This window comes from Misgurnus anguillicaudatus, chromosome 25 (genome assembly GCF_027580225.2).
Source record: "Misgurnus anguillicaudatus chromosome 25, ASM2758022v2, whole genome shotgun sequence".
In the NCBI taxonomy this organism is placed as follows: Eukaryota; Metazoa; Chordata; class Actinopteri; order Cypriniformes; family Cobitidae; genus Misgurnus; species Misgurnus anguillicaudatus.
In genome coordinates this window covers 20,354,682-20,468,236 of record NC_073361.2, presented here as the reverse complement: position 1 = coordinate 20,468,236, position 113,555 = coordinate 20,354,682, and the positions used below count along the sequence as shown (strand labels likewise).

The 113,555-nt window shown below is 38.9% G+C and overlaps 8 protein-coding genes and 3 long non-coding RNA genes across 18 annotated transcripts; 6 read left to right on the top strand and 5 right to left on the bottom strand.

The window, feature by feature from the left end:
* Positions 1 to 5,329: 5,329 nt before the first annotated feature.
* boc (BOC cell adhesion associated, oncogene regulated) lies at positions 5,330 to 22,139 on the top strand. Its single transcript, XM_055182106.2, has 18 exons — positions 5,330 to 5,450; positions 5,688 to 5,969; positions 10,426 to 10,572; positions 11,526 to 11,669; positions 11,760 to 12,053; positions 13,840 to 14,112; positions 14,987 to 15,246; positions 15,726 to 15,891; positions 16,408 to 16,467; positions 16,779 to 16,988; positions 17,128 to 17,306; positions 17,408 to 17,507; positions 17,616 to 17,738; positions 17,839 to 18,021; positions 18,182 to 18,387; positions 18,496 to 18,584; positions 20,142 to 20,293; positions 20,959 to 22,139. The coding sequence occupies exons 1-18, from the start codon at positions 5,342 to 5,344 to the stop codon at positions 21,090 to 21,092; spliced, it is 3,111 nt and encodes a 1,036-aa protein (XP_055038081.2). The 5' UTR covers positions 5,330 to 5,341; the 3' UTR covers positions 21,093 to 22,139.
* Positions 17,875 to 21,006, bottom strand: LOC141362113 (uncharacterized). Its single transcript, XR_012368082.1, has 3 exons — positions 20,628 to 21,006; positions 20,147 to 20,287; positions 17,875 to 17,996 (listed from the first exon to the last, which is right to left on the bottom strand). It is a non-coding gene; the product is annotated as an uncharacterized lncRNA (long non-coding RNA).
* An 846-nt stretch (positions 22,140 to 22,985) lies between the features above and the next one.
* On the bottom strand, positions 22,986 to 32,578 carry LOC129426004 (basic helix-loop-helix domain-containing protein USF3). The gene is made up of 7 exons (XM_073863918.1): positions 32,457 to 32,578; positions 31,762 to 31,850; positions 31,622 to 31,686; positions 31,448 to 31,479; positions 31,270 to 31,350; positions 30,415 to 30,513; positions 22,986 to 30,292 (listed from the first exon to the last, which is right to left on the bottom strand). The coding sequence occupies exons 3-7, from the start codon at positions 31,666 to 31,668 to the stop codon at positions 23,523 to 23,525; spliced, it is 7,029 nt and encodes a 2,342-aa protein (XP_073720019.1). The 5' UTR covers positions 31,669 to 31,686; positions 31,762 to 31,850; positions 32,457 to 32,578; the 3' UTR covers positions 22,986 to 23,522.
* A 306-nt stretch (positions 32,579 to 32,884) lies between these two features.
* On the bottom strand, positions 32,885 to 37,879 carry naa50 (N-alpha-acetyltransferase 50, NatE catalytic subunit). Of its 2 annotated transcripts, none has more exons than XM_055182111.2 (6): positions 37,775 to 37,879; positions 37,447 to 37,676; positions 36,115 to 36,248; positions 35,900 to 36,019; positions 34,416 to 34,482; positions 32,885 to 34,318 (listed from the first exon to the last, which is right to left on the bottom strand). In XM_055182111.2, the coding sequence occupies exons 2-6, from the start codon at positions 37,452 to 37,454 to the stop codon at positions 34,141 to 34,143; spliced, it is 507 nt and encodes a 168-aa protein (XP_055038086.1). In that variant the 5' UTR covers positions 37,455 to 37,676; positions 37,775 to 37,879; the 3' UTR covers positions 32,885 to 34,140. The 2 variants fall into 2 exon arrangements, with proteins under 2 accessions (XP_055038086.1, XP_055038085.1); XM_055182110.2 differs by having other exon boundaries at positions 36,115 to 36,251; positions 37,775 to 37,875.
* Positions 37,880 to 39,050: 1,171 nt separating this feature from the next.
* Positions 39,051 to 48,042, top strand: atp6v1ab (ATPase H+ transporting V1 subunit Ab). Its single transcript, XM_073863951.1, has 15 exons — positions 39,051 to 39,072; positions 39,779 to 39,871; positions 40,041 to 40,169; positions 40,725 to 40,939; positions 41,555 to 41,692; positions 41,786 to 41,937; positions 42,499 to 42,661; positions 42,745 to 42,853; positions 42,943 to 43,065; positions 43,159 to 43,273; positions 46,273 to 46,338; positions 46,704 to 46,905; positions 46,987 to 47,081; positions 47,171 to 47,342; positions 47,417 to 48,042. Exons 1-15 carry the CDS (start codon positions 39,057 to 39,059, stop codon positions 47,507 to 47,509), a joined length of 1,881 nt encoding a protein of 626 aa, XP_073720052.1. The 5' UTR covers positions 39,051 to 39,056; the 3' UTR covers positions 47,510 to 48,042.
* A 1,810-nt stretch (positions 48,043 to 49,852) lies between these two features.
* On the top strand, positions 49,853 to 62,296 carry gramd1c (GRAM domain containing 1c). 2 transcript variants are annotated; one of them, XM_055182107.2, is made up of 18 exons: positions 49,853 to 50,048; positions 51,345 to 51,452; positions 51,764 to 51,899; positions 51,991 to 52,091; positions 52,445 to 52,540; positions 52,638 to 52,718; positions 56,516 to 56,640; positions 56,750 to 56,906; positions 56,987 to 57,146; positions 57,231 to 57,377; positions 57,713 to 57,831; positions 59,451 to 59,593; positions 59,697 to 59,800; positions 60,191 to 60,361; positions 60,565 to 60,631; positions 60,816 to 60,935; positions 61,019 to 61,124; positions 61,235 to 62,296. In XM_055182107.2, the coding sequence occupies exons 2-18, from the start codon at positions 51,357 to 51,359 to the stop codon at positions 61,301 to 61,303; spliced, it is 1,998 nt and encodes a 665-aa protein (XP_055038082.1). In that variant the 5' UTR covers positions 49,853 to 50,048; positions 51,345 to 51,356; the 3' UTR covers positions 61,304 to 62,296. The 2 variants fall into 2 exon arrangements, with proteins under 2 accessions (XP_055038082.1, XP_055038083.1); XM_055182108.2 differs by having other exon boundaries at positions 49,855 to 50,048; positions 51,348 to 51,452.
* Positions 62,297 to 62,838: 542 nt separating this feature from the next.
* zdhhc23b (zDHHC palmitoyltransferase 23b) lies at positions 62,839 to 69,346 on the top strand. Of its 3 annotated transcripts, XM_073864223.1 has the most exons (6): positions 62,839 to 63,116; positions 64,799 to 64,870; positions 64,959 to 65,135; positions 65,368 to 66,075; positions 67,986 to 68,153; positions 68,237 to 69,346. In XM_073864223.1, exons 3-6 carry the CDS (start codon positions 64,999 to 65,001, stop codon positions 68,508 to 68,510), a joined length of 1,287 nt encoding a protein of 428 aa, XP_073720324.1. In that variant the 5' UTR covers positions 62,839 to 63,116; positions 64,799 to 64,870; positions 64,959 to 64,998; the 3' UTR covers positions 68,511 to 69,346. The 3 variants fall into 3 exon arrangements, with proteins under 3 accessions (XP_073720324.1, XP_073720323.1, XP_055038103.2); XM_073864222.1 differs by lacking the exon at positions 64,799 to 64,870 and having other exon boundaries at positions 64,948 to 65,135; XM_055182128.2 differs by lacking the exon at positions 64,799 to 64,870 and having other exon boundaries at positions 62,840 to 63,116.
* ccdc191 (coiled-coil domain containing 191) lies at positions 68,899 to 84,756 on the bottom strand. Its single transcript, XM_073864228.1, has 16 exons — positions 84,494 to 84,756; positions 83,900 to 83,938; positions 83,458 to 83,587; positions 83,189 to 83,344; positions 82,582 to 82,984; positions 82,337 to 82,490; positions 82,069 to 82,259; positions 79,965 to 80,214; positions 79,106 to 79,548; positions 78,895 to 78,986; positions 77,948 to 78,030; positions 77,546 to 77,647; positions 76,034 to 76,177; positions 72,930 to 73,092; positions 72,516 to 72,660; positions 68,899 to 69,732 (listed from the first exon to the last, which is right to left on the bottom strand). Exons 1-16 carry the CDS (start codon positions 84,560 to 84,562, stop codon positions 69,561 to 69,563), a joined length of 2,736 nt encoding a protein of 911 aa, XP_073720329.1. The 5' UTR covers positions 84,563 to 84,756; the 3' UTR covers positions 68,899 to 69,560.
* Positions 84,757 to 85,086: 330 nt separating this feature from the next.
* On the top strand, positions 85,087 to 108,200 carry qtrt2 (queuine tRNA-ribosyltransferase accessory subunit 2). 3 transcript variants are annotated; one of them, XM_073864227.1, is made up of 9 exons: positions 85,087 to 85,232; positions 85,395 to 85,643; positions 85,938 to 85,993; positions 87,695 to 87,771; positions 87,928 to 88,137; positions 88,349 to 88,548; positions 93,389 to 93,540; positions 106,160 to 106,256; positions 107,327 to 108,200. In XM_073864227.1, the coding sequence occupies exons 2-9, from the start codon at positions 85,441 to 85,443 to the stop codon at positions 107,565 to 107,567; spliced, it is 1,236 nt and encodes a 411-aa protein (XP_073720328.1). In that variant the 5' UTR covers positions 85,087 to 85,232; positions 85,395 to 85,440; the 3' UTR covers positions 107,568 to 108,200. The 3 variants fall into 3 exon arrangements, with proteins under 3 accessions (XP_073720328.1, XP_073720326.1, XP_073720327.1); XM_073864225.1 differs by having other exon boundaries at positions 93,389 to 93,558; XM_073864226.1 differs by having other exon boundaries at positions 85,104 to 85,232; positions 85,417 to 85,643; positions 93,389 to 93,558.
* Positions 94,523 to 96,504, top strand: LOC141362183 (uncharacterized). 2 transcript variants are annotated; one of them, XR_012368189.1, is made up of 5 exons: positions 94,546 to 94,618; positions 94,712 to 94,735; positions 95,098 to 95,137; positions 95,366 to 95,473; positions 95,908 to 96,504. It is a non-coding gene; the product is annotated as an uncharacterized lncRNA (long non-coding RNA). The 2 variants fall into 2 exon arrangements; XR_012368188.1 differs by having other exon boundaries at positions 94,523 to 95,137.
* On the bottom strand, positions 96,483 to 97,625 carry LOC141362184 (uncharacterized). The gene is made up of 2 exons (XR_012368190.1): positions 97,260 to 97,625; positions 96,483 to 96,981 (listed from the first exon to the last, which is right to left on the bottom strand). It is a non-coding gene; the product is annotated as an uncharacterized lncRNA (long non-coding RNA).
* Positions 108,201 to 113,555: the final 5,355 nt, after the last annotated feature.

The following is a 113,555-nucleotide window of genomic DNA, read 5'->3' as shown; positions in this document are numbered from 1 at the left end:
TAAAGGAAGAGGGCCGATTACATATTCAGCGACTCGAGGCGTCAGAAGGAGCTAAACCACACCTCCTCCCTTCGCTCCTTGGTGCCTCCTCCTCAGAGAAGATAGCAGATGGAATGTGAGCGATACAAGGGAGGCCCACGGGCGGCCGAGAGCAGTTTTATCCCATTAGTAGGGTTGTCAAAATGAATTTCACACACTGGAGGACAATGGTGACCAGAGTGGCCCTAGAAGAAAAGGCTCCATTTAGTCACAAAGAGGCATTATGAAGTCACTTCAGCATTATGCTTTTTGTCTCTCTCTCTTTCGCTCTTTCTCCTGCAAACGAGTCTAAACGCACATGCCTTTGTAAGCCTTCATCCAGATGCTCAGATCAATGTGACCCAAAGGGGTCACGTACTAAAACAGGCGTATGTTTTTTCACTTACAGTATTTATGCATTTGGCACACTTGTATCCAAAGCGACTTCAAGGTATACGTTTTAAAATCGAACCCACAACCCTTTAATGCTATACTAATACTAATTGAGCTATAGGAACAATCTTTTTAACACTACTACATGTGGTGCAATATGAATAATTGACAAAAATTGATCTAGAAAGTGTTTGTCTCAATGGTGATGACAGGAGCTAGATAGGCCATGTGTGCTTGGGTGTGTGTGCGACTTTTGATGCCTGGGACAGGTGGCTTGACAGCAAAGGAGAGACTTTTGACCCCTTTATCCGACTTGCATTCCAACAGCTGCTCTGTTGACTGCACACAGACACACGGCACAACTTTTCTGGGTGTAAAGAACTTAATATTGCAGTTGTTAAGACCTAGAAACCGCAGTTGTGTTGGTAGTTATGATAACAGTTGACCACCGGTTTGAGACGGGGTAGTGGCTAAAAGCCCAGAGTTTGTAAGCAGAATGTTTGTAGTTTAAGCTCTGTTAGGAATACGATATAAACTATTGTTTATTTTTTTAAACAGCAAATTGTGTCTTTGGATATTGTCTGTTGGATTTGGGTCTGCTGTACAATGTAGGATTGATGGTTCTGGTTATACACTCTTAAAAATAAAGGTTCTACACTATGCCATAGATAGAAGAACCATTTTTGGGTATATGGTTACACAAAAAATCAGTTTTACAAAAGTTTCAATGTAGTGGGAAAAAGGTTCACATTGATAAAATATTTTCTTTAAGAACATTGACTGAAAGGATATTTTTGGAACCAAAAATGTTTTTCTACGGCATCGCTGTGAATAGCATTTTTGTAGCACCTTAATTTTATTATTATTATTATTAGTAGTAGTAAAACACATAGTAGCTGTAGTTTTCTTAACAATCCAACTCTACAGAATCATACTAAAGGTATATTTACACAACAACAATGTACAAAAAATGAAAACGTTTTGAGCAATTTCAGCAATATGGATGTATTTGCAGTCATATCTTGAAATATAAATTCTCAGAAAATGCATTTATTATATTAAACCATCTGTTTATATTTTCCTAAACTCCTGATAATAGAGTTCAAACATCAGTTTACAAGTTTTCTATTTTAGATGAGGGAAATGTGCATTATGGATGTTACAATTAGGAGACACATTTTTGGGAGACAACATCCTTTTAGGAATTCTGTGAATTAAAATGCACAAGCCACAAGCAATCATACCCAACAAATGGAGATGGGATGGCTCTTCAAAGAACCTTTAAAATTTATTTTAGATTTTGTATTCACGTTTATAAGGAAGAAACAGTGTTATGGACATGCAATACAAAGATTTGCACTTTAAGGGACACTCAACTTTTTGTAAAAATATGCTTATTTTCCAGCACCCCTGAAGTTAAACATTTGATTTTTACCATTTTAGAATCCATTTAGCTGATCTTCAGGTCTGGCGCTACCACTTTTAGCATAGCTTAGCACAATCCATTGAATCTGATTAGACCATTAGCATTGCGATTAAATGATTACGCAGTGCCTGAAAAGAGTCCCCAGCTATTGAAAGTAACCAAGGGGACTATTTTCAGGTGCTGTGTAATATCACTACGCCTGCTTCCAGCAGCAAAGTCCTTGGTTATTACGCCAGAATGAGAGTATAGTCCCAGCCATATCTGCCTAAAAAAATGTCAACTTTTAATTTTACTTCGGCCTTGGTATAGATGTAACTACAGAAGAGTTGAGTTTTAAATAGGAAAAATATCAAAACTCTTTTTTTTAAGCACAATGTTATGGTCTAATCAGATTCAATGAATTGCTATGCTAAAAGTGGTACCGCCAGACGCAGAGATCAGCTGAATGGATTCCAAAATGGTAAAAATCAAATGTTTAACTATAGTAAAGCTGGAAAATTTGTCTATTTTCAAAAAATCGCAGTGTCCCTTTAACTGTGACAGATAATAAAAAATGCTTTAAAGACTTTGCATAGGTATTTAAACCACCAAATATTGAAATCTGAGTTATAAATATGGTTAAAAACATAACTTCAGAATAAGGTTGACCTTTATCAACTTTTTTTAAAATTGATCCTCTGCGAAAACAACTAAAAATGTTGTAGTGTGCATGCCAGGCTGGTTGTTGGCGCTGTCACACGATGTCTGAACACTATGCGTACACATGCAAGCAAGATTTTCATGAATTCGTGACATTGAGACGTTAACTTGCATTTTCAAGCCCCCACAACCCCAGTGTTGTGTAAATGAATAGCCAAAACTATTAAAAAAGTTTCCAGTTTTTAGTTAATAACAGTGTTGTGTAACCGTCTCCGTATTGTTGTTAGTTAGAATCAAGTCGTCGTAGATGTATTTGGTTCGCTTTTTGTGTTATTATCTACCCCAGAGTGCCTGGAATTAACGTCATGGTGTTTGTACTCCACGGACGAGAAACAAATATACCATGTTTGTACTAAACGGAGAAATCGATCATTGTTTTAGCACACTGTAATTAGAAAAGATGACTTCATTACCAACATTCTCTACCCAGTCCAGACTAAATAACATCTCTCCACAGCTTCATACGAACAGCACGACTTGTTTATTTCTGCTGTTGGAACGGAAAAACATTTATTTAGGGCCAACCCCAAAATCAGTAAATGGCACACATTCTTATTCCGTCAGCAGAGTTTGGCTAATAGCTAATGGCTATGTACCTACCAACTCCAGAAAAACAAGTCCAAATCCCAAGATGTAGACTTCATTTATTTTCGCAGAGTCGTTTTTTAACATTTTCTGGAGTTCTGTGCTGCGTTCCCTCCCATGTCCCAATCTTTCTGTGAGGCTTCATTAATCATTACGTACAAATGATGGGAGTGTGTTTTTGTGTGTGTGTGTGTGTGTGTGTGTATGAGAGAGAGAGAGAGAGATTTGCAGTCTGGGAGCAATGGACCACCCTCCTCCTCCTGACGGGAAGTTGTTAGTTTAACCTGACAGGAAAGAATTCGGGAAACTTGGCAGTGCGAGCCGAGGGAGAGAGAAATGTTCCCTTTCCTGCATTAACTGTTAATACACTAACCATAACTCTCTCTCTCGCTCTCTCTCTTTCTGTTAATGTCTCTGTAAAGATCGCATTGCACTCAATATTTCCAGAAAACACAAATGATATCACTCCCCCACCCCATTGTTTTTTGTGTGGGGACTTTTTCCCTTTTGAACCCGTGCCTGTATCAGTTACACCTGGCTGAAAGATTTCTTGGGTTTCTATCCGGGCACCCGCTTCATCACGGGTTTGATGGATGTGGGTGCAAACGGATGTGTTTCAGTTTGCTTTAGGTGATGCACTTAGCAGGCTCTGTAAGGAATGGTTGTTTCAGATGTTGCACACTGAATGCAGGCAGTTTTTGCATTTCGTTTACTGTGGGCTGGCAACATCAAATCTGTGGCCTGTGCTCAGAATAGGATCTTTAGTAGATTGTTAGTACATGATTTAAAGGTGCAGTGTGTACGGGTGATTCTCACGAAAACTTGGTTTTAAAAATGTCAAGCATGAAAATGTAAAAATTGCTTAAATTTACTTTTTTTCCCACCAGACATTGAAAAACAAAGTCTGGAGTAAATGGGAACATTAATTTAAAAACTTTTACTTATCATCTAACACTTTTTGTAACATAATTAAAAAAATTAGTCCTAAAAAATCTCATTACCGCAACAGTCAGAAAACATCAACACTGACATATTTTCAAAATGACATGACAAACCTGAAAGAACATAATTTGGAGATTCTGCACATGCGTTTAAAATCAAAGTATTATGCTTCTATTAATTAAATTAACATTTAATAAGCATCTGTTGCGGTAATGATAATCAAAATGTCGTGTAAGCATTCTGACAAGACAATATTTCAAAACTAACTGTAAAAAATGATCTTACCTGGTAGCCATCTTGAAGTAACTGGTCCATGTGCTTGGTCACTCAATATCAAACTTTATTAAAATTCTGTATGTGTGCTTAAACTGTTCTCAAAAAGTGTTGCGGAGGATGAGAACATCAGGCATGGACACATCATTTTCCTAATTTTTCTTCATTAGTATTATACATGAATATTCAGTAAATATTTTTTCTGTCATCTAAAGTAGTCTAGCAAAACATCCATTTATTTTTTTTCTTAATATTTTTGTGTTTATTTGATTAAATTACAACATAACGCATGTTCAAACACAGCCGGACACATTGCGGTAATGAGAATTTCAGCAGAAAATAAGATAAAATTTACAATTATAAATTCTTATGTTGAAATCACACATTGTGCAAGGTAGAACACAGTATTGTGTTAATTCTGATGCTTTTTAATGTTACTATATTACACATTTTAAAGCTAAAATCATTAGTGCCGTGGTGTTTCAATGGTTTCGTGAGAATCACCCGTACATTTTAGCGGTTGTTTAGTGGTAAGATTGCGAATTGCAACCAACGGCTCAGTCCACTGCTCACCCCTCACTTTTGAAACGCATAGAGAAGCTACGGTAGCCGCCACCAGAAAAACATGTCATAGTCGGAGACAACTTAGCAAAAAACTTTGTCCGTTAAGGGCTTCTGTAGAAACATGGCGCCACAAAATGGCGACTTCCGCATAAAGTGTATGTAGATAAAAACGTCTCATTCTCGGGTAATAAAACATAATGGTTCATTATACACCCCTGAAAATATAATTTTGTTTATTATTTTGCATTTCTGTCAAGAGATCCTTCTAAAAATTATACACTGCACCTTTAAATGTATAAGTCATTCGTATATAAGCTTTTGTTTAATAATTAGAATATTTGGAATAAAATTGTGCTTTATTTAATGTTATTCTAGCCATTTTTTGGATAATAACTTTATTCTTTCATGTTTCCATCTTTCTTAAGGGGTAGTGTATGGAAAATGTCTGGGATATTGGATTGGATTCCTTGGGAAAGAAAGCGGAAGGTTCGAGTTGTCTGCACCCTGGGTGCACTGCTGTGCTGTTTGCAGTGTAGTGTTGCATTAAAAGGTAAGTTTCTGCTGTTTTACTTAAAAAGATCAAATTAGTTTATAACTAGTCCATAAGAGTAAATTGATATCTAACAAAAAATATGATGCATAGTTGATGTACAACAATACTTTGTGTACACTATACATTTACTGTTGCTGTGACTTATTATGCATATACATATTATGGGATCAATCCCAATTCATACTGTACCTAATGTAGTATTTATTCATCATGCATCACACTTTCTGTTTTTAGAAGATGTCCCGGTCTTCACAGATGAGCCTCTTTCTGTGGTACAAAAAGTGGGGGGCAGCGTGACCCTGCGCTGCAGTGCCCTGCCCAACCATGTCAACATAACCTGGCGTCTGAACGGCCGCGAGCTGCCAGCTGGGGGCGACGAGGAGCTCGGAGTGTTGGTGCAACCTGGCTCGCTGTACATCCCTACCCTTTCTAACCTCACCGTGGGCAGATACCAGTGTGTGGCCACCACCAGTGTCGGGTCTAGCGCTAGTATACCGGCCAACGTTACTGCTGCTAGTGAGTAGACCCAAATTTTTTCGGCATAAATGCATGTGGTGTGAACTTTGAAGGTTGTTGTGCTGATGAGTTTATGAGTCTTTATAGTGTGCGTGTGGTTGTGTATTGTGGTTGCGTGCCAGGCCGAGCAGTACTGGTGGTGTGTGTGTGTTTGTTCTAAGTTATAAGTGGTGGAGCGCGGGAAGGGGTGTGTAACGTGACCCACCATAATCTCTGTGTGCGTATGAGTGAACCACGGGCCCCATTAGCAACAGGCCTCCTCCCTGTTCCTCAGTACGATTTTCTTAATTCAGAGAACAGAAAGGGAGACAGAAAAAGCGAGTTAATTTTGCGAAAAAATATTCGAGGAGAAACCTGAGTGCACTTTTGTGAGTTTGTATATATAGTGGGCTCCAAAAGTCTGTCTTTTATTTAGCCAGAAGGGTTTTATTTGCCATATTTTTATTATAAAGTATATTTTACGCATAACAGTTTGGTTAAAAGGTGGAATCGAGAAATTGTCACCCAAACTGTACAAGAGTAAAGTACGTTTTTTAATTCTACGTTATGGCTTTACACTTTTGGACCTCAGTCTGACTGTTTGTGTATATATGCCCATGCACCCATGTTTGTGTGAAAGTGTGAGGAGCAAAAGTTTGGCGGGGCCAGTTGAGACAGGATCCTCTGTCAAGATGAGACGCGACATGAGATTCTTGACACCATCTTTACCTCCGCGAGGCAGGCATGCTTTACATCATCCACCCCCCAACTTCCTTCTCACAAACTTTCTGCTCTTGACATTTAATGGTGGATTGCATTTCACTCCTCTCAAAGATCATTTGTTTTTTCAAAAGTCTTTTTTTGCCTCTCCCTTTTTCTTTTCTTGCACTTTGTTTTTTTCAGTCCTCTCCTGGTGCGTTAGTCAAAGTACCGTGGGGCACACACGTGTGAGATGTAATTGATAAGGTCTATGAATCAGGATTCGAGGGTGGCTATGGGGCGCGCAGATGCTAGTTCTTAGCAGGGGCCCCCATCTCTGAAGATCCCACATTGGCCCCTTTTTTAATTTAATGAAGACCTCCTCCCTTAGTTAGGCAGGGGTTGGCCGACTCCTCGGGGAGCGCGTTTGCGTGTGTGATCGCAGGTTTACTCATGTCTCCATATTTTAATGCTCTGCCCATTTCTTTTTGCTCTGTGAAAGTGCTTTGCCGTCCCTGGTCTCTGTCTCTGTAGGAATTCTGTCTGAAGTGTGTCCCACAGGGAAGACTGTTGCATTATTTCAAACTCTCCTCAAATTACTCTACAGACAAGCAAGACTCCCCTATTCCTAAAGCCAAGAAACATTCCTGCACTCGTTCACTCTCTCTCTCTCTCTCTCTGGCTATCTCTCTCGCTCTCTCATAAACAGCTCACATATGTTTTTAATTCATAGCGTAACTAATTTTCAATAAACTCAAATTTAAAGTTATACACCCTGAGTGAAGTTATTTTTCTTGAACGTCACATTGTATTACACATATAGTCTGAGAATCGCTGATGATTCCACGTTTACTAAACTCAAACCGTGATACTGTAAAAGTCATAAACACACACACGGCTACACAGCAACAGACATAAAAATGATGAATGCCAAGCTACCCTGCAGCATATATAAAAGCAATGCCAAGTGGAGTTGGAAACGTGGCTGATCTACTTTATAAATACCATTAATCCTGACGGCTCCCAGCGTTCCCCGCTCTCCCGGAGATCTACAATGTACAGTAGATATATACACACAAAACGCACTCATCAGCGTTTACCTCCTCACATGCATACAAACATAATAGAAGCATCTAAACATTTATTTTACACTTTTTTTCCTTGTGGTTTGACATTCTAAGCCACTGTTTTTCCTTTCTCTCTCTCTTCATCGTTTAATTTTCTTTGTATGTCCGGTTTAAAACATTTTACCAACAGGCAATAGTTTGCATATCATCACTGCACAAAAAAACAGTGAATTAAGTGCTAAAGAAAAGTTGATAATGTTGTACTTTAAAGTCCCAAAAATGAAATTTCATTATTTATTTACCCTCAAGTTGTTTCAAACTTGAAAAAGTTTCAAATGATTTTGTTTTGCTGAACACAAATGAATATATTTGGAAATCTGGAGCACCATTGACTTCAATAGTATTATTTTTCTTACTATGGAAGTCAATGGTGCCCCAGATCTGCTTCATCCATTTTAGAAAAAAAATGCATTTTCAACTTTTCTTTAGCACTTTTTTTGTTTTGTGCAGACAGAATTTTTACTTTTAAGTCGTTCCTGTTGTATTTTTATGCATTCTTGCTGCTTGCACGCATTGCACTTGTCGTGCAACGGCATATACATATACAAAAACAATTTACACAATACGAACTGAAGCAGAATGAAGTAAAATAATCTCTCAACAGCATTTGTCAGTCTTGTTATTTTCGTCATTCATCACCTCTCGCACACCTGAAAGTCTCATGTGGGCAGTTGTTTTGTGGGGGCAATGTTTTGAAGTCACCTCTCTGGGAGAGTCACAGGAGGGGTTAAATTTGTGCACTTTGCAGGAATTTAGGGGAGGTGTGGGGCATTCTGGTAGAGATGGGCTGTAAAAAGACCCTGATTGATTTTGCAAATGGCTTGTCACACTGGGTTTTCCCCCAAACCCTTCTCCAGCCTGCTGTCAGCCACTTATACTGGGTTTCCGTCTACTAAAAATGATTTTAAAACTTCAGGCAAGTGGTATATGTATCCAAAGCGACAGTGCATTCAATCTATACTTTTAGCAGTATGTGTGTGTTTCTTGAGTTCAAACTCATGACCTTTGCATTGCTAACAGAGTGCTTTACCAGTTAAGCTACAGAAACTGGTGTAATCAAATTCAGATTATTTAAATGTTCCTCGGGTTTCATCCATCATTGTATGCTTTTTGGTTCCAGGAAGAACCTTTTTAAACTTTACCTCATTGATATTTTGGCTCGGCTTTGCCCGTCGTGCATAACTTTGAGACTTTGCAGATGCCAAGTCATATAACTGAACTCGGGAGAACAATAAAACGATTTGATTTGTTAGGGGAGAAACGAACAGTCAGGGAGATTTTGATTAAATCCGGGGGTTTTTCAGGACACTGGACAATTTTCTCTCTCTGGAAAATATTTGCCTTCACAGAATGACATGCGTACGCAGACTCACGTCGGTGGAGTTATTCTCTCTTACTGCTTATCCTTACATGAAACTCAAGAGGAGAGATCACCTTTGGCCTTTTGACCTCATTTTAGCCTGGTCTGACTTAGGCTCAAGAAAGCCAGACTTTGTGTCTCTGTTTGTCAGAGCTATTGGATGTCTGCCCATTTGATATCCCAGGAAAAGTCCTAAGCGCATATGCGCTCCAAAGCTTCTCGGTTACAAAGATACAAAGAAGCTTTCAACCTCAGAGTTCTCAAAAATGTGTCTTAGATGTGCAGCCTTTTTTTAAAAGCGTTTCCTATTTTAATGGATAATATAGTTAGCATTCTGTGATAAAAGGATAGTTTAGGCAGAAAATACATTTTGGTCTTTGTTAAAGTTGAAGCTACAGTCACATGCATTTTTTTTAAGTTTATTTGGGTGATAACAAGAGGAACAGAGCAAATGTTAAAGGAAAACACCAGTTTTTCAATATTTTACTATGTTCTTACCTCAACTTAGACGAATTACTAGAGAGACGAATTACTACATACCTATCTTTTTTTCAAGTGTGCACTTCATCTTTGCGCAGTGTGTCGTGAATGTGTTGGCATTTGGCCTGGCCCTATTCATTCCTTGGGATCCAGACAGGAATACATTTGGAAGCCACCAAACACTTTCATGTTTTCTCTATTTAAAGACTGTTACATGAGTAGTTACACGAGTAAGTATGGTGACACAAAATAAAACATGGTGATTTTTTTAAGCGAAAAAAAAAATGAGAACTATATTCTTTGGCGGAAGAGCACTTTTGTAGCACTTCGACCTCGGCGCGCAGTAACATCATCACTCCTGACTACTCCCCCTCTCGCTCAAACTTCCTTCAGTATTACTGCGCCTGAGGTCAAAGTGCTGCAAACTAAGGGCTCTTCCGCCATACAATATAGTTCTCATTTTTTTTTATACGCTTAAAAATCGCCATGTTTTATTTTTCGCCATCATACTTACTCATGTAACAGTCATTAAATAGGGAAAACATGGAAGTGGTTGGTGGCTTCTAAATTCATCCCTGTTTGGATCCTGGGGAATGAATGGGGCTGGGCTAGATGCTAACACATTCACGGCGTGATGTGCAAGGATTAAATGCACGCATTGAAAAAATATAGGTATGTATAAATTTGTCTAAACTGAGGTAAGAGCATAGTAAAATATAAAAAAACGGTGGTGTTTTCCTTTAAACTGTATGTTTGAGAAACTGCATTTTTGTTTGTGGTTTTTATATGTTTCTCATGTGTTTGAATGCAGAGCTGCGGGATTTTGAGCCAGATGACCAGCAGGAGATCGAGGTAGATGAAGGAAACACGGCAGTGATCGAGTGCCATCTACCCGAAAGCCAACCTAAAGCTCAGGTCCGCTACAGTGTCAAACAGGAGTGGCTAGAAACATCTAAAGGTACTTTTACATTTTAAACTAGGTCTCATTGCTCTCCACAAATATGGACCCTGCCTCAGTAAATCCCAAAACAATGACTTTAGCTTGGATATAGAATGTGAAAATATAACCTTGATATTTTATCGACTGAGTAAGGATGTGTCAAAGATTGAAATTAAAGTGAAATCAAATTTAAGATTATTATTAGATTATGAAACTTTAGCAGGGCGACAGTTTAAAGATTTAGGGGATTCTTGCAAGTAAGATTTTATAAACATGTATAAAGCTAGCTGTCTGCATATCCAGTTTAATAGCACAGGCATTTGGAGGTAACTCTATCGCCCCCTTGAGTAGTGAGGTTAGCTGGCGCCACAGTAACGTAAGAAGACAAGTATGTACAACGGGACCACACGCTTGCAAAGCGTCGGCCAAGCATTTAAAGTATTTTTTTACCCTTCTGTCTCTCCGTGGCTGAAATCTAAGAACCGTTTTATGTGAGCTTTCTAACAAGCCACAGAATTTCAATTCAGAAAGTTTTCTCTTTATTTGTTTCTGTCATTTTAAAGAGCACACTGGCTGGTTCTGGTATGTGGTGTTAGATGGCGCTTGTCTTGTAGGGAATCAGGTCTTCAGTGCTGTCTGGTCTTGTCCACTCAAGGCGTCGTGTTTTAGCACGGTTGTCTTTTGTGTCTCACTGTTTAAATGATCAGTTTAATGATGATCACAGCTTTGATTTAAGCAATTGAAAAGGTATCTTTCGCACGAAACACAAAATTATGCCTGTAGGAGACAAGTGTGATGCTAACTGTGCATTCTCACAGTCGAATTATGAGATTATGAGCATCAAAGTCAATATTAAAGATATCAAGGTTATATTTTCACATAATGTTCCTTTTGTAAAAAAACGTAAATCACAAAATCTGACTTCAAACAACATGTTATCAATGTTATAATCTTCTCTGATTGTCTCCTAGGAAATTACCTCATCCTGCCGTCAGGAAACCTTCAGATAGCCAATGCTACGCAGGACGATGAGGGTCCCTATAAATGTGCCGCCTACAACCCCGTCACCCAGGAAATAAAAACCTCCACCTCTACCGATCGTCTGCGGATACGACGTTCGACACAAGGCATACAAAAGCAAACTTGTTCGGTCAGTATGTCAGTTGCGTAACATGGACTGATACTGATAATATGACCCATTCCAGGTTCGACATCCGAGGCTGCACGCATCATCTATCCGCCTGCACCTCGGTCCATAATGGTGAACAAAGGCCAGCGGCTTGTGCTCGAGTGCGTGGCCAGTGGCATTCCCACACCACAGGTCACGTGGGCGAAGGATGGCCTGGACTTGCGAAATCATAACAACACACAATTTCTTCTTAGCAATCTGCTGATTGACGCGGCAAGCGAGAGCGATTCGGGCACGTACGTGTGTCATGCTGACAACGGCATCGGCCCGGCTAACTCCGCTACCGTGCTGTACGATGTACAGGTGTTCGGTGAGTATGATTACTACTATGATTACTTTTTTTAGTGTTATTAAAGGATTAGACCATTTTCTTAAAAAAATCCAGATAATATACTCACCACCTTGTCATCCAAAATGTTGATGTCTTTCTTTGTTCAGTCGAGAAGAAATTATGTGTTTTTGAGGAAGGCATTTCAGGATTTTTCTCATTTGAATGGACTTTAATGGACCCCAACACGTAACAGTTTAAAATTGCAGTTTCAACAGAGTTTCAAAGGACTTTAAACGATCTCAAACGAGGCATAAGGGTCTTATCTAGCGAAACGATTGTCATTTTTGACAAGAAAAATAAAACACATGATCACGTCAAGAGGTCACGGAGGACGTATGCAAAACTACGCCCCAGTGTTTACAAGTGTGGAGAAAAAGGACTGTTCAGACGTTGTTGTATGTCGAATGATACTAATTAATGTCTTTGTCAGTTTATTGTTTAAAATGGTACGCAAATGTGTGTTTCATATATGTAACATGTGACCTTTCCACGGCATTACGCAATTACGTGAGGTCGCGCTGGCGCGTCACAGGACCGGAGATAGACGATATATGCATATTTTTTATTTATTTTTTGTCGAAAAAGACAATTGTTTCGCTAGATAAGACCCTTATGCCTCATTTGGGATCGTTTAGAGTCCTTTGAAACTCCGTTGAAACTGCAATATTAAAACTGTTATGTGTTGGGGTCCATTAAAGTCCATTAAAATGAGAAAAATCCTGGAATGTTTTCCTAAAAAAACATAATTTCTTCTCGAATGAACAAAGAAAGACATCAACATTTTGGTTGACATGGTGGTGAGTAAATTATCTGTTTGTTTTTTTTAGAAAATTGACTAATCCTTTAATAGTTTGAATACTCTTTTTAACTTTCATTATTATAATTTTTTAAATCAATTTTAGTGAAAGTTGTTTTTATTTAATTTACTAATTCCTAATTTACGTTCCTCAGCTTAAAATCGTTTCAAACGTTATTGCTAGGGTAACATTTCAAATTTTCATCCACTTTTTAATTATGATTTCTAATTTTATCGTTTATTAACTAATATTAGGCCTATATTTTATTTACTTTCATGAACTTACATGTTTTTAACAGTTTCAGTCTTAGTTAACGATAAAAACACTGCTAGACAGAAAAATTTGATGTGAAACATGGCGTCTTCATGCATCGTCAACAATATAACTGCACCAGTATCTGTCTACGTTTAAAACGTGCGGTTTTAAAAACATTTGTGTTTGTTGTGACTGGTGAGGTGGCCCCCAAATAAGAACACCGCCTGGCTAGTGGCCCCCAGGTAATCTCAATTAGAGCCCCCTGCTGTAGTTATGGAAAAATAATGTGTGTGGTGGCAACATTTCAATTTCCAGTCATTTTGAGGTAATAAGCATCCGAAATGAGCCCACAGTACATTAAGCGAACAGAAAGAGTACGTGTGTTCGCGGGATTGAGCTTGGGAGACATTGATGAGGTTGTTTTTGCGGGCCTGCAGCTGTGATTAATTTCGCCAGTCTTGCTGCCGCTCTAATGAGCTCGAGCTGATTCAATACCAGCCAACCATCAAGTTTTGGGAGAGAGAAAAACCCAGTCGCTTCCAGACTTCACAAACAGCACTCGTGGAGATGCAATAACGTGCCGTGCACGCTAAACTGTCAGAGTGCGTGTTGATTTATGCTTTTCATCTTGCACATCGCCCGTTGCTTGAAAGACACGCTGACATCCTTGCAACCTGATGTTTTGACATGAGATTCCCTTCTTGTTTTGGCAGAACCCCCGCAGGTGCGTGTCGAGCTGCAGCAACAAGATGTAGCGTGGGGCGACACGGTGCGTTTCAGCTGTCAGGTGAGGGGCAAACCCACGCCCACCGTGGTGTGGCTCCACAACGCTCAGCCGGTGAGCCCGTCGGCGAGGCATCGAGTGTCATCGCAGGTGCTACGTGTGTTGAACGTTGGGCCGCAGGACGACGGTGTATACCAGTGCATGGCGGAGAACGGCGTGGGGAGTTCCCAGGCTGCTACGAGACTCCTTACTGTCCCGACAGGTATGCATCACTTTAGAGGGAATATTACACAGATTAAACTGAGTTAGCAGTTTTCGGCCATTTGTCATATTATCAGACAATCTGTTTCTTTTAATATTTGGTAACTTTCAATAGCAGGGGACTATTTTCAGGTACTGCTTAATATCATTGCACCTCCTGCAGCCATGTTACGGCAGCAAAGTCTTTGATTATTATACCAGAATGAGAGTATAGTTCCTAGCCATATTGGCCTAGAAAATCGCAACTTTTAATTTTCTGTCGGTCTAAGTACACAATGTAACTACAGAAGAGTCAAATTTTCAATTGGAAAAATATCAAAACTCTTTGGTTATTTTTGAGCGCGATGCCAATGGTCTAATCAGATTCAATGGACTATGCCAAGCCACGCCAAAAGTGGCACCGCCAGACCCAGAGATCGGCCGAATGGATTCCAAAACAATAAAAATCAAATGTTTAACTCTAGGAGACCTGGAAAATGAGCATATTTTCAAAAAAAGTGGAGTGTCCCTTTAAAAAATACAGCAAACCTTTGTTGCTAAGTCTCAATGTGTTGACGCAATTTAAATGTATAGCTAGTATATGAATCATAGTTTTTCCCTTTTTATTTTTAAACCTTGTGCGTATGGTTTATGACCCTGTCTCTGAAATCCAGGCTAAAGTCTAAAGGCATAATCTAATTATGAGATGAGTAGCATCAAATTTTGAAATGACCTTACTCAGTCAATATAAAAGATATTAAGTTTATTTTCCACACAATGTTCTTTTCATTACGTAGGATGATAACCTGTAAATGACTAATAATCTCTTTAAATATGCAATGTGACACTGCCTCTGAAAATCCAGCTAATGTTGATTTTACCATCCCTAACTTTAGTGCCTTCACGGTCTGGTAAGCTACCCATGATTCGACCAATGAGCCCAGACAAGGTCTTGCGGGAACAGCCGCCATTGAAGCCTATGGCCACCAGTGCAATGCTGCCTCTCGACTGCTCCGAGATCAGAGTCTCACCTGCCGATGCTCCAATTATCCTGAGCCAGCCACGCACGGGAAAGGCCGACTACTATGAACTCACCTGGAAACCACGTCATGAGGGAGGAGCACCTGTGCTGGAATATGTCATCAAATACAGAAAGGTACAGCAGCACAGTTTCCCAAATGCCACCTTGTCATGGTTTAAATAGCGGTGCTAAGATAAAAGCATTTTTAATGTGACACAGTCTGTGAATATAGGCCAAAGTCTCATATTTTAAAAGCGAGATAAGGAGCAATCGTTGACTTTTTACATTAAAGGCGGGGTGCATGATCTCTGAAAGCCAATGTTACAAAAACAAAACACGCCCCTACCCCAATTTAATCTGGACCTTCTTTTGATAGACCCGCCCCACAGATATGCAACCCAGGCAACAATGTCAGTTAGTAGACACGCCCCTTACTGCTGATTGGCTACAAGTGTGTTTTGGTACTCGGCCCAACTCCCTTTTCCAGTGTTTTTCAAAAAAATCATGCACCCAATTTCAATTTTTGACCTTACTCAGTCAACATTAGAGATATAAAGGTTATATTTTCACAGAATGTGTTCAGTAAATCATAAAAATTGTATTGTCTCTCACAGGCTGGAGAATCTCCTGGTGAGTGGATCACAAGCAGTATTTCCGGCTCCCAGCACAAGCTGACTTTGACTAAACTACAGCCCACCAGTCTCTATGAAGTGGAGATGTCCGCTAGGAACTGCGCTGGACTCGGGCAGCCCGCCATGATGACTTTCAGAACAGGCAAATGTACGCAAACACACAGCGGCTTTGAGATGACTTTTCTGAATTAGGATTTAGGCAAAATGAGTTGTGTATGTAAGGGATAAAGACCAGCTGACTTAAAGGCAGGGTGGATGATCTCTGAAAGCCAATGTTGACATTTGAAATCACCTAAACAAACACGCCCCTACCTCAATAGAATCTGGACCTTCTTTTGATAGACCCGCCCCACACATACGCAACCCAGACAACGATGTCGGTTAGTAGACACGTCGCTTACTGCTGATTGGCTACAAGTGTGTTTTGGCAGTCGGCCCGACTCCCTTTTCCAAAGCGTTTTTCAGAAACCGTGCACTCCGCCTTTAAAATTATCCCACTTATTACATGCCTCCCCAATTTTCCTGATTGTCATAATTGACCAATTAAAGTCAGGTCATCCAGAGAACCATGTAATAAATCAATTGAATGCTCAGGTCCTTATTCAGGGACAGTGTTTTTATTTACGTAAAGTGAGTTATTTAAGGCTGCTTTAATTTTCATCAGGGAGAAAAGGAGGACCTATAGGGGCTCCAAAAACTCCAGTGGTGCCACCTCGGCTCTCGCGTGAGTATACATTTGTGCCATATTTATTTTAATAATAGTATGTTTACTTTGTTGCTTTAGTACTTGTGTCTTCGAGGTACTTGTACTATATGCAGTAAACCTATAATATAATAATCTTAGCATTATGCTAACATTATGCTGTTTTCTTGATTCCTTTCAATCTTAAATCAAGGATGAGATTACAGTAAGTTTGTTATGTGTTGCTGTACTTGTATGTACGTGCGTGTGTGTCCTTTGTGCATGCATACACACTCTCACCGCGGGTCTTGATTGTATTTTATTACTTAACAAACTTTATTTGTCCTTTACAGCTCCGGAAGCACCAGACAGGCCTACGGTCTCCATGGCGACAGAGACCTCAGCTTACGTGACGTGGATACCTCGCGGGAACCGTGGATTCCCCATCCAGTCGTTCCGTGTGGAGTACAAGAAACTACGTAAAGGGGGTGGAGACTGGGAAGCGGCTGTGGCTAACATCCCACCATCCCGCCTCTCAGTCGAAATCACGGGCTTGGAGAAAGGCAAGTATTATTCCCCCATCTGTTTTCATGGTATTAAACGTGATTTTTTTTGTAGACAATTACTAACAAACGAATGTGACAAAGTTTATCGTTTATCAAATTTTTTTTACTTATTCCTTGTCTTCCCAATAACTTGCAGGCACATCATACAAATTCAGAGTTTTGGCTGTTAATGTGTTGGGAGCGAGTCCACCCAGTGCTCCCTCTAAAGCTTACACAGTAGTGGGCAGCGGCCCACCAAACCGACGTCCCGTTGACGGACCCTACATCACATACAACGAAGCCATCAATGAGACCACGGTTATCCTCAAGTGGACGGTAAGCGCTGCGTCTATTTTTAACTTCCTAACTAACTCACCTGTTGCGTGGTCAAATTCATAATAGTGTGTTTTAAATGAGTGTTTCTTGTTGTTTTACAGTACACACCAGTAAATAACACTCCTATTTATGGCTTCTACATCTTCTATCGACCCACTGACAGCGACAATGATAGTGACTACAAAAAGGATGTAGTGGAAGGTAAAACAACTTGACTAACCCATTATCTATTTAAATAGTGAAATATTTTGTGTATCGGCGTTATTCACAATGAAAGTATAAAAAGTAATGTTGTGCCATTTTGTGTAGGTGACCGATATTGGCACTCCATTACGGACCTTCAGCCCGAAACGGCTTACGACATTAAGATGCAGTGTTTCAATGAAGGAGGAGAGAGCGAGTTTGGAAATGTTGTCATCTTGGAAACTAAAGGTTTGTATTTTTAATCTATAAACCACTTCTTAACCTACAGAGATCTCTAGATTCTGATGTGGTATGGATATTAAGCAGTAACATCTGTGTGTACTTTCAGCACGCCCTCACCAGAGGACCACACCTCCCGAAACTTCATCCTTCAGACCTGACCATCTTGGAAACCCTGTGCCACGACCTGGTGATCTGCCTTACCTCATTGTGGGCGTGGTGCTAGGGGCGTTTGTTTTCATCATCGTGGCTTTCATCCCAATTTGTCTGTGGAGAGTTTGGGCCAAACAAAGTGAGTTTAACATCCAAAACATGGAAAGTAGTTAAAGATCTAACTGTTTAGGCTCATTCACTAAATAAGACCCACCTCAGCATTTTTCTAAAAGTGTCTAAATGTACACACATGGGTATCTTTGGAGATGATTGTAATTTGGGATTTTTCTTCATTTCAGAACAAACCCTAGATATGCGCTTTCCAACTTTGGCAGCTACAGTTTCTTCCTGCCAGTACACTATGGTACCACTGCAAGGATTGGCTCTTGGTCGGCCCTGCGGGGTAGACCCCAACGTGGCACATGCCCACACCATCTATGCTCCTAAAGGAGAATATATTCCTAATGGGAAACACACTACGCAACCCCTACCTGGAGTAAACCAGGTAAGAAAGTGGGAAATCAAATGGCTTTGAGTTGTTTAATCTGTATTAAATCAACAAAAGTATTAAAATGATCCTTACTGATATTCATTAAACCCTTGTCTCTTGTAGGAGGATGCTGGCTATGAGTATGAGAGTGATGCTTTGTTGACTCAGAAACATCCCAATACACAATCACATATCAACAATTACTGTAATGGGTAAGAATTTTAGTTTTTAAGCGACTCTTAAAGGGACACTCCACATTTTTGGAAAATATTAGTGATGCACCGAAATGAAAATTCTTGGCCAAAACCGAAAAAGAGGAAATCAAGGCCGAAAAACCGAAACACAGAAATACTGTAAATGATGATGCCAATTATTAGTACAAATGAATTTATGGCTATCACTGTGTACTAACTTTACTAGGAGTGTGTGACGGATCAGCAAAAAGGGGGTGGGGAAAATCTATTAACAAATAAAGAAATTGCAAACATTTATAAAAAAAGAACAAAGTTGCACATTAATAAGGGCTAACATTAGCATTAGGTACAGAAATCGAATTAAATGAGTCATAACACTGTCTTTGTATAAATTAAATATTATTTTTAGAGCTACAGAAGTGATTTTCTCTTTATCTTGGGTTGTTTGATTAACATTAATGACACAGACTTATTGAGGTTACTGTCTCTTTAAGACCAAATAAGCAGATACTGGTTTCTGACTGTAATCTATACATACACTTAAGACATAAAGAAATGTTTTTATTAGAAAAAGAATACTGTGGAGATAATTTTGTTTATATGTGTCCTGTCAATAATAGAAAGATTTTATGTTCGCTTTTTGCGTCGCACTTATGTGTGCACTATTGAGGGCACTTAAACGCGCGCGCACACAGAGACCGAGGGCGAACCCCAAACAGCGCAGCATAAAAACGTTACGTTGTTTTTCATTGCTTTATTCGGCAAATGTATGTTAATAGACTACACATCAGTTTACACATCAAGAGTTCTGATCTTTGAAGGGCATACTGTGACGATCACGTCTGGACCGGACACATTCAACCGCATGTGCTTCTGTGCGTACAGACAACTGCTCACTTCCCTTTTTGCGGTTAAATACATCCACACCGCATACATGTTGCTTCAGACAAGCACGCGCAGGTCGCGGTTTCTGTTTGCGTCATCAAAACATTTTGCCCGAAAATTTTCGGTGGCTGAATATTTTAATATTTGAAATATCTGAATACTATACTCTCGTTCTGGCGTAATAATCAAGGACTTTGCTTTCGTAACATGGCTGTAGGAGGCGCAATGATATTACACAGTGCCCCCTGTAGTTCCCTGCCATTGAAAATTACTAAGGGGACTATTTTTGGCTGCTGCGTAATATCATTGCGCCTCCTGCAGCCATGTTACGAAGGCGAGGTCCTTGATTATTACGTCAGAATGAGAGTATAGTTCTTAGCCATATCTGCCTAGAAAATGGCAACTTTTAATTTTCCATCGGTCTTAGTACAGATGTAACTACAGAAGAGTCAAGTTTTAAATAGGAAACATATTGAAACTCTTTGGTTATTTTTTAGCGCAATCAATGCTAATGGTCCAATCAGATTCAATGGATCAGCTGAATGGATTTCAAAACGGTAAAAGTCAAATGTTTAACTTTAGAGGAGCTGGAAAATGAGCAGATTTTCAAAAACGTGGAGTGTCCCTTTAAATTTGTGAACAAATTTGTAACAGAAGTGTGTACTTATAAGTCATTTTGGTTGCTCATAGGGTACCTGGCTGTCCTGAAGTGGGATGCTGTGAGAGTGGTGACTCCCCATTGCAGGTCATCAGTTCATCTGACCCTACACAAAATCCTGACTCTGTGCAGGACAATCACCTTCATACTGAAGCAGTTCATATGGAAGTGGAGATGCCTGCAGGTGTGTATAGTTATTTTAAGGTGCTGTAGTATATAAAACTGAATTTTCCTAGACATAGATCAATTATAAGAGTTCTGTACATGGTAATGACATATTGTGAGCATCACAGTTTGTTTCCTCCTCATGTACACCTCATGCATGCAAAAGACTATCAAATAACAAAAAAATCAATAACAACAAAGTCCGTTTAGAGTGGTTTATTTCTGATAACAAGCATAATAAACAACAAGTAGTTTACCTTAGTTCATATTTCATAGCTAAAGCGTATAAAAAAACAACAACACTGAGCTAACGTTGCTGTTTGAAATGTGTACTATTATGTAAACAATATTACCTGCAAACCGGCTGCCAAACCTCCCTTCACGTATAGCGGTGATCCATGATCGCCATCTCCACTTGTCGTTAGGAAACCAAAAAATTTGATATTTTTGACAAGGTGTTTGTTCCAGAGTTCGTTTTAGCCGCGAAGTTAGTCAGACCGTTAAACAAACAGAAACCGGAAGTAAAGTTCTTACCACACGCGTAAAACCGCGACAACGCATGTGCGTCCGATGAAAACCGGCAGATATTTTAAGTGTTATTTTTTTGTCTCTCAGAAATACCATATATTACGGTAAGCAGTTTACAGTATATATAATAGTACATATCTGTTGTCCTCTCCACAGACTTTTCCCAGTTAACGGCAGCTGATACAAGCATGAATGGGTTTCTTCAAAATGCTGAGCAACAGGAACTAGGAACAACTCTGAACTTAAGGCAACTTGAAGAACCGGAGACACATGATCTAAAAGATGGATGAAATGCTCAAAAAAATAAAGAAAAACAGAGAAAATATTTATTTTTGTATAACAGAGGATATATTTATATATTTATGTTTTTTGTACATAGTATAGTTTTTTTTACTGTGTGTATATATAGGTTTTTATTTCAGATGTAACACGTGTTTGGTGTGTTTGTCGGTCATCAACTAGACATTGATGAACATTTTCATAAGCATGCTATAAAAATGATCCTCATGTGAGATAGGAACAACTGGACACATTGAGGCAATTTCGTTTTATCTGTTGAACATACAGTATCACTGTAATAAGTTTCAGATTTCCCACTGACAAGATTGTGTTGATGTTGGAAGTACAGCTAGTGGAAAATGTAACGCTTTAAGAGCATAACACACCAATCATTACATTGTAATGCGCAGAGATTCTGGACAGATAACTGTTTAAAAACACTTTGCATCAAAAGTATTTGTAGAATGTGTACACGCCTTATACCTTTATGCATAGGTATTTTATGCACAGTATACCCACATATGTTTTATGATTTTATAAATGCTACTGTAAGGTTACATACAAGAATACGCCATTTCAGAAATGTTTGATTGTAACTTTTTACAGGGGTTTCCTCAATTTTAAGTAAGCCATTATGAGTGATTGTGTTTTTATAGCTTTGTATATATTACTAAGAATTATATATGTTCATCATTAACAACAAATAAGGAATATATGCAAAGTATATGCATTCTGTTTGTAGTAATATTGACTGAGAAAGAGACCATATATTGTAGGTATTTATTTTTTCAGTATTTGAAAGATTGTTTTAATGGGCACGCCTACAATATCCCGATTTTTATGTTGTAAACTGGGTTGTAGTCAAACTTGTATAGTTATATCTCTGATAGATTTTACTGTTGGAGACCTGCAAGTCACCTGCATCAGTATTATTTTCCCATTGTAATAAACATAAAACATGAAGGAACAGAACAATCTCCAACATATTCTAGAAGTGTAGCTCTTTGGTTACATGGATTGAGCACTATTGCTTGTAAATAAAGCTAAAGAAAATCATATTTCCTGTTGTCATTCTAGTCCTTTATGTTGTGTAGTTAATAATAATTATGTGACTGGTGTAAATGTAAACAATTGTACTAGTAAAATCAAAGTAATGTATTTCTGGGAATAACTGGAGTGCAACATTTAATTGCTGAAATTATATTTGATCTTGTCTATTATAGCACTACACATGAATTTTAAAATGCCTGTAAACATACAAAACAACACAAAAAAAAATGTTAGAGCCCTACACAAGTCACTGCTGACTCTGCATAAAAATAACCTGATATAAATAAAATATGGTGCAAATTCTTAAAAAATCAAATGCAAGACCCAAAGCTATGATGAAAAATATATAATAATTACAAATCTTACCAAAATCTATTTTTGACTTTGAACACATTAAAGTGAACACAGCCATTGCTTTGAACAGGGGTTCTCAAACTTTTTCAGCATGCAGCCAACGTGTGCACGTTGCATCCCTTTATGCCTCTCGAAGAAAATGTATGACATAAAACATTCCAAAACTTAAAATTTGAATTAAACAAAACATGTTAAATTATATAATGTAGAGCTGTTGGATAGCCTTATTTTTCTGAGGTTTAATTACACAGAATATATGATAAATTAATGTATTTTTTGTAATTAAACAGGCCCCCCCTGGCACGACCTCAGGACAACCCAGGGACCCACAGGCCCCAGTTTGAGAAACACTCTCATTAAAAAAGCTTAATAAAAAAAAATAGTATCTGAAATGTACTGACATCTGGTGGATTTACCATGCTAAAACAGAATCAGATATCTGAAAATACACAAGCATGCCCTTTATGACATTCAACCACACTGAGAGTCCAAACCCAGAGTTATCAATTATTAGATAGAAACTTTAATTTTTCATTTTTTTACAAGTATCTACAGACAATGCAAGCTTTATATAAATAAGTGGATTTTTTCCTGGAATGATAAGATAAAGTTAAAGAGATAAAAGGAAAAATATTTTTTTTACATTGGCGAAATAACATACTTTACAAAACGGATAAAAAATATCTACATTAGCATTAAATGCAAAGTTATAATCGTTTTTGCTGTGGCATTTAATACCCATTCACTTTTGTCGCTACATAATAAAAGTTAGTCATTTTCTTTTAAATAAAGACGGCTGTTCTTAAAAAAATAACATGGAACAAGTTATACATTATGCAAAAGCATGACAGTATCAGTAAGAAAACCTAAACAAAGTAAATAGACCAACAGCCAATAGACAGATTTAGATTTTTGTCCAAGTATTTCTACAGCGATCCTGACATAGGAACTGAGAACGATTTACACTTTAATTGCTCATGAGCAATTAAAAAGTCTTTAAAATGACTCGGTAAGTGTTTTTTTTAAATGGTACAGCCTTAAACAGCAGAGGTCCCATCATGTCCCAAAATATGACTGATGTTGTGGGCTGGGCGATTAGACTGTTTATTTGAGTCTGATGAAGTAGTGTTTGCAAGGGACAACAATGGGGACATGGGCATAGAGGAGCCATCTGGAGGCATTGCTGTGGCAATTTCAGGAAACAAAGAGGTCAAGTTGAAGTTAGACAAATGAGGTGTGATACCTGATGAGTTTGCAATTGGCATAGGTGTTATTTCTGTGAGAAGAGGGAAGCTAGCCTGTGCAAACCCTACAGGTCTGGGGGGAGAAAGAATAGAACCGAAGCGATTGTTCAGAGGTGCACTGGCAGTCTTGTCAGTGCTTGGACTGGTAAACATCTGATTGGGGAAATACTGTAAAGGAATCTCACTTGGAAGGCTTGGATGAGCAGGGGAATATGAGGGATAAAACGAAGGCAGAGTGTTTTGGGGTTCCACAGGAAGGAGGGCTGGTGTGCGAGAGGCACTGGGCTGTGTGACTGGTGGGATGAAAGATGCATTGGCATTAATGGGAGGTGGTGGGTTCATTCCTCCATCAATGAAAGAAAAGCCAAAATTCTGGGTGAGATGTTGCTCAGACACCAAATTGTTTTCACTGCTGACTGGTGCACCATCTGCCATAAAACGCACAATGCTACTTCGTCTAGCCTCACTTCCTGTTTGTGTACGGCCAATGAGCACTCCTCCACCCGATGGAAGAGGGAGGGAGCTTTCTGGTTCAAAGGGATTTTCAGGTCTCAAATTGCCTGTCCGAGGTCTATCTCCTGGACGGATTTTTATGTTTTGTGGATCTGGTCCAATGTGGTGGGGACGCTGGCTAACAGCTGAGAGTGACCTGGCTGAGCCTTGAGTGTGTCCTGTGTCTGAACTGCTATGTGGTGTAGGGGGATGGAGTGGACCTGCTCTAATAGGTGGACCATGCAAATTTCCGCTCACTTGAGAAAGGTGGCCTTTGTTATTGTCTCCTAGACGTATGGGAGCAGCTTTCTGTGTAGGGTGTAAATTGGGACTAGAAGATTTAGTTTGAAGCTCTCCGGCAGAAGTCACACAGTTGTATTCTATACTCCCTGAGGTACAACCCTGTGCTGTCCTTTGGTGCCCATTTTGCTCAGGAATATGTGGTGCCAAAAGACTTTGCATAAAGCTTTGATGACATACTTCTTGATCTCTTGTCAATCCTGCTCCAATGTGCAAACCTTGAGCAGTAGGATGTGGACCTGAATATGTCCCACGTGCACGCCCGTCTCCTGTGGGTCCAGTACTCATTCTGAATCCTGCTTGTGACTGAGGACCTCTCTGGATTTGGGGAACAGATTTGCTGGTGGACATGTCACCACTTCGGGACACTTGCACTTCAAAGTTACTTAGCTGATGTCCACTAACCAGAGCCTTAAAAGGTCCACACTCTGGTATTCGCTGTGCATCTGTGGTATTGGCATGGTCAGGGGGTAGCCTACTCTGAGAATTATGAGCAATATTTCCTTTACCACGTGATGAATCTACATAGACTCGTAAGTCTGACTGGTCCTGTGCATTGTTTCTGGGTGCTTGCAAATGCACCCCCATACGTTGCTCACCAGTAGCAGGAGCTTTCCCTATAAGAGCCTCTGCTGAATAACTAGAGAGACGATGACGCTCCTGACGTGAAGGAGTGCAAACAAGATCTGAGGAGCGAGAAACAGAATTGCTTGCCTGGGAGGTCAACTGCTGCTCCATTGAACGAGAAACCATTAGTCTTTGCAAAGCTCCATGATCCTGACCAGGTGTACGCTCTGGCTGACCTAAACGATTATTTTGATGTGCCCTTTGACCTGCCTGTTGTGCCTCACAATTTTTGTCCTGTCTAGCCCCAAAGTGTTGCTGCTGAATTTGTTGTTGAAGATGCTGATGACGTGAATGTGAATTCTGTGGTGGCAACTGCTGTTGTTGGTGTGACTGTTGCTGAATCTGTTGTGCTTTTTGTTGCTGTGACTGCTGCTGCTGTTGATGGTGCTGCTGGGACTGTTGCTGCTGATGCTGTTGTTGGTGTTGCTGGGGAGGCTGTTGTTGTTGATGTTGCTGCTGCATGCCACTCTTTTCCAAATGGTGTTGCTTTTGCAAATTAACAGTGGGTCCTGTCTGCCCACCACGCACCACTCCTCTCTTTTTATGTACATGCTGTTCTTGAAGCAGGGTTCTTTGATGAATACTATGGATCTGAGATTCTGGTTGTGTCAGGTGATGCTGTAGCTGATAAAGGTGCCTTTGGTCTTGCTGTTGTTGATGTTTGAGATAGGGGTTTCCACCCACATTCTGTCCAGACTGTGAAGTGTTATGTTGTGCATGGCCTTGTTGTAAATGCACCACACTTGGCTGAGTGTGTTCATGTGCTGGCACCTGAGTAGAGCAGTGTCCCTCAATAGGCCGAAGAACACTGCTCATGAAAGTATTTCCGGAAAACAAAGGCCCAACACCATCAGAGTGATTTCTTGTCATAATTGCAGAAGTACTTGAGGGCATCTGACTAACCATCATTTGGACATTATCTGTAGCTTTAATATCTACTCTTGAAACATTTGCTGCTGGGCATGGCTTTGAACGCTTACTTGGAAGCATAAGATCATCTTGGGCAGACCTTTTTGACATGTCCTTTTGATGACGCTCAACCATTCCTACACCAACATGATTTCGCATCAGAGTATTCTTCAAAGTTGCATATTCATTAGGTTGTGATGGGCCAGAACAGGTTGGGGGAACTTGAGAGGAAGACTGAGGAACCATAACGGTAGCAACCCCTGATGATGGAACAGAGACCTGCTGTGCAAGATTAGGAGATCCTGGATAAGGCTGGCTGGAGCTTGGTCTTATGAGGTTGTTAACATTAAGGCTAGTGACAGCACTAGGTTGAGACTGCGAGTAAGCTATGCTCTGTGAATGTCTGATGCCAGAGGTGCCACTGACCAAAGGCTCAACTGGTGGGCCTCGTCCAGAGACCTGAGATGAAGCTTTTGACATGGGTAAATCAGGCTGCCTTGTCATTTTAACCTGTTGATCATTCATGTTCTCCTTAGTAGAAGGGGTTGGCTGCATTTTTGGTGGAAGGTCCCACTCTGTAGCAGCAGTATTTGCTGAATTATCAACACTACAACCAGCGGCCCTCTTGCCTGGGCTCTCTTGTTCAAAAATGGCCCTTGCAGCCATTGCTAATATTTCTGCCTGCTCAGACGTAAAAGAGAATGAACCAAAGGTACTTGATGAGGCACTATTGTTGTGACCCGCTGGGAGCAATGATGCAACAGAAAACCCTCTGCCCCCTGAACCTCCTGCCATAGGTGAATCATTCTGTCTACTGGTTCCCAGAGAAGGCTCATAGGAATCGTTTTCTAATGAACATTCCTGTTGTGAATGTACAGCAATCTCTTTTTGAGCAAAGGCACCTACTTCAGTCACAATCTTCTCTGTGACACCACTGGATTGTCCATCTTTGCTAGAGTGTGTGTTCACATTTGATTCTGTCAACTTGAAGTCTGAAGTTCCATGGTTAGTTGATGTCATTGATATATTCATTGTAGGTGTCTTTTTTGGAGACTTGAATGGATCTGAAATCCCAGATGTTGAAGCATGAATGGGTTGAGATGACAAAGAGGAGTTTGAACCAGACGTTGAAGGCATACTAGATGTTGTCTGAACTGGAGGAGAGTCAGTCACATCTTTCCTCCTAGCAAACTTCGCTTGAGTTTGTGAAATGCTCTGACTTGGCATGATGGAAACCACTGGTCGGCTTGCTAAATCAGTAGTTATATGCAACTGTCTACTGGGTGTGGACATATCACCTGATACTGGGGGCTGATTAAGTCCTGAATTAACAGATTTAACTATTGAATTTGTTTGGGTAGAGCTAACAGTGGTTAGTGGAGTGGATTTTTCTGCTAAACTGGGCCCTGAATTTGACGATCTGCCTTCATTACTGGTGCAAACATTGCTGGCAATCTCTTTATTCTTACTGGCAGTTTCTCTACAAAATGGCACACTGGCTGAGGAGTTAACATTAACTTTTGATGTAGCAAGTGATGCTGTAACCACATCCACAGTGCTACATTGTGAAGAGAAAGAAATACTAACACCTGAACAATTAGGATTTGAACCACTATCTGAAGTAAGTATCTTTTTACTGAAGCTGTCAGAATTTGTAGAAATAACTACACTACCTTGAGTAGAACTTGGTAAACTAACACTGCTAACCGTTACACTGTTATGCAGGGGGACAATGTCTATAGATTTTGTTGCAGTCATAGACCCATTCCCTGAAGGCGAGACAGAACTCTCTTTTAATTTTTCACATGCGTTACTGACACTAATGCTTTCAGAACTACTGCTTGCTAAACTAACACTGATTGGAGTAGGTGCATTTGAAGGGTTAATTTCCTGACAAAGTGAATCTTTCTTTAAAGAATTTGATGAATTAACAGCAGTTGCTCTAGTGGACAAAGTAGTATTTGAAACAAGTGCTTTATTTTTCATAGCAACTCTACGCACATTTTGTCCAGGTTTAGATTCTTTTCGTTTAACTAATCTGGTTTTCCTGATTTTGTTTTGTTTGGTTTGATTTTTAGAGGTTACACTGCCATTCTTTGGCAGGATTTTAACTGTTCCGCCAGCAGCATTTGATGGTACAGGAACAGAGGGGGGAAAACTCGTTTCACTACATGTGCTGACATCTGAACCACACACTGGAAGAGAAGGTTGCACAGTAGTGTATGAGGGTGGTGTGATGGTGTATATTTGTAAATTGCTTTGACTTGAAACCTTAGCAATGCTCTGACTAAGACTGGTTAAAGCACCCAAGCATTTCATCGCAACATTAGAGTTGGGTTCTTCACAGGCAGGTTGAAGGATTTGAGTCACACTTTGACTAGACTGAGAGTTCCCCTTTTCCAGTGACTTCGCTGGTTGCAAAACATAAACCTGTCCATTCACAGTGATAGTCTGAGGTGCTTGTGATTGCAATTGCGTTGAAGGCCGTGGAAGAATGTTTACCAACTGCTTTGTCCCAGCTCCCTGCATGCTGATTGTACATGTAGTATTCGAAGTGGTCACCTGACTGGCTAAATTTTGAGACGCAGTTGACACAATGGCAGTTGGATGACTCTGTGGTGTAGGTGTCAAAGTAGGTGCCTGAATTATGACAATGTGCTGGCAGGGTGTCTGACTAGTGATATCCTCTCTGAGAACCTGTGATGTTGGACATGAACTTCCCTGTTGCAAAATTACAACATGCGAGTTATTTTGCGAAGAGGAGGTCACAGCAACTGGTGTTTCATCAGAATTCACCTGCAATACCTGCATTGTCTGCAATACTGGCAGTGTGGCAGCTTGAGGTTGAGGCACAAAGGCAGGCTGTGTTGGTGGATTAATGATTGGCTGAGCCTGAGGCACCACACTGAGATGCAGCTGAGGCACAATGGCAGACGGGGCATGGGACACTACTGTAGGTTGGGAATGAGGCTGAGATGGCATAGGAGGCTGAACCGGAGGTTTAGGTTGTATGGCAGGGTTTGAGTTGGGCTGAGGTTTTGGTAATAGTGCAGGTTGAGCTCGAACAGCTGACTGTGGATGAGTCAACTGTGCTGGCTGCAGTTCAACGGTTGGCTGTTGAAGCACTAAAGCCTGGGACACAATGGTTGGTGCTGACAAAATTGAAGACTGTTGAACTACCCCAGTCTGAGGTTGTGGCACAACTGCTGAATATATCTGAGGTGGTCTTGGACCAGATGCCTGAAGAGGAATGTGTTTTGGTGTTGGGGCCTGCAGCTGCATAGGAATCTGCGGTTGCAACTGTAGAGTATTAGACTCCTCAATGTATTTTGTCCCCAATGAACACACAGATGATTGTTGAGAATTATGTGAAATGCTGGCTCCATCTGTGACCAATGCCTGAGAAACAGGTTGCACTGTATTTCCTGCAAGTTGTAGTGTAGTCCATGTAGTCTGGGTGCTGCTAGTTGCACTGGTTCTGAGAAGGGTAGAGCTTGTTGGTAATATAGGGCTTACAGTTTGGACTTGAGAATGTACAGTGGTGGCACCAACAGCAACAGGAACCACTGGGTTATTGATCACAACTTGAGGCAGTGAAGTTAGGCTAAGCATAGGCTGAATTCTGAGAGGCATGGCTGGACTGGTAGCAGGAGTGAGACTAGTTGGGTTATCTGGTTGAAGTTGAGGAGGGAGTGGGGTGGTAACAGCAGGCTGGGAACATAAACCTTGAACAGTAACATAATTCATAGATGGGGTTAATTTTGGAGTAGGTGGAGCGAGGGGAGAATATTGTTCCAAAACTGTAAGACATGGCTTAGACACAGCAGGAATAAGAGTTGCTACCGGTAGGTGTGCAGAAGCAGAGGAGACTACAACTTTGTTTACAGGTGTTCCATCTGTAATACCAAAAGGTTGGCTCGTGCCCAATACCATATCGCATGACGGTTGGACTGTTACAACATTTGTTGGTTGTTTATCGAGGTGAGAAGCTGGATTTGTTGGAATAGTAGCTTTGCTTGTAGGACAGGAACCGTTACCATTGGAGTACAAAATTATTCCCTTTGTCAAGTGAGTTGGAGTTACTTTGGCTACTTTTGCACAACGCTGCTTCCCTTTCCAGTGTATAGTGGGATCATCCAGGAAATTGATGCCATTAGCTTTTAGGAGCTCAATATAATGAGCACTTTCTTTGCGCAGGTCCTCCACCTGTCTCTGCAAGCGCTTTATCTCCTCAGCTGCAAAGGCAATAAACAAAATTCAAAATGGATACTGCACAAAAGTTCACACACTAATTAAATACATATTCTTATAAACAGTCACTTATAAAAACAGCCACTGTATTGAGATCATGGCTCACCTTGGACTTCATCTCCTCCATTAAGAAGCATTTCATCATTCTGTTGCTTCAGCTCAGTGATGTAGCGAAAAGCCTCAGCCAAAATCATATTTTTACTCTACAACAAGAAGCAAGATATCCATTGAGAAGTCTATAGGAAGGAATATTAAAACATCACTCTATGCTTAAAGGTGCAATGTGTAAACTTTATGCAATATAATATACATAACTATGTTTTAAGCGGTGTATAAGATCTTACATAAAGAACCGTACAGAGCGTCACTACTTTGTCCCAGACGACATGTTTGTCCTGTGGTGGCTACCGTAGCATCTCTATGTGCTTTGTAAGGGAGGGGTAAGCAGTAGACTAATGCTGCGTTCAGACCAGCCGCGGTAGAGGTGTCAAGCGCCAAATGAGGGGTTTAGTGCGGCGCGGAAGAACGGTTCCGCCTCGTTGCCATGGGAAACACGCGAGTTGAAAAATAATTTGAATAAGAAATCAATTGTATTGCCTACATGTCGAACACGGGTATCAGACACTGTTCTTTTTTTATGAATATAATATTTGTATTAAATCTATATTCATTGAGTTGAATCAATAATCGAGTATAAAAACCGACCTGAGAACCGGAAGCGAAAACTGAATCGAGAATCGAAATCGAACCGATAGCTTGTGAATCGAAATCGAATCGATCTGGAACATCTGAATCGATACCCAGCCCTATATGAAAGCTGCGCTGACGCGAGCCGGACACAGAAAAATGTTTACCGCGGCCTTAAGCCGTTTGTTGCTATTTGCAACCACACCGCTAGATGTCGCTAAAATCTACAGAGTGCACCTTTATTTTTTACCTGTTACATTAGCATTTTTACTCTGTTTCAAGGCCTGAGAACATGGCAAAAGTTCTCCGATCCGATTAATGCCAGCATTGATTTTTTCTTTACGGTGTCTTTCCACTGGTGAATAAAAGTAGAATTTTTTTTTTTTAACCATTTTAACCATTTGAAACCATTAAAGAACCATTAAAATACTTGTACTGTAATATTTTCTCACCTGCATTATGAATCTCCTTGTTTTTCTTCCGCCTGATATTTCACAGAAAAATTATTAACAGTAACACTAAATGACTTAAGAGCTTTAAACATACATATGTAGCCCAAACAAGAATACATTTCTTATTTTATTAGTATATATACATATTATAATATAATAAATCAGTTTCCGTACCGTGGAGATTTGGGGTTATTTTTCTGATTTTGTACTATCTCTGGCATCCTGGCATACTCTATAGCCTGTCAAAACCAAACAATTTTAGCAAATATTTATTAGAAAATAATATATATATAATATGCAAAATGACGTGTTACCTTCCAGCAATAAGCATTCAGTAATCATGTGTGTGAGCTTCTCAATGCTGAAGACCACAGACACAGGCACCTACTGTCCCTATAAACAACTGGAGCAAAACATATATATAAAATTAGCACACAAAATAAACGGTGTCATCTACGTATTACTACAAAGCTTGTTACTGCCCTTGATTCAATAGGAGTACTGGAAGTTAAAGGTCTGAACATTGCACTGATTATAGCCATGTCAAGTTGACATGTCAGTTAGCAATACACATTGATATAAACTACAGGTCGTAACCGACTAAGCTTGTTTATAAAGCCTAAGTCAAATGCATATAAACGTAATAACAAAACGACAGATTTAGGCTTACCTGTCATCTCTTTAACACTACAGAGGCTAACAGACTTAGCTTGTTAGCTCTTGTTAGAAACACAGACTGTAGTCAACTGTCTGCGTTGCGCTTTGCGCCAGAACATAGCAATTTAATGCAAGAAAACGGAAGAAAAACTGCACAAACATTACAGTACTTAGTGAGTGGCTTGTTCAGCGTGCCCTTAAACATAAAATATCCCTTTAATGGTGTTGGCAGTGAGCTAACACGACAGCAACAACTCTGCTTGGTTAACTTAGCAATTACTAAGCAACAAATTGCATAACGATCCGCTTTACCATGGCGTGACAGCAAGTCTGTCACTTACGCGGAACTTACCGTCTGCTTATCCATCTTCTGAGCCGATATCACTGTAAAAACTTTGTCGATGCTTAACCACTTACTCCATCTCTGACCTAGCATAAGCCTGCCAGTCACAAAATAATGAGGCGGGATTTCCGTTTCGACCAATAACCGTGAAGACAAACGAGACTTTATCCAATCAGATCACAAGTTAGCGCTGAAGGGGTGTTATTGTTGGTGACGTCACCAAAAGCGCATGCAGTAGACGCGTGAAGAATGTTTGTTGTTATTGGCATTGTGAACTTTGTAAGCTAATTTTTAAACCCACTCACAATTTTATTAAATATTAAAATATTATGGTACGTCCTGTGAAAAAGCACATACAGAATAGAGTTGTTTGAAATTAAACAACACTGAAATAACGCAGTATTGTGTTGGTATCTGTAATGAAACATCATGAAAAATAATGCAAATAGTATTTTTTATTTAGAGGTTTAAAAGTCATACAATATAGAGCTCCAGAAAAAGATAAAATTTTTCAAAGAAAGGAGGAACCAAAAACATGCTTTAACTACAATGGAGATGGCACGTCTCCCCTGGCATGCACTGAGTCTGGGCTTTTCCTGGGATCTGGATTTTTAAGTCCCATATAAATAACTTGTAGCAACACTCCCACATTGTGTATGGGAAACAGGTGGTAATCAGTGAACATCACTGAAACGTAACATTAGTAGAATTAGTTTGGTTCTGCTTGCAAGTGTGAGAAACTAAGATACAAATTTATAAACACTCAGATGAAACCTTTCAAACAGTACTGAACTCTAACTTGGTGGTTTAAAAATGACTACAGAACCACATTCAACATAACCGTCAAGGCCCATAAAAGCCATTACTGTTTGCTGTCTAAAAGCATTACATCTCACCAGCAGCATTATAGCAAACCCCAGAAAAAGTTCAGACTCAATCCACAATTTAAAAAAATGGGGGATATTAAATAATGGGCTGGAAAAAAACATTCACAAACAAGTGGAGTTTACTCCCCTTAACCTCCCGCATACCCAAACAGTTTACCCCACTCTCTTGTTCGAGGGGGCTCTGTGCTCCTTTTCCTCACTGGCTTTACCTCGAGACAGAATGAGGCGGCTGACATCACAGGAGACGTTGCATCACATGCAACACCCTAACATTGCATATTGCCTGTATGGTAAAACAGGACGTCTCAGCCACCAGTAGATTCCCTTGCCGTGCGTCCGAGGGCTTAGTAGTGGGGTGATCGGATTCCATGTCGACTGACGATTCGAACAATTACTCCAAGGTCTGCCAGGTGGGACATCTTGAGTCAGCAACTGTCATATTGAGAAAGACTTTACCTCTTTAGTTCTATTGTTTTGTCCAAGCAAAGCTATGTCCCCTTACCTTTAAACAAATCTAAAACAAATGCAAACAGTATGCTTTGCAAACATAACCTTCACCAGTCAGCAGCTTTTTGGAGCACTTATGGATTCTGCTTGAAAACCTCCATTTAATTTCAACTCTCTAAATAAAGAAACAAAAAATGCAAATTTGGGGGGACTACTGTTTTTGCACGATAAATGCAGCAAATATGTCATTGACTTTTCTGTCTCAAATGTCCTCTGAAAAAAGTGGTGAGTGTGTCAACCCTGGGGCATCTGTTACAGTTCCATTTGGGGAATAGACCAATCCGAGTCTGCTTCAACCCCTAGTCGGCTTTCTGTAGCTCTCCTGCGGGGGGCGCACATGGGCTACGTAAGCTTTTCTGAAGAACGTGGGCATCTGCAGGCTCTATTCTCTTATAATAGTTCTTTTTTGTCTCGATGATCTCAAAGCCAAATTTCTGGTAGAAGTCAATTGCAGACTCGTTGCTAATCTGCACGTGACTGTGGAAAGCACAAGGAAAAAATAAATACAGACTATTCCATATATTGGTTTTAAGAAATTAAATTTGCAGCATAAAGTTGTTTTCTCCAGACTTACAGGTAAATGTTGTCAAAAGTGCCATCCTTCTCACAAATGTTCAACACATGGTTCAGCATTTTTGTTCCTTCAAACAAACACGACAAATATTAGTACCAAATAACAAAATCCAAAGCATTACCCATCAATCTCGAATTTGACTAATACACATATGGGTCATTCTACAAAAAAGGTGGAAATGCTTGTCCCTTGCTTTTGCAGACTCCTTAATCATTTAATTTGACCCAATAATCACATAATGATATATATTTAATAAATATAGACTGTCCTTAAAATGATGAGAGAGTTTATTTCATTTTCTTTTTTTTCCTTTTTTTAAACTTTTTTTTAAATGTCTGGTTCTGAAAATTGCCCTGTCCCTTTGATCATACATGGAAGTTGAACTGTGTACTTATTATTTAAAACCATGTTTTTTATAAAACAAATTTAATTTACATGTACCTTTACCCCTGTATGAATTTACTACAACACTGAAATGGGAAAAATACACTATTAATATGAATAATATCAAATAAATATTTGTCCCCCAAATTTATGTCATTGGTGTTGCCCTACCCAAAGCACCTTTATTTTGAAACAATGCATCAGCTTTTTGAATTTTTTCATGGGTCAAGAGGTCAGTGAAAGAAGTGCAGTGGAGGAAGGCAAAAGGTTTTTGAGATGTCTTACCTTATTTGTCTAAAATATCATGATATATCTAAGAATCTCTACTCTATTCCTTTGACTGACCAACATAAAAGCATAAAAACAAAACAAGATGGAAAATTTTATGAAAGTTTGTACGTTTTATCATATTCATTGTTTATTATTATATTCTAATTTTGTCATTGGTGTTACATTGTGTCATTGGTGTTACATTATTTCATTGGTGTTAAACCAAGTTTTGGTGTTATGAATGTATTTTCTTGTATTTTTATAGTAATATTTTGTTGTTGATATGGGATGCAAGACATTGTTGATACTTCAGTCTTTGCATCAAAGCCTTTTTGGTTGAATATTTTTGTTTTTGTTGGTTTTAAAGAAAAAAGTCAAACTGAGAATCAAATAATTTCTTACAATGCTGGGTAAAGATGAAGAATTTAATTAAACAAATATTAATAATCAATTATTTTTCTTGCTGTTATCATTCCTCTACTCAAACTTTAACTAAATACACAAGCTGTAATGAGAAAAAAATATTTAGTATCAACATTAATGTTGTTTAAATCACAGGTAACACCAATGACAAATAAAGGACTCACAGATTCTTTATTAAAATGTATTAAAAATTAAAAATAGATTAAGCTCCCCGTTTTGCGGATTTATAGATTTGACAAGTGAATTAATGCTATTAAAGAAGTTTTGGGTATGTTGAAAGAAGTTCATTTAAGCAAATTTCCATCACCCGAATTCCACCTTTTCTCTAGAATGACCCATATACACACATGCATTTAAAAATGCGTGTGACGTGACCATTCCAAAAACATACAGAAAAGTGATCTTACCTATGCCAAGTCTGCGGTAAGGTGCTAGGCAGCCCAATGTCATGATGTAGAGTCGCTTCTGGTTCTGAGAATGATCCACTCTACAGCATACGGCACCGACTGCAATGTCATTGAAGTACGCTGTAAAATATTTGAATGGTTAGCATTTCCCTATGAAAAACTGCACAGGTTATTTCGAAAAGTATTATTAGGTGGACCAAAGTTTGGTTTCTTACCTAGCTTGGCGAGCTCTCCTACCTCCAGAACATCTTTGTAAAACTTGTCATTGTAGCTGACAGGGAATATCACTTGATTCAGACGCTTCAATTGTTTAATGTTGTGGGGAGTAACGTCCCCCAACTCAATCCGGCTACTAGAACAAAAGCAGAATAGTCAACTACCTGTTTAATACCCATGTGTCAAGCACAGTCTCTTCAGTGTCACTTCAAACAGTGACAGTTCAGTGACATTCAAACAATTCACACACATTAAAAGTATGTAATTTCTTTGGCCAATTTATGAAAACAGCAAATCATCAGTTGTTCACTTTATAAGACAGTTGTATTTTTAGGAGTGCGGCATGCTTTAGCCCAGCATTGACATAACAGCTGCCGATCACGTGATCACCACGCCACTCGGACAGGCAGCGGCGGGATGAGATGACAGATGCAAATAAAACGGATCCTAAATATGGAGGATGCCCCCCTGACACACACTTACAAGTACTAAACAAAAACAAAAGCCCATGACTCACAATAATCGCAATGCATTGCTTCAAATAATAAAGTGTATTTTATTCTTTCTGGACAACAGGCTACATACAAATACCAGATGTAATCTGTGAGTGATAAATATGCGAGATGGTGTTGATTTAATTTGAAAAAATACTGTAGGGACGATTTTAGATAAAGTTGTTTAAAAGAGACAATATAACTCATATTGTTTTTTTGCCTTTGGCGACATGGTTAAGTGCACACACAATGATTTGGTTGTCACATTTACATCATCCGACAAAATTCAAACAGACATATAAACCCATGAAGTGTCTTCACCCTGTAAACTTAAGTGTCATTTGCAAAGGCACGGTACACTCCATCACGTGTGTCACACCTACATTTAATCATTTAAATAAAGGACAAAAACAGCAGCTTTAATGTACAAAGTACCGGCATTTATAAAAGCCTTCATATCACGGAGAAATACAAGCGTGGCTGGCTAACCAAGATAGCAACTTGGAGACTGACTCAACATTTTCGGATTTAGATTCGACACACGATCCAGTTTGGCACGAAACTAACTCGTGCCATTTGTCCTGCCGCGGAGTTTGGATAATCTATACAGAACGTATGAGGTTTAAAGACGTTTTTCAGGGTATGAAAGAAAAAATGCGAGGGAAGAACTGGGTGTGAAAACTGCGGCGCAAATATCTCTTCAACACCTAAAGCGCGTAGAGAGCTAGCAGCTAGCATTTGACCAACTCTACTACCCCCCTGCTGGAAAAAAGAGAGAACACAGAAGGGAAAAACTTTACTTGTGGAGAAAAGACCCTTTCCGGTGCGTTTACTCACCCTTTCATGTTGAAGAAAACGCGTTTGTTGTGAGGGCTAGAGGGGAAGGTGGCGATATTTGGCGGTCTAAAGGGGAAATTGGGCAGAGTTTGGGATGTGATCCCCTCCACATGTATGTTGCTAGCAAAGGAGCTAAGCAGTCCGCATTTGCCTCTGTGCTGGGGCCGGTGGTTGCCAGGTCTTCTTGATCAAATCACCCCAAATAGCTCAAGTTCAAGATCTGTAAGCTACTGAAAGATTTACAGAAAAATATTTTGAAAATATTATTATTTACGAAGTACATTTAGCTAGATATGAACACACATTAAATGCTTTGAAATACACTTACGATCTCCCAACAATAAATAGTTGCTGTTTCCTGAAATATGAGGACTTGGCAACGCTGTCTCGGGGAGGCTGGTTCTTGTCAACCTTCACCACTGACAACTAGAAGTAACAGGAAGTAGAAAAACGGGATGTGACGTTCCGAAAATACAAGTCTATCTTTATAAAAAAATTTAAAATAAGATAATCAGAAAAATCTAAATAAAACACACCATTGGAATATATAAGAAGATGGCCCGTGCATTGGGTGTCAATGTAAAGATAATTAACTGCTGTAGAAAATATGTGGAAGGTTAAATAAATACACTGGAGTGAAATGTAATTAGCATGGCATGATTTTTAGGGGTAATCTACTAAATATTTTTTCTTCTTTCCTTCCAGTAATAGTAAAACAATTAATGTACAATACAGTTCAACACAACATTTAATGTAAATGCGTATCTATAGTTGATAATTTTAATGCTTACAAAACACTTTATGTTATGCATACTCAAAAACTTAACCTTTATTGGCTAAAATCCACACAAAAAATCCACACAAAACTTAAAATTCACAGAAATCTCTTGGACACAGCAGGGGGCGATGTGGTGTTTTCAGCACGCGCTGTTCAGTTTGCAGAGGGAGAACGGGCTCTGTCGTCAGCGCTCGACTGAATGAAGTCAGCTGACTTTTCTCCTAGCTCACTCATCATCTTACAAAATAGATCTTTTGGACCCTTGTACTGGACACAGGACTGTCTCGTTGTCTGAGGTATTTAATTATTTTTACGGTAATTGTCATGTTAGGATTCATGCGTGCATTCGCAATGTATCGCTTAGGTTCAATATTTAAAATATTTTGATTAGAAAATAATTCCCAGGTCGCGTTTACAGATAATTGATAAATTAATAGTTATTATGTTAATGCAATCTTATTTGTTTTAATGTACATTGTGTCCTTGAGGCCGAATCACTGCTTCTGCGTTGGGCGCATCCTGCGTTGTATCCAAAAGATGGCACAGACGGGATAAACCAATACCCAGAGAAAACGTCGTTAAAATGTTTTAATTTTTATTAATCTGACCACCATGATGTCGATCTGGCCACAAATCCTAGACAATTCATACTAGGTCTGCGGCAAAGGTCATATATAAAGATGAACATCATCACGATCATGTGATCATCCAGCATCTCCGTGCATCTCGATCTCGCGTGCAAAAACAGAAACTACAACATTTACGATTACTATTAAATAACTCGTGCATTTTTAAAATAATAATGTTTCAGTCCTGGCTTTGATGCAGCAGTATGCTTAACATGATTGGTATGTAGGCAGTTTATTAGGCTTTAAGACACAAATGCCTTCGTTTTCCACGTCTTGTTTTCCTGTGGGCTATCCAATTTTCTTTTTTGTTTACTCATTATGTTCCATGAATCATAACAAATGTAATATCAGATAGAGCTGTCCAAATGTCATATGAGTATCACGTGTTGTAAATTCAAATAAACCTTGAAGTTAGAGTGCTTCCTCTTGAGAGAATATAGCACATAATATAATGCATGGTATAAATCTATTATAATGAATTTTGTGGTTTTATGTATGGGGCAGTTTTATTGTCTGGAGGACCTTAACTTAAAAGGATTTGCTTAAAGATTTGTTTTTATAACACATTATGAATAACTTATGAACACCAGTTTTCCAGATTTGCTAAATTGTATCTTTTCCTTACTTCCTCTCATAGTTTCCTTTTGTGTCATGTGCCCTGGTCATGTGGCAATGGTCTGTAAATGTATCATGTATAAATATGGTTTTACACAGTTGTCGCACAGCAGTTGACTTTTTAACTAATACAGATTTTTCAGATATAATAAAATAAGAAAAAAATATTAATATAAGCATAAAAGACGGTTCTCATAATGCTGATAATACATAGATATAATACTATCTAAAAATCTGAAAATGTGAGGATTTGATTAATTGGACAACTTTTTAATTTATTATTTGTCTTTTTTACCTCTTTTTGCATCAGACACATTCAAAATGGACTTTTCCAAGTTGCCCAAGATCCGAGATGAGGAGCAAGAGGGACAATTTGGATACGTGCATGGCGTGTCTGGACCTGGTTAGTAAAAAAACCAAGATGTCATGTGTTTTATAATCTAAGTTGTAATGGTTTAGATTTTCTCATGTCATAACATTGTGCATAAACATTTCTGTGAAAAACATTTTAGCTGCCCACAAGCCATTGTGTAGATGCCATTTTTTTACTAACCCAATACTTGTGTTTGTAGTGGTGACAGCTACCAGTATGGCAGGAGCTGCCATGTATGAACTGGTGCGTGTGGGCCACAGTGAGCTTGTGGGAGAGATTATAAGACTGGAGGGTGACATGGCCACCATTCAGGTGTATGAAGAGACCTGTATCCTTTAAACGCTTTGAAAATAACAGATTTGTATTCTGTTTAGTATTAGCATTCTATTTTGTGTGGCCTATATGTAGCTACAGGCACACAAACATGAGCCGTTTTCTCATTAACTCTTCTTGTGACTTTTCTGTACTCTTAAGAAGTTTGTTTTACTACGTTCAGGAGAAGCATATTCATGTTATCCAACCAATCAGAGCGAAGAGGTCTCCATATACAATATAGCCGTCCCTCACCTCTATCCCATGTTTTTGCAGCATCCCTCCTCCACCCCATCACCTCACTTTTGGCTTGTATATCTATCTCAGTTAAGGACGCTGGAGTACTCTGCGTTCGTGCTTATATTCAAAACTCAGAGCCCTCCCCTCGGAAGCCACGCCATATACTTTTTTATCATATTTGATTATATGTTAATGTAAATTCGTGCTAAATAAAGTCCATACGGTTGATTCATAAAAATAATGAATTGATATACTTGCTGTTAAGCACAGTGTGTTGAATCTGTTAAACAGTATTGCAAATAGTATAGCAGTTTTCCTGAGCCATCATCAGCTGGTGTGTCTGTCGGTGACCCTGTCCTGCGTACCGGGAAACCACTCTCTGTGGAGTTGGGACCGGGAATCATGGGTTCCATCTTTGATGGTATTCAGCGTCCCCTCAAAGACATTAATGACCTCACCAAAAGCATCTACATTCCCAGAGGTGTCAACATCGGTGCCCTTAACCGTGACCTGAAATGGGAATTCACTCCATTCAAGAGCTTACGTGTAAGTGGCTTATTTAACATTAAAGGGGACATATCATGAAAATCTTCTTTTCAAGTCTTTTCCATGTTTATGTGCTATAATTGGGTCCCCAGTGCTTCTATCAACCTAGCAAATATGAAAAAGATCAACCCAGTACCTTAGTTTGGTTAAATCATTCTCTGCAAGCATGTCTGAAAATAGGTCATTAAAATTTGGCCCCCTTGTGATGTCAGAAGGGGATAATACCGCCCCTTAATCTGCACTATCCAACCACAGCACTGCCATTTAGTGCAGAGAACAGCTCATTCGCATTTTAAAGGTGCTCACACCTACAAAGTGGTGTGAAAATTTACCTTTATCATGCTAAATAATTTATCTATATGATATTTTGAGCTAGAACTTCACTTGCATACTCTGGGGACACCAAAGTTTTATTTGACATCTTAAAAAAGTATTTGTGAAATGTCCTCTTTAAGGGAATGAAAGTGCATTGACATAGTAAGCTTAAAAAAACAGCACCAAAAATTCCCAGTTTCCAACGGTCAGAGAGAGGATAAAAAACTCAAACTAAAAACTAAAAATACATTGATATTCCCAATTTTTAATGATCCAAAAAAAAAATGTTTTTCATCACAGGCTGGCAGTCACATCACAGGTGGTGATATCTATGGCACGGTGTTTGAAAACTCACTTATAAAACACAAAATCATGTTGCCTCCCAAAAGCCGGGGAACTGTCACATACTTGGCTCCACCTGGCAACTATGATGTCTCAGTAAGACAAGCAACAGCTTGATTTCTTTAAATAATAGTAAAATTAGATTAACTCTGTGATGGATGTCAAAGTGTGTGTATGTGTGTTTGTTAGGATGTAGTGTTGGAGTTGGAGTTTGAAGGTGTGAAGGAGAAGTTCACCATGGTGCAGGTGTGGCCAGTGCGTCAGGTCCGTCCTGTCACTGAGAAACTTCCTGCCAATCATCCATTGCTGACTGGGCAGCGGGTACTGGACGCCCTATTTCCGTGAGTCACAGTTGTGCTCTGTTTAAAAATCACATGCTGACATGCTTTATACAAAATCTGAAAGCAATGTTGACATTTGAAATCACCTAAACAAACACGCCCCTACCTCAATAGAATCTGGACCTTCTTTTGATAGACCCGCCCCACACATACACAACCCAGGCAACGATGTGGGTTATTATACATGACCCTTACTGCTGATTGGCTAAGTGTGTTTTGGTACTTGGCCTGACTCCCTTTTCCAAAGTGTTTTTCAAAAATCATGCACCCGCCTTTAAGGTACACATTGCTTTGATAGAGGGATAAATTAATAATCCCACTATGGCTATTGCTTACCATCCAATGTCCCCTTTTTAGCAAGTCTGATAGGAGGAAGGTCACTATACCAAATTTTTATACACGAACCAGGTTTGATCAATTTTAGACATCTAATACAAGTATCTGTGACGACAAGCTCACTTTTCTGATTATTTCTAATGCCTCCATGTGTTTATGTGTGGGCCTGTGTGTTATTCCTTTATATCTAAAGTCAGACATACATATGAATATTTTCTTCCATAGGTGTGTGCAGGGGGGAACCACGGCCATCCCTGGTGCTTTCGGTTGTGGTAAAACCGTGATCTCTCAGTCCCTGTCCAAATACTCCAACAGTGACGTCATCGTCTACGTGGGCTGTGGAGAGCGTGGTAATGAAATGTCAGAGGTACTCCGAGATTTCCCTGAGGTAAGAAACAACATAGCTATTGAACCAACAGCAAACAAAATGTGATTAGTGCTTGGATGATTGACAGTCCTCTTGTCTAATAGCTGACCATGGAGGTTGATGGTAAAGTGGAGAGCATCATGAAGAGAACGGCCTTGGTTGCCAACACGTCCAACATGCCCGTAGCTGCCAGAGAAGCGTCTATTTACACAGGTTTGTTGAAGCGGTTCCCACCAAAATCACTTATACTGATAGAACAGCATGTTTGTGATGATCAAGTATGGTTGTTCATGTACTTTCAGGAATCACACTGTCGGAGTATTTCAGAGACATGGGTTACAATGTGAGCATGATGGCTGATTCTACATCTCGATGGGCAGAAGCTCTAAGGGAGATCTCTGGTCGTCTGGCTGAGATGCCTGCTGGTACGCACTTCTCCAATTACAAACAACAACAATGTGATCATCCTGGTCCAGGAAGCATATAGGCTACATAAATCTGTGTGCTTGCGTTCACAGATAGTGGTTATCCTGCCTATCTTGGGGCACGATTGGCTTCGTTTTACGAGCGTGCCGGAAGGGTTAAATGTCTGGGTAATCCGGAGAGAGAGGGCAGCGTGAGCATTGTTGGAGCGTAAGTAGACCTGACTTGTTGCATTTACAATGCCTGTTTGAAATTACTCTTTTCGGATTTTCCCCTCAAGTGGCACAGATTGCATATGACCCACAGACATGTAAGCAGGAAGAAAGTGGGTGATTCTCACGAAATCCAGACTTGGGTGTCCAGCATCAGATTTTTTTAAAAGCCATTGAAGCCTATTTTTTTGCACATATAAGATTAAGGTCTGAACTTACTATAACCCTCATTTTTAGAGGATTTAAAAAAGATTTCCTATAGAATTATTTACATTTTTTAGATTATCATTATCAAAAATTATCATAACCGCAACAAGATATTACATTAAATATATGCATTTACAAACTCATGTTTCGGTAATGAGAACTAAAAAGTTGTCTAGGTACTATGACAAACAAAATTACGCCTATATCTGAAGAGAAAAAATAAGAACTGGTTACCTGGTAGCCATCTTGAGTGTCACAGTCAATTATGTCACTTCCAACAATTTAAAAAAAAAATAGTTCCTTGAGGGCTTAAACAATGATTGAAAATTGTTGTGGAGGATGAGAAAAAATTTCTTGGACACATTTATATTCCTTATTATTGTCTCAACATTTACCAATGGTCACCAAATACCACATGTTTCTTTACTGTAAATGTTTATAGTATGACATGCACTGAAGCTTTTTCTTTTTTTGATTTTTTAATTATTTAAATATTTCCATGTCAAAGAACCAAAATCCAGTCATGGACACGTTGCGGTAATGAAAATTTTCCCTTTAAATGTGGAAAAAAAAACAAAATTGGTTTGTATGATGTCTTTTGAAATCATGTGCAAAATAGTACATGAAGAGATTTTTATTTTGATACTCTTACTTTGCATTTCCTTTTTTTATCAAAATGTTTCATGACACCTCATAAGTCTAATTTCGCAGAAATCACCCAAGCGCATAAAATCCGATATTCTCCGATCGGTTTAAGGCCTCATTCATATCTGGAAATAAATCTGATTGGATGAATTGGATACATGCATTTACGGCTTCAATGTAATATTCCCATCTCAAGACGTGTCGTGCGTCATTAAAAATGCGAAGCTTGCAAATTACGTTACCACCAGTGATTACATGACTCAATTGAGGATGACATCTCCGTTTAGTGGCATAATGTCTTGTTACAGAAATAAAGCTCTATAATCTTGTATAATTATTTTGTCTATGTCCATTGCATATATGCGAATGGATATTTGCATATATGTTTAAGCTGTTCCTGGTATGTCTACCTTGAATTGTTTTGCTAAGTGTTTAGTGTAAATGCAGATATCGGATACGAGTCGCTTTTAAAAGATTATGTAAGCAGGATGTAAAAACAAATCATGTACCGGCAACAAAACGAAATTGGGCATCAAGATTTGCAGTGTAAATCCAGTCTTAGTGTTTGACTTCAGTCATTAAAGTACGGTGGCCCTGAAGTGCAAACCACAACAACAAACCACCAAACAACAACAACAAATCAAAAAAAACACCACAACAAATCAAAAAACACTGCAACAAATCAAAAAACAACAACAAATTAAAAAAACACTACAGCAAATTAAAAAACAAATACAAAATAAAAAACACAACAGCAAGTTAAAAGAACACTACAGCAAATTAAAAACACAATTACAAATTAAAAACACTACAACAAATTAAAAACACAACTACAAATTGGAAAACACTACAACAAAATAAAAAACCATAACAGGATGGAAAGCACAACGGCAAGTTGGAAGGGCACTGCAGCAAATTAAAGGCACAGCTACAAAATGGAGAACACTGCAGCAAAGTAAAGAGCCATGACAAAATAAGAAACACAATAGCAAGTTAAAAAGAACACTACAACAAATTAAAAAACACTACAACAAAATAAAAAACAACTACAAAATAAAAACACTACAACAAATTAAAAAACACTACAACAAATGAAAAAACACAGCTACGAATTAAAAACACAACTGCAAATTAAAAACACAACTAAATTAACCTACCGGAGGAGGTAGGTACCAGTGGGCAACATAAGACATCGCTGATTGGACGACACTGGAGTTCGGCTTTTGAACCGGAAGTCACTCCTCCTGCAGCTCGTGGTTTGGAGAGGAGGAAGGACAGCAAAATGTTTTGCCCAAACTGCGGAAAAGAACTGGTTGAGCCATCCCCGAACTTTTGCAGCGGCTGTGGCAAAAGGCTTAAAGATATATCTATCATCGGAGACACCCAACAACCTTCGAGTAAGTTAATAACAATAGTGTAATGCCTACGTTGCTTGTGGATGTAACGTTAGCTTACTACTATCGTTAGCGGTTACCAGATCGTACCCTTAGCCAGCCCCAGCAGCTGCTACATTTGGGTCATCTGTAACATTCATGTTTGAAAAATGCGCTACAGGAAGATTAACTTCCGGTTCAAAAGCCGAATTGCAGTGTCGTCCAATCAGCGATGTCTCATGTTGCCCACTGGTACCTACCTCTTCCGGTAGGTTAATGTAGTTGTGTTTTTTAATTTGTAGTTGTGTTTTTAATTTGTTGTTGTGTTTTTTAATTTGTAGTTGTGTTTTTTAATTTGTTGTAGTGTTTTTTATTTTGTAGTTGTTTTTTATTTTGTTATAGTGTTTTTTATTTTGTTGTAGTGTTTTTTTTAACTTGCTGTTGTGTTTTTTATTTTGTTATGGTTTTTATCTTGTTGTAGTGTTTTATAATTTGTAGTTGTGTTTTTTAATTTGCTATAGTGTTTTTTTACTTGTTGTTGTGTTTTTTATTTTGTATTCGTTTTTTATTTTGTTGTAGTGGTTTTTAATTTGCTGTAGTGGTTTTTAATTTGCTGTAGTGTTTTTTTTATTTGTTGTTGTTTTTTAATTTGTTGCAATGTTTTTTAATTTGTTGTTGTTTAGTAATTTGTTGTTGTGGTTTGCACTTCAGGGCCACCGTAGTAAAGGGATAAAATGCTTGTCCACTTGCTCAGTTTTTGTTTTAATTACAGTGTGTCGCCCCCTGGTGGAGATTTCTCAGATCCTGTGACTTCTGCTACATTGGGTATTGTCCAAGTAAGTGCATATTTCATTCTAACTCCAATACTTAATACATAGTCAATCTCATAATGCTGCCCCTTAGCAGTGTATAGCTTATTTTATTCCTTTATTATTTTTGGAAGAGGACAAATGTGACCCTGTTTGTGAAATCCAGTCTAAAGTCTCATAAACTAATGATGAGATTAGGAGCATTAAAGTTTGATTTCAATAAGTCAATATAAAAGATATCAAAGTTATACTTTCACAGAATGTTCATTACATAATTTTATGTACAATTTTTAGCTGGGTAAAATTAATTTATTAAATTAATTAAACTGTTTTTAAAGACAAATAAATTACGTTCTTGAAATTGTCCCATTTATTACTACTTACTCTTCCAAGTGTTCTGGGGTCTGGATAAAAAACTTGCTCAGAGAAAGCACTTCCCCTCAGTAAACTGGCTCATCAGTTACAGTAAGTATACCCGAGCTCTGGAAGAATACTACGACAAACACTTTCCCGAATTCGTGCCACTTCGTACCAAAGCCAAAGAGATCCTGCAGGAGGAGGAGGACTTAGCTGAGATTGTGCAGCTTGTGGGAAAGGTAAGTATCCTGGTTCAAATTCCTTTTTCTTTGTTGCTATGGTCATTGTTAATATGCATTTGAAATGTTTTCACTTTATAGGCCTCATTAGCTGAAACGGATAAGATCACTCTGGAAGTTGCCAAGTTGATCAAAGATGATTTTCTGCAGCAAAATGGATACACACCTTACGACAGGTAGAGAACTCACGTTTACACAGTTAAAGACACATTAAAAGCACATTACGCTTATATAAAAATAACAAATAACTCAATGTACATTTCAGATTCTGTCCGTTTTATAAGACGGTGGGAATCTTGTCAAACACGATAGCCTTTTATGACATGGCACGTCATGCTGTAGAGACGACTGCACAGAGTGACAACAGAATCACTTGGAGTATGATCCGTGAACACATGGGGGAAATCCTCTACAGGATCAGCTCCATGAAATTCAAGGTACATGACCTGATCCATCACCTTTATGTTGTATTTGAATCTTAAGTATAGTAATACATCTTGATGCATTTTAGGACCCAGTCAAAGAAGGTGAGGAGAAGATTAAAGCCGAATACGCCCAACTTCTTGAGGACATGCAGAATGCCTTCCGTACACTGGAGGACTGAGATTCATGGCAGAGATCATAAAATCCATAAATATACACATCTAGTCGAAGTCTTCTTGCTGTCTTCTTCATTCCACTGCTTTATGTTTATCTTGTGTTGTCGTTGTATATGAGCTAGTGTTTTATCAAGGTGTCTCCAAATACAAGACATTTCTTTCAATGTGTGGATTTGTGTGTATGTGCAATATGTATTTTTTCTGCTCAAACTCTCTTTTTATTTTACTGATCATCCTCTTCATAAATCTAGATGTTGTTATTATATAAAGTGATGTAATTATTATTCTATTTTTATGTGTACAGAAGATTCAAAGACATGACTTGAGAGATTCACTATATTTGTCGCTGGTATATTTACAGTTACAATGCTGCCATCATGTTTACTTTTTTTGGAAAATTATTATTTTTTTGTTGTTGTTGTTGATGTGCTCATTGCAGTATTGTCCATTGTATTTGTTAAGGAGGCATTACACATCCTCTTCAATAGTCAAAAATGTTTAAGTCCTAAAAATAAATATTGATTGAATATTGAATTTACTATTGAAGTATTTGTGTCTGTGAACTACAAGTTGAAATAAAACACTTTCGGTAGTTTAGTATAAACAATACTTTACATAATTTGTGCTTATGTGATTTTAGATAAAAACTTCCAGGTAGAATTATTATACCTTAAATTTTAAACAATATGCATATACAATATATGATGAAAAAACACATATGCAAGATCTTTAAAAATTAAAGGAACCATGCCATTTTTTGTATTAAATTAGCATTTTTGTTATCAGATTCTTTATCTTAAATAACTCCAAGCTATACATTGTTTCAGTATATGTTTTCCTGATAGGGAAATTGGTGTTATTAAGGAAGTACCCAGTACAAACTTAAATGTTATTTAAACTAAAGTAGATTGATTAATTTTTTATTTTGACTAGATGAGTTGCTATAATGTATACAATAAAGTGGGAATAAGTTAAGCTAATTGATTTATAAATTAAATCAGTTTTGGTTGGTTTGCTACCCCTGCTCAACATTTAAATGTATGCAATTGGCAGATGCTTTTATCCAGAGTGACCTACAGTGCATATAAGTCATACATTTTATCAGTCTGTGTGTTTTTCCTGTGAATCAAACCCCACAGTCTTTGAGTTGTTACCGCAATACTGTACCAACTGAGCTACATGAACATGGATGTATGTCATGTATATATTAAATGTATATGCTATATTAAATATCATACATACAGTTTAATTATTAGAAATCCTTTGAAATGAGTCCTAACTCCAGGTTCTTCCTAAATTGTAGTCATCATCTGATGCAGATGGCTCACTGCGGGTTACACTAAGGGGTTTTAACTTGGATTGTAAGGTACTGTTCATTCTGCGGGTGTTTTGGGATGACAAATCCTATGAATAGCTCTATAGAAACCAACTGAATGGAAATTGGGTGGTGATTTAGTTCTTGGTAACCTTTTCATCCCTCTGTAGGGAGCAGGTTTTCAAGACAAGTCTTTCTAGCTTTGCGCAAGTCACCCTGCAGATGTTATATGCACTTTGAAGATTTCATCATCTTAATCCTAAGCAAATAGGCCTAATTATTCCCTATTTTAAGGTAAAAATAACTATTGCTTCTTTAACTACAAATGTAATTACTTCATACAGGTCAATTTTAGTAATGTTCCTTGTCACCTTTGACTTTTTATACTTAGTGAATTATCAGAAATTGAATATCATGTTTTTAGCAGAATTGTCTACATTTGTGTGCCACACTGTAAAAAAAACTTGGTTTTACAAGTAATTCAACCTACTATTTTAAGTTTTGACCTGTGATAAATTGACATAACTTATAAAAAACAAGTTGAAAATGTTTAACTTAATTTGTTAATATAAGAATATATTTGGATTTGACAAAAATTGATTTGGCATCTATTTACTGAAGTGTGTGCACATATAAGGGTGTCAGATGTAATTTGTATGACTGGTCCTACTACATTTTTCCTCTAGACTAAAATGTGGCTCATCTACTTCCCTGCCCTGGATTTACTTCTATACACTTTAACTTTTTAGACTTATGTTTATGTTTTAAACAACAGTCATATCTTGTAACATTCATATTGTGTAAATATTTTTAATTTATTTGCTGCTTTGATAAGACGTGCACAAATAGCGCAATCGTTTTCATCTCTTTGTTTAAAAATCCCATTTTGATTTAAAAGAAAATTTTACATATTCCCACCCTGAAGTAGGCTACGTGTGAACTATGCAAATGTAAGCTCTGCTTATTCTCAACGGCATGCTATTTCATGATCTGCTTTTATATGACTGTACACCTGTTGCCAGGTGTGAATAGGGCACAGTTGCGGCAAGAGAGGGAACATCAACAACACGCCATCGAGACTCATTATCTCTGTTAAAGGTTTATGGGCATTTGGAGTATCGGCGACGATTAAAGCACAGGGTAACACTCTTAAAGCCACCATTACCACACATGGATCTGATCTGATCTGACCAGGACTTACCCATGATTTTCATCGTTTACTTTGAAAGGTAGGACTTGCGCTGCGTGCGCGCGTGCGGTGAATTACGTCGTGATAGAGTACTTCGCTTTTAATGGTGCAAATCATTTAGCGCGTATGTTTATTTGATTATTTTAATGATGTAGCCTGTCTTAGACTGTGTGATTTCTACATTCAATTCATTTAAATGCTGTTTGACGATTTTTGTGTGATTATACAACGTTTTAGCGTTAATACTGACAACATCTGTGTTGGCTGGTTAGATGAAGAAAAATACTGTAGTAGCCTTTAGTATTACTTCCTAGATGCTTTAAACATTGCTAAGTGTGAAACTAAATTATTTACCACAGTTTATCAATTTAATATAGTTCATACTGTATAGCCTACAATTATATATTACTATATTATAATATTACTATAGTAAATACTAAAGTAGCCTATAGTATTTGTTTCATTTGGTTAGCTTGGTGAATGAGATTAAGACAAGATAACAATTGTCTTAATGTACCTTTTAGGATAGTGATAAAATATTTTGGGAGCCTATGAAAAATGTTCACATTTTGCAATAGATATTGTTATAAATATTAGACTTAAATATTAATATTAATAAATATTAAAACAAGTTTTAACTTTCCTTCATACAATGCCCTGTTTTGTTATAATTGATCAAAAAGTCAACAGAAGCAAACACCAGTTGAGACAGAAGACAGATTATCTTTTATTAAAGGGATAGTTTACCCAAAAATCATAATTTTCTTCCCTTTTTTATACAGACCTGTATAGTTTTTTGTTCTAATGAACACGAATTAAAATATTTTCAGGAATGTTTGTAACCAAAACGATTCACTTCTACAGTAGATAAAAAATACTATGGCGTTCATGAACTGTTTGGTTACAATCATTCTTCAAAATATCTTCCTTCGTGTTCATAAGAACGAAGAAATATATACAGGTTTGTTACAACATGAGGGTGAGAAAATTTTGACGGAATTTTCATTTTTGGGTGAACTATCCCTTTAAGTTTTGATTTAATTGGCAGCAAATCAACCAGACCATGCCCATTCGAGTGTATTAGTAAAACATTTATCAATATGCTTTATGCCCAGCTGCACTACTTCCTGAACTTCAGCCAGCTCCTTGTTTCCTGTCTGCCATTATTGGACAAACTGATTAATCCAGGTGTGCCTGACCTCAGTAGTCACAACAACAATAATCAGACACAGTTTGTCCAGTGGTGGCGGACAGGAGGCAGGGAGCTGGCTGAAGTTCAGGAAGTAGTGCAGCTGGGCATAAAGCCTATCGATACTGAAGTTGAATGTTTCTTCAGCAGGCGACAGATATGACCCACACACCGAAGAAAGTGACGGGCAGTGAGCTCACACAGGAGAATCTCTGTCAGTCTCTTGAAGGCAAATTGAGCCCAGAAGAACCAGAGGTAAAAATCTCAAACAAATCTTCAAGCATACTTTAACAATGTGTAAATGTGGCCTAAGATATCTGTGTTGAACAGTTAACTGTACTTTGTCCTGCAAAAGATTACAGACCCTGTATCAGATATGATTGCTTAATATTATGAGGTATTATTAAACTCACATGGATGTAAAATGTGTTCCTGGAAGAATGCTAATTCTGATAAAGATCTGTATTGTAACGCGGGCATGAAACAACAAGCTTGAATGTGCAACAAGAACTATTGAAATAGGAATGAAGCAGGCTTTTGGTTTGAAATGTGATTTGATCTCACAGGTCCCCGAAGTGACCGGGCACAGCATAGCAACACCCCAGCCAGCCGAATCGTTGCTTTACACAAATTATAACCAGAGGTGCGATGAGTTCAGGAAGTTGTTCAAAGAGGTGCCCCAGTCGGAGAAACTTATTGCAGGTAATACTTGATAGAGGGAGACAGAGATGGGCTAAAACAATGTTTGTGTAATCATATTAATTCTTATTTGTATAAACCATCTTTCTTGTAGACTACACGTGTGCTCTGCAGAAGGATATCCTATTACAAGGACGCCTCTACCTCACAGAGAACTGGTTATGTTTCTACAGTTTAGTTTTTCGTGGTACAAAAGTGAGTACTAAAGAAAGATCATAACCTCATAACCTCAATCTAAAAATGGCTGGGTTATTTTTAACCCATAATAATGGGTAAATATTGGACAGAACACATGCTGGGTTAAAAATGTTGTTATGCAACCATGGGTTATAATAACTCAGTTGGGTTAAAACAACCCAGCACTGGGTCAATTTTAACCCAGCTGTTCAATATTTACCCAACATAGCTTTAAAATAACTCAGCCATTTTTAGAGTGCTTTATCAAATAACATGTCAATGCAAAATATTTACAGTATTGTATGGATTGTATGCACTTTTTATGCTTTTTCATGAATAAAATTGTGACAATAAATGTGACTTTGAATTAGATCACGTTGAACATGAAGGATATCACGTCAATGTCAAGAGAGAAGACTGCAAAATGGATACCAAATGCCATACAGATCACTACTCTTTCAGAAAAGGTGGGTATATATGCTGTTTAGTCAAGTTTGTCCTTTATGATTTTGTGTTTTGAAGATGAAAGTATTGTCATGACAAAAAAATATTCATTCTTCACAGCTGTTCTTTAGCTCTTTCTCAGCAAGGGAAAAAAGTTTCCAGGGTATATTCCGGCTTTGGCAGAATATTCTACTGGAGAAGGTAAGACCTTCCTTTTCAACCTTACGATTATTAATAATAATAATAATATGTTTATTATTAGCGCCTTTCAAGAACCCAAGGTCACTTCACAAAATGATACAATCATTAGACAATCAATAATACAACCAATTGTCAAACTTAGATATAACAAACAGTCAGAAGGGACATTTAGTAAAACAAAAGTTGTCAATTAACTACCGAAAAAACATTTATCAAGCAAAAGTAAATAGAAAGGTCTGAAGAGAGGAGGTAGCACAAAGCTTATTTCATAACATTGCTAAGTCAACCTTGAAATGTATGTGTGCATTGGTGTCACTGTGATGTTACCTGGTTGGTTTACTAAAATGGCCTGCTTTATGTTTGAAACCAAGGACAAAGCTTTGGTTTGAACATTGAGGGGTTTGTACTAACAAGTGTTACAACAAACCTTCAATTAGCCCCACCTATGCTGTGAGTTGTAACATTTGTACTTTTGTCACTTTTGGTGTAATTGTATGAGAACGGTATGTAAAAGAAACAAACTTTATGCTGCAATTTCCTGGGCAGGGTTTATCCTAGTCCCAGACTAAAGTGCATGTTTGTGCTAATTTTTTAAAAACATCTTGTACTGACATATCTTAACATATATCAGTGCCATTGTTTTGTCTCAAGATGCACACCAGTATTGTTTTTGTAAGGTTTGTTTATAAAAACTACTTCAATGTCCTAAAACAACTAAGGCCTGTTCCTGGATTCATCTAAACCAGTGGTCACCAACCCTGTACCCTCCTGCCTACTTTAGATCCAACACCTGCTCTAATTTTTGGGTAGCCTTGAAAGCTTAATAAGCAGATTCAGGTGTGCATCACTGTAGGGGAACTCTCCAGGAAAGTAGGGCCCTGTCCCAAATGGCACATTTCCGACTTGTGGACTTCCTCAGAGTCCACACTTTGATGACATCGTGTAGTGCAGACTTTAGGGAACCTTGACGCGAGTCCACGAGGATGCACCGGAGTGGTATTTTCGAACAGACTCAAGCGTCACGCCAGAAATAGGAAGAGAAGTTGCCCATCAGTGTGAACTCCTCCCTTCTGTCGTCTGATTGGTCTTTCGTAAGGACTTCTGGGTTGTTAAAGTGCGTGAAGCCTGCTGCAGTGGAGGTTTCGCCGAAGAGGAGCACACTTCAAAGCGTAAAAATAACAGATGGGACACCCTATGGAGTCGTAGACTAAACAAGCATGTGGAATGTAAAGAGCACTATTTCATTGCTAAAAAACAACGTTGTTTTGTATATTTGGTATAATACAATGTGTTTGCGTGGTTTATGGTTAAAAAATCATTATTTTTCACATAACGTACATTTTTGTAGCTCCAGATTTCACTCTCTTCCTGAAACACACGGATTTGAGAAGTGCTGTGCCCTGATTGGCCAGCTAATCTGTACGTTGTGATTGGCCTGAATACCTCTGACGTCAGCCGGAAATGTGACGCCCCTTACCATATTTGAAAGATTAGCTCACAATGTAATGCTAAAGGGGATCACACACCGGCCGTGCAGCTCAGCATCGCGCCGTTCTAAAAAAATCGAACACATTGTTTTCTATGAGTATATGCACACCGGCGCCGCCAGGTGGTGCTTGTCTGCACCGTCCAGCTGTGACTCAGGAAGTTGCTCAAATCCTTGTCGCGCCACACAGCACCACTCACGTAGTTTAACATTAAATAACATCATATTTGTCCCAAATCATTAATGATTAACACTGATTGCTAACGTATATTTTGCATTTTGAAGTAGATGCTATCTGACGAAGCTCGCGCTATTTAATGTGAACTTCCGGTTTACAATACCTCCTAGACGCGACAGTTAACAGGAGTTAACTTGCAGGCTGTGAGTCTGAAGCGGGAGGAATTATGATAATGTCGGTCTTGGTTACATCACCAATCCCAGGAAGTAAACTGTTGTCTACAATCCGTGTGCTTGTTGTAGTAAAAAAAAAGAGATTAACATTTAAGACCATAACTCGCATCATCGTTTACTTTGGGGTTTGTAGCTTTTGCATATTGTTAACATGTACTAATACACACTTACACACCAAAGAAAATGTAAAAACCTGAATCGGACAATAGGTGCTCTTTAAGGCTACAAGACCGAATGTCCACATGAAGTGCACCATTTGGGACAGAGCCTAAATCTCCAGGAACAGGGTTGGTGATTGCTGATTTGTAGCAGAGATGCATGTGCTGCTTGTGTAAAAATATGATAAATCTAATGTGAATATTTTTGAATGGTTAAGCCAGAACCAAATTAAAGTTGTGTTCTCCCCTACGTTTTAAGCATCAACATCAACTCATTTATTATTTGGCAGATTAGAGTGGTTACTAATGTGGCATATTAACACAGTGTGAGGAAAACAAAGATAAAAATACCCTATAGACCTAAGGCCATGGATATGCTTAAGTGTAAACAACCTAAATCAGTTGGGGAAATATGCCTGCAAATGAACCTATAGTTCATTGACCCCCTCAAGGCGTGGCTTTCTTCATCTAAAATCACTTTGTACAGAAAACACTGCCTTTTTCTCGCAGATACACACGTCTGAAAAGAACACTATAACCGATATGATAGTGTAAAAAACGGACTTAGGGAAAGGTCATGTTTTATATAAATATATAGCGGATCACTAGGCGGCGCGCTTTCATGATGTGAGTGAAGCGTCTTCCTGATTTCGGCAAGAGTTTGTCACGCAGGTTACTGGCGTTCACCAGGTAGGGAAGCACCAAAGTCCTTTTTACTATATAACACCATCGCAAATTCAAAACATATTTCATAGTAAGCTGTTTATTTAGACAGGCGAAATGACCATAAGTGGGTGAAGAAATGTTAAAGGGTTAGCAATTCATAAAACGCTAACATAAACCGGTTTGGTTTGTCTATGTGTTTGTTGTTGTATACGGCCTTTGTGTTTTTAAATTGAGTTGTGATTGTTTAACGATTTTCTCCCACAGTGTGGGTGTGTGGTAACTTAAAAGTTGAAATACTGTCAAAAAGTTCTTTTTCAGGGCGAGTTTTTCAAACAAACGATTTCTTGCGTCTGATTCCCGAACCCAGGACGCTAATCTCGTTTATTTACATGTGCAGTCTGCGTCGCACAGTACAAACATTACCCTGTGTTACCATAGTAATACTGTAGTTACTTTTCATATGTATAATCCTAGTTAAATTAGCACGAGATTTCTTCCAAAAAAGCTTTCAGGGTATTTGTCTCTTACACTGTTTTTGGTAACAAACCCTGCTAAAAACAAATGATGTAATGGTTATAATGGGAGGTGTATTGGTTTTAATGGAAACTATAGTATAATGGTTTATGTGGGTTTCTGCTGGTAATGTTTTGGGTTCTGTTATTGGGATGTGTATATGTATCCTTATATCCTACTAAAATATAGGGCCCAAAACACACAACATAAAGGAATTTTGTAGAAGTGGGTTTAGATGCTAAACATCTAGAAATTGTTTTGTTTTGTTAGCATAGTATTAATGTTGTAACTGTACATAAGTTGATATAAAGGTAGATATTTGTTTATTATTAATATTTGTATAGCTGTATTTGTTTGTAATACAAGTTCGTACATATTCATGGAGGTTTGGAGACCTCCCATGGGCCTACAGTTTTCATCCCTGGTAACGGAGGTGTCGAGCAGGTTAGGGCTGTTTCATGTGATAAAAATCAGGATAGAAACTCGGGTAATGGGGAAATTGTTGTGGAGACGAGAAACACAAGTATAAATTGCTCAATGCTGCTTTGCTTCCTGTATTGCAGAGCCTGACCAAGTCCGAGCTGTTGCAGATGATAAAGCAACATTATGGCAACGACTTGGGGTTGAGTTATGATGAAATGGAAAGCTCTGTAACATCAGTTGATACAGTCACAACTAATCAACCCAGGTTAACTACACGTACACATCTTTACACTCGCATTTTTTATAATAACTACCTTTTGAATAAATAAAAAAGATTGTTTATTTGGGTTTAATGGGTTATCTCTATGTTGTAGTCTGAACATGCGTGGAGAAGATAGCACCGGGAGACCAGAAAGACCCACATCGCTTCGTCTTCCTCAGGGAGAACTGAATTCCTATGAAACCAGTACACCACAGGGGGATAATTCACAATCTTCAATTGGACTTCAAAGCACACTGTCTGTAAATGGGGTACGTCCATTAAAGTTACTTGAATATATCAGTCTATTGTTTCAAATTAATTGTTGATATTTGTATTAAATGCTGGACAGGACGATACTCTGAGCCCCTCGTCCCGTCAACGCAGTCCAAATCTGTCACTGAACCGTTCCGGGTCCGATCGGGTTTCTAAACGCTCCTCTCTCTCACTGGATCTGAATGCCAATGAGGACCAGCTCTCAGATAACAGCAGATCTGACAGCCTGGAAGAGGGTGAGAGTCTGACTTTGTGTGTGTGTGTGTCCGAGATGTGTGTTTGTGCTTTTGTTTACATCAGTGTTTTGTTTTGTCTTGTAGTGGAGGAACGTGAGAGTGTGTCTCCAGCTTCTCAGGGAAGGCTGTATGTGAACAAGGTGTTTCACATTAGCGCGGAGAAAATGTTTGAACTGCTTTTCACCGATTCCAATTTTATTAGGAGATTTCTGGATATTAGGAAAATCACAGGTATTTTTTCAAATGGTTATATTTTTAATTATTTAAATTATTTGGTACACATTGTCATAGATTATAAGATGTCTATTAAATAATCACCCATATGTTATTCGTGATCATCAATCACGAAATCTGCACCCACAGAACATCTGCAGAATTCAAAGTGGTAGTCGATACCATTTCTGATTTTCATATGTGAATAATAACATAGATAAGTAGTTTGCAGATGCACCAGTACTTGCGATTTTAAAATGCAAAACATCAGTGTTGACTTTGGCTTTCATCACATAGTGTATATGGTTTTGCATATACTATTTAAAGTGATAAATGACTGTATTATATTGCAGGTTTGACCTCTACCTCATGGCAAAGGGATTCCTCTGGCTGTATGAAAAGGACTTTAAACTACAGCATCACCATTACTAACCCGCTAGTCGGCAAAATGTCCACTGCCACAGAGAACCAGGTAACTGAGGGCAACTGTACTGTAGGACTGTGAGCTCTTGTTTAATTGTTGTACAAATAATTGCATGTGGTGTTATGTAATTGTCTTTGTTTATTTTATGTCATCATTGTAGTGAAAGCTTAATACACATACATTATATAAAACATGAAAACCTATTTAAAAAGGTATTGAAAAACTAAAACAGTAAATCAAAATAGTACGCCATAATACGATTTTTTCAACCATATTAATGGGCTGGTTTGTCAGTTAACATCACATTTACATTTAGCCAGATTGTTTACAGGAAGAAGATGAGTTTGTGATTGTATGATAATCCAAGTTCTGTGAATTTAACAAGGTTCTTAGTGTACCTGTCACTGCCAATATTAACTTGCCAATCTCATAAATCTGCAAGGCTACGTTATTTGTTTATCCATTTTTATTTGCTTTTAAGTCAAATGTGCTTTCCATGTTTTTGGCCAGAGCAACGTCAACCATACCTTATCCATTATGTTTGAGTTTTCAGCTCACACTTTGTCACGTAAATTAAATTTACATTTTAAAATAATAATGCATTAGAGATATAAGCAGTCCCTCCAGAAAAACGCGACTATGCGATCGTATGATTTAATGCATAATCAGCCAAAGTCCGCATATTTATGCGGCAGGCTAATTTTTTAAAATCCACCGCACTTTCGCCGCATAAATTGCAGATGCGTACAAAATTGAAAGTTGAAAATGTTGCATTTACTTCACACAAGCACAGCCATGTCCCCTGCTGCTATGGGAGCGTTATGAAGTGACGTAATTACGTGACATTACATTTTTTTTGCAAGTTGCCGCAGTGTTTTTTTGCAAGTTGCCGCAGTGTTTTTTTGCAAGTTGCCGCAGTGTTTTTTTGCAAGTTGCCGCAGTGTTTTTTTTTGCAAGTTGCCGCAGTGTTTTTTTTTTTTGCAAGTTGCCGCAGTGTTTTTTTTTTTTGCAAGTTGCCGCTGCGTTGTTTTTTTTTTTGCAAGTTGCCGCGGTGTGTTTTTTTTTGCAAGTTGCCGCGGTGTGTTTTTTTTTTTGCAAGTTGCCGCGGTGTGTTTTTTTTTGCAAGTTGCCGCGGTGTGGGTTTTTTTTTGCAAGTTGCCGCGGTGTGGGTTTTTTTTTGCAAGTTGCCGCGGTGTGGGTTTTTTTTTGCAAGTTGCCGCGGTGTGTTTTTTTTTTGCAAGTTGCCGCGGTGTGTTTTTTTTTTTTTTGCAAGTTGCCGCGGTGTGTTTTTTTTGTTGCAAGCTGCCGCGGTGTGTTTTTTTTGTTGCAAGCTGCCGCGGTGTGTTTTTTTTGTTGCAAGCTGCCGCGGTGTGTTTTTTTTTGTTGCAAGCTGCCGCGGTGTGTTTTTGTTGCAAGCTGCCGCGGTGTGTTTTTGTTGCAAGCTGCCGCGGTGTGTTTTTGTTGCAAGCTGCCGCGGTGTGTTTTTGTTGCAAGCTGCCGCGGTGTGTTTTTGTTGCAAGCTGCCGCGGTGTGTTTTTTTTGTTGCAAGCTGCCGCGGTGTGTTTTTGTTGCAAGTTCTCACACAAATAATTGCACTATTTAAAAAGATTACAGTGTAAATGTACTTTCTGTGACCTATTTTTCTGTTATGCCGTCGTATGTTTCAGGTACTATATAAAGAATCAAGGGAAGGTCAGTACTACATGGTGGGTGCTGAGGTTTACATGCACGATGTCCCATATCATGATTACTTTTACACCCAGAATCGCTTCTGTATCATCAGTAACTCCAAACACAAGTGCAGACTCCGGTAAGCTGTAATTTTATATCTGTACGTCTCTCATTTGTCATGTATGTGTAATTGGAGTCTTTCAGCAAACAACTCTTAATCTCTTTAAATCTCCTGTGTGCAGGATCTACACTGATGTGATATACAAGAAGCAACCCTGGGGTCTTGTGAAGTCATTTATCACTAAAAACTCATGGAGCGGAATAGAAGACTACTTTAAACATCTTGGTTAGTATAATGGTTTTTACTCTCTGTAAAGAAGTCCCATGTTTCAGATTAGACCTTTAAATCTGTATTTTCTGGTTTCGTATTGTATTACCAACAACCTGTTAGTCTGCAAATCAATGTTATTGTCGAGGTCTGTACTCATCCCTGTTAAACAAAACTTAGAACTTGCTTAGTTATAGCTTACTGGTCATAAAAGCTATATTAAAGTACTATACAGATCTGAGGGTCGCTAAATGCTTTTAGCAGCATGTGCGGTTGCTTTCTTCTTAAAATGACTAGATAACAGGAATACCAACATCCTGATCCCTAATCGATCCACTTACATTGAAATCAGGGCTCTAAAATTAACACCGTTTTAATTCTCTTTGCCGATCACAATGGACATCTCAGAGGCGGAGCTTCTTGAAGAAGAGGCTGAGATGACACAAGGAAGTGGAGACGCTGGGAAGGCTGGAACGTTGCGTAGGAGACGAAGAACATACAGTCGCTCCCTACAGGAACACATGAAGCCTGGCAAGCAGTACAGCGTAGACTCAGAACAGCAGAGAAGGGGCAGCATGGGTACAAATGTTATTTTTAAATACGTGAATTCAAGTGTGCCTTAATTTGGTTTGTCTCTCTGTCTGGATGCTGGTTTTTAAAAATGTGCTCGTGGAATCTGATTGAATCATTTTTGACAGTTTATGTATTTTGCAAGCAAACAAAAATACCACATAATAAGCTTATAACAAGAACATCTAAAATACATTTATTTTATATTATAGGTGCAATGGACATGAAAAACGCACAGAAATGGAACGTCACTACCATTATATTTGGGATGAGTTTAATGTAAGTTTGAGTTTAATATAATGTTTCATTTACTATGTTGAAGACACATACTGATAAAATGTATACCTTGTAAGTCGCTTTGGATAAAAGCGTCTGGCAAATGCATAAATGTAAGACATATATAATGTCGTTGTTAACCATAGTGATGCAGAATTATTATAAATATACTTTGTTTTTCTGTTAGACTTTTTGTTTTGACGGTTCTGAACTTAGGGCTATTCTTTAAACTTTGGGCCATGGAGGATGTCGCCCATCGTATGTATCTGAGCACCAAGCACAGAATGAGGGAGAAAGCAGAGTCCAAGTAATAACACATTTATTTTATTTTAATCCAATTTGTATTGGATTATTTTTGAAGCTAAGCGCTCACAATTTGTCCATTTGTAGTTTGCACTCTGACCTAGGGACAAGACAGGGTCTGCCACTCAGAAGTCGAGAGGAAGTGCACTTACTGAAGACAGTACTGCAAGACTCCATTAACCTTCTTGAACAAGTATGTTTGGGTAGTGTAATCTGGCTATATAAAACTAACCGCTTACTTGGCAATGTATAGTATATGTGTAGATGTTTTGCTGTTAGTGACTGCTCACTTCTTCTTCACAGTTACGCAGCTCTCTTGTGGTGCTTCAGCAGAACTTTCAGGTCTACAACAGAACCTCCTCACAGCTTTAAATGGCATAAATATGGTGACCTGAAAACACAAGGGCATTCCTCCCCTGAGACCTGCCCTCGCTGTGGAGCGTTGTCATACGGACTGTGCCCAAGGGCAGACTGGTAGCCATGTTCATAGTCTCTCTGGGCCTTCATGTTGCTGGTTGAAAGCTTTATTGTCTTGGAGGGGATCTTCATGCTGGCATACTAAAAGTTTCCTCCTGGATTTGTTCACTTTACCTTGAAGATCTTGAAACTGAGGGAAAAAAGTGACTCTCATTTTTCAGACTTGATGAACTGAAACATTAAAAAAGCAGCACAACACATATGACATCTCATGTTTATATTTTCCTAATTTGATGATGGAAGCCTTATAAAAGGAAATCATAAAAGCTTAATGGATTTGGTGCTGTTGCACAACAGTCTTCTCTTTGGAGGTAATGCAGGCCCATTGCTTCTTCATATCAGTAGCTTACGATCTGCCTAATGTTCGTGTGGCCTTATCTCTTGAATTAGACAGAATGTTCTTGTCTTAAGATACCTCTGAATATGTAAATGATTGCACCTTTTAAACGTACTAAAGCAGGGATGTCATTGTCGAATGATTGTACGCAGTAAACTGTAGAATACAAGATTTTAATGTGTAACACGGTTTATTTGTAGAAGGTAAAATAAATGAGCAGTGAGTTTAAATTATAAGTAGTAAGGTTTTACCAAATGTGTTTCCACTTTTCATACCACTTTTGGTACTGTTTGGGAATGCACTGTGGATAGGGTTTATTTGTAATGCACATATAATTCTTCACAATGGGAACATTTTGGTAATTTATTGTAAGGGAATGTATATTCCTCAATATATTTAAACCTTTCACAGACAAAATGGAGCACAATTTGACGTGTATATATATTTTTTTTCATACTGATTTATTTTGAAATCTTTAATACATTTCCTTGTAAGACTATTTATAAATAAATCTTATTTCAAAAATGTAATAAAATGCATACATTTCAATTAATCTCTTTTTTTATTTGTATGTAAGACTTTCCAAAAAGGTTGCTGCTGTTGTATAAATGAGCATTTGCAGAACTTGTGTGAGATTTTGAGACCTTTGACACTATCCCAACCAAGTTGTGATTTATAAAAAAAACTTGAGCAATTTTATCTAGATTTTTTTTTTAATCTAAGTTTGCCTTGTTTATTTGATTAATAACCAGTTCAAAGTAACAAAGTCCATTTTTTCTTGAGAACAAAGCCAAGCCAATCTGGGTAGTAAAGAATGTGCAGCCCCCACCCCGGTATATTGAAAATATGTAGTGCAATATCTCCGTGACATCCATTAAAAATGAAGTGTATGAGAGGAAAAGAAAGGCTTTGTTTACATTTACGTCAGATGCTAGGAAAAACATGGGTGTGTTCGACTTCATGTGTCGTTGCGCAGTTAAATCCGGACATATAATCAAAGTACCGCGAGAGTGATTAAAAATCACAGCTCTCGGGATAGTTTGATGTCATAGGCCGATCGGTCTGCGCAGCACTGTAGAAGTCAAACACGTCATTTCTTGTCAGCGCTCACACACAGGGCGGTCCTCGCGCAGCAGTTGTTCACGTGTGAAAGACTTCCTGATACACTTTTTCGTTAAGTTTGCAGATGTGGTGGACTGGACTGTATTGTGTTTCCAGTACAGCGGTTAGTGCACATTTTTGAGAAGTAACTGAATATGTGCCGGCGGAGCACGAGGATCGAATGTTCCAGTAAAGTTACCGTGAATATAAAACCGGACAGCTGCCTGTCTCAGCTGAGAACAACTAACGTTAGTCGCCTTTTACTTCCAGGTAGGTGTATTGGTTTATTTGCGTTGTGCTGCAAAACCTCGCAAACAAAAGCATAAAAATGCTTGTTTGATTATTTACTCATGAGCTTAGTAGTTGTTTTGGACTGTAACTAGCTGATATTTTATAGACTTCAGTCTAATAGCGAACTACCAGAACTATGCAATGGGGTTTGATTGGCTGTTTTATTGTTGCATCCACCAATGACACACCTTTAAATTACACGTCATTAATCGTAATGTGACTAAAAACTCGGGTAAAATCCCACTAGCAGGCTGGAGATCCAGCTTGCCTTCTCCCAAAACAAATTGAAATTGTCCTGATGAATCCTCTGGGACAATATCATGTAAATCTGACTTTTTCTATGTTTAAGTGCTATAATTGGGTCCCCAGTGCTTCTATCAACCTAGAAAATGTGAAAAAGATCAACCCAGTAACTTAGTTTTGGTAAATCATTCCCTGCAAGCATGTGAAAAATAGGTCATTGAAATTTGGCTCCCCCTGTGATGTCAGAAGGGGATAAAACTGCACCCTAATCCAACCACAGCACTGCCATTTAGTACAGAGATCAACTCATTTGCATTTAAAAGGACACACCCAAAACGGCACATTTTTGCTCAAACCTAACCTACAAAGTGACAGTTTTAGCATGTTATAATAAATTATCTATGTGGTAGTGTGAGCTAGATCTTCACATACATACTCTGGGGACACCAACGATTTATTTAATGTCTTGTAAAATGTCCCCTTTAACCATTTACATACAGGACACTGTAGGACATACTTACTGTACTTATGATTGACCCAAAGAGGGGTACACAGGGTCCCCACGGGTCCTTGAAATCTTTGAAAGTGTTTGAATCTAGGGGAAAAAATTCAAGGCCCTGGGAAGTTTTTGAAAAAAAAAAAATATATATATATATATATATATACATAGATACAGGTCATTGAAGTGCTTGAATATATTTTATGCAAGAAGTTTTCTGGGAAAAAAATCCATATTATTCCCTGTTTAGTGTAGGATAATATCATAAAAAGTCTAGACTTTTTAAGCACACGTGCTAAACTGTTCCCTTTAAATGCTTATATTTTCTGTTGATTCAAACCAAAATGCTTTTTTGCATAGTTGTGTTTGACACATGAAAACGTCTCGGGTTACGTATGTAACTGTTGTTCCCTACGAAGGGAACGAGACGCTGTGTCTTCCTTGCCATACTTCCTGTGTCCCTGTACCGCCGTCTTTGGCAATATTTCAGATAGTGATATACTTTCTGGCTCCCGCGTCAGCCTGTCTTTGTTGTGAAGCCTCACCATTGGTTGAATTTGATATACACATTCAGACGCAACTTACCCCTGGAGGCGTCCGTCCCCAAAGTGCGCGGGTTTCCCTCGAAAGGAAACTGTAACAATGTATCTTTAAAGGTAACACAATGTAACCTTACTCTCACTTGAAATGTGTCCCCACATTTAGTCCTTGAATTTGAAGTTAACTAAGGTGTGTGAACCCTGGGTACAGTAAGATATTTCTAGATTGTTTTAGACTGACAGATACATCACAATACAGCGTGACAGTGTTTCTCAACCAGGGGCCACTAGGGGGCCTCAACAAATGTACAAAAAGGGCCTCAAAACGTACAATTATTTATTAATGTATTAATTTATTCAATGTTTCCTTATTTTTCTAGCTATGGCAAGCTCTGAAATATTTTATTGGGCAGGAATTAGGTGGTTTGCGCAAATACTGTGAAGTCATAAAGGTTGAGATACACTGCATACATATATATGTTTTCCTGTTCCATCATGATACATTAGAATAGTGTATAATTTGATACAGTTTCCTCACAGGAATGTGATATCTGGATTTTAACATTTGTTGGTGTCCATCATGAAGAAAAGATCCCATCGAGCACTAGATCAAGAGGACCCTCTGTGCTGCTGTGAGTATGTGGACCGTCATGGTGAGCGGAGCCACATGGCAGCATGCTGTTGTGACTGTGAGGATTTGGATGAAGCTTGTGACAGGTAAGGGAGGGTCAGTGAACGCTCTTCTGATTCATGTAGGGGGCACCAAAAATTAGTGATTCTGTTGAATTATTTTGGGGGGATTTATATGTGACCCTGTCTGTAAAATCCAAACTAAAGACTCAAAATCTGATTAGGAGGATCAAAGTTTGATTTCAGTCTTTGACTCAGTCAATATTAAATATATCAAGGTTATTTTCTTTACATTTAAAACGCGTTTTTTATTTTCCAGGTGGATGAAGAGGGAAGAACAAAAAACAGACTCCGTATCCCGTGTGTTGGCCACCATTAATGATCGTCTACGGGTGCCCTGGATATCCGGGGCCAGACCAGTTGACCTCTCGTTGATTCCTCCCCTTATACTGCTTCCTGTTTTTTTACACATAGCATCTTGGCACTACCTGTTGGGTATTATAGTGCTAACAACATTACCAATCATAGTTCTTTGGTACTACTACGTCACCCACCGCAAGAAAGGACGTACGCTGTTCTTCCTCAGCCTCGCCGTCCTTTCCCTTTTCTACATGTTCTACCTCTTCGTCACTGAAGTTGTTCCTCGTGGTGATGTGAGTCATCTTCAGTTGGGTGCCGTGACCACCGGTGTCGCTCTCACAGTCATTTTCCTCATAAACACCAAGAGGGGGCCGGGTTATGCCAGGCCACGCCCCACCGACACTCATAGCACAGTTACCTATCACAGCCCACCGGCGGACGTAGACGCCGCGTATCTAAATGGAGCACGGCATCAGGTGGTGATAGCCAATCGCGCAAGTTTTCTTCATCAGAGCGGTGAATCTGGGACAGCACAGGAGAGTGTGGAGCACAAGGAGGTTCAGAGGACAAACTGGTGTGACGTTTGCAAGCTGGTGCGTCCCCCGAGAGCCGGGCACTGTCGGATCTGTGGCGTCTGCATCTTACGTCTAGACCACCATTGTGTCTGGTAGGTTTCTATTTAAAAACACTGTTTTATCCCAGAGGATCTTAGTTCATTATCATATGCATGTCATTGACATTAATCACAAAGTTAGACTGTAACCTATAAATGGTAAGTTTATAAGGAACATCTCTATTAATATTATTTCTCATACTTTAGGTTTGCACCACATGAGCTATGGAAATTTACATTTAGGTTTTAAAGGGACACACTCCACTTTTTTTGAAAATATGCTCATTTTCCAGTTCCCCTAGAGTTAAACAGTTGATTTTTACAGATTTGGAATCCATTCAGCTGATCTGCAGGTCCGGCGCTAGCACCCCCAGCACAGCCCAGCATTATCCATTGAATCTGATTAGACCATTAGCATCACGCTCAATTATAACCAAAGAGTTTGGATTTTTCCTATTTAAAACTTGACTCTTCTGTATTTACATCGTGTACTAATACCGACAGAAAATTAAAAGATTTGATTTTCTAGGCAGATATGGTTAGGAACTATACTCAAATTCTGGCGTAATAATCAAGGACTTTGCTGCCGTAACATGGCTGCAGCAGGCACAATGATACTACGCAGCGCCTGAAAAGAGTCCCCTGCTATTGAAAATTACCAAGGGGACTACTTTCGTGGGACTGCGCAATATCACTGCGCCTCGTGCAGCCATGTTACGGCAGCAAAGTCCTTGATTATTACGCCAAAATGAGAGTATAGTTCCTAGCCATATCTGCCTAAAAACAAATCGCAACTTTTACATTTCTGTCGGTCTTATGCTGCGCCTACACCAGCCGCAGTAGAGGCGTGAAGCGCGAGAGATTTCAATGTTAAGTAATGTGAAGACGCGTTGATGCACGTCTGGAGGTCTCGAGATGCGAATGAGGCGTTTGGCGCGGCAGACGCGATTCTGCCTCATTCGCGCGTCTAGTTCGCGCGAATTGAGCGCCTGGCGCGCTATGCGCAAAGGGTGCTTTTGTGCATTGTGTTTGACGCGAATTTGCGTCTGACACCCAAGTTGAAAAATTTTAACTTTGGCGGAATTTCACGCCGCGTTAACCAATCAGGAGCCCCACCCAGAGTCACTCATTCAACCTGAAGGAACGCTTCATATTGTCCGTGAGCAGTCATCTGGAGCTATACGACAAAAGTTCTTATTTCTATAGAGACAGGAATAAAAAGGACCTCGCTTGGAAGAGTGTGAGTGAGGACATTTGGCAACCTGGTAAGTTGTAAATACACATTTCACTTTTGAGTCTCGTGACATTTATCAACCTGTGCCGTTTATATTCCCCCTATAGTAAGTTTACCAAATACAATCATGTATCTCTATAGATTAATACACAATCAACATCAGTCATCTTGCAAACAGACAACCGCATAGCACTTGCCCCTCTCACAAGAAGCGGATTTAGTCTCTGACACGCGTCAAATGCTTGCTTCAAACTGTTTATGCTGCAAACTAGGCGCGGTAGACGCGATTTTGACGCCTCAAATGCGGTTGGTGTAAACGTAGCATAAGTACACGATATAGCTACAGAAGAGTCAAGTTTTAAATAGGAAAAATATCCTGGGACAGCACAGGAGAGCGTGGAGCACAAGGATAAATCTCTTTGTTCTATTTGTTCTGATATCCCAAAAATATTGAAACTCTTTGGTTATTTTTTTGGGCGCGATGCTGGTGGTCTGGTCGGGTTCAGTGGATTGTGCTAAGCTATGCTAAAAGTGGTACCCCCAGACCTGGGGATCAGCTAAATGGATTCCAAAACAGTAAGAATCAAATGTTTAATTCTGGGGAAGCTGGAAAATAAGCATATATTCAGGAACAGTGCAGTGTCCCTTTAAGCAGAAGATTTTAAATTTTAAGTATGTTTGAAAGTGAATAAAAAAAATAGTGACTTGTTTGTCATTTTGCGTGTGTTAGGATAAACAGCTGTGTGGGACAGGCCAATCACAGCAGTTTCCTTCTCATGCTTTTCTTCTTCCTGTTGACGTCACTGTACGGGATCAGTTTGGTTCTGGGAAGTGTGTGTCCCCAGCAGAACGTGATGATCGCTCTTTTCTACTGTCCTAACGTGTACGACGAGTACAGGTGTGGTTTGACACAAACAGCATGTTTTTAGATCTAAAATGTATTCACTGTCATTAATGTCTCCACATTTGTGTGTTTGTCAGCACCGCTCTGTGTTTCACGTGCGCCTGGTACAGCAGCATTGTGACCGGAGGTCTCCTGCACCTGCTGGTTCTGCAGCTTATCAACGTAAGCTATAACACGACCGAACGAGAGGCACGTCTCGCCCTGAGAGAGAAAACCGGCCGCAAGCTGCTGTGGGGTCTGGTCGTGGACACGGGCACCTACTCCCGAGGTTTCTGGAACAACTGGACAGAATTCTTAACCATGAGCAAAACTCTAGAGGCACCGACCTCCAAACCAACACACTTGGTGTAGAAGTAAATCGTAGTCTCTTCTGACTAATGGACCTTGTTGGAGGGATGCTGATGAATAGCAGGGGATTAAAGTGAATCATCACTTATATACTAATGTGAAGCATATTATTGTGCTACATAATGCCTCATAGAGTCAGTTTTATGGCTCTGATTTGGAGGTGGAGAATGCCTGTTTAGACCACTAGGTGGAAGTGTTGCAGTGTGCTACATCTTTACCAGTGTAATTCAATATTTAGTACATGATTATCAGGTGTGATCTGATTAGATGGTGTTTACAAGGCAAGTCATATCAGATATGACAGGACAATTTAACACGTGTTTTTTTATTTTTATGATTATTGATGGCTAAAATTTGTATGCATATGTGTGTGTGTGTGTGTGTGTGTGTGAAGTTTTATCTTTCATGTTTCTCTCATTGTTTAACTCTTATTTGTATTTATAGCATTTCACCTTTTCTTCACTAAATCAGCTTTAGTGTGGCCCTAAGCATTAATCGGTAACATGTCTTATCAGAAAGTGTTTTAACTTTGTCAGGAATGTTGTCGTGATGAGTCATTGTTACTCATTGCATTTCTGGTTCTTCATTTGCTCTCAGTTGGATTATAACATTTATTTTTTTGTCATTTCAAATCAAACTTTCAAATCCAAAGTGTCTCCATGGAGTTAGGAGGTGAATAAACACTTTCAGCTGTTATGTCAGCCTAATGAATGTTTTATGTAAGGGTTCAAGTTTGTGTGCATGTGCGTGCTTTTTTTATGTTCTTCAACTGAGGATTTTCTTTTTGCATTCAGTAGTATTTTTGAATCAAAGCGGGTTGCATTTCTTTACATTCCTTCTGAGCACAAAATCATTCACAGATACGCAGGCGCTTCAAATCCGGATGTTTGTTTTCTATTTGTCTCCATCATTGAGTTTCAAAGGGGAATAGATTTTACCCAACAAGTTGTTGATTTAAAATGTACTATGGATAAATAAATGAGCAATGTCTCTTGTCGGTGTCTGCTATAAGCGTATCTTGTAAGTTTGACAGTCGGAGCCTGTGTGTTATGGTTAAAGAGGCTTTACAGAGCTCCACAGGGAGTCAATAGGAGAGATGCGGAAGTCGGGTAGAATCTCTGCCACTTTACGTCTCAGCTCCTCCCTACGAGCTTCACGTTCCTTTTCTTCTCGTAAGACAGCTGGAAGACGCCTCCAGCCAGCAAAACATCTTTTGACTGCTCTCCTACAAAACCAAGATAGAGCATATATACAAATCTATACAAAGCATATATACAGATCACAGATCTACTATCTATCTTACTATCTATCTATCCATCCATAAATCTATCCATCCATCTGTCTGTCAGTCTATTAGCCTAACCGTCTATCTATATATCTGTCTGTCCGTCTAACCGCCTGTCTGTCTCTGTTTGTCTATCTATCTATCTATCCATCCATCTGTCTGTCAGTCTATTCGTCTAACCGTCTATCCGTCCGTCTGTCTGTCCGTCTAACCATCTGTCTGTCCGTCTATCTGTCTGTCTCAGTCTGTCTGTCAGTCTATTAGTCTAACCGTCTATCTATATATCTGTCTGTCCGTCTAACCGCCTGTCTGTCTCTGTTTGTCTATCTATCTATCTATCCATCCATCTGTCTGTCAGTCTATTCGTCTAACCGTCTATCCGTCCGTCTGTCTGTCCGTCTAACCATCTGTCTGTCCGTCTATCTGTCTGTCTCAGTCTGTCTGTCAGTCTATTAGTCTAACCGTCTATCTATATATCTGTCTGTCCGTCTAACCGCCTGTCTGTCTCTGTTTGTCTATCTATCTATCTATCCATCCATCTGTCTGTCAGTCTATTCGTCTAACCGTCTATCCGTCCGTCTGTCTGTCCGTCTAACCATCTGTCTGTCCGTCTATCTGTCTGTCTCAGTCTGTCTGTCAGTCTATTCGTCTAACCGTCTATCTATCTGTCCGTCCGTCTGTTCATCTACCTATCTGTCCGTCTGTCCATCCATCTGTCCACCTATCTATTCCCCTTTTTTTATCTATCCGTCTAACTGTCCGTCTATCTGTCCGTCCGTCCATCCATCCATCCAACTATTTATCTATCCATCTGTCTGTCTCTGTCTGTCAGTCTATTCATCTAACCGTCTATCTATATATCTGTCCGTCTAACCGTCAGTCTGTCTCTGTCTGTCAGTCTATTCGTCTATCTGTCCGTCCGTCCGTCCATCTGTCCGTCTATCTATCTGTACGTCCGGCCATCTAACCATCTGTCTGTCTCAGTCTGTCTGTCAGTCTATTCATCTAACCGCCTGTCTGTCTGTCCGTCTGTCTGTTCATCTATCTGTCCATCCATCCATCTGCCTATCTATCCATTTATCCGTCTGTCTGTCTGTCCAACCATCCATTTATCCGTCTGTCTGTCCACCCACCTACCTACCTACCCATCAACAATTACTTTCATCATGTCCATCCATCTACCTACCTAGCTATTAAGAATCTGTCCATCTATCCATCTATCCATCTATCCATCTATCCATCTATCTATCTATCTATCTATCTATCTATCTATCTATCTATCTATCTATCTATCTATCTATCTATCTGTCTGTCTCAGTCTGTCTGTCAGTCTATTCGTCTTACCGTCTGCCTATCCATCCATCCATCTATCTATTTATCCATCTGTCTCTCTGTCCATCCATCCATTTATCTGTCCGTCCATCTAACCACCTACCTACCTACCTATTAACAATTACTTTCATCATGTCCATCCATCTACCTACCTAGCCATCAAGAATCCGTCTGTCTGTCCGTCCGTCCGTCCATCTATCCATCTGTCTGTCTCAGTCTGTCTGTCAGTCTATTCGACTTACCGTCTATCTATCTGTCCGTCCGTCCGTCTGTTCATCTACCTGTCTATCCGTCTATCTGTATCTATCCGTCTTTCTATATATCCATCTGTCCATCTATCTATTTGCCTGTCTATCTATCTATCCGTCTATCTATCCATCTATCTATATATCCGTCTGTTCATCTATCTAGCCATCCATCCATCTGCCTATCCATCCATCCATCTATTTATCCGTCTGTTCATCTATCCATCCATCCATCTTTTTATCCATCTGTCCGTCCATCCATACATTATCCGTCTGTCTGTCCATCCACCTATCCGTCCGTCCATCTACCTGTCTATCCGTCTATCTGTATCTATCCGTCTTTCTATATATCCATCTGTCCATCTATCTATTTGCCTGTCTATCTATCTATCCGTCTATCTATCCATCTATCTATATATCCGTCTGTTCATCTATCTAGCCATCCATCCATCTGCCTATCCATCCATCCATCTATTTATCCGTCTGTTCATCTATCCATCCATCCATCTTTTTATCCATCTGTCCATCCATCCATACATCCATTTATCCGTCTGTCTGTCCATCCACCTATCCGTCCGTCCATCTACCTGTCTATCTGTCTATCTGTATCTATCCGTCTTTCTATATATCCATCTGTCCATCTATCTATTTGCCTGTCTATCTATCTATCCGTCTATCTATCCATCTATCTATATATCCGTCTGTTCATCTATCTAGCCATCCATCCATCTGCCTATCCATCCATCCATCTATTTATCCGTCTGTTCATCTATCCATCCATCCATCTTTTTATCCATCTGTCCGTCCATCCATACATCCATTTATCCGTCTGTCTGTCCATCCACCTATCCGTCCGTCCATCCACCCACCTACCTACCTATCAACAATTACTTTCATCATGTCCATCCATCCATCTACCTATCAAGAATCCGTCCATCTATCCATCCATCCATCAAGAATCCGTCTGTCTGTATGTCTATCTATTTAGAATTACTTTCATAATGTCTATCTATCTAGTTACCTACGTATGTACCTACCTACCTATCTCACATTTAAAAAAAATTTGACTTTTGCTGCTTCAAAAGAGTTACATTTAGACAAACACGGATTTTAAAGTAGACTAGGTGTAGAGACACATATGCCGACCTGGCGTCGTGCTCCTCTGCTCGTTGCTGGTTGTCCCAAGCTATCAGTCGTTGTTCAGTGGTGTAATCCAGCAGAGCCGTGAAGACTTTCCTTTGTGTACGAATTCTGTACAACCGTTCCGCTCTCGATTCCATTATAAAGCGCATGTCCTTTAACTGTGGTATGCAATGAAATCAGAGATAGACAAGGACTTTGTTAGTCCTTGTTATTGCTAACAAGTTCGCTATTACTAAATTATTACAACTATTAAAGTAACATTATCTAAACTGATAGAGCATAACATTAACAACTCCAAAGTGATGAGTTTGAATTGAATAGCTTGAATGTACTTTAAGGCACTTTGAATAATAAAGGCATCTGCTAAATGTGTAGCAATGCCAAGATCATGGGTTTGATTCCTATTAATGTGTGTGTGGTGTTTTAACCTTCTCCAATTCCACATGGCACTCCGAAGCAGAATCTGCTGATGTAGCCGAATGGCTTTGAATTCTCTCTCTGCTTGAGCTTCATCCACAGCTTGTCTCCATGAGCAGAAGCAGCGCCTCTGAAGCGACTGTGCGTAATGATCTGCCGCTCTCTGGAGGAGAGAGAAGAGGCAAAACCACCCGAAACATAAATAACTGTCTCCTTTAATTAACAATGCCATCATGTCAGATGCTCGCAGGGTTTATCTGGATCAATAGCAAACTTCCCTGCTGACTTCCTGGTTGGCTACCTAAGTCAGAATGTAGAGATACTGAATAAGAGGATTACAGGACCAACTGCTTTTGCAGTTAATTGGACGAGTGGTCTCTCCACTCATTGGTATGAATCAATATCTGAACAATGTATATAATATACATTTCCTGTTTTGCTTTAGAGAAATAGTTAAACCGAAAAGTCTCTGTATTTAATGTCTGCTCTAACCCCTTAAAATTCCAATGTACTGTGGGAGAAACCCTGCATTATTTGACAGAAAACTTCATGATATGCAACAACTCAAAAACATAAGCTAAGCATGTCACATATCTTTGGAAAGCTGTGATTCGAATGATGTAAACCCTTTTAAGATACATTCAACACTGCAGGTACAATTAGTGTATTTTTATGTGGTGTTTAGCCTTTTTCAGGAATGCTAAGGGTTAAGTTTCAAAAATACCAACCACAAGAGAGTGCCATGAGTAGTCAATGCCACCTCAATTTCGAAACGCAAAGAGAAGCTATGGTAGCGCCACAAGACAAATATGTCATTGTCTCAAACAATGTAGGGACGACATGCACTCTGTAGAACAGTTTGTCCATTTAGGGCTCCTGTAGAAACATAATGGCAACTTCCATGTAGGGGGACCTGCGGTGCATGTATGAAAACGGCTCATTCTAAGGTAATAAAAACAATACAGTTTGTTACGTGTACACCACTGATAATTTAGGTATGTATATGATATTGCATTTTTTTTTCAAGAGATCCTTCTAAAGGTTACACAATGCACCTATAAGTCATTTAGGTATAATCTTACTCATGAGAACTGTGAGTTAAACTCCGTTTCAGGAATGATTCATTTCAATATCCGACTCCTCAGAGCAATTGATTGACTAATTTGATTCTTGACTTCAATTCATTAAAAATTCTGGTCACAGCGGTTTTCGTTTTAACAGCTCACTGAAGTGGATGAAATAACATCAGTGTGTTCGTCACACACAAAATTTGCCAGCGTCTGAAGGTTTAATGCACATGTCGTATGGACTATTTTAAAGGTCTCTAGGGAAACATTTAAAATTTTAGAGATTAACAGACTAAAAGTTGTACAACACCATTAGATTTGTTGTTTTTGCAATTCTCAGTCTCTTTTTTTTAAATACAACCAGAAAATACCAACCCAGTCTCAAGGCAAGTCGTGTTATAGTAACGTAAATTTTGATTAATTTATTTGTGTTTGATGACACAAATTTTCGCTGTTTTTCGTGTCTCTGGACACCAATGTCTTTTTCATCCTTCCCAGCACGAATTTCTATCAATGGGTGTTCGTGTCTGTGTCACGACTTTCTATATCGTGTCATTTTATATTTTGTTTTCTCACCGTTGTTTTCTATTTTTTACCATTGTCGCCTGGGGTTTGGGTAGAGTCACTAACCCAGCTCTAGGCGAGAATAGTTTTAAAAGCGGACGTAAAACATGTAGAAACCAATGCATAAAATTACATCCTAACGCAAACCCCAAATCTAACCCTAACCCCAAGCGACATAACTTAAAAATAGGAAAGAACGATGAGAAAAAAATATAAAATGACACAATAAAGAAAGTCGTGCCACAGACACGAACAGCCATTGATAGAAATTCGTGCTGGGAAGGACAAAAAAGACATTCGTCTCCAGAGACACGAAAAACACCGGAAATTTGTGACATCAAACATGAATTAATTAATCAAAATTTTCGTTACTATAACACGACTTGCCTTGAGACTGTGTTGGAAAATACAGAAAAATTATAGCCAGTATAAAAAACTGAATAAAATTATAAGCAAAAGTGTGAAGTATTTACTTGACGATGTGTTTAAAGGGATAGTTTACTTTAAAATGAAAATTCTGTCATCATTTACTCATCATATATTTTGAGAAATTATGGTAAACACACAGCAGATAGTGACCATAGACTTCCATAGTAGGAATAAAAAATATGATGGAATTTAATGGGTACCATCAACTGTGTGCTTACCATCATTTATCAAAATATTTTCTTCATCATTTATCACAAATATTTTTTTCCTACTATGGAACTCAATGGTCACTTACTGCTGTGTGTTTACCATCATTTTTCAAAACATCTTTTGTTTTCATTAGAAAAAAGAAATTCATACAGGTTTAGAACAACATGAGAATGAGTAAATGATGACAGAATTTTCATTTTAAAGTGAACTATCCCTTTAATCCCAATGCCTTTTGTCGGAAGAAGACATTCACATTTAGAAGACATTCACATTTCTTTCTGAAAATATTTTTTTTTTACATTTTGTATACATATTTCCTGTATTTTCTGGAGCGAAATATAAATATGGAACAACCAAAGCTGGTACTGGCCTTAGACTTTTGCACAATACTTTATGTGAAGATTCTTAATATTCAACTTTAAAAAATATCAGCATAGAGGTATAAAATGAAGTGTAAGTAAATAACCACAGATATTTAATTTTGGGTAACCTGCCCCTTTAAATCACTCTGCATTCTGTCTTTGTCCTTGTCAATCGTTCCCTCTCAATCACTCCTGCCTTCCTCTTGAACGTCATACATCCGCTGTCTGCTAATTCATTTTGATAGCAGGTGGTTGGCCAGGTGGAAAGGCAACAGTATACTGTAAACATCATTAAAATTTGGGGGCCGGACCAAGAGTTTAATATAAGGTAACAGGTGGTCTTCCTGACTGCGTGTGTGAGCTGGCTATAATTCTTTGGATGAATAATTGATCTTGCGGAGAGCAAGTGAATGAGTTGCGATGTTTTTGTAGAGCGTGAGAGAGTCTGCGTGTATGCTGTGATGCTTCTGACCTGTGTATTGATATGGCTTTGCTCCAGTAGGCGCTTCCATGGTGCCAGACCTCGGTGAAGTAATAAGGTGTTGAGGTAGTGCTGGGCCGCTCGCTGTAAAAGTTCCTTTTCCTGTTCTGCTCTCTTCTGCTTCTCCAGCTCTCTCTAAATACACATACATAAACATGTATCTTTAGCTATTTAAACAGAGACATACTCTGGGTGGCACAGTTGCTTTCTGTGTATAGTTTGCATATTCTCCCTGTGCCAGTGTGGGTTTCCTCAAGTTCTTCAGTTTCCCCTCACAGTACAAAGACATGCAGATTAGATGCTGGAGATGTTAAATTGCCCTTGGGTGTGTGAATGAAACTGTGGACATTAGGCTACTAAATATTTATGGTTCTGGCCTGAATAGTATATTGCTATAGCGGTTTCAGCATAAACAAACGGCTTTCATGGAACAAACATAACTTCAATAACAATCAGAGCAGTTTATTTCTGATAACAAGCAAAATAAATAACAATAAGATTACCTTAGTTCAAGCAAAAGTGTATCAAAATCTACACTAAGCTAACGTTACTGTGTAAAATTAATGTGTACAGTGTTAATTAAATCTCTTTTCACATAGATCGCCGTCTTCCCTCGTATTTAGGAAACCAAAACATTTGTTATTTTCGATGACGTATTTGTCCCAGAGGTCAGTTTAGCCAGTAGTTAGACCATTAAAGAAACAGAGACGGGAAGTTCAGACTAATTTTCCAGCTCCCCTAAGAGTTAAACATTTGATTCTTACCGTTTTAGAATCCATTCATCCGATCTCCGGGTCTGGCGCTAGCACTTTTAGCATAGCTTAGCACAATCCATTGAATCTGATTAGACTATTAGCATCGCGCTAAAAACATAACCAAAGAGTTTCGATATTTTTCCTATTTAAAACTTGACTCTTCTGTAGTTACTTAGTATCTTTCAATAGCAGGGGACTATTTTCGGGCAGTGCGTAATATCATTGCGCCTCCTGCAGCCATGTTACAGCAGGAAAGTTTTTGATTATTACGCCAGAATGAGAGTATAGTTCCTAACCATATCGGCCTAGAAAATCGCGACTTTTAATTTTCCGTCAGTCTTAGTACACGACGTAACTACAGAAGAGTCAAGTTTTAAATAGGAAAAATATCGAAACTCTTTGGTTATTTTTTAGTGCGATGCTAATAGTCTAATCAGATTCAATGGATTATGCTAAGCTATGCTAAAAGTGGTAGCGCCAGAGTCAAAGATCGGCTGAATGGTTTTCAAAACTGTAAAAATCAAATGTTTAACTCTAGGGGAGCTCTAAAATGAATAAAAAAAACTAAAATTATTAACTGAAATATAAAAACTGAACTAAAACTGAAATAAAAATTACATTTAACTTAAATAAAAACAAATAAAATGACAAAATCATAGCAAAGTTACTAAAATTAAACTAAAAATCTAATTAAAAATATGAATAAAACTAAAATAATTATAAATATCTGTTGATGTTTCTCACACACATTTCTCTGCTGTCTCTTCTCTTCCCTCTTTCTCTCAACCTCTTTCTGTTTCTCTTCTTCCTCCAATCGAAGTTTTTCCTCCTCAGCTGCCTTCATTTGAGCCTAAAGGGCAAAATAAAATACAGACACCTTTACATCTTTATTTACATATTAGGCAGGAACCTTTATCCAAAGCAACTAACAGTGTATTCAAGATAAAAAAAAGTTATCATTATGTGTGATCCCTGAGATTTGAACCCATGACTTTTGCACTGCTTATGCAATTCTCTGCCAGCTGAGCTAAACACATTCAAAAGCTGGTAGCAACAGATTGCATGCATTTGATTTACACTAAAAGCATTTCATCTGGGACTGCAAGTTTACCACATTCTCATATTTTATACAACATAAGAGGCAACTTACAAGTTTCTCATCTTGTCTTTTTCTTCTTTGCTCCTCCATTTCTCTCCTGCGCTCAGCACGCTGCCGTGCTCGCTCTTCCATCGCTGAAGGAAAAGAAAGAAGTAAAAAATAAATACACAAATTAATGGATATAAAAGTAAGAACAATCCGTGGGGACAAATTAAGAATTGTAACAGGTTAGACTGTGGCGACTGTGTCTGATATTTTTCTCGAATTAACCGTCATGCAGCAAATCAATGTCTAGTGTCCCTAAAAACAAAATGAGCATGTGGTTGGAGTAACTTAACCCTGTTTACAGTATGTGTGTTATTATGTATCTGTTGTGGTTATTAAATGTTTATGTGTCACTTTAACTTTTATTTGAATTTTTAAAAGCAGCAGAACTCCAGAAAAACTTGGTTACACAATCACTGCAGATAGCGTTCGCTATATGTGGCACTGTGTTCGCGTTAAGAAAATATTTAGATCGGATCTGAGCAGGACAATGGTTTGTTACATCTTCAGTGTGATAGGAAACTCATTGGTCACTGCCAAGGCCCCTAGAGTCTATCCCACCGCACCGACTGCCAACAATAAGATTCAACACAATAAAACTCAGCAGGGAATTGTTAGCACCCACCATCTGAGAAATGTGGCTGCATGCACCAACTTTCTGAAGGGCACTGAAAATCGTACTGCGGGATGCTGGCTTTTCATGTGCGCTACACAACAATGACACTCTCATAGGGTTTAACATGGAAGAGATATTGTGTGGGTGTGATGTTGTTCTGGGCTTACATACAGTAGTGGATTTAAAGCGTTTGTATACATCACTGAGCCCCTACATTCAATGCATTCAGAGCTTGTGAGGATTTAAAACTAGGACATAGTTATGAAATGTACTTTCTATGCTAGGCACCACCACAGTGACAGTTTTCAAACTGGTCAACTGTTTGTGTGAGACTGACCTTGTATAGAAGGATGAGGAGGTACGGACCGCCCCAGAGCTGCTTTGCAGACGGCACGGCTGGTGGTGTTTTCTCCTGAGGCGGTCTTTGGTCTGGCATTGTAAGAACATGAATAATTAGTAATTAATATTGTCTATTTCCCAATATGTCTCTCTTATACACACACACACAGAGCAGCAGTAAGTATTGACCCACACTTATATGACGGTACCTTGATTTTTCTGTGCTTTCTCTTCCTGTATCTGTATTAGGTTCAGGTGCAGAGCAGGTGCTTAAATGTCCAGTTAGTCCTGCTGCTAAAAGTGATTTTTTTTCTACATCATGTCGCAGTTCCAGCATGTTCTGTCTCTCCTGCAGATGCTGAATTTGCTCCTGTTGCTCTTTAAGGAGACGCTTTTGCTCCGCTACGGTTTGCTGCAAGGCCGCATGGCGATGTTTAAATCGTTCACCGGGTAGGTCTGCACATCGACTTCGGGCAGTGGTGTGCTGCAGTTGGCCCTCACGGGCCTGTCGAAGCTCAGCTGGTGTGAGAGTGGCGTGCCGACGCGTTACCTGCCAGGCCTGAGTGGGCGGGGCATCCGATCGGCCAGTCTTGCTAGTCACGGTGGCTGGTGGAACAGGTGAACTGATTTCTAGAGCTGCTGACATGTCCTGCTGTATGAAAGAGGGGGTTTAAAAGAAAAGCTCTTTCAGAAATTAAAAGTCAGTCTGAGTTAAGATCAGTCTGATTCATGAATATTTGTTTCAATCAAACCTGTCACATTCATTTCAAGAATTTGAAAAGCAGATCAAACGTGTCATTGAAAAGTTTGTTCACAAATCAATCATCATTTTCTTGGATGTCAACCTAAATGGTTATTATTTAAAATTTGCAGCCACACAATTTCTCTTTTTGTGTTTATCTGAAGAAAGCCTTAGCACCACAAAAGGTTATGGGAAATGTATAGCATGAATGTACTGTAAGTAGCTTTAGATAACTAAAAAAGTAAATGTAAAAAGTCATTTATGTTTGGAACAACATAAGAGCCTTAAGAGGTGGCAAACTAAAAGGCAAATAAAACTGATCTCACCTGATGGCTGATGTTTTCAGAATTAATGAGGTTTTCAGGTGGGTTGGTGTTTGGTGGAGGTGTGGGAGTCTCTGCTTTCAATTTCCCAGAAGCTGCTGCATTTATCAGGGCAGCCATTTTACTTCTGGTTTCTTCTTGTTGTTTAAGAAGCTCCTTGCGCTCGTGTTCTACCCGACACCACACGTGCCAATTATTGATGCAACGTCTCAAAAGCCTCCTGCGGTCACTCTCCACCGCCTGGTGACAGCGCCTGTGGGATTACAGATATGACCGGTCTGACTACCAACTTTTATTTAATAAAATTTAAGATGTTCTTGTAGTATCATTTTTTTGGAGCCACTATAAACTCTCAGATGACACACCTGCAGTCCGTAATGCTAACTTTCTAATGCACATTCTAATGCCAACTCTAACATGGTTGTCTGACCTCAAAAGCACATTAGAGGTCGTGAAAAGGCATTTCAGAGAATTGTTTCTAAACGCATTATAAAAGTTAAAAATGTATTGCTGAAACACTGTGCAAAAACTGTGAACTATATAGCTAGTACTGAATTAACTTTTTCGCCGCCATTGACGAATTAACTCGTCAATTATGAGAAAAATGCTTCCCTGCCAATGACGCGTATTTACGGCTTTCCGCAGTACCGCTATTATTCACCGGGGGCGCACTTCCACAACCCGGAAGTAACGCCTCAAGTGTAAGAGTAATGTGGGTTCACACCAGACACGAATTCAACGTTTTGCGCGAGTAGATTACATACATCAGACGCGTCCTCGCATGGAGTGATGCGGATGTTGCGATATGGGTGATTCAAAAAATTACGAAGTTAAATCCCGCGAGTAATCTATAGTGAGTAACGTGATGCCCCCGTGTTTGGTGTGTATGTAGCATAACTGTGGGTTCACACTGGACATGGTAGAGGCGGCAAAAATGCACTATTTGCTCGTAGTTGGATGCTAGAAAGCTGCGCGTGAAATTTTAATAATTTGAGACATTCACACGAAAATTCGCGTCATGGGAGGGGCTTCTGCGACTCCACCCGCGTCCTGTATTCACGTCACTACTAGAGCAAGCTTCTGATGGTTAACGTGGTGTGTTTTTCAAAGTTCAGATTTTACAACTTGCGCGTTTCCTGTGGCAAGGGTCAAGTAGCGTCATTCGCATGAACTAGATGCGTGAATGAGGCAGAATCGCATCTACCGCGCCTCGCAAAACGCCTCGTTCGCACCGCGAGACCTCCAGATGCACGTCATTGAAATAATTTGCGCTTGACGCATCTACCATGGCTGGTGTGAACGCAGCATAAGAACTCAATGTATGTTTTGAGGATCGCTCTGAATGGGATCTCTATCAAAAGTCTTTCAGAAAAATTTAATTATCTCAGCTTTTATTTCAAAATTTGGTGTTTTCGAAGAAACCTAAAAGAGTTAAGAGATTTTTCTTCACATTTCTGAGTTCAGGATTATTTGGGCGGGGCTAAAATGGTGGGTTAAGGACGCACTGGAGCCACCAGGCATGGCCCCGCTCCTAACACAATCAGGAACATCCATTCGGTATTTAAAAGTTTAAAGAGACCCGGCAACTTTCCCACAAGTGGGCGTAGTTTCAGTGCAGCCAGTAGGCACTGTCATAATTTTTTCATCCTCATGTTGTTCTAAACCTGTATGAATGTCTTGATAAGATATTTTGATAAATTATGGTAACCACACAGCTGATTGTAACCATTGACATCCACAGTTGGAAAACAACTAAAACTGAATTTAATAAATGATAAAGAAGATATTTTGATAAATGATGGTAAGCACACAGTTATCGTATTTGTTTTCCTACTATGAAAATCAATGGTTACAATCAGCTGTGTGCTTACAATCATTTATCAAAATATCTTCTTTTGTATCAAAAAAAGTAATTCATACAGGTTTAGTACAACATGAGTATTATGAAATGAGTATGAAAAAATTATTTCACCGGGATAGAAATTTTTGGGTCAACTATCCCTGTAAGGTGCGAACAGTATCAGACCACCAAAAGTCTGGCTACACAACACCAATGTTAAGACAGTTTAATTCTAATGTTCAATGTCAGACTCATAAGTTATCTTACCTATGGTCCTTTCTCAGCTCTTCTTCAGTTCTCTGAGCTTCTCTCTCCTCTCTTCTGGCCCAAACAAGAGCCCGCCATGCACGCCACGCCCTCAACTGCCTCCTCCAATCACACAGTGCCGATGCTTTGCCCATGCGCACCCTTCTCTCCAATACCACCGAGTACCATGCAGAGAAATGTCTCTGCATGCACTTAAACACACAAACATAAAACCAGTCAAAATCCATGTTAGTGTTTCTTGAATTAAATATAATTTTTGTCTTCCAACCTGTAAACAGAGAAGGTGAACTTTGGCCTCCAGCTTCTTCTGTCTGAGCTGAAGGTCTCTGTCCTTTATCTTTTGTGGAATAAAATTTGGATGTTTTTGAATGACAGGGCACACGGTGGGGCTTTTTCTTTGTTTTTGAAGCCGGTCTCTCTCCCTGTTCAACACAAATGTCAATGTTTTATATTTTTGTGGTTAGATATTTGGTAATCCTTATTCAATTACAAATGATAAATTGGTTGTTGTACATGTTTCGTGCAAGCAGCTCCACACTCCTCTGCTCCTCCATCTCTCTGCGCAGGCGAATCATCTCCTGCTGTATCATCCCTTCCTGTTTACGTGCCTCCTGTCTCTTCCTTGCCTGCTTCTCCCGTTCCAGTCGCCACGCCTCCTCTCGTGCCTCGCTTAGCATCTCCTTCTCTTTGCGCAATTTTTCCCGTTCTGCATCTCTACGTGCGCGATTCTCCTTGACCTGTTTGTGACGCATTTCCATGGTGATACTAGGGTCTGTCCCTGTCTTTTTAATGTTGTCAGAGTTCATGTCGAGGTCCTCCACCAAACGACCGTCCAACACTTCTGTTTCCATCAGGTCCTGGAGGAAATTCTCAACTACAGAGTTCTCCTCTTCCTGTGCCAGATGAGAGTACAACTCTAAAAAAGTGAGAATAAAATTGAAGGAAGGTGAGGCGTATCAAAGGTGATTTGCTATTGGAAAAATCAATGATTTCCTATTGGTAGAATAGAGTAAGATTTGGCAAAGGGGAAATTCTGATCTAGTCTCTTATTCATCTATTAAACTGATGATATAGAGGGTCTATAAGGTAAAGATAAATCAGGTAATGCTTTCATTTGTACCATCAAAGTTATTATAGCTGGGCTGTGTGGTCTTAACTAATTGTTTAGATTCTGAATGGTCCATTTTACTGGAACTCATCTCCTCTTCCTCCTCATTATCCATTTCAAGCTCTAGACGTAACTTCTGGTTCATCCACTCGCTCAGAATAGACTGAGCTGTAAAATTAGAAGGACACGTTATGTCACAAATGAGCATTTCTTGAATAAGTTCATTGCATTATAGTGATGATTGCTTATGCATAAAGTGAAGAATGTTTTTTAAAGTGCACCTTCGCTGTACGCATCATCATGATCCTGTAGCTGCTCTATGCTCTGCAGAGCCGCACTGTGTTTAGCACTGTGTGGTTTCTTCAAGGAAAACACCTCTGCTACAGCAAACTCTGAAGCCATTTCCACTTTCTAAAAATGACAATGCAACAGAATTATTATTATGTAATAGAAAACTACATTCACACTTTCAGAAAAAAAGTGCAAAAGTTGTCACTGGGATGGTACCTTTTAAAAAGGTCCTAATATGTACCATTTTGATACAGATATGTATATTTGAAGAACCAGTATATACCTCTAAGGCACCTTTTAGGTACAAAATGCACTTTTTGTAAAGGTACCACCCCAGTGACAACTTTTGTACCTTCTTGTACCTTTTTTTTGTGAGAGTGCACAAAACAAAAAAGAAGTTTTGCTTTGCATGATATCGTGACTTGTGCGTACCTTCATCCACTGCTTTATATCATCCTCTTTCAGCTGCGCCTGTAACATGAGAGATTATTTAGTTCTGCCCACTGTATTAAATAGGATGGAAGCACAAATTACCTCCTCTACAGTCATGGGTTGATAAAAAGTGGGGTTTACCAAGCGTACCAACCTTGGCAGTCCCTTTGGTTAATATACATTTATATTGCATATCACAATAGACCTAATAGACCTCATATTGGATTTATGTCATGGACTTAAACTGGCTCTATTGTGAATACACCTGTTGGTTTGCATGTACATTCACAAATACATTTATTACATGTGCATGACCAAAGATAACATGCGTGTGACATTTTCCTGGATGAATAAACATATTTAAAATGGGTTTAACAATTGAAGAAGAAACAATAATATTTAGCTAAATCTTGTAAATGCTTTAGTTAAAATATATGATGAATATACCGGTTTGGATGTATTAAATAAGCCACACAAGTTACTTGTAATGTATAACACATACAATTAAATTCGTTTCATTTTAAAGCGACTACACTTGTGTTAATTATAAAAGAAAAACGTCAAATAAAACAAGAGGAAATGTGCTTTACTTGCCTTATTATTATTGCTGCCTGTTTTACTCTTGATACATGTTTTCCAGCGTCTGTGTATGGGATAAGACATGATCGCCCGCAGATGAACACGCGTTTGTATAGCTCATAGATATTTTAATATGCTTTCAGGGAATATTTAAATATTTTAAAATATATTAAACAGCAATATACACTGTGGATTATCCACGTTTAAAATTAAGCTTTCCCATAACACAACCACAGAAACTTCCACCTCTCTATGGAATTATGGGATTTGTAGTTTGAGCAGATTTAACGCAGTATCAAGCGTCAAGCAACCCGCATCGAAAAAGAACTACAAACTCATCGGGACCCGAAGCGGAAGCTGTGTAACTATGGAAACAGTTCAAACATTTATGAAGGAACATGTACTTAATGTACATAACAACAAAAAAGGGTTTTATACATAAAGAATTAAGGCACACCAGCTGACACCCATTTCCACACAACTAAATAGACTTATCTGAACATAAACTGAGTGAATTGTACAGACAAGTAAATATTAACATATTTTGTTGAATTTCACCTAAAAATAGTTCGTGTTGACTACATGCCTCATTTAAAAAATTGTTTTAAAACAGATTTTATTTAACACGTAATAGTAAAAAAAAACACTTTTAATTGTTTTGTAATGACGTAGTAAATGTGCGACGCTACTCCAATAATTGTGCGACAACCGGTTCTTACATGTACTGCTTATTTAAACAATTTACCTCGCTTTGGTAAGTGTGCAAGAATATTACGGTTTTATTTGTTTAGCATTGGATATGCTGCTTTTTAAAGAAAGCAGAAAACATTTAATCGGCGTTGTGTGATCGCTGTATAGTATACTTTACTCACTCTTGTATGTTAAATACATTTCAGCACTGCTTTCATCTTTCTAGATCACAATAACATTCATATTAGGTCAAAACACGGTTGTAAGGTGTGATGAAGCTGGAATTGTCTCGAGTGGTTCAGGGATGTCGATTGGGAGTTTTGACTGGATTGGGGAAAACGGGTCATCAGCACTCAATAGACGTTCCTGGCTGTTTCCTGTACTCTCGATGTGCAACTGTACCCCATCTGACCCAGGACACGTTACACACGTTAAGCGATCTGCCTTCGGTCACACAAGTTACAGTGGATAGCCTGTAAGTTATTACACTTTTGATTGACAGACAATTTCTTACAAAACTGAAGCTCTGTGATTTCATGATTTAGTAACACCATTTGATGACACATTAGTAAAATTAGCCTTTCTTTTCGGAAAGGAGGTTGTTAATGATTATTGATTATATTTATATATGGTTTTCATATAAAAGTTATTGGCATAACCAATATATCGTGACATCCCTAGATTCTTGACTCTCATACCGCAGAACTGAACCCTTTTGGTAAGCTAACGTTAAGTCAACTTTAACTTTAAATCGGTTTCTTATTTTCAGTGCAGAGCATCAGGAGGTGCTGGAGGAATTTAAAGAGGGTGTCAAAAAATTTGCAGGTTAGCAGTTTACTCTCTTACTAAGTAGTTGGCATTTGCTTTCACTTAAAATTTACAGTCTCAAGAGACACATTTTCAGTGCACATTTGACATTATGGTGCTTTATGTGTATGTAAAAATATGATTTATAATAAATGCTTAAGTGTGGAGACTTGGTAACAGTTGAGATACATGCCAATATTCCAAACTCTATATATACTAAAATGTACTATCAAATCATCTAATATTTGAATTTATTACACAACACTAAAAAATGCTTGAGTCTGATTGGCCAGTCGCGACATTCCTAGGTATGTTATTCCGATAACAACCGCCTGAAACTAATAACGCATGGTAACCTGGGTGCTGCAAATCATTTTGACAGGTACAGTTTAATATTACACAGAAATGAAATAGAAATATGTCTTTTAATAACATATATTACATTATATTTACAAATGATAAAACCATATAGTGTGCTTGTGACATTTGAACGTCATGTCTTACCTTTAAAACCTAGGTAAACAGCTTTTCCTGGCAAAAGGTCTGCATTTGTCAAAAATTAGCTTATAAAATATTTCAAATCAATATAAAATTTCCTTACATTATTTATGAGGTAAATAGCCGTGTAATGAGCAGGATAATGTACAGGCAGCCGGTTGTTATCGCGAAATAAGCCCCTGCGGTGTAATACAAGACCTGATCACACTGTAGGGGCTTATTTCTGTGCTAACAACCTGCTGCTTATAGACAGTTTCAGAAGTAACAACATAAACACGCGGCTTTCGTGGTCATCACGTAACTTCCGGTAAACTCTGAGAATAATAAATAACAACAAAGTCCTTTTAAAGTAGTTTATTTATATAACAAGCTAAATAAACAACATGTAGATTACATAGGAGCTCAAACATTTGTAATTTTCGATGAGGTATTTGTTTAAAAGTTCAGTTTCAGCAACTAGTCAGACCATTAAACAAACAGAAAACGGAAGTAAAGTTCGGACCAGACGCTTATTGGGTCACCCCACGTGCGCCCGATGAAACAGTCTATACATTATCCCTTACCATAAAATCATTGAGTTGTCTTGGTTTATATTGTTGAAGGCATACTCATAAATTCTCTCTTGGTTCAACAACCTTTCCTTCTCAGTATCTTGCTGCATACAAATCATTATGTGTCCATGCTAGGGTCCACATCACAGATACATTTTGAAAAATTACATTTTACAACCTTACTGGAATGGGTCTGTTCCTCAGTTGTTGCCTTCAGCAATTCAACAAGTAATGAGAGATGTAATTGCATCCACAACACTATGTTCACAGGCTTTGAGCATATTGCAAAAATATGTCTTGGGGGATATATGGATAATTACAAAATGACAACTTGCAAAGAAATGCAACTGCATGATGTGGTCATTCACTTCTGTTATTTTCATGTGGCCCGTGGTGCCATAAGCTGTAAATCTTTCCATGTATCGCTTTTTATACAAGTTAGTTGAAGTTAAATTTGTTTGGACGTGCTATGCATGCAAATATATACTTGCCATTTGTTGTACATCCATGTCAAAAATACACTTTAAAATCTTAAAAAAAGATTTAAGATCCTGTCGCCTATATAGTAATGATTGTAATTATATCCATCTCTAAATGTCTGCTATTTTGGTTAGAGTTTTGCTAGTTACAGCAAAGTGATTCATTTGAAACTAATGGTGTCTTCACGCAGGTCTTCATAATACTGCGCTTTTCTGCTCTCAGCATGATTCTGCGAATCCCAGTCCTGCTGGTCACGTCACCAACAAGGTTAGAGATGCATATCTTGAAAATTGTTTTTGATAAAATCTCATAGGTTTTCAGCAGCTGTTTTTTTTTCCGATTAGAGCTTTTGTGTCCCCCTGTGTCTGCCAGTCCTAATGCTAATATTCAGGGCTGTAATGGTCTGTGGGTTTGTTTAACAAGACAGTGTCAGTTTGGGGCAGCGGTGGACGGATAGAGCTGACAGTGGCTCGGTTCATGGCGATTCAGGCAGCTATCCAACCTGACTGCTATCACAGCATGGCAGACGGAGAGACCTGGCAGGTCAATACGTCTCGCAAGCGAGTCCGCAAAGCAGTGGACCGAACTCTGGCCCATCTGGATGAGTGTCTAATGTTGCACCAGAAAACCCAGGTCTGTACACACAAACATTACTGAATACTTGTTAAATATCTGTGGCTGGAAAGTGAATGTAAATGCCAAAATGAAATTTTGCTGGTTTGTATGCTTATCTATCACAAAGCAGCACTACAATCAGTGAATTGTTTAGGATGTTATGAAAGCATTTTTTTCTGTTGCTCATCACAGGTGGTTTCATTTCTAAACTCGCTCTCTGTGTCCACAGGAATTAAAGCGGGCAGAGATATTTGGAGTTGTGGAGGGTGGAGATATCATGGAGGAGAGACTTCGCTCCGCTCGAGAGACCGCCAAGCGTCCTGTGGGTGGATTTGTCCTTGATGGATTTCATTCTGCTGCCATGAACCAGGATGTGAGAAGTCAGTTGATTCAAGCGATAACTGCAGAGCTTCCCCATGAAAAGCCGAGGTAAGCGCGATATCTATTTAAATGCCCCACACAAGGTTCAGCCCAGAGATTGAATGGCCGTATCTTTCCCTTTATGTTACCCTCTGATTATGCGCCTCAGATTCTCAGTAGTCATAGCAATGCATCATCCATTGCTGAAGCCATAGAAATCGCCTTCCCCTACTGGGAAACTAGGAGTGTTAAAGTTTCACTTCAGGAATATTTCGTGTTTCACTGCATGATTTTGTCCAAGTTTATGAAGCAGCTCTGGATCTACATTGCATTGAACTGAACCGCCCAAAAACGCAGATCTGCTGGTTTTGTATTAATGCTTAATGATTTACCCTGGGAAGCTGAACCTGGTTTTGATTTATCACTTTGGTTCACTGTTATTTGTCTTTCCGGGGTACCGTGGGAAAAGTATTCCCGAAACGACAACAGGAAAAATGCAGTGTAAGATCCCAAGCCTCTGAAATGCACAGTAGCATAATCATCTTTTATATTATAGCATCACAGTGTTAACACTTCATTATATACAAAGCAGTTGTTTAATGCGCTGCTTAAAGGAATATTCCATTTTCTTAAAAGAAAAATCCAGATAATTTACTCACCACCATGTCATCCAAAATGTTGATGTCTTTCTTTGTTCAGTCCAGAAGAAATTATGTTTTTTGAGGAAAACATTGCAGGATTTTTCTCATTTTAATGGACTTTAATGGACACCAACACTTAACATTTAACTCAACACGTAACAACGGAGTTTCAAAGGACTATAAACGATCCCAAACGAGGCATAAGTGTCTTATCTAGCGAAACGATTGTTATTTTTGACAATAAAAATAACAAGTATACACTTTTAAAGCACAATTTCTCGTCTAGATCCGGTCCTGAAAGCGTCAGCCTGACCTCACGCAATATGTCAAGACGTCAAGAGGTCACAGAGGACGAACGCAAAACTCCACCCCAGTGTTTACAAGTGTGGAGAAAGAGGACCGTTCCGACGTTGTTGTATGTGGAATAATACTAATTAATGTCTTTGTGTTAGTTTATTATTTAAAATGGTCCGCAAATGTGCGATTTATATATGTAACACGTGACCTCCCTACGTCACTACGCATTTACGTTAGGTCGCGCTGGACTGGACCTAGACGAAAAGTTGTGGTTTAAAAGTGCATATTTTTCGTTTCGCTAGATAAGACCCTTATGCCTCATTTGGGATTGTTTATAGTCCTTTAAACTCCGTTGAAAAAAAACTGTTACGTGTTAAGTAGGGCTGGGCGATTAATCGAAATCGAACCGCAATCGCGATGTGCAACGTTGCGATTAGCAAATCGCGAAAGGATGCGATATGATGCGATTTCAGAAATATGCAGAGAGGCTTTGTGACAGTCTAACCAATTGAGCGAGCGCAAGTAAAACTGATGAGGGGTTTCAATTTAAAGCATGCGCGCAGCCTGTGTCTCTCAATGCTTGTTAAATACTCGTGCCAGTTTCCCTATTGCAAGACTTTGCGCGTGCGTCTTCCACAGGTGTTTAAACTTGACGCACACGCGCAGCCTGTGTCTCTATGCTTATTAAATATGGGGAGCCAATTCTGCCATATTCATAAATAAATATACAAGGAAATGTAAAAAAACAAAAATACAGAAATAAATAAAGAAATATATATACATGGAAATGTAAAAAAACAAAAATAAATGAGTATTTATACCTGTATTTCTTTATTTATGTATAATTGTATTTTTTCACACTATTATTTATTTATTTATTCATTTATTTATACATTTATTTATTTTTACTTTTATTTATTTTCACATTTATTTATGTATAAATGTATTTATGTCTACACGTATTTATTTATACATTTATATATTTCTATATATATTTATTTCCACATTTATTTATTTATACATTTATTTATTTATTCTTTTCTTCGTCTGTGTGCTAATGAGGGGGGCGTGTTTTACCTCAGACTTAGCAATCGATCTCTGAGTGCCAGTGCTGAAGCTTTGAGGCCACAGTGACACCTGGTGGTGTGAAAAGCGAACAAAGTTGCACATGGAGTGAATGACTTGGAGATGTGTAATATCCAAAACCTTATTTCAAGTTTTAAATCATTTTGTGTCACCATAACTGTGTATATATAGGGTCACTATACATAGCATACGTACTGTACTCAGTACATGGCCGTAAATCGCCATCCGGTCGTGATTTCTAAAATGTCTTGGCACACATAAATATCAAAATGCACGTTATCAACATATCTGATGACAGACCTTTGTAAGTGGACAGTATGCTCCAGGGCATTTACATTAAATGTATATTTATGTGTGCCAAGACATTTTAGAAATCACGACCGGATGGCGATTTACGGCCATGTCCTGAGTACAGTACGTATGCTATGTATAGTGACCCTATATATACACAGTTATGGTGACACAAAATGATTTAAAACTTGAAATAAGGTTTTGGATATTGCACATCTCCAAGTCATTCACTCCATGTGCAACTTTGTTCGCTTTTCACACCACCAGGTGTCACTGTGGCCTCAAAGCTTCAGCACTGGCACTCAGAGATCGATTGCTAAGTCTGAGGTAAAACACGCCCCCCTCATTAGCATACAGATGAAGAAAAGAAGAAATAAATAAATGTGTAAATAAATAAATGTGGAAATAAATATATATATAAATATATAAATGTATAAATAAATACGTGTAGACATAAAAACATTTATACATAAATAAATGTGAAAATAAATAAAAGTAAAAATAAATAAATGTATAAATAAATGAATAAATAAATAAATAATAGTGTGAAAAAATACAATTATACATAAATAAAGAAATACAGGTATAAATTCTCATTTATTTTTGTTTTTTTACATTTCCATGTATATATATTTCTTTATTTATTTCTGTATTTTTGTTTTTTTACATTTCCTTGTATATTTATTTATGTATTTATTTATTTATTTATGAATATGGCAGAATTGGCTCCCCATAATTAAATACTCCCGCCTGTCTCCGCAAGTCCGCATCGCAAGACTTTTCAGGCGCGTCTTCCACAACAGACAAGGTGTTTAAACTTGACGCACACGCGCAGCCTGTGTCTCTATGCTTATTAAATACTCACGCCTGTCTCCGCAAGTCCGCATCGCAAGACTTCACGCCCGCGTCTCTCAAAACGGATGATGCGTTTTACACACACACGCCCAACAATGCTTACAAGCCTGGCTCCTTATTTAAAACAAACTAAAATATCATTTAACTGGGTTGCTAATGTCACTTGAATGAAATGACATGACATTGAACGCATTTGGATTTTATATTCATTTTAAAAATCCCAAATGTAGCTTTTTAATATTTTGATAGTTATGAAGTTGAGTTGTTTACACTAACAAACAAACATGCATTCAAATCTTTTCAGTAACACTCAGTCACCCATTTAAAATTTTTAAATTGTTGTTAAAGTTGCAGCTATAATGAACCCACTTATTTAAATACTGTTACAGTGTTAGTCCAAGCTAAAGATCATTTTACATTTCATACAATAAGAAGTGTTAATTATATTCTTAATTTCTTTGTTTTTGTTTCCTTATTTTCACAACAAAAAAAAAACAAGAATACAGTTAAATCACCAGACCCATAAGCAGTATCAGTAAGATCTAATGATCTAAAGAGGCAGATGCACATTGCATCTGCTACAAAATTTAATCGCAAATCGAATCGCAATCGCAATTCCTGGCAGAAAAGGCGCAATTAGATTTTTCTCCTAAATCGCACAGCCCTAGTGTTAAGTGTTGGTGTCCATTAAAGTCCATTAAAATGAGAAAAATCCTGCAATGTTTTCCTCAAAAAACATAATTTCTTCTGGACTGAACAAAGAAAGACATCAACATTTTGGATGACATGGTGGTGAGTAAATTATCTGGATTTTTCTTTTAAGAAAATGGAATATTCCTTTAACAGTAAATATTAAAAGTAAACGTTTTTGTAGGCTGATCTTATAATATGAAATCAAACCATTGAAGCTCTGTTGCTCATTTCACACAAAGGCGTCTTAAAAGATACTGCAGCAAAAAATCGAAAAGTCAAATAGAATGTGAAAAATAGCCAAGCAAGATGTCAATTTTTAAGATGTCAAATAAATCTTTGGTGTCTCCAGAGTGCGTATGTGAAGTTTTAGCTCAAAATACCATATAGATAATTTTTTGTAGCATGTTAAAATTGCCACTTTGTAGGTGTGAGCAAAATGTGCTGTTTTGGGTGTGATGTGTTGTGATTGGATAGTGACATCACAAGGGGAGCCAAATTTCAATGACCTATTTTTTCACATGCTTGCAGAGAATGGTTTACCAAAACTAAGTTACTAAGTTAATCTTTTTCACATTTTCTAGGTTGATAGAAGCACTGGGGACCCAATTATAGCACTTTAACATAAACAAGTCAGATTTTCATAATATGTCCCCTTTAAAAAATGAAACTATGCAATGTTATGAATGTATAAGAAAATAATAGTGACTATTGCTTTTATTGTCTTCCCTTTTGTCCATTATTATAGCCTGTTATGATCTCTTTAAAACTGTACTGCCCAAACAAGGTCCTGTTTTGCTAATTTTAGCTCCAACCTGCCTGAACACACCTACCTGGAAGTTTCTAGTAAGGTCTTAGTTAGCAGGTGTGTTTGATTAGGGTAAGGGTTGGAGCTAAACTCTGTATTTAAACATTTGAACATGAATACAACAAAGCATTATTGCAGACAACCTTGTTGCATTTGATTCTTTAACAACACATCTTGGTATAGTGTATATTGCATTGCCATGAATGTGTTTGCTGTGTGTGTGTGTGTGTGTGTGTGTCAGGTTAATTCTGGGCGTCGGCTGTCCTGATGAGGTGATCAGCTGTGTTGAAGCCGGAGTCGACCTGTTTGAAAGCTTCTTCCCATTCCAGGTGACGGAACGAGGTTGCGCGCTCAACTTCAACTACACTATTGATCCTGACCCTGAGACGGCAGGTACATCATCCCCTACAGGTGTGGAGAAGCTTATGGTCATAATGGTGGCAATATAGTGGTGAACTTTGACGTCGAACCTGAACCAAGTCTTATCACAAAATAATGATTGTTTTTACACATGTTTATCCAAACTCCTACTACCTCTTTGTTTTTTCCCCTATATACCTGCCAAAAGTGTTCTATTGTTTTGCAAGTAGGTAGTCTCGTATGGAATTACATTTGTGTCAAATTAAACGAACGCAACTTTTGCAAAAACAAACAAAAATATACATTGATAAAAGAAAAAAACTATCTGAAAATAAAAACAATCAACTAACTAGCAAAAAATTAACATCATCTTTAAATATACTGCATTCTTTGTTTATAGTTTTACAAGTTTCACTTTCACTAAACATAGTTTTGAATGTGCTGCAAATGTTTTCGTTTTCACTTTCCAAGTTTTTGTTTGCGATTCGCAAATTTACGTTCTCCATTTTGACACAAACCTCTCGTGAGGGGCGGGCTTAACAGCGGTTCGCTCTTATTGGCTTGTGAGATTTTGATTGACAGCTCATTGAACCGGAACAGAAGGTGGCGGTAGTGCACCAATAAGCTGGATCCCAACCGCTGTTAAAAATAACAAGAAGAAGACGATCGGACGCTGTTTATCAGCGGAGCTGCAAGTAGTCTAAACAAACGGTAATAAGAGTATATTAAAGAACATTATTGATAATACACGGATATTTTACACGTCAGCAGAGGAATTACAATAGTTCAAGATGAGTAATCGAGAGCCTCACGGTCCGGAGCACCAACACCATCCTCCTCCTCGGCCGGACAATCGAGGCAACCTTACCTGAGGTAAGTTAAGTTTTTAATAATTATCAAAATACATAGAATAATCCCACTGCAAGATCCATTCATGTGTGAAGGCTGCAACAGTTGTGTTAAACTGTATATGAATGGTATTGCATTTCTCAAAGCAGAGCAAAGATCGTTACGTAACAGACCATTTGTTCCATATAGTCTACTTTGGCACATATGTTAGGCTTACAATGGATATGTGAAACGCAAAGATAATGATCTTTCTTTAATTGTGGTTAGGCAAACAATTCTATCTTTATTATTGTCCATAAAAAACAAATGTAAGATTTTAGCCTAATTGCGCTTTTCTTTTTATATTACTTATCAGGACCAAAGAGTGTAATTTCTCCAGGTAGGCACTGAACCATCTCATGTTGTTCTCTGTATATAAAATACCAATTTAAAGGGGCTTTGGTAAATTTTTAGTTTTTTTTAGTTTATGTTTTTATTAGATTTGAAATGTAACGAGTTCAGCATAGAATTCATGTTAGCTATTTCTACAAGAACAAGCGTGAGAACATATTTTGCAGCGAATGTTTAGTTTAAATCAATTTTAATTCAAATCAATTAATCTTTAATGCACGTTTACAAGAGCACTGTGCTACATAAGGTTAAAATGAAGCCTTGGAAGGGGTAGTCATGTTTGCTGTTACTGGTGGGACAGAAAGCTCTCTTTGAAAAGATAACATTTTAAAGATCTTTACTTGTGTTCAGAAGATGAACCAAAGTCTTAAGGGTTTGGAACGACATGATGGTGAGTAAATGACGACAGAATTGTCTTATTTAGGCGTATTAGCAGCACTCTAAATATGCATATCTGCACCACATCTGGTATTATTCAGCCTACCTGCCCTTAATGTAGGAATGCCACTAATTTGGTTTCCATAATACTTCACATGATGATTTACTATGGACAGACATTGCTTTTTTATAAGCTACGATTTGACCATACTTTTCTCTTCTCTTTTTTTTTTTTTTTTAGAATTGAGCCTCTATGGTGTGATGTTTGGTCAGCTGTCTCTTGTACTATGAAGAACTGCAATGGAAGAAGAGACAGTGCTTGATTCGGCAGGTGAACTGCACCTATTTTGTAAGACCAGATTTCAGTTTAGAATATTTATCAAGAATTAATGTTTCATTTTTCCTCTTTTATTTATATTCATAATTCTAGCCAGGTAGATGGCATGACATTAAACTCTTAATAAACAACAACAACAAACAAAACACTGTAATAATACATCCTTCCCCCCAAACTATTTTGCAAAGTCATTACTCATTATCATAGTAAGTAGTGTGCTATCCCCTTCCCCTTAAAGCAAATGTGGTCTCAAGATTCATCCAATGCCATGTGTAAATAGGGCTTATGTTACATGAGATTGAAATGACATTAACTAAATATCAGGATTTTTATTCTTGACATTCATGTACTTGCATATATTTACTTTGGCATTATGTAATTATGTGTCCTTAGAAATGTATCAAACTAAATTTGGTTAGCATTATAACACATTGTTTCTTTTGCAGATGGTGGAGCAACTTTTTCAAGAGGAAATTGTTGACAATGTCACAGAGGATGATGGTGTGGTCGTGGTGGGAGAGATCTATTGTCCTTTGTCAGACCAAAAGCCTTTGATATCACCATTGAATGTCTAGGAGTTATACCAACAGACACTTGATGTCATCCAAAGACTGTGCTCCATTTAAATTGTAAAAGTCATTTTCAGGTTTACAAGATACAAAAGCTGGTTCACAGATGTACCTTTCCTTTAAAACTATTTCCCACCTGTAATCACAATGGAGACACATCTCTGACTGCTGGGCTTTCCCTCTTATTGTGTTCGGATTCATATGCATCTGCAGGGTTATTCATGGCAACACTTTATAGCGTTGTGCTGGTAATTTATCTTTATATATCATGCCTTCTCACTACATGTCAGCCTGTGCTTTACATATCTGAGAGTCAACGCAGCTAAACATGAAGGACAAATGCAATGCAAGACGTTATGCATGTTATATATCGGCATATGGATGATTAGATTAGAAACAGCTTTCTGTTGGTGTGTTTAAACATCACATGACATAGAAAAGGAACTGTCCTCCATTTTCCTCCTTAGATTTAATTTGTACTTTAGACGTCAATGGGTACACTCTCATGTGTGCTTACCATCATTTATCAAAATATCTTCTCAGCAGAATAAAGAAACTTAAATAGGTTTACAACAACATGAGACTGAGTAAATAATAACAGAATTTTCATTTTTGTGTGAACTATCCCTTTAAGACTCTGTAAACCATTCAGATGCATGTAAAATCATTAACAACTGTTAAACAGCATCTATAAATGATAAAAAAGACATTACTATTGGGAGAAACATTTTGTCTAGACATTTGAGTTCATTTCAACTGACACTCTGTAAAAGTAAGTAAGTAAGCAAGCATCATGTTGCACTGCTGTTTCCATTCTTTCTTTAAATTCATTTGCTTGGCCTTCGATGCATGCATGTGTGATCAAACTCAGTTATTTTGAAGATGTATTGCCTGTCAACCACTGCATCACTCGTGGGACAGAAAGTGCTGCCTCGTCCTGAGTTTCGCCGTCTAGGGCAGTAAAATAAACAATAAGCATTTAATGACATCACTACATATAGCACAATAGTCATTCAACACTAATACTCTAAAATGTATAACTTGTTTGTAACTAATTTTTGCTTTAGAAAACCGCAAATTTACAGACAAGGTTAACATAAGAACCCTGAAATTTTAAAGCTGGTCACCCTGTGCACGGCTAACAGCAAAAACCTCCTCAGCAGCACATCAATAAAACTTTCAGTGGGATTATTCTATTTATTTTGATAATTATTAAAAACTTAACTTACCTCAGGTAAGGTTGCCTCGATTGTCCGGCCGAGAAGGATGGTGTTGTTGCTCCGGACCGTGAGCCTCCCGATTACTCATCTTGAACTATTGTTATTCCTCTGCTGACGTGTAAAATATCCGTGTTTTATCATTAAATTAATATACTCTTATTACCGTTTGTTTAGACTACTTGCAGCTCCGCTGATAAACTGCGTCCGATCGTCTTCTTCTTGTTATTTTTAACAGCGGTTGGCATCCAGCTTATTGGTGCACTACTGCCACCTTCTGTTCCGGGGTTCCGGTTCAATGAGCTGTCAATCAAAATCTCACAAGCCAATAAGAGCGAACCGCTGTTAAGCCCGCCCCTCACGAGAGGTTTGTGTCAAAATGGAGAACGTCTCGGTTACTATCGTAACCTCGGTTCCCTGAGAGACGGGAACGAGACATTGCGTCCGCTGACGCTATGGGAAACTCCTCCCTCTTACGGCTTCTGAAGCTTTTATTGAACAACGCCAGTGCTCCGGCCAATGCCGCCCACGACAGCCTTATAGGGGCGGGACTTCCGCTACTATATAGCCTGTTTAGGCGGCAAAATACTCAGATTCTTTCGATTGAACGAACAGTAGAGCTGATCTGAGCAGTGACACGGCGGCTTACGCAATGTCTCGTTCCCGTCTCTCAGGGAACCGAGGTTACGATAGTAACCGAGACGTTCCCTTTCGAGAGCGGTCACTCGACATTGCGTCCGCTGACGCTATGGGGAATGTATTCAAACACGCCGTGAGAACAGCGAAGAGCAGCTCCAGTGAAGCTTACTCAAGTCTGTGCACCACAATGCCTGAGTCGGTGCACAATCCCCGTCCAGTCTGTGTAAGCTAACGCACAGTAGATTGGATGCCTGAGTCTCTAGGGACTCAATCCAGAGCTTATACAGAACAGAATGCATACAGTCACAGGCTGCATGTAGGTCTTATTGCAGCCCTACAGCAGATAGCAACCTGTAACATTACAACAGAAACGGCTAGGCCGACCCAATGTGGGCGGTAGCAAGCATATCCACGCAGAGTATTTGCTGGTATTAACATATGATGCACGATGGCCAAGATAGCTAGCGTGAAAGTAAGGAAGAAGCGAAAACGCGGCTCCATATTAATACATCAGCTGTACTGGCCATCCAGTACAAACTATGAAGAGGCGTCGGATAGTGCGACTGCCGAATTAGAATAACACCGCTATGCCAGTGTGGCAGTAATGTGCTGCCCTCATTATCACCTAATGATCCAGTGACCCAGCTGGATCCCAGCAGCTGACTGCTTAGGTGGAGCAGGGAAATTTCTTAGAATGAGCTGGGCAGGTCACAGCGATCGTTAACAAATGCCACAGCCCATCTCTGAAGCATAAAGAGTTGCTCTAACAGTAATGTCAGAGCGGAGTGCTTAGATAAATGTATAACACTCATACCGGGCACAGCTCACATCAGCTAGATGGGAAGGTAGAATGCAACCGTCTATGCTCTAACTGCGCTGAGGGTGGTTTTGGCACATAGTCCCTTAAGGGCATGTACAGCCCATGACGGCACTAAAATATGCAAATGATTGGCCACTTCTCTCACTTAAGAGAATTAATTGTGCCTGGCCACTGCGCACCCAAGGCACCAGCATGAAATGCAGCGATAGCTGCAGAAAACCTTTGGGGTAGACAGCCCACTTTTCCTTCATCTGTGCACTGCTGCAAAGATAGAACATTCGACACGTGACAGTGCAACGGGTCGTAGTCATTGCTTCACACCATTACAGGTGCTGCGTAAAGAGGGCGTCTTGTAGAAAGGGCTCGCTGTCCTTACTGATTTTGCGTGTATAAGCAGCAAAACCAAAGTAGGGCAACACATAACCGCTGGCACTTGGCCGAGCACAACGTGTTTCATACAAAGCGTAACTCTGATAAGGACAAAGCTTACACTTTCCACCATCATGTACTGATTCATTACGTCCAAACAATCTCAAACATTCTAAAGTCCTTAACAGCCCTTAAGTCTGTGTCGCATTTGCGGCAGCCAAGACATGAGCTGCTTAATGAAGAGCAGGTGCAAATTCCTGTCTGGTACAGCAGGTAGTGCGCTGTGAACTTGTAAGCCGGTCCACCACGGAGGCGTTCGTCACCAGCACAGCAGTGTCTCGGGTGGAATATCTCAGAGCAGACTCATATCCAGAGTGCTCCTGAGAGGGACGGCTCGCATGAAGCACATAAACGTAAAGCTGGCATGCACACTGTGCTTATATGCTCACACGCACGCAAGCAGAAACTACTTTAATCAAAGGAGTGTGTCTGTGGCTGGTTGGTACAGTCCCAAACGCGCAATAAGATAGCAGGATGCGCATTACACTCAGCTAAGAGGGAACAGCGTTACACCCTGTGAATGTGTGCGGGTCTACATAAAGCCTGCTATAAGCACCACCGGCGCGGCTAGTAGTCTCCTATCACAATAGAGGTCATAGTAAAGGGTGAGAGAATAGTGGCTGCACAAGCTGTTCTACCTCTCTCGTCAGGTAACAACTATATTACCCGTTCGCAAACTCCAGACTCAGTAAAGGCGCACTGCGCCGATTCTGCGACAGGTCTGCACAGCTGGGGTGGTCTGTGTCGAATCAAATTGGCAGCCGCTCTGGGTAATAGTATATACAAATACCCTATAAAGCGGGTGTTCATAATTCTCTCCCTTCTGTATCACAGCGGCGTTAGCCAAGGGAGGAATTGAGTGCTGTACAGGGTAAGGTAATGGGCTAAACACTGCCGAGCGATCGGGATGTTGTAGCTCCATATTGACATGTTTGCAGTGGCTCCGATCGCACATGCGTGTGCCTATTATAGTATATGTTGTCAGCCGTGGAACAAGCCTGCTGCTAAACATAGGTGTGTGAGCCACCCATCATATGGAGACGTTACAAACCCATGACAAATCATAATGGCGCCGAGCGAGCCATATGTGCCTGAGAGGCTGCTGTAGGGCCACAGGGGTTGTGTGTTCAGACATGCACTGATGGCCGACCAGTCAAAACTGTCACAGCTCACCGCTTGGATGGCTGAATGTAGGATACAAGTGCAGATTCGACTCCACGCATCTGGGACATTTCTGTAACGGATTGCAGCGCACAGGATTCCAGTTACATATTGTGTGGCATAAAGCAATGGTGTGTTACACAGAGCCATGGAAGAACAGAGCTTGGTTCTGCAATAGCACCGAGCGAGGAGATACACTCCTTATACACTGGAACGGATAGTAACCGGTCGTCTGTGCGTGTCGGGTGCCAGTTACATACTGTGTGCTTTGAAGCAAGGTTGCCATTTAATAGAGTTTGTTAACGGCTGTACAGTGATGTTGCAAACTCCTGAACTGTACCACACAGTGCACAACCCAGACGTGTGTGAATCTTCTAGCGGAGTGATCCGCTGAAGGGCACTGGTTCACTTGCTGCACATAGAGCCATATAAAAACCAAGTCTGGGTCTGCAGTGGCTTGCTGCTTTGTGCAAGGTCGGATGCAGAACCCGAGAGAAAGAGAGACACTTCCTTAAGAATGAACAACTTAGTAACAGCTCGCCACGCGCACGCAGGGAGTCAGATACCTGTGTTTGTAGTGAGATATTGCCTGAACACTGCATGGATGTGTAAGGCACGATAGTAATCCTCTGTTGGTACAGCAACATAACTCCTAAAAGTTTACATCCACATCGGCTCACTGGATTCAGCCAGGGAGCTAAGAGCAAGATGAGTGAGGAGAGAGATAGCCTTCTATTCAATGTCAATATACATAAATAGCCAGGCGTGTAGGCTGCTATTAAAGATGTGTATATATACAAATATATGTATGAGTATATATATATATATATATATATATATATATATATAGTGTCAAGCAGTACAATGAGTCTCTATTCAATGCAGATATACATTAATAGCCAGGCATGTAGGCTGCTATTACTGTATAAATATATATAAATATACGTATGAGTATATATATATATATATATAGTGGAATGCAGTACAATAAGCCTCTATTCAATGCAAATATACATTAATAGCCAGGCGTATATGCTGCTATAAGAAATGTATAAATATATATACGTATATGAAAGAATATATATATAAAGTGCAATGCGTAAGTATAGAGCAACGTTGCCACCAATCGGGGGCTTGCGAGATGCATTGTGCACTGCTTAGATGTGTGTATGTGTGTCGAGACAGATCGCTGTGCGAAGCGAGCGGCCACACTCAACACACTTCGCTATACTCGGTCTGTCCCCATTGCTCTGCAGCTCGTGTGTAACGGATGCATGGTGAGCGGGGTTGAGCACTGTGAGTTGTGCATTGCGTTTTGATACGGATCGCTACTCAGTGCGAAGGATCAAACCCGACATTATCCTCCCCCCTTTTCTTTGCAGCGCGTGTATAACGGGCACATTCAGAGTATGGCTGAGCGCTGCGCGCTGAGTATCCTCCGTAAGAGCTGTATATTGCTAAATATATGGTCTCAATTGGCACATAGTTGAAAGAGGACAAGTGCAGAGGGAATGTCAACAGGGCACAGAAGGATGTTGTTGTGCTGATTGGTAGCTCGCTGCCCGTCAGCGGCCATTGCACACAACATCTGAAAGCATTTAAGCATAGCCAACACATATTCCCGTCGTCACCCGAAACAGATGAGGGGCGTGAATGTGTGTGTGGTGTGTGATGCGGTACCATCACTGATCATACGAAGAGCAATAAGTGTAGCATGGATAACAGGCACAAGTATAACTCTCTGTATACGTAACGTTTCTTCTCGTATAATTTTTGCGGCAGCTTAGACACATTAATGGTGTATTGCTGCCCCCCTCAGTACGACCGAAGAATAGCAGGTCCTTGTGAACGTATGACGCTACGCAAAATAGCGCGCGTAGTGACGTGGCCAAAATGGGCGCGGCTCACGCGGGACAGCCGAGGCGAGCATAATGTTATGTTAGGCCAGCCGCTGTGCTAATGGCTGAAACGTTTAAAATCAGCCAGAGCGCACTGTATACACACAAAGAAGCCAAGGAAAATATTAAGTTACATCCACACAAGCGTCACAGACGGCCATGTCTATGAAGGAGCCGTCTGCACGCTGTGCTCGCATGCGACCGGTCCCGAAGGGGGTCGTGCATGCTAGCACTGGCCGAAGTGTGTTAAATTACAAAGCAGACACCAGGGTGGGGGTCTAATCATGTAAGGGGAGCGGCCGAAGCACGCTATAAGTACAAGACAAACATATATGAGAGGGTATTGCAACGGTATGTATTGTGCACACTGTGGCATTTTCCGCACTGCGTAGGTGGGGAAAGGAAGCCTTGTGTCTTTCCCGCGTCCGTAACCTCGGATACCCCGGGGGTATGAGGCTAATAGGGCGGGTACGTTACCGTGGAACGCACGCGACGTTCTCCTCAGTTTGACAGCATTGCCACCAACGGCGCTCTGGCGGCGGTGGTTTGCTGCCGAGAACGCAATTATTCGATATATCTCGGAGTCCATTAGATATACGGTTCTTCACTCGAGGAGCGAAGCTCAAAATCCTTGTAAAATTCTGCCGGAACGCGTGTAAGGGACGCGATCCTTGCGTCCCTCACAAGTGCGCCGATCTACGGCGAGACGCTTCAGTCACGGTGAAGAGAAAGAATCTGAGTATTTTGCCGCCTAAACAGGCTATATAGTAGCGGAAGTCCCGCCCCTATAAGGCTGTCATGGGCGGCATTGGCCAGAACACTGGCGTTGTTCAATAAAAGCTTCAGAAACCGGAAGAGGGAGGAGTTTCCCATAGCGTCAGCGGACGCAATGTCGAGTGACCGCTCTCGAAAGGGAACGTAAATTTGCGAAGCGCAAACGAAAACTTGGAAAGTGAAAACGAAAACATTTGCAGCACATTCAAAACTATGTTTAGTGAAAGTGAAACTTGTAAAACTATAAACAAAGAATGCAGTATATTTAAAGATGATGTTAATTTTTTTGCTAGTTAGTTGATTGTTTTTATTTTCAGATATTTTTTTTTCTTTTATCAATGTATATTTTTGTTTGTTTTTGCAAAAGTTGCGTGCGTTTAATTTGACACAAATGTAATTCCATAGTCTCGACCCCAAACTCATGCCATTTGTTGACCTGAAAGTTGCCATGTCAGAGTTTGGCATGTTTAGTTGTGCCGGTAGATGCTGTAACTTTGCTGTTACTATATATAGACATATACATACATTGATTGCTAATTAAGAGTAGCCTTATATTGTTACAAAACAAATTATTTGCTGCGGGTGTCAGCTGAGAAACTGCTATTAAATTAGATGTTCACTTAATTTTAAGTTAAACTGGTATGTATATATTTGTGTTCCTGTTAGTTAACTGGCAAAGCATTGCATTAACAATGTAAAGGTCAGGGGTTCAAACTGATTAAATGGATAGTTTGGCCAAAAATGATATTAAACCCATGATTTACTCACCCCGAAGCTGTCCAAGATGCATATGTCCATTTTTCAGACGATGACATTTTCAGTTATTTTAGAAAATGTTTTAGATCTTTCAGTTCATCAAATGTGATGTTATGGGGTCCACGACCTTCAAGTCCAAAAAGTGTGCATCCATCCTTCACAAAATAAATCCAAACGGCTCCACGATGATAAACAAAGTCCTTCTGAGGGTAATCCATGCAGTTTCGTTGTAGAAATATCCATATTTAAAACTTTATAAACCAAAATAACTTGCATCCGGTAATGCCGCCATCTTAGTCGCATCCGCATTCAGGATGAGAGCTTACGCAGCGTACGGAGGTTACTTTGCTGCTGCTTTGTGCCCCCGCCCTCTGAATTTGTCATACGTCACTAAGAAAAGTGCGTACACTACGCTAATACCCTCTCCTGAATACAGGGGAGTCTAGGATGGCGGCGCTACCGGAGGGTAGTTGTTTTGGTTTGTGGGGTTTTACATATGGATATTTCTACAGCGACACCGCGCGGCTTACCCTCGGATGACCTTTGTTCGGCATCCTGGAGCCGTTTCGATTTGTTTTGTGAAGGATGGATGCACATTTTTTGGACTTGAAGGTCGTGGACCCCGTAACTTCACATTTAATTAACTGAAAGATCTAAAACATTTTCTAAAATAACTGAAAATGTGTTTGTCTGAAAAACGATGGACATATGCATCTCGGACGGCTTGGGGGTGAGTGGATCATGGGTTTGATATCATTTTTGGCCGAACTATCCCTTTAAGGGCCGGTCAAAATAGCATGCAAATATTTTTCAGACATTGCTGCGAATATGGTGGGAGCACTTTGTCCATCTCTGCTTTTCAGTGGAGAAAGGTCACATTGTGACGTACCGATTTTGTACTGGTCAGATGTCTTTACGTGATACGAATTTGCAGGTCAGAGTTCACCAGACTTAAACTTTGGTACGGAGCGAAATATGGGTTGTGGCTAGAAGGCATACAGCTAACGCAGATATCTGGTGAAATAGATAACTATTTTTATCCTAATCCTACTCCCAAACCCAACCCTAAACTCAACATTTCACAGAATGTAGGCCATATCTGCATTCCATCTTGCCAGAACCCCTATTTTCATCCTAATCCTACACCCAAAATCTACCCCTAAACCCAACATTACACGAGATTTAGGCTGTATCTGCATCCCATTTAGCCAAAACCGCTATTTTCATCCTAATTCTAACCCTAAACCCAACATTACACGAGATTTAGGCTTTATCTGCATCCCATCTAGCCAGAACCGCTATTTTCATCCTATTCCTACCCCTAAACCCAACATCTAACGACATTTCGGCGTTTGCTGTATCTCTTCTAGCCATAATCGATAAGCTTGCGCTTTCAGTCTGAGGCATCTGATGCGTATGAATAGAAGTCAATTGACTAAAAAGTGTAGTATGAGACGAGTGCCCCTTTACTGATAAAATGTAGCGCTTTGAAAGCGTCTGCCAAATTCATCAATGTAGATTTTAACATTCATAAAAAAAATTTTTTACTTCACTTTGAGTTTAGTTTTAAATGACAGTGATTTAGATTCTGTCATCCATAAAGGAGCTGCTTTTGCACAACATTATGAGTTAATAAATGTTTAGCTGCTTATTTTAAGCTAATAAGAACACTTAAGAGCATGTGGCGTGATTTTTCACACTGTTTGTTGGTGCTGGTGGGGGGTTTCTGAAAACTAGATAATTTAATATAAGCTCCAACAACAGAGAGTGTGTGTGTGCTTATTCAGGCTCCATTTAAATAAAATAATTGCCTTGTTAGAAAGAATTAAAGCCCTAGACATCAGTCAGCAGGAACAGATCATTCCTCAAATCCATACTTCATTATGGTTTCCAAAGCTTTATTACCGCTTTATACCTTCATAAGCATTTTATGAGACTAGATAGATACCAGAATCTGTCCCTTAAGTATCCGGATTTTATGAGACATGGGAAATTCAATGCCGAGAATAAATCATTTATTAGTGTTTGGTACTCACTGGCCTGTTTGGAGAGGGAGGTAATCAATGTTTTAGGAAGGTAATGGAGTTCAGGACAAGTGCTTACAGAATGAAGAAAAAGCGGAAATATCCCCTTAGCCAATTAGAGGGGGATCAGCCATCTGTCACGCCAGATTACAGGTGTTCAAAATCATACTGCTTTTGTTCATTTGTGATCCTGCTCATGATTCTGTGATTAGATTAAAATTAATGTAAAATCAAACTTTGATGCATGTAATCTCATTATTTAATCTAATTATAATATCATTAGTGTTTGACACAAGAAACCTTTAATCCTGAAATAATATAAATGAAGCACTGCCGTGTTGTTTGAATATTACACATAAATGGGTTTTATCTTGAGATTAATGGTACATTATCTGTGTGTGCATGATGCAGTGCTGGAATCAAATGGAGAGATGCCTGATGTCATAAAGCAAAGCGACAACGAAGATGGAAATATGACGCCTTTCGAAATCAATCTCAAGGATAAAAGGTATGTGTGTGTATGGAGCTAGACAAGGACATGCCCCTTAACTATCATACATCTCTGCTCATATCACACGAAAGCTACTAATTCACATCTCACTATGTTATACACCCCAGCTGGAAGGCAAAAAGAAGGAAGGCAATATGGCAATAAATTCATTCTCGCTGGCACGCATATATCATAACATTGCCTCCATCACTGGAGTCAGATTAGATTAGTGGTGTAAGGATTGAAGGATATAAAAAAATTACAATGCTCATGTGAATATAAACCAGTCTGTATGTACTCTCAGACGTGTAAAGATCGCATTTGTAATGATGCGTTCAAAAGTGCTGCTCTGAGAAACAGCCAATCAGAGCAGAGCTCAATATTATTATTCATGACCTTTCCAAATAAGGTAATAACAGACCATTTCATAGAGACAGAGCGCAGTAATTTGAAAACCACGCCTACCGGGGGGAAAACAATCCAACCGTCTCCATTGACTTTGTATTGCGAGAGGCCGCCTCCTTGTCATTTCTGGCTTATAACAAAAACAGAATAATGCCTAAAAACTGCTGTGTGACAAGGTGTACATCTAACAAGCCAGAAAACTCAGAAATAGGTTTTTATAAGCTGTCGAGCCGTAAAACCCAGCCTTTAAGAAGAAAAAAGTGGATCCCTGACTCTGTTTCCCTCTAGTGGGCGCAATTCTACTAATAGCAGTACTATGAAAAGTTGCCTATTTTCACTTTTGTGCCTTTAAAAGCTCGTTTTTTGGGGTCGACAGCTTATAAAAACTTATTTCTGGGTTTTTTGGCTTGTTAGCTGTACACATTGTCACACAGCAGCTTTTAGGCATTATTCTGTTTATTGTTGTGGGCCAGAGATGACGGGGAGGGGGCCTCTCGCAATACAACGTCAATGGAGGCGGTTGGATTGTTTCCCCCCAGGTGGGTGTGGTTTTCAGGTTATAACGCGTTGCGCTCTGTCTAATAATTTGTGCACTTAATAAAGCCACATACCCTTTATGTATATATCAGAGAACAATTTAACATATTATTTCAATGCATTCTTTGGCACCTTTAACATTTTAGGTATCAAGACGATTTCCGCCCTCTTGTGGAGGGGTGTGGCTGTTACTGCTGTCAGAAGCACATGAGAGCGTATGTCCATCATTTACTGGTGACCAATGAGCTGCTCGCTGGAGTTTTACTCACGCTGCACAACACGGCCCACTACCTCGGCTTCTTCAAAGCACTGCGGGAGGCAATCGGCAACGACCATCTGCAAGACTTGAAAGCTAGAGTTCTCCGTTGCAGAAAACGAGATATGTAATTAAAATGATTGAAAGACTTTTAGGATGAGAAAAGAGCTTCTACTTCAAACTATGAGGGAGTCATAAGTACGCTCTGATTTCAGAGTATGTATGTTTACATGAATATAAAGCTGGATTTTGCAGCGCATTCCTCTGGCATGACAATAAGTGCAAGTAATACTGCACCTACAACCTACAGACCTTTACGATTCCCATTTCAGAGTTAGCCTACGGATTTGGATTTTCCATTTGTTCTGCTTAATGAACAAATTTACCTAGGAGGAGTATTAATAATGGAGAAATTACATTTTTAATGGGGTAGGCCTTTTGACCAAGTTCACTCTCTAAAGCTTTGAAGTTTTATAGCTCACCTGGTTTTCGACACAGAGTTTTTCCGTCACTATATTATTTTAAAATATACTTTGTTATTATCATAATTATGTTATTATAAAGCACACACAATATTGTCATAAATAGTAATTTTATTTCACAAATTACTTTTATAGCAAATCTGGGCATTTAATTTTTTTTTATCACAATACAAATCTACAAATCTTGCTCACTGTCTTTATGAATGGTCTTTTTGTACTGCTATTACTGAAATAGATTTGTTTTTATATTCCTATCAACTTTGCAGTAAATTATAAATGAAAGACTTTGCTCTTTTGATTCAGGATGAATGTAAACTATACATGCTTCTGCAAGGCCAAAACTTGCAGAAAGGACGAATGGGATAATAATGAGTATTGAAGAGTGTGTGATTGCTGCATTTCATTCCCATTTGTTTTACTGACGTCATTGGGCTTGCACTGATTCTAATACAACTTATTTTAGGTCTCAGATTTTCAGTGTTGTTTCTCAATTTGTGGTTTTGTAGCCAATACAGGTGGGACAGCCACATAATGCTTGGGAATATATTTTGATGTATTTTAGTGCATACTCTACTATGAGTCAAAGCAGGCTGCATTTACATTTTAACGATGGTCTCTGACACACTCCCAGCAGGTCGGTTTTTCTCCATGTTTTAGCCAATTACATTATCCGAAAGAGCCAGGAGAGATCATTAAATAAAGTCCCTGGGAAACTTCCCCTTGTGCTTGCTTTAGATTTGAATCTCATACTTTCAATGGAAAGTTATATGTACTGTATTTATGGGATTTAGGTGTCACAAGGGTAATGTCTGTTTTCAGTGAAAAATACAGTCACGTGTGTTTATAAGCAGTAGTTAGGCTAATTTAAATTATGTTTCTGTACAAACTGTAGTTCAAGTTTGGTTTATTTGTACAAATATCAGTGACAGTCAATACATTGAAATGATTAAAAAAATGTTCATTTTCCAGCTCCTCTAAAGTTAAACATTTGATTCTTATCGTTTTGGAATCCATCCAGCTGATCTCCGGGTCTGTCGCTACCACTTTTGGCATGGCTTGGCATGATCCGTTGAATCTGATTGGACCATTGGCATCACGCTAAAAAAGAATCAAAGATTTTTCCTAACTCTTCTGTAGTTACATTGTGTACTAAGACCGACAAAAAAATTTTACGTTGTGATTTTCTAGGCAGATATGGCTAGGAACTACACTGAAAAAAATGATTCATTGAATTTAATACATTTTTTAAGGTAAGTGGTTGCAATCAATTTATTTAAGCTACATTTAAACAAAAGTTTTATATTTTATTTTACGTTACTAATCTTTTTTGTCTAAATGTAGCTTAAATAAATTGATTGCAACCACTTACCTTAAAAAAAAATATTGATTAAATGATTAAATGATTAAATTCAATGAATAATTTTTTTCAGTGTATACTTTCATTCTGGCGTAATAATCAATGACTAGCATGACTGCAGGAGGTGCAATGATGTTACGTCGCAGCCAGAAATAGTCCCCTTAGTATCTTTCAATAGCAGGGGACTATTTTCGGGCACTACGTAATATCATTACGCCTCCTGCAGCCACGGCAGCAAAGTCCTTGATTATTACGCCAGATAGTTTAAAAAGGAAAAATATCGAAACTCTTTGGTTATTTTTGTGTGTGATGCTAATTGTCTAGTCGGATTTAATGGATTATGCTAAGCTATCCTGGGGGTGTTGCCGCCAGAGCCGGAGATCGGCTGAATGGATTCCAGAACGGTAAAAATCAAATGTTTAAATTTAGGGGAGCTGAAAAATGATATTTTCAAAAAAAGTGGAGTGTCCCTTTAATGCAAGTCCCAGGCTTTTACATCAGTACAGAATAAAAATTTAAGACAAAGTTAGGATACAGTTTTTGCAATATATTATAAATCACTTTCAAATATGTTTTGTAATAGCAGTTTGGCGAAATAAGTAAACACAATGATAAATAGTTGTTAATGACAATAGTTTGATATTTTTGTTTGTCCTTCTCATGGCATGTTTAATAACGGGACAAATTGTGACAGCTTACCGCACTATCAGTGCCATAGCAGCCTATCTTTCTTTCTAAGCAATTAAAGTGGATATGTTCAATAGTTCTTCATAGCCGAGACTTTATTCCATGTACCTATGCAGAAATTGACTTAAAAAAAAACTCCCTGAGAAAAATTACATGAAGTGTGTGACAACCAGCCCCGCCTCCACTATTAATCATACTTGACACGGACCTGCGCAGCTTTTCAGCTTTGTGTAATTAAATGACACTTTATAGACTATTACAACAACCAATCTATTAAAGATTACTCGTCATTTTCCCTCTTTTGTCTTTTGCTTGCTTGGATCTTCTTTACTGCTTCCTTTATACTTTGTACCTTTCTTTTTTGTGTGCTTGAAATGACTTTGAAAACCCACACTTGACAAAACCTATTTCCATTCAGATGTACTGCTTGATTGTGATGGATTCTCACTGGCTTTTTAAAACCCAAGGTGATATCTCGTGAAAAATGTCACCCCTTTTGAGGGTTACTTAAGTATGTCTATTGCATAAATAAAGTGCTGGTGATGGCATCAGGGTTTCCCACTGGATGTTGAATCATAAGTGTCAGTGATCTGACAGACTATGTCCTAGTAATGCTGTTCTGTGCTGTATAATATGAATTTTTATTTTAGTTGAATTTTCCTTGCCTGATTTACAGTTAAAGATGAAAGACAGAGACATAACTTAAGCCGTCCGTCCCTTTAACACTCAGGTTAAATTCTTATTTAAGTTATCAAACCCGTGCATTTAAACCAAATACGATAAAATATTTTTGTTCTGAAATATTTTGTAATAAACTTAACATGCAACATGTAAAATATTATTTATAACTATTTTCATTCCTAATTCTTTTTTGTTGTTGTTGCTTTTTTACTGTCCCTTCATGCCTGATAATGAATTCAAGTTATCTTTTTTATTTTCACATACTTTTATTTATTCATATCATATATGTTAAAGCATTTTGGGAGCTGATTGTCTTGTTTAATGGCTTGGAAAAAATGTTGGCATCCATGTGGAGAAAGCAGTTTAGAAATCATTTTCCAAAAGTATTACTGAACCAAAACAGCCGAATAGTTGGACACTCACTGTTGCGCGCTTTTTAGATATTCATGGCAATGCTAAGTTCAATATACTTCTATACATTTTTCCATGTGTGCCCAGCCTACATTTTGTTTTGTCCGTAGACTAAAAGGTTAGGGAAAGTTGAGATAAAGGGCATTGATGTCTGTTGTTTGCATCTCAATAGGTCAACTAGAAAGTAGTGACCTTCTCTCAAACATCATCTTTCATCTGTACCTTTCTTTGGTGTGAAACTGTGAATTGATTTATCTGCTTCACCCGGTAAGTTTAGTTTTTATTAAATGATAAAAGGTGCTGGACTTTTGCAGTGACAAATATATCATGATCTTTGGAAAGTTTACTACCGTTAGTGAGATGCTCAAGAAACTTATGCATCAGATGAGTCACATTCACTTGCATGAAATATATGAAAATGTGTTTTTGCAGACAGAGTGTTTGTATACTGTAATCTGATGAGCAATTTACTAAAAAAAGTTAAAACAACTTGGTTTTGCAAGTCAATTATCCTACTATTTTAAGTTTTGACCTGTGATGAGTTGACATAACTTATAAAAACAAGTTGAAATTGTTTTACTTAAAGGTGCTCTAAGAATTCACCCGTTTTAGACCATAAAACATTTTTTTGTTACATACAGCAAACATCTCACTATCTGCTTGCTGCCTTTCCGCTGATCAAACTGTAAAAAAATGTGATCTCTGTAGACAGCTCAGGCTCCACAAACTGCAATAAAATCACAGTGGCCAAACCTAGCACCACGAAACATAAAGTGTTCCAGCCAATAAACGACAAGAAGGATTTGGGGGTGGGGGTTGGGCGCGTTTATGAAAGCACGGAAGAGAGGGGGTGGAGTTAACCACGCTCCGTTTGTTTGAAAACAGTTCAAACATTAACAAAAAGTGACGTCTCACAGATTTAATTTGTTAAGTTAAAGTAACACAAAAATTTATGTTGATTTGACAAAAATACTGCATTTATTACAGTAAGTTTCCTTACAAGGCTGTATTGTCAGTAAATTCAGAGCCGGAGCCTAATTAAAATCCCAGTGATTGGTTCACAAGGTCAGTTTTATTTTTGAAAGGACAAACACTCTGTGACTAACCACTCCATTTCATTTTCTATTTTTGGTCAAACACCATCAGATGTTTAGCCAGGCTGAAAATCCAGACACACAATGTCACAGCTGCCTGTCAGATAAAATGGTTCTGTAAGACAATTCCCTGAATAAAGATAGCACCTCCTCAAAGGAGACTGCATGGGGGCAAAGTGAGTGCCCGGGAAAGCAACTCTCTACGATCTCACAGTGGACCTCCTACTGGCTCCAATTGGATTGTAGGTCTGCCGTAAAGCGAGTTTTTTAGTTTTCACTTGAACTATAGGGCCGCGACCCGACGGTTGGAAATTTCTTTAGTGCGGTTTTGGCTGATAGAGGGCTATTCACAAAGCGAATGTGAAAGTGCCGTTCACCCTGTTTCGAGTGGATAAACGACTGAACTTTTTTGGAAACATTATTTTAAGGTAAAAAAAACTCTTTGGTGTTGCTTTAAAAACTGGGGCTAGTGATTCATCCAGTGTTAGTCACTTAGGATTCAACACAGAAAAGTTCAGGCTTATTTGACGTTTAGTTGAAGGGCACACTACCTGTGAGACAGCAGTGGGGTTGAATGGGCAATCATACAGAGGCTTTGCAAGAAATATCCAATCTGTGTAAGAATGAAGGTCTGCGAAGAAATAGAACAGAGAGTTCTTTACATTACCTTGTTCTCTGTGATGCAGTTCTGGAACTGGAGAACGTTTTGGATTCTGCCGATTTTGTGAAGAGACCAAGTTTCCAGTGTCACATGCTAACATGGGTTCCCCTTAGGGATCAATAAAGCATCTCAGTCTGTGAGGGTGGCATAATCATTTCTCAAAGGAACATCTGACTTTACAATTCTTCATGACCTTAAGCCTACAGCTATATCTCACTTCTCTTTTTTAGTGTATTTTATATTTGATGCCCACTTGAAGTCTAATGTTTAAAGATGACACTGGTGACGTCTACAGGAAACCGCCTCTCAGTTTCAGTTAATGGATGTTCCCCTAGTGCTTTAAATATTCCTCATTTATCTTTTTGGGAATTGTTGGACATGTGCAATGCCCTCATTCCTGATCCACAATGAGTGATGTGCGGTACACAGAGGTTAAAGTACAAAGCAGATTATTGCTGCAGCTCTGATAGCCAAGCTCAAATCTTTAACTGACAGCAGACTGATGCTCGGATCATTACCCTAATCCTATGAGGACAGGCATGAACTGAATCCGAATTTCATGCCTTAGATATGTGTTGATGGGTTTGATGATGTCACCTATTCATGTGCTTTTACATATTTTTCACATCTATCTATATGTGTATGATTCACAAGTGTATTTAAGGATGGCTCTTCACCTGTGCTGATGTGTCATATAATTGAATATGTCGGAGGCATTTATTATTGCATTCTGTGCAATGAATAAA

What these genes read in the sequence shown, in the direction of transcription:
- boc (XM_055182106.2), top strand. Translation starts at nt 5,342, where the DNA reads ATGTCTGGGATATTGGATTGGATTCCTTGGGAAAGAAAGCGGAAGGTT. An exon ending in ATGTCATCAAATACAGAAAG is followed by an intron (nt 15,247 to 15,725) that starts GTACAGCAGCAC and finishes TGTCTCTCACAG; the next exon opens with GCTGGAGAATCTCCTGGTGA. An exon ending in ATCAACAATTACTGTAATGG is followed by an intron (nt 18,585 to 20,141) that starts GTAAGAATTTTA and finishes GGTTGCTCATAG; the next exon opens with GGTACCTGGCTGTCCTGAAG.
- LOC129426004 (XM_073863918.1), bottom strand. Translation starts at nt 31,668, where the DNA reads ATGCCAGAGATAGTACAAAATCAGAAAAATAACCCCAAATCTCCACG. An exon ending in AATAACCCCAAATCTCCACG is followed by an intron (nt 31,480 to 31,621) that starts GTACGGAAACTG and finishes GTGAAATATCAG; the next exon opens with GCGGAAGAAAAACAAGGAGA. An exon ending in ATGTTCTCAGGCCTTGAAAC is followed by an intron (nt 30,514 to 31,269) that starts AGAGTAAAAATG and finishes GCTTCTTGTTGT; the next exon opens with AGAGTAAAAATATGATTTTG.
- naa50 (XM_055182110.2), bottom strand. An exon ending in AGGAGAGCTCGCCAAGCTAG is followed by an intron (nt 36,020 to 36,114) that starts GTAAGAAACCAA and finishes AATATTTTACAG; the next exon opens with CGTACTTCAATGACATTGCA. An exon ending in ACTTTTGACAACATTTACCT is followed by an intron (nt 34,319 to 34,415) that starts GTAAGTCTGGAG and finishes TGCTTTCCACAG; the next exon opens with TCACGTGCAGATTAGCAACG.
- atp6v1ab (XM_073863951.1), top strand. An exon ending in CTCCATTCAAGAGCTTACGT is followed by an intron (nt 40,940 to 41,554) that starts GTAAGTGGCTTA and finishes TTTTCATCACAG; the next exon opens with GCTGGCAGTCACATCACAGG. An exon ending in GGATACACACCTTACGACAG is followed by an intron (nt 47,082 to 47,170) that starts GTAGAGAACTCA and finishes TGTACATTTCAG; the next exon opens with ATTCTGTCCGTTTTATAAGA.
- gramd1c (XM_055182107.2), top strand. Translation starts at nt 51,357, where the DNA reads ATGACCCACACACCGAAGAAAGTGACGGGCAGTGAGCTCACACAGGAG. An exon ending in ATCTGACAGCCTGGAAGAGG is followed by an intron (nt 57,147 to 57,230) that starts GTGAGAGTCTGA and finishes TTTGTCTTGTAG; the next exon opens with TGGAGGAACGTGAGAGTGTG. An exon ending in GCAGAGAAGGGGCAGCATGG is followed by an intron (nt 60,362 to 60,564) that starts GTACAAATGTTA and finishes TTTATATTATAG; the next exon opens with GTGCAATGGACATGAAAAAC.
- zdhhc23b (XM_073864222.1), top strand. Translation starts at nt 64,999, where the DNA reads ATGAAGAAAAGATCCCATCGAGCACTAGATCAAGAGGACCCTCTGTGC. An exon ending in TTGGATGAAGCTTGTGACAG is followed by an intron (nt 65,136 to 65,367) that starts GTAAGGGAGGGT and finishes TTTATTTTCCAG; the next exon opens with GTGGATGAAGAGGGAAGAAC. An exon ending in CTAGACCACCATTGTGTCTG is followed by an intron (nt 66,076 to 67,985) that starts GTAGGTTTCTAT and finishes TGCGTGTGTTAG; the next exon opens with GATAAACAGCTGTGTGGGAC.
- ccdc191 (XM_073864228.1), bottom strand. Translation starts at nt 84,562, where the DNA reads ATGTCTTATCCCATACACAGACGCTGGAAAACATGTATCAAGAGTAAA. An exon ending in AGAAGAGACAGCAGAGAAAT is followed by an intron (nt 76,178 to 77,545) that starts GTGTGTGAGAAA and finishes ATGTGTATTTAG; the next exon opens with AGAGAGCTGGAGAAGCAGAA. An exon ending in GCAGAGGAGCACGACGCCAG is followed by an intron (nt 69,733 to 72,515) that starts GTCGGCATATGT and finishes TTGGTTTTGTAG; the next exon opens with GAGAGCAGTCAAAAGATGTT.
- qtrt2 (XM_073864225.1), top strand. Translation starts at nt 85,441, where the DNA reads ATGAAGCTGGAATTGTCTCGAGTGGTTCAGGGATGTCGATTGGGAGTT. An exon ending in CTTCCCCATGAAAAGCCGAG is followed by an intron (nt 88,549 to 93,388) that starts GTAAGCGCGATA and finishes TGTGTGTGTCAG; the next exon opens with GTTAATTCTGGGCGTCGGCT. An exon ending in AGGTACATCATCCCCTACAG is followed by an intron (nt 93,559 to 106,159) that starts GTGTGGAGAAGC and finishes TGCATGATGCAG; the next exon opens with TGCTGGAATCAAATGGAGAG.